General features: G+C 41.9%; 1 long non-coding RNA gene and 2 other non-coding genes across 4 annotated transcripts; 1 reads left to right on the forward strand and 2 right to left on the reverse strand.

Moving 5' to 3' along the window:
- Positions 1-41,436: 41,436 nt before the first annotated feature.
- LOC122677511 lies at positions 41,437-110,153 on the reverse strand. Of its 2 annotated transcripts, XR_006335820.1 has the most exons (5): positions 110,063-110,153; positions 97,049-97,103; positions 48,210-48,261; positions 42,773-42,891; positions 41,437-42,321 (listed from the first exon to the last, which is right to left on the reverse strand). It is a non-coding gene; the product is annotated as an uncharacterized LOC122677511 (long non-coding RNA). The 2 variants fall into 2 exon arrangements; XR_006335821.1 differs by lacking the exons at positions 97,049-97,103; positions 110,063-110,153 and adding an exon at positions 94,442-94,553.
- A 6,989-nt stretch (positions 110,154-117,142) lies between these two features.
- Positions 117,143-117,274, reverse strand: LOC122678527. Its single transcript, XR_006336188.1, has one exon. It is a non-coding gene; the product is annotated as a small nucleolar RNA SNORA72 (small nucleolar RNA).
- A 14,144-nt stretch (positions 117,275-131,418) lies between these two features.
- On the forward strand, positions 131,419-131,568 carry LOC122678523. The gene has a single exon (XR_006336185.1). It is a non-coding gene; the product is annotated as a small nucleolar RNA SNORA62/SNORA6 family (small nucleolar RNA).
- Positions 131,569-144,179: the final 12,611 nt, after the last annotated feature.

Here is a 144,179-nt window from a genome sequence, read left to right on the forward strand (position 1 = left end):
CTAGGGATTAGTATCAGGAAAAGAGGCAAGACCGCACCTGAATGAAGTGAAGTGCTGAGTCATGCCAAGATTCAAAGTAACACATTTCAGGCAGCAGAAACAGCAAATGCAAAGGCCCTGGAATGGGAATAAGCTTTTTTGCTGCGCAGTTGCTCAGTCACATCCGACTCTTTGTGACCCCGTGGACTGCAGCACGCCAGGCTTCCCTGTCCTTCACTATCTCCTGGAGTTTGCTCAAACTCATGTCTTTTGAGTTGGTGATGCCATCCAACCATCTCATCCTCTGTCATCCCCTTCTCCTCCTGACTTCAATCTTTCCCAGCATCAGGGGTTTCTAATGAGTCAGCTCTTCACATCAGGTAGCCAAAATATTGGAGCTTCAGCTACAGCATCAATCCTTACAGTGAAAATTCAGGATTGATTTACTTTAGGATTGACTAGTTTGATCTCCTTGCTGTCCAAGGGACTCTCAAGAGTCTTCTCTAGCACCACAGTTTAAAAACATCAATTCTTCGGTGCTCAGCCTTCTTTATGGTCCAGCTCTCACATCCATACATGACTACTAAAAAAAACCATAGCTTTGACTATACGGAACTTTGTCGGCAAAGTGATGTCTTTGCTTTTTAATATGCCGTCTAGGTTTGTCATAGCTGTTCTTCCAAGGAGCAAGCATCTTCTAATTTCATGACTGCATGCTCAATGTAAACAGGTGTTGCTAGAATGTAGTAACTGGGACAGACTATTTAACAGTTAACATTGGAGAGAAAGAGCCATTAATTCTTGTTTCATTTTTTTAAAAAGCTTACTATTGTTTTAAACAGTTTTGAAAAGTTACATTGCATATACAGACATTACAAAATAGTGCAGAGCCATTAAATTTTAATCTGAGCACAATGGGCAGCCATTGGAGAGAGTCAAGCAAGGTAATGTCATAATCAGACTTTTTCTTACCTTTAATTTTTAAAATTTTATTTATTTATTTATTTTACTTTTTGGCTGCACCAAAAGGCATCTGGGATCCTTATTCCCTGATGAGGGATCAAACCAGTCTGCCCTCTTCAGTGGAAACACAGAGTCTTAACCACTGCCAGGGAAGTCCCAGATGTTTTTGTCTTTTTTAACTGGGGAAGAATTGATGAAAGAGATGTGTGGCAGAACTAGCTTCAAGCTTACCCCAGGATTCATTCTCTCCTTCCTCTTAGAAATAGAACCCCAATTCAAGCTGTGTGCATTGTTGCCTGGAATAAAAGACTGTATTTTCCAAACTTCCCTTGTAGCTCCTGTGACTAAATTCTAGCCAGTAAATAATATGTAAGGGAAAGCTAGGACATGGCAACCCACTCCAGCATTCTTGCCTGAAAAACCCCATGGATGGGGGAGCCTGGCGGGCTACAATTCACAGGTCACAGTGAGTTGGATGCTACTAAGTGTCTGAGCACAAGGGGAAACAGAGATAAGACTTCTAGCAAAGTGCTTAAAGAGCTGATTCATTTGAGAAGGACTCATTTTTTACCCTCCATATTTCTCCTTCCTTAGACGTGAAATGTGGACCTAATGGCTTAAGCTTCACCATGGGGTGACCTTGAGGATGGAAATGGTATACCAGGATGAAGTCTCACATTGAGATGATGGAGCAGAGACATAAAAGCGCTGGTAAAAGAGGGGTCTCTGGTGACACCGTGAAGTTGCCAAAACAACACTGGAATAGTTACTTCCAAACATATATTAAAGAGAAATAGAGTTGGAACCAATTCTAACTGACATAGGAGGTAAAAGTGGAAGTCAAAGAATAGTAAAGGGATGACTGCAGAGAAAGAAGTTGATGTGGTGAATGGTGGGAGTGATGAAAATATAAGATTCTAGATATACTTTGGAGCTAGTGTTAAGAACATACGCCATAAGCTCAGCCTAGACCAATCATGATTAAATCTCTGAGCTGGAAGAAAGAAGCACTTTCCCTGGAGTCAGCAGACCTCAGTTCTGAAAAAAATCAGGAATTGATTAGCAGAGGAGTGGCTGCAGGGAAATAGCTGTTAGTTGAGTAATAAACAGTGTCTGCCATAATACTTTTTATTTTTACATAAAAATTCCAAAGCTGATCACAGTTACAGCTGATACTCCATTTGGCACATGGGGTAACATGAACTGGTGCTCTTCTTGCTGCTGCCATTGATCTGCAAGGAATTGATTGTTAGGCATTTATAGACTTTTAATTGCAAAATAATCACTCCCATCTTCAAGAAGTTCAACATGACAAAGACTTCTAAAACTAAATAAAGATGCTGCCAAATGTAAAAACAATCAACCGCGTGGGGTTTTTTCCCTCTACAATACTAAGGCCACCTGCTTGTCAACCTCAGAAGAGTAAACACAGTTTGATCACATGTGTAAAAGCTAAAAAGTTATTACTGACCAACTTTTGAGGAAATGTGATGTTAGGGATTTAAAAACATACACAAGGGAATTCTCCATGTGAAACTTAAAATTCTGGGACCCTCAGCTTCTGCTTCTCCGTCCTCATGTTTAAGGTCTCTCACTTGCCTTTATAAAGCTCCTTAAACATTCTATTGCCATTTGGCCCCAAGAAGAAAGTGTAGTAGTGTTAGTCACTCAGTCGTGTCCAACCCTTTACAATCCCATGGACTATAGCCTGCCTGTCCATGGGATTTTCCAGGCAGGAATACTGGAGTGGGTTTCCATTTCCTTCTCCAAGAAGAAGGTGAATTATAGGAATTAGCCTCTCTTACTTCTCATTTTGCTGCCATATATGGCAATAGTGCCTATTAAATGAGTGGGTGGTTGTTGGCAAGCAGGTTGTTATTGTTTACTTGCTAAATTGTGTCCAATTCTTTGAGATCCCATGAACTGTAGTCCACCAGGCTCCTCTGTCCATGGGATTTCCCAGGCAAGAATACTCATAAGTTGTTATTTCCTTCCCAGGGGATCTTCCCGACCCAGGGATCAAACCTGTGTCTCCTATGTTGGCAGGCTGATTCTTTACCGCTGAGCCACCAGGGACACCCATTGGGAAGCAGGAGTTCTGCCTTAGTCACAAAAATTGTGACCCTGTGGGAGTAGGCTGGGCCATATCCTCATAATAACAAATTATACATATAATATCTCTATCTTAGAGATGCTACTTAGCATCTTTTAAGAAAGTCTGAAGATACTGAAAGCTGCTGGAGCAAAATCAATAAGGAAATAATGACGGAGCGCCCACTCTGTGAGATCCAAGCATCTCCTACTGCGCACAGTACTGAGTAGGTTCTCCGTAGGCAATGACTCAATGAGTACAAAAGACTACAAAGCATAGGGGTGTCTTGCCCTGGGGGTCTTTATAATCTAGTCTGAGGAGGATGAATTAATGGATAAGAAATATCTAAAAGTAGACAGAGAATTTCGGCATGCCAATTGTATAAGTTGAAGAGTAAGGAAACAAGGAGACCCACCAGATGGCAGTGAATAAAGTGAAAATCCATCAAATTCCAAAGGAAGAAGAGATATTAGGGGACTGCTGGTCCCATCCCGCATTTCAGAGTGAAGTCAGTGAGATGTACAGAAGTTCAAGATGCAACAGACCCCAAATTAGGGTCAGAGACTACTCTGGTCCCCAGGTAGCATGCCCCCTGTCCATCTACATCCCTTTCCGAGGCCAGAATATGCTCTTCTTTATCGACTTTCGGAAGTCACTGAGAGTGGTGACCTTGGAATAATAATCTCTTTAACTGGCAGATAGATGCTGCTATTTACCTTACCAACAAATCATTCACCATCATCCCCTTTCTCCTCTTTAGCGAAATTTTCGGTTTTGTTCAAACATCCAAGAGTGTTCCAGGTGCTTTACAGGAACCTGGGATCCTCCACAACCTCAGAGATGAATCATGGTTGGTCTAAGCTTGAGGCAGTCCTTACTAGTGATTGGTTAGGAGTGGGCATGTGTTCCTGTTCTGGCCAATCAGATGTGAGAGGAGGTTAGCTATGGGGTATTTCTAGGAAAACCTTCCTAGCTCTTTATTGAACAAGTGGTGGAAGAAACAAAGCCCTTTAGATTTTGTTAGGTAAGAATAAGATTCATGGACTTCAGACATCTTGTGACCACGAACGGAGACACCAACACAGTGAGGCAGAGTGAACGGAAAGATAGTAAGAACCTGTGTTGAATGATAGCGGTGTTTGCTGAGTTAAACCAGAAAGGTCTGATCTCTATTTTTTTGTTGCATGAGGAAAAAAGTACCCCTGTTGTTCTAGCCGCTTTAGGTTTCTGATCACTTCAGCCAAAAGCACCCTAATTATTATAAGAGTGGGAACCGATCTTCAGAATTTCCATTAATCCTGAAGAAGTTTATTTTGTTTTCTGAAAACAACAAAGAGGGCTGTCTTTAGGATGGTGGTTCTGCGATTAGGCTTTTGCTGTCACAAAGTCCTGGGCTTGTGGCGTTCCACCACATACTATCTCTTAACACTCCTGTTTCCACACTATTATTTTTCATGTGGGATTTTGGACTGAGCCAAACCTTGCTTATACCATTAGGATTTAACATGCCTCAGGACTATTGAGTTTCTCCTATTCCTTACTGCCTGTTTCAGAAGGCTGGGGATACTGTGAAAAGAATTTAGACATTGGAAGAGGAAACAAATTCTCAATATCAGTCTTACGGGTACTAATATCTATTTCCCACCAGATGGATGGAATTTCAGGGTCTGGTAACTTTGTGATGTATACCTTTGAAATTTATAAAATGTTCCCTTTGTTTCATCTGTTTGAATGAGGGCAGTAATGATATTCTTTCACTGTATATAGTTATTAAGAGTCCTTTGCTTATGTTAAGGGGGCTTATGGAAGGTTTCAGCCAAACACAAAACCACTTATTAGGACAAATAGAGCTTTTAAAAGAATACTATACTCTCATGAATAAACTAGTTTCTGATTGGCTAGAGTTGCAGTTTAGCTTTTATCAGTAATTAAGGGCAAGCCATGGAGCAAACTCGTTAGTTGACACCAATTACAATTGGTAATGAGTCCAAGAAAAAAGTTATTTATTTCTAAACTTTTGAAGCATAATTGTTGTGTAAATCAGATAGCGAGCAAATCTTTTCCATACGTGTAGGTTGGTAATTGAGAAATAAAATGGTTACCAAATGTACTCTTTGTCCAGTTTTGTTCTGCAGTCGATCTCTCTCGGGACTCTTTAAAGTGTAAGGAAAAGGTGATGTCAACAGCAACGTACTCTGGGCAAACGGAGCCAGGATTAATTAATAGAGATGAAAGGGAAACACTAGGCCTTTCTTAACCATTGCGTTGCAGTCCCTGCAGTTAGATACTTGCTGCTCTACAGATGACCAAACACTGCACTGAGGATGAGGACAGGGGCCGGAGACTGCCTCTGTTTCAAAGCAAAATAAAACAGGAGAATGGAGAATGAGATTTGTCTCCATCTCATTTCCAGCATGTAGTCTTTAAACTGAGAAACTCTCAAGAGCTTTTCCCTTTGAAGTTTAATATGTAGGGTTTTACATCAATATAACATTTTAAATGTGTTAAACAAATTAGTGTCTGGTTACAAAAGTTTTGAGACATTTGCAAGTTGCTGTTTAACTAAATTTAATATGTGCCGGCAAAGTTGATGGTGCAGTTGTTCATTTAGAAGAATGCACATTTGGAATGATTAATAAATAAACCAGCCTCCCATTGCTTCAACCTCTGTGTTTATTTGAAGGCAATCTACTTTAAAAAGACATTAATATTCTTCAAATTATTATTAGAATAATTGCTTTTACTCCTCTCAGAACACACATTTTTTCTCATTTCCCTTCAGCATAGACAGCTTTTCACTCAGATATAAACTTCCCATTATTATTCCCCACCCCCCAAAAATGAAGAATAGGAATTACACACTTTTCACTAAGGAATAATTAATTTGTCTCAAGTATTAGAACAGAGAATTGTAGAGTGACTTTGAATGGTAGTCTCTGAGGAGTAGCATTGTTTGTTCTCTCCAGTCTTTAATGAGCTTTAGTAAATGGCCAGGAAAAATTACCTTCTTTCTGTAATATGAGAGAGGCGAAGAATGAAGGAAGCTATAGAATCCCTAAGAGAAAAGGGAACACACACACACACACACACACACCTCCTTCACAATAGTACTCAAGTTGGTGTGGAGGACACAGTTCTCCTTTAGACTTATTTGAGGACAAGAGATCTGGTTACTAAGTGCATTAAAACAGAAGCATGTCCCTAATTTGTATTGATTATTTTTATCGCTACCACTGTGGAATCTGCTGAAGAAACCATCCATCCTGTAATTCCATGGGGTTGGATATTTGTTACACCTACCATGTTAAATTTCTTTTCCCTTTAATGACTAGAAGAGAATTAGAACTGGAGCTTTAACAGAAATTAGTGGTTAAGGACCTGCCCCTCCCGCATGGATCACTCAACCCCATGAAAAGAGCCCTCGGATTGTAATGTTCCTACCCTGAAGGAGACTCCCCCAGCCAAATGACTTTTACAAAGAGCCGAATCATTTCCCCCATGTTGCCAGAGTCCTGGGCTTGTGCATGGAGCTGCTTTGCCTTGTCTTTGAGAAATGGATCTTTTCAGTCCTAAAGTTTCTCACACCAATGGGAGATATTGCACTCATTTAGAGGTGGCCTAGGAAGTGGATTACCCAAAGCCAAAGAGTTAAGTTCTTTCTTCCATCCCCTCAGTCTTGTGCTAGGGCTTCTAGGGACCTCCCCCTTCTTTGCCTGAGTTCTGAACCAACTGAGAAATAACATACAGGGACAAGGCAGAAAAAGGTCCGAATATCACTCTCAGATTGATGAAGCCAGTATGTGCAAATGTGGCTTTTATCTGTGGGCAAGTAAGCTGGTAAATAGCATGACTAACCTCACTTTCCAGTAGGTGTCCAACAGTGCCAGTCTCTGCAACCCCTCTGAATGCAGGGCAGGGAGCGGAATAAAGGCAGATGTGGGGGGCTTGCTCCCAAGAGCACGTGGCAGGCATGTCAGAGCTCTCCTTTCTCCTTCTTCCTCTTAACATCTCACATTCCCCTTGTCCAGCACTGAAAGGTAGAGGTGGGGCTCCTTCCAGCCCTGTCCTTCCCTGAGCTCCCTGGATCATGCTTGTTTTCCATTCTTCATCGATAGTTCCAGAGCTTAAGCATTTTCTAGCAGGACCCTAACTCTCATATTGACAAGATGGCTCCCACTAACGCTGAAATGCCTGATAGAAGCTTAATATATTATATGCTGTCAATGAGGGAGAGAAAAATGACCATGGGTCTTGGAGTCAAAGAAACCTATGTGAATTTCAGTTGCACTTTTTGCTAATTTTGCATCCTTGAGCAATTCCCTTAACCTCTTGGCCCCTCAAGGTCCCTTCCTCTATAAAATGGGGGTGTGCCAAAAGACTCTGCAGGTCACAGTGTGGACACAAGTTTGTCCACTTTGGTACTGGCACATTTAAAGTGTTGTAGTACTCCAGTACTATACACTTTAGCAGTGGTGGGAACAAACATTGCTACTCCTCAGAGACTACCATACTTAACCTTCAGTAAATGTGCCCATCCTTCTGCTTATATTCAGATGTAAGGAGGTAGTACCATAGTGACAACAGTTTCTGATTATATAATGCTTAGAGTTTACAAGTGTTTTATTATAAATATTGCAAGAGGCCTATAAAGTGTGCATAATTCTCATAAAACCTCTCCTAAGACAGCAATTATCTGTTTTGCAGGTGAGGAAATGGAAACTCAGAGAAATAGTGGTGACTTGCCCAAGGTCATTTAGCTGGAAATGGATAGAATTCCAATGTGAATGAGAGTTCTCTCTCCAAATCCTACGTTCTCTCTATTTATCTGCTTAGTTATTAAGAGTAGGTTTTCTGACCATGAAAAACTAGACAAGATCATTTAAATCAGAGGAGGCACACTGGCAGCCTAGGGACTGAATCCCACTACCAGATGTCTTTTGTTTAGCTGACAGTTTCTTAAAAATTTGAATTTTTGGCTAACATTTAAAAACCAAATTATTACTTGTAAATATTTGGCTTTATATTTTCTCTTACAAACCGTGAGGACTGTAACCTACAATATCAGTAAGACTCCCGACCTACTGATTCCGGGTGACCTTGAGAGACTTCTTTGCCCACCTTTGTGTGTAAAATGAGTATAGTGACAATACCTACCTCAGAGGGTGGTGGAGAATTAAATGAAACATTTAAAATGTTTAGAACAGTCCCTGGCAGGCAGGTAGATCCCAATCAACTTTAGAGTTTTCTTCGATTTCCTACTGTCTGTCAGCAAAATGGAGGCTGGGGATTTTCTTGGAAACCTGCAAACTGGCTCTTCTATTTGAAGAAGGACAAGATGGAAGTGTTGTTTTAGTCTGACATACAAAGCCAAAGTTGGTTCTTAGGTAGAAAGTACAGCTTAACCCGGCACTAATGCCTGAGCCATTCCAGCTGAGGTTCTGAAGAAAAGATTCGTCATGTCTCACATTTATGATATTTAAAGCAAACAAGGGGAAAAGCTAACTCTTGAGCTGGCATTTTATGTAGCTTTACTAGAAGGAAGGAACAAAGAAAGAAATGAAGGGAAGGTGGAAGAACTTTGCATGATTTTGTTTAACCAAAAGAAAGAAGGAAGGGAGGAAGGAAAGAAGAGAGAGGAGAGGAGGGGAGGGGGTGGGGGAGGGGAGAGGGAGGAGAAGAGAAAAGGAAAGGGCCAGGCAAGAAGGTTGTCCTGAATATCAGGGAAGGTGACTTCTGCTGCCAGAACACTTTAAACGTGCCAGTGTCCTCTGGTAGCAACTTCTATTTTGCTTTATTTTGTTTTCAGAAACTTCAAAGTTTCTCCAGGCTTCATCCTCAATTAAAACAAATGTCAGTAACATGCTTGAAGAAAATTTGTTTAGAGATGTGTATACGGTTGAAAATTGCACATTACACGTGTCCCATGCATGATTTTCCACTAAATTTTTAACGATGAGTGGAGGTACATGGTTCCAGATAGACGAGTGAATCTGAATGTATATATCTGGTGCTCTGCACGCTGACATAAACACAGCTGCTTTTATACATTTGAGAACATTTGTGTTTATATGAATGTGTGATGGGGAGGTCATCAAAATGAACGCACTCATTGTGTTTATTTGAATCTCACATCGCTCATAAGAAATACATGCCGTGTTTGAACATGCAGTCAAACACCAGCTTCTCTAAAAGGCAAATCAAACCCCAAAAGGCAGTTCAGTGCAAAACCCCATTAATGCCGCATTAGAGTTGAAATTCCATTCACATGAAAGCAGGAGAATTTGAAGTTAAAGGTTTTCAACAGCAAACTGAGTTCTACTTGCTGGCGAGAAAGATAAAAAGTATTTTCATTACTTTATCACAGTACATATAATTTGTATTTAGTAATACCAAAGAAGGAAGTAAGGAAGGGAAGAAGGGAGGAAGAGAGTAAGAAAGAAGAGAGACCAAACCCTAGCACTGAAGAATCAGAAATGGTGCAGATCACTAAGTACCAATATGCTATTAAAACATTATTACATAGAACACAGAAGCCTTGTTGCTTTGTATTTGGGGCTGGCTGGGTGAGTGAACTTAGGGTCCTCTCTCAGCTGGACTTGAGGTTGAGGATTTGGGTGATGGTGATGGTGATGCTTTGAATGCACGCTTTAGTCTCTCCTTGTAGACACAAGGATGTTCTACTGTCCTTAAAAAAAAAAAAGCAAATAGCTACAGATGTGGTCCATCAGTAGAGGCACACTTGCTTCAGACCTTAAAGAGAGGCGATTGTCAAACACCACCATTCATGACACAGAGTTTGGCACACTTCCAGAGGAAGAACAGCATTAAAATTCAGCCCTGATACTTTGAAGCAATGCAACCTATAACCTGTGTCCTACGCTTGACTGTTAACTCTAGTTACAGGTAAAGCCCCCTCTGTCATGGCAGGCTAGCTTTTTAAATCCTTCATCCTCCATATGCCACAATTTAGAGTATTCAGCTTGTCATAAACCGAGGCATCTGCCATCAGAATCTTTAGTTTTAGCTTCACATGGCTCGTTACCTGTGGTCTTCTTTGGAAAGAAAAAATATGAAAAGCAAATAAATAAACAGAAGGGAGGAAAGGAGCGCGCAAAGCAGCAAGATGAGGTTCCTCTGGAAATTAAATAGCAGATGCAGGCGACTGAACAACAACAAGAAAAAGTGTGTGTTTCTGTTTGGCTTATGAGAGCTGACAAGATTACAGCCGATGGTGGTTTGGCTGGGGAGTAGGAATTTTATTGTACGGTATTAATTAAAGCCGGAGAGAGTGGGGTACCCGGAGCAGGAGGTGCGCTCGTGTTTCCAAAGAGCCACAGAACACTGGGGTTTGGCCACCAGGCAAGACTTCAAATATGGGGAAAACTTTCAAAATAAAAGACATTTTAAAAAAAATCCTTAAAGGCCCATGTTGTTGTCACAACAGAACATGCTTAGACTAACATAATGTCTGCTGATTCTCCTTAGAACAATTACAAAATTCCAAACGGCTTAACTTTTTAAATTAGATAAGATCAGATTGATTGAGACCAGAAGCAACATCTCTTTCTCTTTTCCATGGTCACTGACTATAACTGTGTCTTTGTTTTTCTACCAGGATGCATTTTCGTCTACCTAAAATATTATTACTACCTCGCGGTTTGTTACACCATTACTTTTAACACTTTCTGAAAAATGTTTCAGAAATGACAGATGGAACAGAGGAGAGGAGTTGTTTTAAATCAAGCAATTTTCTGAGTTTTATGTGGAAAACAAGAAAGACTATCTCAAATCTCCCCTTTGATGAGGCCCCAAATATGCAAAGGGCTCAAACTCCATATAGACAAAAGGATTTTTTCCTGACTTTGGAATGATATCTTGTTACACTAATGGCTCTTGACATCTATCATAAGACCCTTCATTTACAATCTTCAGAACTAAAGAGCTAGACTCTGCCATTTTAAACCTCAGTATCTCCCAATCAGAAACACCTAAAAGTTTACCTCTCAGAAAGAGACATGGACCAGGACAAGAGAAAATAGAACCCGCTTACGTGAAAAGGGAAGTTTAAAAAATGTATATTTGATATGATCTCATTTTCATTTTGAAAAATTTAGCATCACTGTGTGTGTTTATCAGAAAGGACATACACCAAAGTGTTAATGGGGGATTCTTCTTTTCATTAGCTATATTTAGTACTTTATAATATGAAGAATATTTTTAAAATACTTTTAAATTGTGGAGATTTTCAAAAGTCAGTAACATGATACTATTCAGTTCTACTTCTGAAAATAATTCAACCAAGGATACAGTTCACTGATCCTAACGGTTCTTTAACAGCATATAGAATAAATCTCTTTGAGATCCATACCATTTTAATTCCTATTTCACAGACAGGACAAATGAGACTCTCAGTGGGGACCTCCTCAGGGTCTCATGATAGTAAATGAAGGAGGTTGTGTTTGAGCCAGGTCCTCTGTCTGCAGACATCACGTCCTCTCTTCTATTTAGAGCAGGGTAGACCTGATATTCTATCATTTGTTTAAGCTGCACTCGTCTTTCCAACAGCCCAGCAAAGAAGATGTTACTACTAGCCTTCATGTTAAACACAAAGAAACAGAAGCTGAGAGAGAGAGATTTGACCAAGGTCTTGTGGCTAGAATTTGGCCAACTGGCCTTGTCCAGAGCTCTGATTTTGGGGATAGAGTTCCTCCATATGCCCAAATGAGGTGACACATGCAACATACCCAGAACATCTCCCATTTGGCCACTGACTGAAGGATCAAGACAATGTGGGATTAACCTCCGCCCCACACCTATACTCTTGAATGGGAATGCCTAGATGAGAATTCTGCTTTCACCACTTACTAACTGGGTGAACTTGGGCAAGCAATTTATACATTCTCTGCCTCAGTTTCTGCATTTGTAAAATGGGAACATTAATAGGTCTACGATCCAGGGTTCTTTTGAGGATTAAATGGGTTAATATACATTAAACACTTAAAACAGTTCCTGACCCCTGGTAAACATTGTATAATGTGGCTATCATGAGAAGGCAACCTGTGTCACTCACCTTACATAAAAAGAATTTGTTAATAAATAAATATACAAATGTTTTTAAATTATTGCTTTATACTGTGGTCAATCAAAGGTTCTGAGGTTGAGGTTCACCTCTGTTAGACTGTTATAAAACTGGTGTTAAAGACAGAGTCATTGGAGACAGTCTGCTGAATTAATTAGAAGGATATAAAGATAATTTTAAGGGAATAATTTTCTCACTAAGTGAAGCAATCTACCTTGTTCCTGTATCCAGAAACTGCCCCAAACCTCCCTAAATATACCCTCCCAACCCTAAGACATACTGATAAACTGTCCTGGATAATATGAAAGCTGGGCTAACAGGACAATGTGTGGCTTGCCCAAGAATGGGGACACAAAGTCAGTTAGCCAAATATAGCATACTGGGTCTCATCCTTCTGGTTTCAAAAGGTTAAAAAATTTAGGAATTTGGCTGAAATCACGTGCTCCCCAGCAGTGTGGCAACCCTCTCTCTCCCTCATTTTCTCCCTCTCCTTAAATGCTCTCTCTGCTTCCCACGGGGCTTCCAGGCCCAGGGCTAATGCCCAAGACAAGGTGAGCTGGCTCCCTGCCCCACACTGAGAACAAGCTCACTTTGTCTCTCTGGTCCCCCTGTTTTTGCCCCCTGTGCAATGGATCGACCTGGTAGCATTCATAGTAGTTTCCCAAGAAGGAGCCCGGGTACTGAGGGAGGAAGGGGAAGACCCCTAGCCCTCTATAGTCTGGGGGCAGAATCTTAGCCCGCTATAGTCTGAGGGCAGGTAGGAGGGCCCAGCCTTCCGCGTGGTCCAGGCCAGCATTCCAGATTCCTCAGACTGCTTTAGAGGCCATAATGCTGGCTCCTAATAAAGTATAAGTTCCCATTCCATTTCCTCTTTTCCCTCAGTCTCCCTCTCTCCTTGGAGTAAGACTGAATGGCCAACCAGGAAGAATTCCTGGGTCCTTGAACTTAACATCATATTATACCATCCCACTTTCATCCCAACTTTAGACTATGACCTACTGGCACTTTCTGGAGGCCGTGGATATCCCGAAGACTTGTTGCTGACCATGGGCACACCAGGCCAGTCAGCGGGATGCTGAGGAGACCCTGGTGGCAGCCATGATCTGGGGGGTGGCTGTGTTACAGAGTATGAGGTTGGTGGAAGGCTTCCTGAGGAAGCACTTCTGGTAGATTTTCTGTGTTTGTCACCCGCCCTGTGACACAGCTGGGAGGTTAATGAAAGCTGGGACAGGGCACAGTCTGGAAGATGAACCCTGGGCCCAGGCATGGGGCCCCGCTGGTACCTGTCAGCATTAGAGTTGCTTCTTTGAATGTCTGTGTCAGCGATGGCAAACCCAGTTCCTTTTTTTTTTTTTTTAAGTTTACAGAATTTTTTTTTTCTATTCAAAATGAATATAGCTTTATTGAGTTCCACGGAAATGACAGCTTTACAATCCAGATTATGTACTAAGAATGTCAATAAAAGTGTTGGCACTGCTTTTAGTGCACACATCTGCGTGTGTTTGAGAATGATGTGTCTCTGTTGATATAAAACATGTTCATACCTTCCCATTGTCCTTGGGCTGAGCCCTGAGCCCATGTCCTGTCTTCCTCTCCAGCCTCTTCTCCACTCTGCTCCTCTCCCCTAGATCAGCGCCAGGACTGAAGCCGGGATCAGTTCACTCCCCTTGGAGCAGCAGCCAGGGGCCCCTTCTCCATTTCCTGGTGTGCACAGGGCCAGGTTCTCCAACTTAGGCCTCCTGTCCCAAGGTTGACAGTCCCCCTTTGCTTGACTGGACAGGCAAGGGAGTCCTGCAGCCTGAAGAGGCCCAGCTGTAGCTGGTTTTCTAGACGAATCTGCAGCCAGGGTGACATACATTCTGAGGACCTTTCTACCACCCCTGTCAGTGGTGATTCAGGAAAGGGCCCCTCTCTTTGATCCCTCAGGGCAGCAGTGAGGCCCAGGCGCTGGAAAGACAGGATGGCTGAGCTGCCTGAGAGAAGCCTTTGCACCCTGGGGGATCGGCTGTCCGCTCACACCTAATGCTGTCCCCTGGACTGTCCTCTTTCACTCCCAGGCCAGCAGGAAGGCAAGAGCTGTCACCTGACAGACTGCCCGAGTTTACAATCCTAGAAACCTCTCTCCAAGATAAGACACAGAGCACCCCAAACCCTCCCTCCCAGGAAGTGCAACCCAGTCAGCGACTCCACGTTGCCATCTGGGTTCTATTAAAAAAAACCAGGCAGGTCCTGGCCCAAAGTCTGTCCCCCACCCCCGCCCCCAAACCTTTTCTTTATCCAACCTGGACTTGGGTACCATGAGAAACTCATCTCTGAATGTCTGAAAATCTAATTTGTGTTCCTCTTGTTAAATGGTGGTAACTTAGAACCACTGAATCGGAACTCATTAATGGGGCAGCATTAAGGAGTCGCTGCCACATTCGAAACCCATTTCTAGGGGGAGTCTAAGGACTTTCTCATGGGGTCATTGAAGTCACTACCTTTAGAAAACAAAGTCTTCTATACAACACCTCCAGGTTCCTGCCTGCTTTCTTTCAGGTGTTTAACAGAGGATTATATAAGCTCCAATAACTCAATTAATTAAGAGTAAAATGAGGATGGTAATTCATATTTCTTTGGTCAGTGAAAATTTTAACATTTTCTGAACCCTTTTCAATCTCTTTGTGAATGCTAATAGAAAAATCCTTTGAAAATGGTATTTTGTTAGCAGGGGATATGCCGACCACTCTACAGTGTCTTCCCACAGATCACTGCTCACATCACTCAGATGCTGAAAATTTTAAATGAAATCAATACCAGGCTATTCACATCAACAGCACTATCCCCCTCCATGTAAAAATATATAGAGAAATTGCAACCCAAGCGACTTACCCAGCGCTCTTTTCATTACAAGTCGTCAATTAAATTATTTCTACAATATTGTATCTGTCCACAGAATGTTATGCAATATTTGGGCACATTACTTCAGTATGAAGAATCCCAGGAAATAAATGAGGGTGGGCAGGAGAGCTTAAGAGATCTAGTAAAATGGGAAGGCATTTACAATAAGTCCAGTCAAAATTACACCCAATGTGATGCTTTTATTATCTCTTAAGAAACAGAAACATCTTCATCCTTGTGGTTCCGAATTATTCCCTACTCCAGGAGGGAACATTCCCAGAGAGTTTCTTGTGACAGTAGACAAAGAAGATTTGGAGGAACTTTGGAGCTGGAGCTTGAGGATCAAGACTGTCTCTTTTATTTATTTATTTATTTTACTTACTTACTTTTAGTTGCACTGGGTCTTTTGTTGCTGCACACAGTCTTTCTCTAGTTGCAGCGGCCAGAGATGTGGGCGTCTCATTGTAGTGGCTTCTCTTGTTGTGGAGCAAGGCCTCTAGGTGCACAGGCTTCAGTAGTTGCAGCATGTGGCCTTAGTAGTTGCAATTCACAGGCTCCAGAACACAAGCAAATTTGGAAAACTCAGCAGTGAACACAGGACTGGAAAAGGTCAGTTTTCATTCCAGTCCCAAAGAAAGGCAATCCCAAAGAATTCTCAAACTACCACACAATTGCACTCACCTCACACGCTAGTAAAGTAATGCTCAAAATTCTCCAAGCCAGGCTGCAGCAATATGTGAACCGTGAACTTTCAGATGTTCAAGCCGGCTTTAGAAAAGGCAGAGGAACCAGAGATCAAATTGCCAACATCTGCTGGATCATAGAAAAAGCAAGAGAATTCCAGAAAAACATCTATTTCTGCTTTATTGACTATGCCAAAGCCTTTGACTGTGTGGATCACAATAAACTGTGGAAAATTCTGAAAGAGATGGGAATACCAGCCCACCTGACCTGCCTCTTGACAAACCTGTAGGCAGGTCAGGATGCAACAGTTAGAACTGAACATGGAACAACAGACTGGTTCCAAATAGGAAAAGGAGTACGTCACGGCTGTATATTGTCATCCTGCTTATTTAACTTCTATGCAGAGTACATCATGAGAAACGCTGGGCTGGAGGAAGCACAAGCTGGAATCAAGATTGCCAGGAGAAATATCAGTAACCTCAGATATGCAGGTGACACCACCCTTATGGCAGAAAGTGAAGAGGAACTAAAAAGCCTCTTGATGAAAGTGAAAGAGGAGAGTGAAAAAGTTGGCTTAAAACTCAACATTCAGAAACCTAAGATCATGGCATCTGGTCCCATCACTTCATGGGAAATAGATGGGGAATCAGTGGAAACAGTGGCTGGCTTAATTTTTTGGGGCTCCAAAATCACTGCAGATGGTGATTGCAGCCATGAAATTAAAAGACGCTTACTCCTTGGAAGGAAAGTTATGACCAACCTAGATAGCATATTAAAAAGCAGAGACATTACTTTGCCAACAAAGGTCCATCTGGTCAAGGCTATGGTTTTTCCAGTGGTCATGTGTGGATGTGAGAGTTGGACTGTGAAGAAAGCTGAGTGCCGAAGAATTGATGCTTTTGAACTGTGGTGTTGGAGAAGACTCTTGAGAGTCCCTTGGACTGCAAGGAGATCCAACCAGATCATCCTAAAAGAGATCAGTCCTGGGTGTTCATTGGAAGGACTGATGTTGAAGCTGAAACTCCAATACTTTGGCCACCTGATGTGAAGAGCTGAAGAGCTGACTCATTTGAAAAGACTCTGATGCTGGGAAAGATTGAGGGCAGGAGGAGAAGGGGACGACAGAGGATGAGATGGTGGGATGGTATCACTGACTCAATGGACATGAGTTTGGGTAGGCTCTGGAAGTTTGTGATGGACAGGGAGGCCTGGCGTGCTGCAGTTCATAGGGTCACGGGAGTCGGACATGACTGAGCAACTGAACTGAACTGAACTGAGAGCACAGGTTCAGTAGCTCAGGCCTAGCTGCTCCAAGGAATGTGGAATCCTCCCAGTCTAGGGATCGAACTCTGCATTGGCAGGCAGATTCTCTTCCGCTGGGCCACCAGGGAAGTCCCAAGACTATCTCTTTTATTGTGGACCAAGTGGATGGGCCTGCCTTCTAGAGAAACTGGCCATGTCACCCTTTCCCTGGATTCAGGAACAGCAGCAGGATTGAGAAGCAGAGTTCACTCCCAACCCAGGGCTCTCTCTGTCTTCCCTGACGACATTCCCAGGAGACCTGTGGTTCCAGAGCAGAGGAAACCAGCACACTGTGCTGGACCTCGGCCCTGGGGTCGGGATCCAGCCAGGATGCATCGCAGCAGGAGGATGAACAAATGCGATAATTTCAGTCACTGCTTGTCCCTGACAGGAACCAGGGAGGGCAGAGGAGCAGGGTGGGCAGAAAAATCTGCAAGACTAGCACAGCGGGGCAGGAGCTCCACCCAGCCTGGGAAGAAAACAAGGAAGATGCAGGTCAGAAAGAGACATCTAAGTACCTAGAGCCTGTCCTTACCCAAGAGAGTCAACTGCAAGCTGTCTACCCTCCTAGGATCTTCTTCTGCAGAGTGTGGAATTGTCAGCCTTTGGTCTGACGATGGTGATGGGTACGGGCTGGAAGATGCCCCACACTTCCTCACAGAGCCTGTGACTCTTGGGAGCCTGTACTCCCAAACCTCTGACTTTAAGGCACAATGTGCTTGTTGGAAGCCCAATTCAGGTACATCCTCAGCTATGTGGACACAGCTATATGGGGGTTAAGCCATACGATCTCTTTAGGTATTTTTCTTCCCCTTTCAGAGGCAGGACCGAATAAGATAACCACTTTGGATGGCATCCTCCCAGAACTGACTTTGGAGGGTTCTTCGGGCCACAGTCAGAGCCTGCCTGCTCTTGACCTCTGCCCTTCTGACTGGTCTGGCACTTTGATAGGGAAACTCAGGCACAGATGTTGAGAGTAGAGAAGGCTGCCTCCCTCTGTAGGACTGGCTGTCTTTACTGAGTGCGTACCATGCTGCATCTCCTTCAGTCCTTCTGGGAACCTCAAGGAGTGTGACCGTTTATGTCCCCATTTTATAGACTAAGAAAGGGCAGTACAGAAGAGTTAAAGACCTGTGCAGGTCACCAAGCTAGTCCCCAGCAAAGCCAGATCGAAATCTGGGTCTCTGTGGCCCTAGAGTCAAAGCTTTTAGCAGCCGGAGTACACTGCTTCTCTCCCCCTCTGTCCTTTAATGGAAGTTACAAGAAGATTGAGTTTCTTCTTTTGCAGGGTAGCCATCAACAACTAGCTGGAAATCCAGCAGAGGCCTTCCCCACATTTTCTCCAAGCTCCATTAGGAAGCAGAGGGTTTCGGAGGCCCCCCTTTTCACTACCCATCTTCTTCTTTGCTTCATCTAGGACTCTCAGCTTCACCCCAGTCATTCACATCCCAGCCTTCTTGGCCAACACAATCCTCTCCCCACACTCCACTCACACCTACACCCCAGTCAAAGACGTTACTTCTAGGTTCCAGTCCTTGGTCTGCTCTCTGCTATGAAGCTGCCAAACAAGGCATGCCAAGGGGGGCCAGGATAATGTATAGCACTGTGGACTGTGTGTCCTATGCACCGTCAGTTTAGAACATTCTGCAAGACAATGGTTTTAATCCACAATTACAGGTCAGAATTTCCAGGCCTGGGAAGGTCTTTTGAGGGAGACTTGGGAGAGAAGCAGGTATGGCAGACCTGCCACCATTCCAGTCAATAACAGAGGGTACTCCATCACCCATGAGACTCACAGGGCCCAGCCTGGGGACTCCAGGGCCTCCTGTAGCAATGCAAGCATATGGAGGAAAGAAGGCTTCCTTCAGGAAAGCTGCTGGTGGTTCAAGAAGTGGAGGGTAGAGCGTAGGAACAGAGGAAGCAGGAGGTGGCCTGATTTCTTCCTAGTGGCCATGGTGAGAGTGACCCCGAGCCTTCCTGAAAGAGACACTTGGCACATGTCGCATGTAGTGACTGTAGCCCACGTTTCTGCCACATTGTTTTTCAACTGAATTCACTAAAAATGTTGAAAGTATTTGTATGCACAAGGTCCCAGTGTTGCATCTGGAGACATGGAGATGAATAAGACACAGTCTCTGACCCTGAGAACCTCGAAGTCTAGTGGGAAAGCCAGACACACACAGAAGTTGCCACAATACTGAGCAAGCAGTGATTACTGCTAAATAGAGACAGAGGGCTGTGGGGTTCGGAGGCCAGCTGATTATACTGCGCGTGCAAAGAGTTTGCAGAGGAGAGGACCTGAGCTGAGCTCTGGGAATAAGAAATGCAAAAGCCTTGTCTCTCTTTGAACACTTAATGTATATCAATTTTGACAGGCATCACCCAGAAATTCACCATACGGCTATGGAGGGGGACTGACCTCCATCACCCAGGAGGAAGCCGGGCCTCACGGGATGTGAGCAGCTCAGCTGAGGAGCAGCACAGGCAGGAGGCAAAGCCAAGCCTGTGAGTCTCGGAGCAGAGAGAGCCTCACAGGTCAAGGGAAAGGGGTGGCCAAGGGCCGGGGCTGGAAAGCGTGTGGTGGATTCGGAGAGGGGAAGGGGAGCAGGTTGGCTAAGGTTGCAGTCCCCTGCTTGGGCTTATGCTCTGTTTCTACAAGCTATGGAACGGCAAGTAAGTTGCTTAGCTTTTCTGTGCCTTGGTTTCATCGTTTATTAAAGGGGGATAAGAGCAGCCCCTCACAGAGTTGCTGTGAGAATAAACGAGCTAACACATGCATTATCACTGAACAGTGCTGGGGGCTTATGAAAGCTCTATGCACTTCTCCTCCTCCTCTTCCCCAGCTCCTCCCTCTTATTGGAAGAAGCAGTGCGTAGACTTTAGAGCGTGCATTTTGGAGCCAGGTGGCCTAGTCCAAGCCACGGCTCTGCCACTCAGTGGCTGTGTGACCTTGGTCAATTTACATCACTTTCCTGTGCCTCAGTTTACTCACCTATAAAACAGGGCAAACAGGACCTGTCTTACAGGGTTGTCACCAGCGCTCAAGGAGACACTGTTTCCCAAAACAGGAAGTCTGGCTCCACATACAAAGCTATTTCCTAAGTCATATTCTCACTCTACTGTTGCTGGTTATGGGCTAAAAAGTTTCATTACAATCAGTTGTACAAGTGTCCTCCTGGGAAATTCAATAAAAAAGTTCAGCAAAAGAACCGTAAATTCTTAATTGTAGGGGGTTAATAGGGCTTTATTATGGTAAATTTACCTCACACATGATTTAATAGGTCAAAACTACAGTTTGTAATTAAAAACCTAAGAAATCATGCACGCTGAGGCTTATAACACACAAATTTTAGCCTGAGACGACTAACTCAGGAAACCATAAAAGACAAAGCAGTGTATATAAATCACGGGAGGGGGTGAGGTTTCAGGAGGCAGGTAGATCTATTTGGGGATTTTTTTCAGGCCCCTCAATATAGGTTCTCAAGTCCTTGACACTTGAACTGTTAACCGGCTCCAAACAGAAAATAAGCACACGGACCAGAGGCCCCACTGTTGTTGACCCCCGGCCTCAGCTTTCACTGTCCAGTCTCCTGCTGTCCCACTGAGAGTCACTTAAGCAAAGTTTCCAGAACGGAAGCCAACCCTCCATGCTTTCGTTTGAACCTGCAGATCTGCCATGAGTTTGCATTAGAGCTATGATCCTTTAAGGTTAAGTGGTAAGGAAAAACCGTGGTGAAGTTCTGGAAGTTTCTCAAGGTAACAGCATAGTTCAATCAGAGGACAGCATTGTTTAGTGGTTAGGTGGACAGGCAGACCCCAGCGGAGGCTGACCCACCACTCACTGGGACCTGGAGCAGATGTTCTCAGCTAGCATGCACAAATTTCCTCTTATAAATGAAAGCAATGATAGTCTCCACCTTTTAGGGTTGTTTTGAGGACTATGTAACACTGTAAGGGGCTTCCCTGGTGACTCAGATGGCAAAGAATCTGTCTGCAATGCAGGGTACCTGGGTTCAATCCCCGGGTTGGGAAGATCCCCTGGAGAAAGGAATGGCTACCTACTCAAGTAATCTTGCCTGGAGAATTCCAGGGACAGAGGAGCCTGGCAGGCAATGTCTTCAGTTCAGTTCAGTTCAGTTCAGTTGCTCAGTCGTGTCTGACTCTTTGTGACCCCATGAATTGCAGTACGCCAGGCCTCCCTGTCCATCACCAACTCCCGGAGTTTACACAAACTCATATCCATCGAGTCGGTGATGCCATCCAGCCATCTCATCCTCTGTTGTCCCCTTCTCCTCCTGCTCCCAATCCCACCCAGCATCAGGGTCTTTTCCAATGAGTCAACTCTTTGCATGAGGTTGCCAAAGTATTGGAGTTTCAGCTTCAACATCAGTCCTTCCAGTGACCACCCAGGACTGATCTCCTTTAGGATGGACTGGTTGGATTCCCTTGCAGTCCAAGGGACTCTCAAGAGTCTTCCCCAACACCACAGTTCAAAAGCATCAATTCTTCGGCACTCAGCTTTCTTCACAGTCCAACTCTCACATCCATACATGACCACTGGAAAAACCATAGCCTTGACCAGATGGACCTTTGTTGGCAAAGTAATGTCTCTGCTTTTTAATATGCTATCTAGGTTGGTCATAACTTTCCTTCCAAGGAGTAAGCGTCTTTTAATTTCATGGCTGCAATCACCATCTGCAGTGATTTTGGAGACCCCCAAAAATAAAGTCTGACACTGTTTCCACTGTTTCCCCATCTATTTCCCATGAAGTGATGGGACCAGATGCCATGATCTTAATTTTCTGAATGTTGAGCTTTAAGCCAACTTTTTCACTCTCCTCTTTCACTTTCATTAAGAGGCTTTTTAGTTCCTCTTCACTTTCTGCCATAAGGGTGGTGTCACCTGCATATCTGAGGTTACTGATATTTCTCCTGGCAATCTTGATTCCAGCTTGTGCTTCCTCCAGCCCAGCGTTTCTCATGATGCACTCTGCATATAAGTTAAATAAGCAGGGTGACACTATACAGCCTTGACGTACTCCTTTTCCTATTTGGAACCAGTCTGTTGTTCCATGTTCAGTTCTAACTGTTGCTTCTTGACCTGCATACACGTTTGTCAAGAGGCAGGTCAGGTGGGCTGGTATTCCTATCTCTTTCAGAATTTTCCACAGTTTATTGTGATCCACACAGTCGAAGGCTTTGGCATAGTCAATAAAGCAGAAAAAGTCAGATATAAGTGAGTGACTAACACTTTCCCTTTTTCACACTGTATAGTACCGTGCCTGGAACACAGTAGGCACTTAATATTTATTATTATTATCACTTTACTTAGGCCAAAGGGTTGGGAGGAAGGAGAGATGGAGAAGGGGAAACATTAAAACCTGTATCATTTTGCCTTATCCTGAATCAAGGGGTGTTTCTTTTTCTGAAAAGAGATGCCTTCCTGAGTTAGAAAGGAATAATTACAAAATTCAACACGTTTTCTAATAGGTTTTGCTCTTTGGCAGGAAGGTTTAAATTCCACTTAATATCATGCCTGACATTTCCCTTCAAAGGGAAGGAAAATTGGAAAAAGTTGGTGCCGAAGTTATTTTTGGAAAGAAAAACCAAACAAAGGGTTAATTTATTTGAAAGCTTTGGTTGTAAAACACCTACAAGTTGAAGTTTTGTTTGTTTTAATTTTAAGTCACATTTAGAAGCAGATATTTATATGTGTATGTGTATTTACATTTTACATATGTGTACATATCTGGTTTGATGTCATAGAGTTTACAGTTCTTTATTCCTTTGTGAACAAGAGAACACCCCTCACAATATAATTGCCTTGAGGTCTAGGACATGAAAGGGCCTCCCAGGTGGCGCAAGGGGTAAAGAACCAGCCTGCCAATGGAGACGTAAGAAACACGGGTTCGATCCCTGGGTTGGGAAGATCTCCTGGAGGAGGGCATGGCAACCCACTCCAGTATTCCTGCCTGGAGAAGCCCATGGACAGACAGAGCCAGGCTATAGTCCAGGGGGTCGCGAAGAGCTGGACACAACCGAAGCAACTTAGCATGCTAGGACATGAAGGCCCCGTGCAGCCCTGGGAAAGCCTTCTCTACTGTGGTGCGGGGTGGGACGCTGAGGGTAAATGTCTCCATTTGTTTGACAAGGCTTCCAGCTTGGGTGTCGCTTTCTGGAGCATTGCTATCCCTCCTTTCCAAGCCCCACTCCTGCTCCCCACTTCCTTCTGGTCCCCAGAAGAAGAGGCTGAAACCAGGCCCCCTCACAGTGACCCTTCATCCACGGCTCTCATCTCCTGAGCTGGGCTCCTGCCTGCCCTCAGGAGGGTAGCTATCCTGCTGCCTCTGTTTCCTGTAGGAAGGTATCTAGGTGTGTCCTCTTTTCTCTTCTGCTTCCTGGTCGGTGAGGAGCAGAATGTCCAGGTCGTGGTTGGAAAGATAGCTCTTCTCTGTGTTGCCAGCAGCACATGTTGTAACAGTTAGTATCTTCCACTTCAAATCCAAACAGATGGTGTGTGTTTTTCTTTTTTTTTAACCTCCTGGCCAGTCTGCAAGTAGTTATGTGAGACTGGCCAAATGGGCTCTAATCATGGCCCCGGTTTTGGGGTCTCCCACTCAGGACTTAAGAAAATCAGATTCACTAATAAGTCAGGAGACTCAGAAGGCTACAACTTAGAAGAAAAAAAAAAAAGAATTTGAAGCTGAATGGGCTTCCTGCAGCAAGCAGTGTCCTTGCTAAATAAATGCGAGCACTCCTTTTTCCTCACCAAGGGTGGGGAAAAAAACGTTTACATGAAAAGAGTGAGAGGAGAGTCATTGTCCTTAGATCCATCCATGAGGAGTTCTATGCGCAGTGAAAGCTTCTGTTTAAAATTCAGGCCCGAACCCCATACAGGTGTTTCTCCCAGAACTGACAGTCTCTGGTGGCCCCACTTCCCCACCCCCACCCCCACCCCTGCCCAAAACATGCTCCCCTCCTGGCCTTGAACATTCACTGGGGCTTGGATTGGAATCTGGCTACTCTTTGGCATTGCCGTAATTACGTTGGTCAAGGCCTGTGTTCTTGACAAAGAAAACATTCCTCTAACTCAACCTGAGTAATCCTTAATGAGTCCTTGTATCTTGTGATAAATTTCATAATTATTCAGCCCCTACCACTAACACCGAAATTCATCAGTCAAAGCAAATTAGCCGAGATTCATTAGAATAAGACATCTAGTAGGCACATGTACTTTATTAGCCTCTTACACCAATAGTTTTAATTAGGTACATATTTCACAGCTCGAGCTACTCCAGTGAAGGGCTGCCTTTATCTCTTTTATTTACAGTAACAAGCTATCAAACAAACACCACCATAATTAAACTTGGATATAAAAAAACTTAGTTTATTAATGGCAGCCTATTTGAGCCTTGGATTTCTGAAACCTGTACAAAACAGATATTTTTATTAATTAAATAAATACTATTCAATTAAACTGAAAAGATGAAGCGAGCAGGAGGGGCCTTGAGCTCCAGTCATGAGTGAGATTCTCTTCTTCCTTCCTTGCTGATGGTTTCCTCTAGCTCACCTTCAGCAGGGGGAAAAAAATCTCTTCATCAGATATTTTAGTGATGAGAAAAGTGATTAAAATCCAGAACATTTTTAAATTATTAATAAGGAATTTAAATGATGTTATAAAAAAGGGAAATACAGGAGAAAATGTTACACATTCATAGAATTTTGGCTCATGCATAATAAACAGTTGAAAACATTTTACTTATAATACCACTCAAATTAAAGAGGCAAGAAGCCGTGCCACACGCTTTTATGCGCGGGTGTCAATAAATGACAAATGGCGCCATCTGCTGGTCTTCCAGTTAAACACTTCATATTCAGAGCCCCGTTGTCCGAGCCATCAGTTCTGACAGTGAAAGTCGCTAAGTCCTGCCCGACTTTGCGCCCCCATGGACTATACAGCCCTTGAAATTCTCCAGGCCAGAATACTGGAGTGGGTAGCCGTTCCCTTCACCAGGGGATCTTCCCAACCCAGGGATCGTACCCAGGTCTCCCGCATCAGTTCTGAGGTTATCAAAAATAAAGGAGGGATAAAACTCCCTGCCTACAGATACTTCCCAGATGGGGAGACAAGGTATAACCCTATGAGAGAGGCAACGTTTGAGCTTAATTCTGAAAGTCTCATCCAGGGGCTACAGGCAAGGCAACAGGAGAGACCACTAACCTTTCTGGTCTCTTAAGAGTCAACGTGAGTCGAGCTCTAACTGAGGTGTACACAAAAGAATCACAGCCAGATCTTCAAAAGGCACAGAGCACGAAGAAAAATGGCAAAGGGCACTCTCAGTGGAGGGACTGATTACGCCTCCTGCCTGGGAACCATGCGTTCCTGGATCCCCATACTGGGAAGAAGCTCGCAATTCGGGAAAGGAACAACTGAGCTCTCCGGCTGACTCTCTGACTCCATCTGCATCCACCCTCAAGTCCTTCTCTGGAATATTTGTTTCTTTGTCTCCATTTCCACCTGGCTCTTAGTTGTTTCTGGCTCTGTGCATAAATGTGAAATTCCTCACTCTTCAGACCTCCCAGGGGCTGGTGTGAAACCAATAAAATAACATCCTTTTAATATAAATGAGCTGGATCGATTAACTAAACTAGTTTATACAAACCATTGAACAAAAATATATGTGGAACTACCTTTGAATAACTTCTTTTAAAATTCAAACTCTCAAAAAGAGAAGACCTATCCATAATCCCAATTTCTGCAATAAGTCTCCCTCTCTTTAAGCTTGACCAACTGAATCAGTCCTTCGGAGACCATCAATATTTGCAAATTGAAAATCTACATTTCCAGATATCACAGTCACGAGTACCTTTCTCCCTGGCCACATTTTGCAGTAAAATGTGAAATCAGATCATTTTTAAGGCTACTTTATTGTTGTTATAATATTGCTCATAAGTAACGGATAGCAGAGAAAATAATTTACATTTTTATAGGAAATCATTTAAAAGGTTATTGTGACTAAAAAGTGTTATTAACAAAATTTGAGTAACTTTGTATTGCTTCTGCCCTTTCTGTGAGGTAGAACTGAGAAAGTTTCTTCCAATGGGACTGCTGTAAGAAGAGATTACCCCCGGTTCAGGCTGCCGGTTTATAAGGCAGGTTACTCACAGTGTAGGGTTGATTGTGTGCGTGTAGGTGTGAAGGAATTTCTCCAAGTCCATCTTCTTTGGGGCTTAAACGCCTGGGAAAATAGGAAGCAGCATGGAAAACTTCCTGCTTGGGAGAATCAGCTACCCTGGAAATATTCCTTACTGTGAGTGAACAGTTCATTTTAATCCCCTGAGTTCCTTGCCAGGGTTCTGTCTTCCTTAGTGGCCCCATACCTTAGATAGGAGTCCGTATCAGTAGCCTCTGTTTTGTGGCCCTGGCCCTCAGTTCTCTTCTTTTCTCAGCTCACCCTTCGGAGTCACAGATCCTTCACAGCACTGGGGACTCCAAAGAACTTGTGTCTCTTCTCTTCAATAAACAAGATCCCTGTATCCCTTGCTGGTACAGAGTTTCAGCTTGGGGTCATGAAAAAGTTCTGAAGATGGCTAGAGGTGATGGTTGTACAACAATGTGCTATCCTTAATGCCCCTGAATTGTATGCTTATAAAGGATTAAAATGGTGAATTTTATATATATTTTATCTCAGTTAAGAAACAAATACTCTTTCAGTAGCTGCCCATTGCTTTCTGGATCAAGTCTGAGCTTTTAAGTGTGCTATAAAAGATTCTTTGGACCTTTCAGCCCCTACGTATTTCTTCAACTTGTGCTGCCCTCTCTGTGGACACTGTCCCACAGAAATTCCTACAGTAAAGGGAATGTTCTATACCTCTGCTGTCCATAAGGTAGCCACCAGCTACTATCTGTGGCTACTCGGCACTTGAAATGTGGTTAGCATATCTAATGGACTGTATTTTACATTTAATTTAGTTTTAAATACCCATGTGTTAGTAGCTACTCTATAGGATGGCACAGTTCAAAAACACAGAGTTCCATCAGGTTATTTCATAGCCTTTGCTGGGCCTTTGCTCATTCTCTTCCTTCACCTCAATGGCCTTTCTTCCCTTTCATTCGCAAACCCTGAGCTAAACATAAATGCCTCCAGGAAGGTGGGGTTGGAAGAACTCCCAGGCACTTGGTATCATGATACTGCTTCTCACTCAAGTATTCTTTCATGCATTCATTTAGTCTTTTTCACAACTCCTTGCTTGGCACTAGAGATGCAAGGGAAAATCCAGTTCTTGATATAAAGCTCACTATCAGTATCTCTTCCAATAACCCTTCCTACCCTATTCCGCCCATTAAACAGGTCATTTGATCACCCCCCACTGATCTCAGCCTTGCAATCCCTCGAGGCCTGACTTCACTCTTCCTCCCACCAGCTCTTCTTTCTTCAATTCTTGATCTACAGAAAAAAAAAAAAAATCAACTTTGTCTCCTACACCTGGCACATGGACAAATCTGAGAGGCTGTAAAGGTCAGTCACTACACAGAAGGGGACTGCATGTGGAGGAGAGGCCCTTAAACCAGGGATGTCCTATATCTGCCCTCAGCACCTTTAAGCTACCTCTCTATCAAAATTGGTCATACACATCCCCAAAAGTCTTCCGTAAAAGAGGGGTTGCAGTCTCTTTGAGAATAAAGAGCAGAGGAATGTTGGCCATCCATCTCAGGGCACAGCCAGTCAGGCCTTTTAGGATAGAAGATGAGTGCACTGGCTCTCAATTCTAGGGGGCCTCAGCATCACCTGGGACAGTTTTCTAGAAATAAGGATTGTTGGGCCCTGCTGAGACCTACTAAACAGCCATCTTTGGGAGTGGGATCTAGGTATTTGTATTTGAGGACTCTCCACAGGTGATTGTGTCGTGACAAAAGCCTGAGAAAGCTCAGCCTAGAGTGTAAGGAAATACAAACCTGGGCCAGGGAACCAAGAAAGCATGAGGGTGCTGAGAAGATATCACCATGAGTGTCTGGCAACAGCATCCCATGTAGAAAACTCTGAAACCAACGGTTATCAGCAGGTTAAGTCTGGATAACCACCTGTATTAGTCTGCTAGGGCTACCCTAACAAGATACCACAGGCTGGGTAACTTAAACATCAAAAATTCACTTTGTTTGCAATTCTCGAAGCTTGAAGTCAGAGATCAAGTTGTCAGCAAGGTTGGTTTCTTCTAAGGTATTTCTTCTTGACTTATAAATGGCCATCTTCTCCTTATGTCTTACATGGTCTTCTCTCTGCACATATCTGTGACCTAATTTCCTCTTCATATAAGCATACCAGACATATTGAATTAGGGCCTACCCTGATGATCTCATTTTAATTTAACTACCTCTTTTTATTTAATTAAAGTATAGTTGATTTACAATATTATATTAGTTTCAGGTGTACAACATAGTGATTCAATATTTTTATAGATTATATTCAATTTAAAGTTATTATAAAATAATGGCTCTATTTCTCTGTGCTATACAATACATCCTTGCTGCTTATTTATTTTATATATAGTAGTTTGTATCTCTTAATCTCATACCCCTATCTTGCCCCTCTCCATTTTCCTCTCCCCATTGGTAACCACTAATTTAACTACCTCTTTAAAGATCCAATCTGCAAAAACACATTCTGCATATTGGGGGTTAGGACTTCAACATATGAATTTTGGAAAGGACACAACTCAACCCATAGCAATCCTAGAAATTCAGTCCATAGAAATCCTGCAAAAGCTTTTCCTGAGTTGGAAAAATCTGACTCCTTATCTTGTCAACATCTGTTGTGAGCATCACACATTAGGCAGAAGAAAATGGCCCACAATAGCATATGTGTGTTTGTTAACTTGCATCCAGCTTCTCTGATAGCTCAGTTGGTGAAGAATCTGCCTGCAATGCAGGAGATTCCGGTTCGATTCTTGGGTTGGGAAGATCCACTGGAGAAGGGATAGGCTACCTGCTCCAGTATTCTAGGGCTTCCCTTGTGGCTCAGCTGGTAAAAAATCTGCCTGCAATGTGGGAGACCTAGGTTTGATCCCTGGGTTGAGAAGATCCCCTGGAGAAGGGAAAGGCTACCCACTCCAGCATTCTGGCCTGGAGAATTCCATAGACTATATATTCATGGGATCACAAAGAGCCAAACACAACTGAGTGACGTCATTTCAGTCGTGTGTGACTCTTTGCTACCTTATGGACCGTAGGCCCCCAGGCTCCTCTGTCCATGGGATTCTCCAGGCAAGAATCCTGGAGTAGGTTGCCATGCCCTCCTCCAGGGGATCTTCCTGACCCAGGGATTGAACCCATGTCTCTTATGTCTTCTGCATTAGCAAGCAGGTTCTTTACCACTAGCACCACCTGGGAAGCCCATAATAGCCTATAGATGATTTGAAACAGAAATTGTCATTATGAGAATATTTATAGTTTTTCTGCTTCTTCCTTTAGTTATGATGAAGTCAGACTGCAAGTTACAGAAAACCTGACTAACAGTAGCTTCAATTAAAAAAAAAAGGCTTATTTTCTCATCGAACAAGAGGTCTAGAGATAGGCTGCTTCTGGTGTTGGCTTTGTAATTTGTAGATATTAACATCAATGGCTTTGTGCTTCTAATGGATTTTCTGTCATGCCTGTGATTTCCTGGTCACAGGTGGCTGCTGTAGATCCAGACATCACACTCTCATTCAAGATAGGAAGAAAAATGAAGGAGCCATGCCATATATAATGTTCATAATGTATTAGAACATTACCCAGGGAAATAAAAATATCCTTAGCAACTCACATCAGACTTTCTCTTATGTCATCGGCCAGAACTGGCGCATGGCCTCCTAGCTACAAGGAAATCTGGAAAAGCATAGTCTGGGTACATTTATTCAAAAAATATTGGCTGTGTGCCTTGTGTATGTCATATATTATTCTAGTCACTTGGTATAGAACAGTGAATAGAAGACAAAAATCCTTGCCTTCATGGAGCTTTTAATTTGAAAAGAATTTACACCCTAGTGTTCACATTGTCACTTCCCCTAATAAAATCGGGTGGATAGACAGCAATCTGCCACCTCATCCAGCTTCAACAACAGAGCCCTGTGACTTCCACCCTAATTTTTCATCTGTGTCACCTCCTTGAAAAGAGTTTCGCTCTACACAGGTTAGGTCAACTTAACATAGTATAGGAAGAGATGAGGGGAGGGAGGAAGGAAGAGAAAATTGCATGAGGGTCTGAGATGAAGAGAGCTTTCCAGGACCTATGGAGAAGGGCTTCTGGAATAGCCATGGGCTGTAATGGAAATAAACAGGAGAGCAAGGGATGTTACATTCTTCTTTGAGTCTTATTCATGGTAATTTTTGTTGTTGTTCAGTTGCTCAATCATGCTCAGCATGGGACCCCATGAACTGGCTTCCCTGTCCTTCCCTATGTCCTGGAGTTTGCTCAAACTCATGTCTGTTGAGTCGGTGATGCCATCCAACCATCTCATCCTTCTCCTCTTGCCCTCAGTCTTTCCCAGTATCAGGGTCTTTTCCAATGAACCAGCTGTTCCCATCAGGGGCCAAAGGATTGGAGCTTCAGCTCCAGCACCAGTCCTTCCAATGAATATTCAGGGTTGATTTCCTTTAGGATGGACTGGTTTGATCTCCTTGCTGTCCAAGGGACTCTTGAGAGTCTTCTCCGGCATCACACTTCAAAAGCATCAATTCTTGGGCCTTTTTTATGGTCCACCTCTAACAGCCGTACAAGACTACTAGAAAAACCATAGCTTTGACTATACGGACCTTTGTCAGCAAAGTGATGCCTCTGCTTTTTAACACACTGTCTAGGTTTGTCATGGCCTTTCTTCCAAGGAGCAAGCATCTTTTAATTTCAGTGGCTGCAGTCACTGTCCTCAGTGATTTTGTAACCCACAAAAGTAAAAATTTGACATTTAAAATCAAACCTTATGATTTTTGAGGTTCAAGTAAAGAAGTTGGGCTAATCAGATATTCCTCCTTTTCTTGATGGGTTGAATTTCTTTGTGACACTACTCTAACTGAACCCCATGGACCCAAGTTCATAAGGGGAACATTTTATTTGCAGCTGATGTTTGTCATCATCATTTCTTGACTTTGTGTTGCACAACCACATAAGCACTTTCTAAACGATGTTGAGCTATGGCAGCCTCACTCTCCTTGCCCGAAAACCAATGGCCCTCAGTTTCAAGTTACTCTCACACAACTTCCTCTCCAGCTTCCAAGCTATGTACTCCACACAGCCTCCTGCATAGCCCATTCAACCTCCTCCAGCAGCGCCGCCCAAGCAGGGGCACTGTCTGTCCCCTCAACCCTCCAACATATAGCAAGGAGAAAACTCATGGCCAGACAGGACAAAAGGAAAAATCCACAGTGAATTTCTCAGAGTCTTAACTTTTCAATCTTAACCCCATGTCAGGAAACACCAGCACATTTCTCTAAATAAATCTTTTTTGGAAAATCTTTCCTTTTTTTTTCTTTTTAAACTAGCAAAATACTTGTCCAATTTAAATTACTACACAGAACCTTCTGCATCCTCTGCAGACATTTCAGACATCCTCATAGTTTACTCCAAAAATAATGGGTGGAACTTGCCTTTATTTGTGACTCAAGAGTCAATCTTAGTGAATTTCCTAAAACAAAGAAAGTCAGAGAATCAAACAGCTAGCAGAGACACCCTACTACTCGTGGTTCTATCCTTACTAAAATTAATAATAATAATATAATAAAATTCCTCCTCTTTAGTAAACTAAATAGAGGATTCTGGCACTTTTTAAATTCAATTTTATTTCCTTGAGCCACCCCTTACATATATATATATATATATGTGTGTATACATATATACACATTTATAAAGTACACATGCTCATGTATTCTGTGTAAGTCAGGGTTATGTTCTTCTGGGAGCAGCAGAAAACCTAAAATTATGAGGCTTAAAGAAGATAGAAATGCTTTTCTATCCCAGGTAACATTCAAGCAGTCACATCAGACTGTGAGAAATTCACTGTGGATTTTTCTATGGAGCTCCACAGTGTCAGGGACGAAGGCCCCTATCTTATTGCATCACCATGTATGGTCTCCATTGCCAAGGTCACCTTCTTGGCCAGAATGGCTACTCCAGCTCTAGACTTAACGTCACATTTCAGCAAATACAGAAAAAAAGAAAAAGTTGTACTTATCACTCCTGCTTACATCTCATTAGTTAAAATTTAATTGGTTTGGTTTTAGTCACTAAGCCATGTATGATTCATGTGACCCCAATGGACTATAGTTCACCAAGTTCCTCTGTCCATGGAATTTCTCAAACAAGAATACTAGTGTGGGTTGCCATTTCCTTCTCCTAGAATTTAATTATATGATCACAACTAGTTGCAAGGGACTTTGGGAAATATAGTCTTATTTATTTATTTACAGTAGCTCCTTGTTGGTTATCTATTTTAAAGATAGATACATGTGTCTATCTAGCAACATGTACCTGTCAATCCCTAACTCCCAATCTATCCCTCCCATGAATAAGAAATGTAGTCTTATTCATGATGGCCATTTACCAGCAAAAAACTGGGGGTGGAGTAGGGGTTATTACAATAAAACAAAGAAGAAAAAAAAATAATGAAGTAGTGTTAGATGGTAACACAAAATATAAAACAAATATCCATGAGTCTATAATGATATAAGTAAATAGTTGAATAAATAAATAGGGGAGAGTAGACAAAACATACAAATATTTCCAAATAATTCACTTATATACTTTGTTGTTGAGAGGTAGAATATAATTCTCTACTCCTGAAGTGTGGGTTACTCTTGCACAGTACACCATGAAAAAGGAGAAAAGAAAGAGTAACTCTGCAGTGGAGAAACCTGACAAATCCTACCTTAAGCCAGGTAATCAAGGTTAACATCAACAGTGATAAATCATGTTGATAGTATGTACCCTTGATGTGATGTGATAAGAACAGCACTTTACCTCTGTGGTCTTCCCCAAAACATATTACTTCAATTGAATCACGAGACAACATCAGGCAAATCCCAATTGAGAGACATTCTACAAAATACCTGACCAGTACTCCTAAAAACTGTCAAGGTCATCAAAAAAAGGAAAGTCTGAGAAACCATTAAAGACAAGAAAAGTTTAAGGAGACATAATGACTAAATGTAATGTGGTATCCTGGATGGGATTCTATTGAATAGAATCAAAAGGAAAGGGCGGTGGGGTTGGGGGTGGGGGGAATTGGGGAAAAACTGAGAAGATCTGAAAAAATTATGGACTCTAGCTAATAATAATATATCAGTATTGGTTTATTAACTGTGACAAATGCACTATACTAAAATAGAGTGTTAATAGAAGAAATGGCATGGGACATATGGGAACTATCTTGGCAAAATTCTGTAAAACTACTACAAACTCAAAAGTTCATTAAGAAAAAATAAAAGGAGAGCAAGATATTGGAGAATACCAGAGGTCTTCCCCTCAACCCCACACAGGGGGCTGGCTCTACTCTTTATATCCCAAATCCAAGAGATGGTCACACTACAAGGGCCTTTGAGGCAACAGTCTTGTCTTCCCAAATGAGGGGAGAAAAGTCCAGAGAAACTCTTAAGGAGGTTTGCCCAGCGGTACCAGCTCCCTGGTGGAAGATCTGGAACCTGAAGCCAGGTCTCTTGACAAGGACCAGCTCTGGCTCCACTCCTCCACCTACACATGGTGAAGGAAATGCCTCAGAGGAGAGGGAAGAACGCAGCCAAGAACTGTCCTTTAAACAATGGTGAGTCACTCCATCTCTCTGAGCAGTAGTTTCCTCATCTTTATAGCAGAGATAGTGCTCACAGCCCTGCTCATCCTCACAGGACTGTCACAAGGAGTAAAACTCACATAACATTTGCCTTTTGTTGTAATAGACCAGCGGGGACCTTCTGACACATTGAAATTTTGCAATACAGCCAAGAGAGTTGACCCAAACATCGCGTGTGTTTATTCAGCATGTAGGCAGTATTGTCTGCCTTTCAAAATTGGGAGATAATATCCGGTGAGGGCATTGCTATGTTTTCTGATTGATTGTTGGATGTTCTCAATCAGCTGGCCTTTCCAGATTTTCTCTCCCTTTTTGTCTCTCCACCCCACTCCCTGACACGCTCTCCAGCAATCCTGGGTTTCCACGTAGCCAAACCTGAAGGATGCAGAAGCCTGCCCAGGCCACCATGCCTCGGCTTCTCCCAGAAATACAGAGTCAGTCCTGTTTAGTCTGGCAGATGGTATTGATCCCCAGGGAACACTGCCTCACAGATCCAGATCTCTGACAGGCTTCTCTGAGGGAGGATAGCACATTCCTCAGTGCTGACCACAGCATCTCCCACATCTCTCTCCCACTGTGCAGCGACCCCCGCCCAGCCCTTCCCACACGTCCCTTAGCGCTCATTAGCCTAAGAGGCCCGGAGCCGGTCTTGTTTCCAGTGTCTGTAAGCTCAGAGGGCAAGTCACCTTCCTCCTTCCCTGCTAAGGCTCTTCTTCTGGAGTTCAGTTGCTTTGTCTTTTCTCTTACACCCTCAACACCCAAAATATTCTACCCCTTCACCTAGATGTTGGAGCTATTCACTCTTCCTTATAATTTGAGTTGGGTACCTTCCACTCACCCTTTGGAGAGAAACAACCTTCTCAAAGATATTTCAAAAACTTTTCAGGGGTCTAAGGGAGACTCCCAAGGGATCCCCTCACCCCTTGGGAAAGGCAATTCTACTCTCAGCAATGGTAAGGAGATATTCTAGCCTCAGTGATCAAAAGTACAAATCCTTCAAAGAAGAAAAGCGAGCGGAAAAAATAAAATCTGACTATACTATTGACAAGGCGTATATATTGCTGTAAACAAACGAAAAGTGAAATTGAGTGTCCCTAGGTGGTATGCTTGGCATTGGGAATGGAGAAAATGACCAGACCCTGTGCCTGCCCTCAAGGAGGTTAGATCCTAAGTGAAACTGACAGAGGATGACTGACCATACAGTTTCACAAGAACCATTAGCAGCTACTAGATCATAGCATGCTGACACAAAGGAAAGGCCTCAACCAGTCCTGCAGGAAACAGCCAAGACCACGAGGACCTCCTTTAGAGATGGCAGCCTGGGCATGGAGGGTGATCAGGCTGGGCTCTGGGTGTCAAGCAGAGGCACAGAGGGAGAGGGTGTGGGATCTCCTTAACATATAACTTCATGAAAAATAAACTTAATATGAAAGGAAAGGTGTTGGTATTAGGATTCTCTTGGTCGAAAGTAACTGAGTTGAACAAAGATATTGGACCATAATCAAATGCAAGTGCAGAGATGCAGAAACAACTTGAAATTGGGGTTGAATGCCATGTGACTTTGTGATTCCTTGACAGGGAGGCTCATTCTCTTTCACAGACTGACCACCTTCACATGGCGCAGGGCACAGCTCAGAAAGCTCCTGAGTCCAGCACCCAAGGGTCACCTCCATCAGATGGAGGTACACTATCTTCCCTTGAATCCATCTTAGAAAACCCCAGATGAAGATTCTGATTGGCCTGGGTTGGGTCAGAGTCCACCTAGGCCAATAAACTATAGTGAGGGCTGGGGAAGGAGATAAGATTATACTGCCCAAGAAAAGCCACAGGAACACTTGTTGGTGCCAGTCCTGGAGAAGAGAAAGCTGGGAGCCAAGAACCATCCCAACAGACGTCTCTGACCCATTTAAATGCTCCAAATACCCAGGATTGGAAGGTGGAATTTGACTAAGAAATTGCACCACTGTTTTTATCATTTCCTAGTTAGGACCCTAGACCAGCTCTGAGATACCATGAGCACAAAGCAATACCTTTCTAACTATGTTCTAGTATGGAATGAATAAATACAAACTGAAATAAATAAACACAAACTGCTTACATATATCTAGCATCTTACTGAGCATTAAGGGGAAGACATGAGAGTAGAAATTTGAAGAAATAAGACTCACTGCCTGCCCTCAGGAGCTTACTACTATTGGAGCGACTTGGGATCGGAGGTGGATCTGGGAGACCATCTACCCACAGACTTTCGAGTAAGTTCCTAGGAGACCACAAGCAGACTGGGGGAGGGAGCTGGAGAATGGGGCAGGAGGAGTCATGAGAGGCTGAGCAGGCACGCATGGACCTCCTGGTCTCCGCGAAGCTTCTATAGCATCTCCTGCTTTATCTGTTCTGCATACTGGCATTCCACATAAAATTATATTTGTAAAAAGTTTCTTACTTCTTTATGAATGTTTGAATACTCCAGGTATAGTCCAGCTCCCCTGAGGTTCCAATGCCCAGAAAATCTGCTTATTATATGTGTTTAATCCTCACAACTATGCTGAGATCCAGCTGGTGAAGGCAAACATGGATCTGGAACCCTCTCCTCCTGCTTCCCAGGTTGCCCCCAGCCCTCATTTCCCTTGTATAAAATGGCCAAACAAAACCATAGTCAAGAGGCCTCCTGTGGAAATGCAGAGTGGAGCTCATCCTCTGGGAGGTTCAGTAACGGGGGATGGAGTAGCACCCCTTGCGGAAGGAAGGAGGAAGGGGGAAAAGGAAGGGAGCAGAGAGCTAGCTCAGGGAGGACCACACACCAAAAATGGTGCCAGATGTTTGACGTGTGCAGATGGGCACAAGCATGAGATGTGAAAGGAGAAGCAAAAGAAAGATGCAAAGAGGCATGGAGGAAAGAAGAGAGGGGAGATGCTGAGGCCAGACCAGCCAAGGAGTGCCAAGAGTCACTTCCAACAGCTCAACCTCTTCCCTTGTCTTGCATCACAGTTTAAAGTCCTGAAGGCACTGACTCAACATTTTCTCAGGAATTCATAATCAGATACTTTAAAAAAGCCATAGCAAATGTTACGTGACAGTTTCTATGTTCTGGGCGCTGTGCTCAGGGCAGATGGAACATGGGAAGCCTGCGTAGACTCAATTTGGTGACCCTATAAGCCAGTGTCCTATTGACCAGGAGTCATTTGCTGAGGATGAGAAAAACTGATTTTCCACTAACATAATTCATACACATCTCTCTTGCTGTTAAAAACAAGAGAATTATCTCATGCAGTGAAACATTTTAACTTAATTAGAATTGCCTTCCATTTCAGTTATTTTACTTTCATAACTGAATAGTGTTCCTTTCAAAGCATAGAGATAACTTATATTGATAGAGTTGTAAAATCTTATTCAAATTTTGCTTTAAAATCTAATTTCTCTGACTTGCGTGTTGATAGAATGTGTCCCATATTTTTGTTCTTGTTTTCTCTTATAATTCTCTAAATCAAACAACTGCTTGAGAAACCTGGTATCAGGATTCTAATTTAGATAATAGCCTAGTTTTCCAGTATACAACCAGAGGCCTGCAATATTTGGTTTCAGATTTTCAGGCGGCTACAACTGCTGGTCCCAGGGTGATTGGTGGCAGTGTGAAACCCACATCCAGCCACAGGAAACTGGCCAAAAGGAATATTTTTTTTTCCTTTGAAGGGGACTGCCTATTCTGGTAGGACAGGACCAATTCCATCTTGTGGGTATGTCAGGAACATGGGTAGAAAGCAGAGTTCCTGGCATCATGTTCATCATTTATTCTGCAGGTGTTTGGCATTCCCTTAAACACTGATTCCCCACCCACCCTAGGAAGCTGCCTTCATGCCCCAGCTCTTAATCTGGCTTTGTCTGTGCCAACTGTTCACGTGCATTTAATCCTCACAACAATGCTAAGAAATATTATCACTCCCCTTTTACAGATGAAGAAATTGAGATCTAGAGGCTTCCACGGTGGTCCAGTGGTTAAGACTTCACCTTCTAATGCAGGGGGGTGTGGGTTTGATCGCTGGTCAGGGAACTAAGATTCCCACATGCCTTGAGGCCAAAAGACCAAACAAACAACAAAAAAAGAAGCTATTATAACAAATTATATACAAACTATTATAACAAATTCAATAAAGACTTCAAAAATGATCTACATCAAAAAAAAAAGAAAGAAACAAACAAAACTTAAAAAAAAAGAAAATGAGACTTAGAGAAATGAAGTAGCTTGCCTTTGGGCAAACTAACTGGAAAGCAATGGAATGGGGCCATGGTTATGCCAGAACTCCAAAGACCCTGTTCCTACAGTAGACACGACTCCATAGCAATGCCTCTAGAAAAAAGCAAGCACATTTTTCATTTATATTCATATCTTAAAGTTTCTGCTAAAATGACTATTTTTGATTTGAGATCTGCAAAATCAGGAGTTCCTGACTTCAGGTCACCAACTCTTTCAGTCACACCAAGGAAGCAGTATGTGGTGGAATAAGAAGAACACTGCTCTAGGAGACCTGGTCTGTGAGTCAACACACCGACACACAGTAGGTGCTCAGTAAACACATGTGGAACTGAGAACATAGGTCATGTATGTACATTTGGTTATGCCTTTCTTTCTGGGTGTTCAAGAGGGCACTCTTAATAAAGATCCTACAGTTCACGCCAGCATCACAGGGGCTGTAGTATGGTATCAAAAACTAGCATTTACTGAATATCCGTTAAACTTCCTTTGTGGTATAAAATCTGGGGGTTAAGGAAAATGTAGGAGACTTTTGCTCAAAGTAACCTCTGCCTCTAACTGCTATTTTGTTCAGCTTCTCTTCCTTTCTAACTTTGTCCCAGAAAAATCTCAAGGGAATTGAAATTAAGCTGTTTCCCAGATTTGCTTTTCAAAATTAGTCCTGGGCTGGCCTTCAGCACCGCAAACACATTCTGCGTGGTCACAAGGGAGGACTGCCTTGAATTCTTGGAGCAACTATGAAGTTTCAGGGGCCAGACAAGCTAAACAAGCACCAGAAAAAAGAAAAGACACAGGTGGGCGTTTTATACTAATTACTGCCTGCCATGCTGATCTGTCCAGGGGCATAGACCTCTTTGGCTTACCCTTTGATCCTCATCCTTTCCTGTTACTGGAAATAACATCTGCTTTCTGGACCAGGGACTGGGGAAAGTTATCCACAAGAGTGAAATCAGGTCAAAGTTTTACACAATGCCCGGGGACCATAGCAGAGTCATAGCAGCCCCCAATCCAAATGGTCCTCCTCCTCGGTGTGGGAGGTGATGAGGTCGTACTTGACAAACTGGCCATTAACTCTGCAATGACTCATCCCATCAGAGGGCTCATCTGTAAATGCTAGACATCGTCAAGAACTTGGCTCCATCGTTCTCTTGGGAAAAAAGAAATTCAATCTTAAATCTGCATATTCATCATTCTGGAGAAATAGACACAGTATGAGATGAAAATATCTAACAGTCAACATTTGATAATTCCCCAGTCCCGCTCAGGACAAGATTTTGTCCTAAGGAACTGTAACACCCTTAGATGTGGGATTTTACAGGCAACGTTCAAGAAAGCTATCTTTCTTTCCCATAATAGATTTTCTTTCATTCTATGTGGGTTTTCAACAGATTGCTCCCAAGGGGGAAATCCCGCCCGACTCTGTCTTTTCCTTACAGGGCTGTGGTTGTGGTGTTTTAAGCATTGCTGGGAGTTTCCTTTGTATCTGAGCCGTTTGTATCTTTTCATCCTTAAAGTCATCTTTTCACTGACATTCCCTCTTTAAAGAAAAAAAAAGTTTTTTGGTTTTTTTTTTTTTTTACTGTAAAATATAAGAGCTACACCAAATGTAAATCATCATCTCAAGTGAGTCCTGTTTTGCTGGGTTTTTTTTCCCTTGGCCACATATAGGTTGTTTGTGCCCTGGAAAAAAAATGTAATTTACAGGTTCTAATAGGGAAACTGAGGATGGAATTTTAAGAGTGAAATATCAATGAAAACTTTTGCCAATAAAAATGTGGATTTCTGTAAGCCTTCTTTTAAAAAATGTTAAAAATTAGGGGAGGAACTCTTTGTGGTCAACTTATGTAGATTCTATTCACAAATGCCCCTTATTTTCTATCATACAAGAAATTAACAGAATCTAAACCAATTCCTCTTGCATAGACATTATTCAGTGGTAACAACTCCCAGTATGAAGAATCCAGGTTTCCTTCTGTCTAATCACATGGCCATTTTCCCAACTGTTTCACACATACTAATGGAGTGTGACAAGTAAAACACATTTGGCTCAGTGTATTGTCCAACATGAAATGGATTCACAACCACGAAGCTTCTAATCATTTTTCTCCTAATCTACCACTGCTTTGGGGGTTTGGTGTCTTCCCTGTCATAAGCGATTTCAGTGCACTGATCAGGGTAAACTTGACAGATTCTTTATCAATGTCAAGCATCTTTTGTGGTTAAGTCCAGTAACGCTAAAACAAAACGCTTCATAGATACTAGATATATGGTGGCATTATGGAATTCTCTTGCAGGCAATATTTTTTGGTCAATCTATGAAAAGAAAAAAGGAGTGAGGGTGAAAACAAAGGAAGATGCAGCAGAAGTCTTGGCAGTTATTTCTGTGGAAGTCAGACAATGTGACTGACATGGGGCCTATGACTCTCCCCTCCTCCATTCAGGTTAGAATAGAACAAAGAGAAATTGCCAACAAAGAAAGCCATGATCTAGGGGGAGGGGACAGAATCTCAATAGGTTTTTAATTTCAGGAAACAGAGCAGTATTTCAGGAAAACATGGACCCCTGCCTAGGCACACATTTACATCTACAAGTATGTGCCCACCTGTACCAATTAAAATCATACATTTTTCCCTGTGGGTTTTTCTCATGCCTTGGGAAATTAATCTCTTAGACTTCATTGACATTATCAACTCTCGCAATGTCTAACAGTGTGAACTGGCTTAGAAAAAATACAATCCAAGCATCTCTGTATAAAATAGAGACTCTGTTAAGTTTGCTTTTAGTAAAAAGAGCCTGCAGTGCCATCAATATTAGGCCTTTTCCAGCAGTTCTAGCCGTGACAGCTTCATTATGGTGGATGTTCACTTTCGTGGTTCATAACAATGGCTATTTTAAAAGACTCACCAATGTGTACAACATGAGGCCTGCCAATCCCCTCTACCCACAAATAAAGATGTCCCAACCACTTGATAAATCCTTGGTGCTTAGTTGGCTCATCAGAGGTTTCAGAATATCACTTTTCAGAGTAACAGTGGATGTAAGAAGCCTCATTGTCTTTTTATTAACCCAAAAGCCAAGGATAACAAAATTCTCATCAAAGCTGTGAACGAACTGTGGAAAGAAGTGCTCTAAGTGCTGGGAGCTAACCTGGAATTGTTATTTGTTATACTACCAAACCAGTAAATTAGTAGGAACAAATAAGTCCTCAGCTATCAGATGCTTTTCTGTATTACACAGTTAATGACTGAATCTATTTCAATATTTTATCTGATTTTTTTCTTTTTTGTACTAATTTAGAAAGTTGGTACTTCAGTGTAATTGAACTCATTGAAGCTAAAAATGTCCAGACCTTTTTAATAAGGTACCTTTCAATATTAAACTTTGGGGTCTGTTTTCCTCCCAAGTAGGCACTTAACTCCCATTAGCACTAATGGCAATTGTGTCCAAACACTGGGTAGGAAATATATATCTCTGTATTGAGCTCCATGGAGGGAAAAAAAAGAAAGAAAGGGAAAAACAACATTGAGATTGAATAAAAGAGGTAGAGTTGATTCATTTACAAGATGAAATTAATATCTGGCACCCCCAAATTTCAGAGCACACATACCTTTAATAAGTGAGATGAGGAGAAAATTTCTAAATCATTTTGAATAATACCCAAATCATGCTTTTCCTGAGCAATCTGTTTTCCCTCCATCCCCAGCATATACATTAGGCTCATTTTGCACTTGTTATGTACATAATGATTCTAGACAACATAAGATGATTTCATGATTTTTTCCTTATTATTTTTACTTATCTACCAGTGAGCCAATTTATGCAGCTTAAACCATTGCTAAAGATGCATCAAAAATTGTCTGTAATCATTACAAATAATAGCACTGAATGTTCACAAGAAGCTGTTTTCTTATCATATTTTCATTAAAACATCTTTTCAACCTGCTTTGCTTTTCCCACGTCTGAAACCTGCGTTGTAATCAGTCTTATTAACTGAGAACATAAATATGATTTATTATGGTCTGATAATGGAAGCTACGTGGACCCAGAGAAGGGCTATATTGTCCTTTGATAAAATGGCTCTTTTCTCTCAAATGGAGAGCTCTATCATGAGAACATGCAGAATGTAGTGAGTGATTATTTCCTCGGGGTGAGTGATGGCAAAGCCCGACAGAAAATCTTCTTGTTGACCATGACAGCCTCAGAGGGTCCCCAAACCTCCCTGAGTTTGACAACCTGCAGACACTTTTGATGAAGTGTATTCTTCTGCCAGAGACAGCCTGTCTGGGAGGAGAAAAGAGACCTTTATCGTCTGATCGGCTATTATTGTCTTGATCTTTTATAAGCAATCTCTAATGCACATGAATATAATATCCTTTCACACAAGTGCCAAGCATAATAGAAATGTGGTTATAGGACCCTCCCCCTGGTTATGTAAATGTCCTTACACTATAATTAAGAGAGATGGTTTGTGACTGATAGGGTAAGGAAAGAGTAATCAAACTGTTTCAGGATTATCTCCCTATTTTAAAGACTCCAAACCCAGGGTAAACAGCATTTATGGTAGCTATAGGGAACTAGGTTATCTTGAAGTCTTAGTCTAAAAGGAAAAATAGTTTTGAATATGGTATTGGTGTTATATTTTTATTAAACATGCAAATGGCAGCTGGTTTTCAGCCAAGTGATTACTATGCTGATATGACTTAGAAGAAAATGAGAATGCCTCTCAAAATACCTGGCTGAGGGTTACAGCAAGAACAAAGACCTATTAGTAAGGAATGCACTTGCACAAATGGGTCCTCCAGTCCAAATAAAGTTCTCCAATAAATTTTTCTCTTATTCATTTCCGGGATCCTAAATATGGAAAAAAAAATTTAATTAACAAATATATTTGCAGGCAAAATTCTTGCAATTATTGGGCAATTAAATTTACTTTTTATGTGACCCATGGGAGCCATCTTCATTTCTAAGCAGTGAAGGATAGTTCTAGATGGTGTGTGCTTGTATTTGGTGACAAAAGTTTTCTGATCTTCCAGATTAAACCCAACCAGACCTACAGCCAGCTCCTGGAGGCCAATAGCTTGATGTTCAATCTTAGTTGCTGGCAAAAAGGAGAAAAAGATATCACCCACCTGAAAAACTTCAATCCCCCCAGCAAAATACAGTGCAGTCATTCCTTTATATCTACTTATTTCGTATCAGCAAACTCGACCAACCTCAGATCAAAAAAATTCTGAAAAAACAATTTCAGAAAGTTCTGAAAAGCAAAACTTGAATTTGCCTCCTGCAGGCAACAATTCACATAGCATTTACATTGCATTAGATGTTACAAGTAATCTAGAGATGATTTAATATACACTAGAGTATGTACATAGGTTATAAGCAAATATTATAACATTTTATATAAGGAACTTGAGCATCGTGGGTTTTCATATCCTCTGAGGTCCTGGATCAATCCCCAGAGGGTACTAAGTCATTACTGTACTCAATTTTTCATTAACCTTCTGACATCTGGACTCTGAGGTGTCCCTACACTAATCACTAATGGGTTTTGCATTACCAATTAGTGGAGAAAACTCTTCAGCACTGATGCCAAAGAGTTAATATCATTAGTTTCACACCACTGCGTGGTCAGTTGGAAGAGCAGCCCATGAACTCAAGAGTGGAGAGTCAGGGATCCTGACTTGGAGACAGCTCTCGCTCTGAAGGAGAAAGCTGCAGCTCACAGACATTGACTTCCATGTCTCTGTTCTAGCATCTAGCCTCGAGGTAGATTCAAATATTACACAAGAATGCACGCATATGCCCACACATTATGCACAGGTCTGGGCCAGAACCAATCACCAGCCTAGTCAGGCTTTATTGCATCTGTCTCATCAGAGGGTAGATCAGACCAGAGGAATTTCTCTCTCAGCACCTCTGTTCATTTGCTTCTCTAGGCAATGACTTTCCCATGAGAATGAAAAAATTTGCCATTTCAGAGGGAGTTGGGTTTTGAGAAGTGTTTGATCTCCCTCAAGAGATACTTCTCTGAAGTTCTGCCAACCCTCGATTATCTGTACAAATGAGTCCTAAAGAAAGAATGGAAAGATTCGATGCACAGATAATCTTCAAACTCCAGTTCGGTCTGTATTTTAGTTTCTTTCTGAACAAATTGTACCAGAGCAATTAACAAACAAAACTGACTGGATGTTTCCCTTCTCCTTTTATGGTCAATTCTGTGGATGTCAGCAGAGTGAGGAAATTGTCAAAACAGAAGCAATAGGAGAGAGGAAAGGGAAGAAACAAAATGCCCAGATAGTCTGCAAATCGGATAATGTAGTCTTGAATAACTAAGAAGAATCTAATTTTAAAAATAATAAAAGAAGGCCCAGAATGCAAATCTATCTACAAAATGCGCAACCTCTTCCCCCAACCCTAAAACAGCTCGTAGAAAAACCAATAAGTAAACAAAAAACCATAAGAAAAACTCCAATCTACTGTCCCCATCCACATTTTCCCTGATCTAATCTACACATGTTCTAAGTTAAATTATATCCTAAAGAGGATCTGGTCAGAGAGGAGGAGAAGAAAGCACAGAAGACATTTCTTATTTATGTTCCATCTGGCTTTGCTGTCAGGTATTGATAAAAACAGCCTTGTTTTGAAAACTGTACTGGCCTAAAACTTCAGAAATTGATCAACTTTAATTTGTTTTTCTTAGAAAAACCAAAATCCAAGGAAAGGACAATGACTCAGCACTTTATTTATTTATTTTTTTTTCCAGTCTCAGACTTTTCAGATCATTATACCAAAAATGTTTGAATACTTTTGAGACTGAAACTAGAACCTCGGTACTTCCATTCAAGGCCAGCGTCTAGAACTCCTCAGTTAAGGGAAGCGACACTCTTTAATGACCTAATCATGCACATTTTTTTGGCCAGAGTCATTGACTGACTGCACATACTTAGTTCTGCTTTAGAAATGAAAATCTAATAAAGTAATTGGCAGTTTCAATGTCACAGAAATTTTCTCCAACATCCCAACTGAAATTGTGAAAACAGGCTCAAATTCCTATAAGCTCTCTCCCCTTTCACCCTCAAATGCCACGTTTCAAACCCAAACCAGTTCCTAAGAAATTGCAGGACTCGGCTGGGTTCAGAGGTCGAGGCATAGGGTAGGGAGGAGGAAGACTCTTTCTTCAAGTTGGAGGGGATTTGCTTTTTTTTCCGGAGTCTTGAGGCTGGGAATGTTCTGCTTCTTGCAAAGGAATTCAAAGGAGCCATTGTGTTCGAAACTTTGCTTCCCAATTGGCCTTTGACAGCTACATCAGAAGCAACAGATACTTCAGCCCTGCCTCTGGAAAGACATTTTTTAAAAGGAAAAAACACTCCTGAAGACACTGAAGCCTAATTACTCTACAGCCCATAGTCTTAAAGATTGAGATCTCTGATACTATGTGATAACCCCTTGAGGAAGGGGAGCAGCTCCATCAGGACTTGAACAGATAGCATTTCTATGTTTTACCCTCAATAAAACTGATATTCAAAACAAGTAGACTGACAATTTCTTTCATTCCCCCAGCTTTTGAATTGTGGTGATCACTATGCAGGATACAACAATACCATTTATTAAGCCACCAAATGGAAAATAAACTTTTCACTAAAATGTAAAAGGGATTTAGGATGTCTAAGAGTAAATGATTAAGGAATCAGTTTATGTTTATCACTGCTCCCCTTGCTTTTCTAAAAGATGTGTGTATCAAATCCTCATATTTATGATGGTATCTTTAAAGTTCTGAATGGTTTGGATCTTAGCCTTATAAATCCATGCTAAGAAAACAAATTTTTATAAGCAGCATGGCCATTACACTTACAGAGGTTGAAACCGGCACACAATACCCCTTGGGAGAAATTCCCCCAGTTTCCAGTGCTACTGTGACCCAAACAGAGAGGAACCAAGGGCAGCAAAGAAAAAAGGAAGGAAGTACTCGTCTGGGAAACACTGGAGGTGAAGGATGGGGAGAGAAGGCATTGGTTGATAAAGGGGGCTGATGAAACCATTATCAAGCAGACTAAGGGGGTGGAAAGCCATGGAGACAGCACCATTTTCCAAATTTTAGGCACAAATGAAGAGTCCTAAGTAATTTGAATTTTTCTGCTAGCCAAGTCAAATCCTGGGCCTCTCAGAAACCACTGGAAATGTCTCAGGTTTTCTCATTTTGCTATTTTGATGGAAATTAAACTTGTAAATCAATAAGAACAGAATCAGCTCTGTAGAACACAGCTCTGTTCCTTTATCCTCTATTCACCAACATACTACATATCTGATTTCCTGCCCAAATGATTTAAGATTCCCAAATGCAAGTGAAAAAAATGTGTTTGAGATTTGCTTGTAAAATCACAATCACCTAAATCTCAGCTCAAGTTCCCTACTCAGAGAACATTTTAAAGTAGACGTGGAACATAAAATTGTATAGTCGTCTTTTGAAAAAAACAAGAAATATGGATGCATACCATGAAAGGATTATGGAATAGTCCTCAAAAATGTTTGAAGTGATTGACATGTACATACCAGGAGAATCAGATGAGTCATATAGACATGAGCAATGTCTTCAAGCTTCTTCAACTTGCCCTTGTGTACTCTTTGCTGGTTCCCCTCCCCCTCTGCCCTTCCTCTGGGCATCTTTTCTTTTTCTTTTTTTAACCTGTGTCATCTATTCTTTCCTCTAGACTTATCATCCATTATTCAACTTAATTTTTTCTATTGTATATTTCTGTCACAACTCCTTTATTATCCTATGATAACTATCTCATTCTTTTAGACCACAGACACACTCAAGAAGTCCTACAACTAAAGATATCGATTCTCATTATAGAAACAGGCAGTCTCCCCTACTCTCAGCTGCCTTTCTCACTCCACCAATTAAGGTTTTCCAAATCTGGAGCAAGATTAAGAGATGTGTGCCCATTGCTAGCCGTTGCTGGTGGTTGCTGAGAAACTCCGAAACAGAGATCACGCAAAATGAAAGCATGACAATCCAAGAGAAGCCTGGAACCAATACTTGGGACAAGTGTCATTCAATTCCTGATTCTTGAACCCTGACCCCAAAGTTCCCCTGGGCACCCAGTGCAGCCACATTTCCAAAAAAACCCACCCTGGTTCTTGAATTCTTAATTCTCTGCATCTGGCTACTGAATCATCAGGTTGCAGCCTCACTGGGGCACTTTCAACTCCTAGTGACTTTGTGGTCCCTAACTTACCCTGCTGAACACCTTTTGGGGGCTTTGCCAAAATCTTGCATTTTCATTCACTCTATTATAAAACCTCCTTTTCAACTATAAATATTTAGACAATTAAAACTACATTTTGTCATCCTCTTGGATGCTTCACGGAGAGGACAGACTATGCGGCGAGTGGTCTCTCTCAGCCATAACCAAGGCCATGGGAGTACGGCTCCCCAGAACTGCCCTATCTTTTTTACAAGTGTGAAAATACTAAATATTTAAGCAAAATGTTTTGTAATAGAGCATCTCCTTGTGCTAATCATCTGGCTTAAAGTTAAAAAGGGGGAAACTTCAACCATTTGACAAAGATTGACAGAAAGAATAAAAGGAAAAATATGGGAAGGGGTGCGTGTCCTGGGATTGTCAACCAGGGGCAGAGTGGCAACTCTTGCTCATTTCTGCTAATGGAGGAGTCATTGCCCAAATAAAGTCAAATCTTCAGTTTCAACTTCTTCCATAATTGGTATTGGGACTGTTGATAGCAGAAGTCTACCAGTTAGGGTCATGTGTCCCAATATGCAAACATACATCTTCCGATACACACACAAGGAATTCTCACACACATGGGTGAACAGTAGAAAACAAAAGAAAATCACAAATAGGCTACTTCATACCAAGTAGCCCAACAGTGATGGCGATATAAAACCCAACTCATGTAAATCCATGGCTGATTCATGTCAATGTATGGCAAAAACCACTACAATATTGTAAAGTAATTAGCCTCCAACTAATAAAAAAGAAAGAAAGAAAGAAACCCAACTCAAACCACATAAGCATAAAACAAGAAATCCACCCCTCATGTAACTGGGAAGTTCGGGATATGGTCTAGTTTCAGACCCGGCTCACCTGAGACCAGGTGTTCAAACAAGATGATCAGAAATCTATGTCTTTTTCACCATCTCTTACCTCAACATTATTCTATGTTGGCTTTACTTTCCTTTTGACCAGATTTTTCTACCTGTAAGAAAAACACAAGCAGCTCTAAGTTTATACTGACCTTTACCAAGACATCCTCAAAAAACATGTCTATTTCTCAGAAATCATGTCAAATCCCCAAAGGACTCTTTAGAGTGTTGCTTCAGTCACTTGGGGATGGGGGAATCCTGGCCACTTGATTGACAGCCCTACCAGAGTCACAAGGAATGTGGGAGGGGAAGATTCCGAGGGGCTGGGCCTTTTATCAGAAGAAAGGAGGGTGGAGACTGGGTGGTGGAAGCAGATGTCCTCCAGGCAGTGTCATTCCCAGCACTCTGAACCTAAATCACTTGCAGGGGCCTTCGGAACTCATTAGCGTCCCCTGGCTTGATGGCAAGATAGCACCTTCCCTTCCCTCCAAGTTACTGCTATGCTTTTCGAGTCTGAGTGGAAAACAAACCTCAGCACCTTTTGAGTTCCAACTACATGGATGAATAAGTTCTGCTCAGCAGCTTGTGATGGTTCTTTTATTGCCATTACCGACCATCACATAAATAAGTAGTTACTGACTTAAGAACTCACTATTTACACCATAACCCTTGATGGGAACCATGATCCCTTTACACGCTATCATAGAAGTGCATAATTATAGACTTTCCAAATGGGCATTTCTTTTAGACATTCACTTATAATAGCTACTTCGTAGTTGTTAAGCTTTTATCATTTGAAGACCCAAGTAGAAGAAAATACTTAGTTCACTCCTCATAGAGAGCAAACTTATCTTTAAGATGGCAGGAGCTTCCTGCCAAGAACTCATGGACAACTTCATCATCAAAAAAAAAAAAGTCTTGCTGGGGCTATTTGGGCAGGATATGAAGTTGCTGTTAGATCATGTTCATCTCATTTAGGAATTAAATATTGACACTAACTGATCATCGGTTATTGTTTCTTTAGTCCTTCCTGAAGGAAATCTTGTCACACCCACTTGTTCCGTCTTTATTACTGTCCAGCAAGTGTTCTATAAAAGTAAAATGTTGGGTGGGTCCACTGGCTTTAACATTTCTCATTACTCAAGCACGGAAAATAACTTTAACAGAAAATAAGTTTTTATTGTTTATGAATACATTGGCCCCATCGAGGAAGCCACAGCCAGGATCAAGAGATTGAGAGGTACCTGCTGAGGTCATGAGCTTAAGAAAATGGGGTGATATGGCTGACTTACATCAATGTATGGCAAAAACCACCACAATATTGTAAAGTAATTATACTCCAATTAAAATAAATTACTTAATTTAAATAAAAAAGAAAATGGGGTGATATATGATACAGTGTAATGTATATCTGACACAATCAGGACATGTGATGTGTATTGTACTACAAAAATTATTGGCATACCACATTCAAATGAGTCTCAGGATACAGAGTGAAATTTAACTTGCTTAGTTCAAATTAAGGAAACTACCAAGTGTTCACAGCTCTATCAAAGGTACCAGACTTAGTGAGGGAGACACAAAGATACAAATAATGTTTATTTTCATGCTTGCCCACCTCCATCAGGACTTTATCTCTATGAGCCCTACATCCTTCCTCCCATTCCCATTGACTCTCACTCTCTCTTGGCTTCACCACTTAGAATTTCTCCTCAAGCCTTCAATAAGCACAGCTCCTTTTCAGTTTCTGCCTTTGTACAAGTTGTTCCTCCTGAACCGCATTCCCCTTCCTTTCTTCTGAGTCACTTCAGTCATGTCCAACTCTTTGCGACCCTATGGATCACAGTCCCCCAGCCTCCTCTGTCCATGGGATTCTCCAGGTAAGAATACTGGAGTGGGTTGCCATGCCCTCCTCCATGGGATCTTCCCAACCCAGGGATTGAATCAATGTCTCTTACATCTCTTCCATTGGCAGACAGTTTCTTTACCACTAGTACCACCTGGGAAGCCCCTTCTGCCTGCTGCTGCTGCTGCTGCTAAGTCACTTCAGTTGTGTCCGACTCTGTGCGACCCCATAGATGGCAGCCCACCAGGCTCCCCTGTCCCTGGGATTCTCCAGGCAAGAACACTGGAGTGGGTAGACCTTCCTAAAATGTCACCTCCTCAAGGAAGCTTCCCTGATTCCTCCAGGCAGAGCCAGTCACACTCTCTCTGTTTCTGGAGCGCTTTCTTCAAACATCTGTCTTGTACTATACACATTTGTATCTGTGTTTTTCTCCCCCATTACCCTATGAGCCAAGTCTATATCTTATTCACAACCATATTATCCAGGTGCTTGCAGAGTACCAAGCACAAACAAGTCACTGGTAAGTCACTTGTGCGAAGAAAAACTATGTTATTCCCACTGCACTTCTGCTTTCTGGGCCTCCAAGGCTGCTGGAATAGAGACAGAGCACTCTCAGCTCAGTCATGAGATTCAAACAGCAAGCAATGAGTGGGAGGGAGACATTTAGATGTATGGGGAAAGAAGGAGGATGAGAGGGAGAGAAGTGGAGAGAGAGAGAGCAAGAAAAGTGGAGGTGAGGCATTGCAGGAGGACAGCGTGAGCCAGAGGATGGGGAGTGAGGTGAGGGAAGGGGAAATGCAGGACCCTGGTGTGGCGGCCACGTGAGGATAGTGTGAGAGGGGTCCTGCAGTGGGCAGACACTATGAAACCATGTCAGAAAGGTAGACTGGAGTAAGGATTGACCTCTGAGGGTTTGGATTGCCTGGCTGAGGCATTTGCATGTGGACTCTGCAATGGTAGAAATTCAAGGAAAAGAGAGTAACATGGAAGCATCTGATCCCATCCGGCTCTGGGAAACTATTAAGGAAGCTATGATCACTTGGAGTCCTATGTTTCAGAACCATAACCTCAAACCATGCTTTTCAAGAATCTAATCTCTTAACCAGTTTCAGTGAGACACAAACCATCCTGGATGTGCCAGAGGAGAGAAAAATTTGCAGGTGATCAGCCCTGGTATTCCTCAGTCTCTAGATCCTCAATAATGCCAGGCACTTACTGTGCCTTCTGCCTGGGACTCTCTTCCCCAGAGTATCCTCATGGCTGTCCCTGCTTTCCCTAAGATCCCTGCTCAGATATCATCCCTACAGAGAGACCATCCCTCATCATCAGGTCAAAAATAGCACTTACATCACTCTACCCCTTTGTCCTGCTTGATTCTTCTTCAAATCATTCATTGACTACCTGACATCACATTTGATGTCTATTTCCTTGTAATCTATACCCTACAATAGAGGGATTGTCCAACTTTCTATAGAAAGGTAGGCAGTAAATATTTTAGAACCTGTAGCCCATATGGTCTCTGTCTTAACTGTCTTAACCACTTAACTCTGCCACTGTAGCATAATGTAGCCATAAGCAAGCATAAATAAGTGAACATGGTTGCCTTCCAATAAATCTTCACTTACAAACAGGCTGTGGGCCAGATTTGGCCGTGGGTCATAATTTGCTAATCCCTGCTTCACTAAAAATCTCCATGAGGTCAGCAATTGGTCTGTCTTGCTCACACTGGGATTTTCAGGGCCTGGCACATAGTGAGCACTCAGTAATTTTCAAAGAATGCCTAGGGCTTCCCTGGTGGCTCAGATGGTAAAGAGTCTGCCTACAAGGCAGGAGACATGAGTTTGATCCCTGGGTCAGGAAGATCCCCTGGAAAAGGAAATGGCAACCCATTCCAGTATTCTTGCCTGGGAAATCCCACAGACAGAAGAGCCTGTTGGGCTACAGTCTATGGGATTGCAAAGAGTCAGACACAACTGAGTGACTAAGCACACACAAAGAATGCATACATGAATGGAGTTCTATGAAAAATAGATAGGGGTATAGGAATATTATACCCGTGTGAATACACACACTCCCTCTGTGATGTGTGTCAAATTGGTGGATCCATGGTGGTCAGAAATATTGTCAAACATTATTTTGCATGTTTTCATAAGAATGTTTTGGAATGACATTAACATTAAAATCAGTGGACTTTGAGCAAAGTAGGTTGCCCTCTATAATGTGCGCAGGCCTTATCCAATCAGTTGAAAGCCTGAAGAAAACCAAAGACTGATTTCTCCTGACCAAGAGGGAATTCTATGAACAGATGGCCTTTAAGTTGCTGAATTGACTCTTCCCTGGTCTCCAGCCTGCTGGCTGACCCTGCAGAATATGAACTTTCCAGCCTCCATAATAACAAATCATGTAGGCCAGTTCCTTAAAATACACACACACCACACACACACACACACCACACACACACACATCACACACACATACACTATTGGTTCTGTTCTTCTGACCCATAAACACATAAATATACACAGATTTTCTCCATCAGTAAAGTAGGAAACCAATTGGTTCTATCAAACTAGAAGACTTATACATGGTCATGCTCAAACCACTGTCATATAGAGCTTTCAGTAATGCTCCGTGATCTTGACAGAAATGTTCCTTGGCATAAAGGAGCTTTCTGAGTCTGGCTTCCACCCTTCTCCACCTGCATGGCCAGTAGGCAACTTGGGTGAGGGTGAGCAGCCTAAATGAGAGCCACAGAGTACTGCTCGCTCCACACTGTGCCCTGGAGGCCAAGCTCTCTCAATCCCCACACCTTTGCACACCCTAGCTTTACCTTCTGTGTGAAATAACATCTCACTGCCTTTTCTCCTGGCTAATTTATATCCATTCTTCAAAATTCCTCCTAGGATCCCCCACAAGACAAGATTAGATGTCCATTCTATCGGTCATTGCCTCATGACAGTATATCCCCTGTGTGACAGTTGTTGATTTGCTTCTGTCTACCCATCCCCTACCCATCATGAGCCTCCATCTTCCTGCGGGGAGAGTCCACCAGTCTTCTCTCTACTCACCCTTTGTCACCTCCTCTGTCTGTGCCTGACAGGCAATGAAGGCATTAACGGGCAATTAGATTAATAAACAAAATATTTTAAGAAACTAAACCAAATGGAAGATATGTCACTTATTTGCAGTCTGTGAGAATACAGCTTGGTGTCACCCCAGGGAGATGCAAAGCCAGATTCCAAGCGTATTAAGAATCCACACTAGGGGCCCCTGGCTGGGCAGAGCTCCCAGTGACTTGAAGAAAGATTGCTCAGAGTGAGCACCAGAGGTGGGAAGGACTACAAATGCCCTCTCAACTCTGCACTATTTTTCTTCCCAACTTCTCAAAACACTAATAAGATGGGAACAGGGTGGAAGTTGTAATGATTAAAAACAGCCAGAGCCTGGACAACCACTTTCTGCTCTCCCATGTCAAAAATGTTCAGCTCTACTTAGGGGAGCAATCTGAGGGCCCATTGGTCTAATTTTTCAACAAACATTGATAGGAAAATGAAATTTACTTTATAGCCATAAACAGATAGCTTAGCTGAAACACATCCAATCTATCAGGGTAGGTTCACCTGGTTGACAAGAGCTCTCATTAGCATCTGTGTCCTCAGTACATGTGTGTGTGATAAGTTGATTCAGTCGCATTCAACTCTTTGCATCCACTAGGTTCTTCTATCCATGGGATTCTCCAGGCAAGAACGCTGGAGTGGGTGGCCATGCCCTCATCCAGGGGATCTTGCTGACCCAGGGATCGAACCCATGTCTCATGAGTCTTCTGTACTGCTGGCAGATTCTTTACCACTGAGTCATCAGGGAAGCAGATGGCTCCTAACTGGATTGGATTCAGTTCAGTCAGATTTTAAGACTGTAGGCTTTCCGGTTCTATCAGTGACTTGCTCTAGAATGTTTATGCTCCTGCTTTTATGTCTCAGTGCCTCAGTTTCAGCATCTGTAAAATAGGGAGGGTCATTCCTGCCACCCACAACAGAGGAGGGTCATGGAAATACACGAGCTGGCATCTCCAAAGCACTTTGCCTTCCCATTACTTCCTCTCTATGGACCTGAGGTAGGATTATTATTACTGAAAATGTCAGCTATCCTCTGAAAGGGTTATTTCCGTCAAAAAGCTTTGTTCAGGAACATTTCATAAAGGAAAAGTGAAAGCATGCACAATCTCTTTGGAGCTAATCATAATTAGCCCCAGTAACAGTTGGGCCATTTTTTTTTTTTTTTAGTTCATTTATAGTCAGATTCTACAAAATTGAAAACATCCAACATCTGGGCTGAAAACCTTGTACAAAGCCAGAAAGCCCCCCAAATGGGCATGTGTGGGCTTTGGTGACAGAAGAGCCAGATGTACTTTTTGCCTCAACTACTCTTTTCAACCTTTAGGAAAAAAAAAAAAATTATAATTGAATTTTCATGATTACAAAACCCCTTGATTTTCTTCTCTAATTTTTTAAAACCATCTTTTCTGATTAGTTGTAAATTTCAGACTCTCCAAAACAATCAGAAATTTCTAGAAAAGGAATCTCTTACCAAATGTATAAAAGCATTTGGGGGTCCAGTTGTAACCATGTAAATACTTTTACAGGGACAAATAATAGTTAACATTTATTGTCCCTACATTATGGACAGGCCCTGTTTTAAGGACTTAAGGGGCATTATCTCATTTAATCTCTGCATGCACTCCGTGAAGTAGGTACTATTATCTTCTGCATTTTACAGTTAAGGAATCCAAGGAACAGATAGATTAAGTAATTTGCCCAAAGCACCATTAGTACAGAAAGAAAGCAAAGTATTTTGGTTGCATCTTTATGCTTGAAGGAAATTTTCACTTAATTCAACCTTATTATAGCAAGACTCTAAGACTATCTTTGATATCGTAAACTTATTCCAACCAGATTAAATGCTCTCTGTTCTGGGAAGAGTTGCGCAGAGCCTTTAATACAGCTCCCAGAGAGCAGTTTAGGCCCAAGGAAACAATCCTGACTTGAGAATTTGCCCCAGTTTCTACCATCTTTTTGGTATTCTGGGGGAAGAAAACACAAACACACACACACAGACACAGACACACACACACACATCCATAGAAATTTATTTCAGCTATTTGCTAAAGAAAAGCTGTCTTCAGTTGCTGTTGTTTTCAGCATGCCACCCGACAGCATCTAGAAGCTTCCTTGGGGAAGCAGGGGAATTTGCTGGATTGCTAAACAGCCTTAGAAAATCTGCTGGGGACTCCATGGAAGGGCTTTATGAACAAGGATAAAGAGAGTGCATTAGCGTTGCCTTGTTTCATGAAAAAGGGAACACACACAACAAAACTTGATTACAAAATCTCATTTTACAAACTCAAGGTGAGATGTACCACCCTGAGGCAATGGCCTGCCCAGGGGACCTCCACCAGGTTCTAGAGCCTTCTGTTTCCTGAGTAAAAACCTGATTCAACTCCAAGGGCCAGGTTAGATAAAACCAGAAGGGTTTATATGCACAGCATTTAACTTTAAACATTTCTTCATGGAAATTTACAATGCACATCATTTACATATTCAATACCAGTGACAATTTACTTCTCCCATCTGAACAGGGCTTTCAACTATGCCACTTGAACTAAATTAATAAACAGTAATTACAGAATGTTGTGTGAGCTAGCTGTTGATGTTGAGCAGATTCTAATCAACACCTTCTTTTAAGGGCCAATTAAAGCTGAATGTATGCAATATAAACATCTTCGAGTATTTAGACATGAACCGCAGAACAAGGTAAAAAAAAAAAAATTAAAATCTGAACAATTAGACTGGGGATGAGCCAGTCAAACCTGGAGAGATGGACCCTTTTCAGCTGATCTCTAAGGTCATGTTAATTTCTTGAAATGATGAGATTTTTGCGAAAAGAGGAGGGGCTCCAAGGACTAGTTAGGGCAAACCCCATCCGTTTTGAGATTTCTCCAACATCTTGTATTATTTTCCATATGCTTTAAGTTTTGTGGCATTTCTTTTTCAATTGCCTCAAACACTTTTCTCCTTAATTCATGTGCATCTCAGCGAAAATTTAATCTCCATATTTCTGACTCATTTGTATATAAATCCTCCAAGTGTTGCTTGGTATTTAAGAAACCTTTCCCTCAGCCCCGTCTTTGGCCATCCAGGAGCTACACAAAGCACAGAGTAGGCCCCAGGCCCCTCTACGGGAGTTTACGTCCCCAATAAACAGAACACACACAAAACACTAGCGAGAAGAGTCAGAAGCTGGGGGCAGAAAAAAATCAGCCTCTCAACATCAATTGTCCTCAGAACCACTTGCCTCTGCTTCCTAACATGGCAGCACCCTGGGCAGGCTTCATGCCTTTAGGAAAGGGAGTGAAAGGGAGACATTCCAATAATGGTAAAAAGTTCTGGATAATGTACAAAACTGCAAAGACCCATGTATGTGGCAGTGAATGGGTTTCTTCAATAGTTGGGAGAAACTGGTAACCATATTTCTTCCAAAATAGGCATCTCCAAAGGTTGGAATGAGAACAAGGTGCTGTAAATAATACTTTCTACAGAGGAGAAGATGGCCTCCATATGAAACGATGAACCTGGTCCAAGTGGGTAGCTGAGGGCACATTTGTGGGCCTCTGACTTGGAACCCTCCCCTCCCCTTTCTACCTGAGCCCCTAAGGCTGCACCTCTACAATGCCCTGCTTCCCTCGGGTTACCTCACTCTTGCTTTCATAGGCGCACAATTCAACCATCTTTTCTTCCTTCTTTCTACTGAGATCTCCCTTTTCTCCCTCCTGGACTTGCCTCAACTCTGACTAGCCAAATCATAACCAATCTCAAGCCTAGCTTCATGCTTCTTTTCTGCAGTGTCTGTCTATCTGCCTCTCTGTCTCTGTCTCTCTTTCTCTATCTTTCCCCGCCCTCCTTCTATAATTTTTATTGTCTACAATTTAACCATAAATTGCTTTGCTGACTTTGGTTAGTTACCCACTCCATTTGCAGGTATGTTCATCCTTTCTCTTACCCAGATTACAAACTGCCCAAGGACAGAGATTTTGTACTTACAGGGCTTTACCATGGCACTTATCATAGGACTGTTTATACGAGCAAGTGCTAAACGAATATTTGTTGGGTGAATATGAATGAAGCTTTCTTTAAAGTCAACAAAATGAAAGTCTCTGTTTGGATTCAAATATTTCCTCAATAAAATTTGGAAGTATAATGATAGCTTCTGTGCCAGGCATCAAATTTCAAGATAGTTCTTATTCACTAGTCAATAATAGAGAGAATTATGGAGCTCTGGATCCAGAAGGGACAGGAAATTATTTTATCCCATAGTCCTGCCTCTGAAGAGGACTCTATGAAATATACTCTTGAAAAATAGTTGCTAAGTTTTGCCCTCTGCATAATCATAACCAGAGTAATAACAACAACAGTAATAATAATGCTCATTTATTGAGTGCTCATTGCAGGAAAGAAAGGGCCCCCCACTGCTGTCTTTCAAGCCTCTCTGAGGCCTGGAAGCCACATTTCTGTGGGTACAAGGCAGGTGTGCCCATGGACTCATGCCACCAAGGAAGATGCCCAGGCTCTGCCATCTCTCATCTTTGATACACTGGATCATTTCCTCCCTTATCATATCTCGTCACACTCCTACTGGTTCCTTGGACAATCTCAGCTGCTTCCCATTGCATCATCCAAAATTTCAGAAGTAGGAAGTGAGTTCTAGGGTGGGATCTTAAGCTCTGTGCCTCTCCTGAGCTTTGGTTTCATATGTCTAATCACATGTAGGTCATCTTCGCCTGTGCCTCACTGCTGTCATACAGCAACCTCAAACATCATGCGTCCCCAGATTAATCTCTGCTCTTTTGCTATTAAAGCCATCTCTTTTCTCTCTTATTCTTTATAGATGGTATCAGTACTCATCCTCCCACCTCTACTAAAAATCTGAACTTTTATCCTTGACAATGTGGTGAGGAGGAAAGACGGGATTTGGGAGTCAAAGAGGACTGAATTTGAAACCCATCTCAGCGACTGACCAGCAGATCTGGGACTGAACAATTTTTCAAATTTCTCTGAATATATTTTCTCACCTGAAAATGGAAATAGATTTAAGGAGGCTCTCATATGCTAGACCTTCAAAAATGTTTGTTTCTTTTCTTTCTTTTTCTCTTCCCTCTCCTCCCATTTTTATCGCTTCTTTCCCTTTCCCTTCTCCCTCCACCCCCCTCTCCCCCACTGAAAATCAGTCACGGGTCCTGTCCATCAAGCATCCTAGATAACTTCCCTCTTCTCCCCATCCCTGCTTTTATCATCATCTCACTCACAAGAACTCTAAATCTGGTTTTACTGCCTCTATTTCCTCCTACTCTAAACCATCCTGCTCTGAGCAGCCAGTTACATAAATACCTAATTCCCTTATATAAAACCTACCATTATTTCTCAGTTGCTTCCAAGAGAAAACCCAAACTCCTTGGCAATGCAGCCAAGACCCTTCACGATCTACCCTCAACTTACTTTTCCAGTCTATTTTGTTGTTGTTGTTGTTATTTAGTTGCTAAGTCATGTCCAACTCTTTTGTGACCCCAGGTACTATAGCCAATCCCTTTTCCAAGGGATCATCTCAGACAGTAAAGAATCTGCCTGCAACGCAGGAGACATGGGTTCGATCCCTGGGTTGGGAAGAGCCCCTGGAGGAGGGCACGGCAAACCACTCCAGTATTCTTGACTGGAGAATCCCATGGACAAAGGAGCCTGGCAGGTTGCAGTCCACGGGGTCACAAAGAGTCAGACACAACTCAGCAACTAGTATGCACGCACATACTGTAGCCTGCCAGGCTTCTCTGTCCATGGGAGTTTCCAGGCAAGAATCCTCTAGTGGGTTGCCATTTCCTCCTCCAGGGGATCTTCCCAACCCAGGGATCGAACCCGGCATTGGCAGGTGGATTCTTTACCACTGAGCCACCAGGGAAAGCCTGTCTTTGATTTGCTGCATATTAATTACAAGATATTGAAGAAAGTAAAGTGCTCAAAGTCTGAGCCTTTAGTAGTACCTTCCTCATATAGCTATTATAAAGATTAAATGACTGACATAAGACATATAGGTCAATGGAATTGAATTGAGAGTTCAGAAATAAATCCTTACATTTTTTATGGTCAATTGATTTTCTACAAGGATGCCAAGACTATTCAACAGCAAAAAATAGTCTTTCAACAAATGGTCCTGAAACAACTGAATATCCACATGCAAAAGAATGAAGTTGAACCCTTACCTCACATCATATATAAAAATCAACTCAAAATGGAACTTAGACCTCAATATAAGAGGTAAACTATAAAACTCTTAGAAGAAAACATAGGAATAAATCTTCATGGACTTGCATTAGGAAATGATTTCTCAATGACATCAAAAGCATGAGATAAAAGAAGAAATAGATAAATTGGATGACATCAAAATTAAAGAATTTTCAGCTAGCTTCAAAGGACCTGTGAAAGTGAGAACACAACCACAGAATAGGAGAAAATATTTGCAGATCATATACCTGATAAGGAATTTGCAAAGAATATATAAAGAACTCATAAAACTGAACAGTAAAAGGACAATAAAAAATAACCCAATCTAAAAATAGAGGATTTAAATATGTTTCTTTCTCCAAAGAAACACACAGATGGCCAATAAGCACAAGATGCTTAACATCGTTAATTATTAAGGAAATACAAGTAAAACCCACAATGAGATGCACCTTCACATCCACTGAAAGTGAAGTCATTCAGTTGTTTCCGACTCTTTGTGACCCTGTGGACTGTAGCCCACCAGGCTCCTCCATCCATGGGATTCTCCAGGCAAGAATACTGGACTGGGTTGCCATTTTCTTCTCCAGGGAATCTTCCCGACCCAGGGATCGAACCCAGTTCTCCTGCATTGCAGGCAGACGCTTTAACCTCTGAGCCACCAGGGAAGCCCACACCCACTAGGATGGCTAAAATAAAAGACAGGCAGTTATAGTTGGGCAGTTCTTTAAAAAACTAAGCATAGTTACCACATGACTCAACAATTTAACTTTTATATAAATATCTATTAGAATAAAAAATATATTTCTTTTTTTGGCACAATTGGCCAAATGGCACAATTACCTGTGCCAATGTTCATAGCAGCATTATTCATAATAGTCAACAAGTGAGAGCTCCATACATGTCCATCAACTGATGAAGAAGCCAATATGGCACATCCATATAATGGAATATCATTTGGCTTAGAAAGAAAGTACTGATAGATGCTACAACATGGATGAATCTTGAAAATATGGTAAGTGAAATAATACAGACACAAAAGGCCACATACTGAATCATTTGTTTGAAATGTTCCAGATGGTCAAATCCACAAAGTACAGTAAATTAGTGGCTGCCAGGGTGAGAGGGGTGAGAGAAATAGGGAGTCATTGCTGATAGGTAGGTGTTTCTATTTGGGGTGATCAAAATGTTCTGGAATTAGATAGTGATGATGATTACATAATTCTGTAAGTATATTAAAAGCACTGAGTTATGCACTTTAAAGGAATTGATATATGATATGTGAATTAATCTTAATAAAGCTGTTATAAAAAATTAAAATTAATTTAAAAAATTTTAGAAGATTACATGAGATACAGTGGCGCATAGTGCTTACTCTTATAACAAGAGCCTCTATTGTGGCTATATTATTCTTATTCTGCTGTAATGTCCAAATTGCTTTAGCATGAGCTCCTTGAAGATAGGGGCCACAACTTAAAACTTATATTTTGTTTACTTCTTTGCAGTCCCTGCAAAGATATTTGGCATAGAGAAAAAGATACATACCATAAAACTGTAGACAAATTAAAACGAATTAGTGAGTGAGCAAGTGAGGTTGTACAAACATTTTCAGCACCTCTATATTACACTGGACTTTGGCCAGTACAATCTGCAAGAATGCTAACTGTTCCAAGGACCCTCCATGCTATTTACATCCCTGACCTTAGAGGGAGAGATAATAGGTAGCAATCGGAGAAGAGTGAGTCCTGGTGACAATTCTTCAGGCCTTACTAGGCATGACCCTTTCACTGAGTTCCTGTCTGTTGTCCTGCTTTAAAGTTCTTCAGAAATCAACAAAGCCAATTTTCAGAACACAGAAAACCTCAGAGCTAATGAAAAGCCAAGTTTTTATTTATTTTTATTCTAAGTCACAACTTTCTCACAAAAAGTTGCCAACTGCTCCTTCTGAGCTCTACTGAGATAACATAAGTTGTAATTTTATAATTCCAGTCTCTTTTTTTACACAGGATTCCATTCTCTCTTCCTGCGCCAATGAGAGATTGGCAATCAGTCATGGAATATTTCCAACCAAGTCTGGATATGACCTAAAAATCCATCCTAACACAGTATTCTGAGAATAGCAACCTGTTAGACTTACCTTAGCTGTATAATGCATGTGTGCATGTGTGCTAAGTCACTTCAGTTGTGTCCAGCTCTTTGTGACCCATGAACCGTAGCCCACCAGGCTCCTCTGTTCATGGGATTCTCCAGGCAAGAATACAGGAGTGGGTTGCCATGCCCTCCTCCAAGGGATCGTCCCAACCCAGGCATCAAATCCGTGTTTCTTACATCTCCTGCATTGGCAGGCAGCCAACTGGGAAGCCCAGCTGAATAACAAATCACCCCAAAGCTAAGTGACTTAAAATAACAACTATTTCTTTTGTTTCTCACTGTTCTGTGGGCTGACTAGGCCCAGCTAGATGTTTCTTCTACCCTATGTTGTGATGCTTGGGTCGCGTTATCTGAAAGCTGAACTAGCTAGACTGTTTATGATGATGCGTGCTGACAGCTGGTGCTGGCTGTCAGGGCAGTTCAGCTGGGCCGTCAGCTGGAAAACCTCAGTTCTTCTCTTCCTGGCTCCTCTGTATCTGGTTAAAGCATATCAGAGGAGCAGCCTCGATTCGAGGGAAGATTTCACAATAGTGTGACTACTAGGAGGCGTGATTCATTGAGGGACTCCATGTAACCAGCTAACACACAGTCTATAGGAACTGGAAAGGAAGATGAATTCTGTTTGCCATTCCTGAGCCTTTGCTATACTTACCTGTTCTAGTCTGAAGCACGTCACAGCTCGAGAACAGATGTGTGACAGGACACAGTAGCATGTATGTGCGTGTCCTTCTTCCCCTCCCTTCACCACTAATCTCCACATACCACTTGATGGACTCCTGTAACCCAGTAGTGTTTGGAGTGCTTCTTCCACTCGTTGCCCATAGAGCTTTGAGAGAAAAACCATTTCAAATTGCCTCAGCCAAACCTCTGTTATCAATAGCAGTTCCTATTTCTGGAAGGCCAAGTGTTTTGCTCCAAAAATGCAGAGCAGAGACACAAGATAACCCCCTACCCAGAGACGGGGACCACTTGGGTCTCATTTGCTCTGGGGTAAATGGCAACTGAAAGCTGGAAACTTGGATAAGATGGAAGGGACACTGAGACTATTTCGGCCAAAAGGGACCTTGCGACAGAGTTAGTGAATGGACTGCAGGAGTCTGTGAACCTCCAAAACTGCAGGTAAAATGTTGGATGTCTGTGTTTTCTTCTGGAAAGAAGATCTATATTTCATCAGATGTTTTTTAATTGAGCTATAATGGACATAGCATTATATTAGTTCCAAGTGTATAACATAATGATTTTTGTATACATTGAAAATGATCACCACAATAAGATTCCCTGGTGGCTCAGACAGTAAAGCGTCTGCCCGCAATGCAGGAGACCCGGGTTCGATCCCTGGGTCGGGAAGATCCCCTGGAGAAGGAAATGGCAACCCACTCCAGTACTCTTGCCCAGAAAATTCCATGGATGGAGGAGCCTGGTGGGCTACAGTCCATGGGGTCGCAGAGAGTCGGACACGACTGAGCGACTTCACTTTCTTTCACCACAATAAGTCCATCCATCGCCAATAAGTTAACATCCATCACCATACACAGTTACAACTTTTTTTCTTTTAATGAGAACTTTCAAGATCCAGATTGTTAAAGGGGACTCTATATTTTGGAAAAGGCTAAGAACTTGATCTCACATAGAAATATGTGGTACTTACCCCATCACTCCAAAGGCCAACTTACAACTTACCTGAAACCACATCTTCCCACCTCAGATGCAGAAGTGTAGGTTTGATCTGTCATACACATCACAGTTAAGAGCAATGCGGCTCTATTATTCTCCACTGCCTGGTCTTTTTCATGCCTCTGCTTCTGTCCCCTTGCCCTGGTTTTTGTTCCCTCTCCATATCCTTCCACTGATCTAGTGATTCTGTTTTTAAAATATTTTAACCATATCCCTGGGCATGATATTACCTTTTCTAACATTAAATGGGCTATAATAGATAGGATTTTACAACTGGAAGACATTGGATTACCTTCTACCCATAGGGGAACTCAGTCTGAGATAAGAACTAGTAGATTATGGAGAAAAACTAGTGCACACTCCTGAGTGCCCTTTGTCTCACTCAGAGGTATGTTTTCCCTTTAACAACCATAAGAGTAGAGATGACATGTTATAGTATATTGCTTTGATTAAATTACGCCAGTGGTTTCTTTCATCACTGTGGAAGTACAAAAATTTCCCCCTTTAGTTTACAGTTTTATTTTCCTTATTGTGTATATCCCAAATGCAACCAGGAGAGGGGAAAGGGTTGACTGTCCCATTATATTGAATGATGGAGCTTCCTTATATGGAAGCACCCACTCACAGACATCATCAACTATTCTTGCCAACTCAGTTCAACAAGCAACAAATGAGCCAGGCACTCCTCAGGTGAGTACAAGGAGGAAGAAAAAAATTTTCTGCCCTCAAGTTGCTTGTAGTCTAGTGAGAGAGACAAATGTGAACATAGGTAAACAGGAAGAGGAGAAGGCAGTGGAGAATTAGACTCAAGTGTTAATATCATCAGAGTGAAAGTAGAACAAGGAATTTATTCTTATCTCCCTCTTCCACCTTCAACTCCTTCTAGGATCTTCTGCTCTTGATAGTTCTCCCTTGTTGCTTTTCTTAAATAAAGAAACCAAAAGAGTAAGAAGTAAAAAGGGGAGAAGAGCCTCTCACTCCAACGTCTTGTCTTTTTTCCTTCCAAGCATCTGTCTTCCTCCTTCTGTTCCTTGGCCCAGGGAGTAGACATTGGCCCATGTGGTCTTTCCTGCTCTAGCTTTAAGTCTCACCCTACATCACTTCACCCTTCAGGCCCCCTTTGGCTCAAGAATCTGTGCTGATCGGCTCACATGTCTACTCTCTGTGCTGGGCCTTAGTGACACAAGGATGAATCCAATCGCCATTCAGAGCTTGTTTACAAAACTCTCCTTCTCCTGGGGATCTATCTCGCCTCCATCTTATGTTCCTTTTTTATTTCTCCCACTCTCTCTCCTTGGACTATTTTTATTTCTATCTCAAGTGCTGTTAGAGGCCTCCTATGAGAAGGAAATTATCTATAATGGAACAGGAACATTAAAAGCCTCAGTTTCCTTGGAAATTATTGAACTCATGAGGGGTTCACATTAGGTTTTGAATTTTGAGAACTAAGTTATAAGAAATTTTGTTTTTCTAACAGAATTATTTTAACACTTGCTCTTTCTAGCTCTTCTTCAGATATTGTTCTTAAACCTCAAGCTGTTATAATTTTCTGCAAGCTCTAGCCAATGCCAGATGCTGAAGGAAAGCCTCTTCAGATTCCTGAACGTGAACTAAATCTGTCCCAGGTAGGAAGCCTGGAAGTAGCTGGTACTCACATCTGTGTGTGTGGGGGGCAGACAGGGTGCTGCTGAGAGGACTCAGCTGGTCTATGTGGTCTGCTGGGGTGTGGTACAAGCTCAAGAGACCACTAAGAAGAGTTATCAGTTTTCACTCATTCATTTATTCACATAAATCCATTCTGAGTGCCTACTATGTATTAAGCACTAAGATGGATGTTGGGATTATAATGATGAACAAGACAGACACAGTTCCTTCTTTGCTGGACTCTTTAGTCCAGCTGGGAATATGAACAATCAAATACACACTGGAATTCTAATAAGGTGTCCTGCACTTTATGACCATGTGCCTGACCCTGTGCTAGGTGTGCTGTATTTCTTATCTTTACTTAATGTTCCTAACATTTCTATGAGCTAGGGCTTCCACCATAGCTCAGTGGTAAAGAAAAGTGAAAGTGTTAGTCACTCAGTCGTAGTGTCTGACTCTTTGAGACCCCATAGAATGTAGCCTGCCAGGCTCCTCTGTCCATGGAATTCTCCAGGCAAGAATACCCAATCTGTCTGCAATGCAGGAGACGCAGGGGACTCAGGTTCCATCCCCGAGTCGGGAAGATCCGCTGGAGGAGGAAATGGCAACCCACTCCAGTATTCTTGCCTGGAAAATTCCATGGGCAGAGAAGCCTGGTGGGTTACAGTCCATGGGGTTGCAAAACAGTCGGACATGATTAAAGCAACTGAGCACACACACATATGAGCTAAGCTCTATTATTCCTCACTCACTTTACATTGGAGGAAACTAAGACAAAGTAGCAAAATAAGTCACCTCAAGTCACAGAGCTCTGAACCCTGGTCTGTCTGACTCCACAACCAACACCACACTATCTCACATAAAACCAGAAAGTGGCACCACGCTGATGTCATAAACCCACTGTTGTTAGGACCCGAAAGGATAAAACAAAGCAGCCTTTGCAATGTCCAAGCTACTCGTCTGCAGGGTGGTCTCTTAGGAGAATTAAGAATAAAATAACAACATGCTTTCAAAAGGTTATTCTCTATGACCCAAACTGTTTTCTAGTTCTAGGAGTGAAAAGAATCTCTGCAAAATGAATAAAAATGATAAAAGAATTGTTTTAAAAGAAGATTCTCACTCATTTTCACAAAGGCTGTATTCATATTTCCAGGGCTTTGTCAGAAACTCAAGGCTAAAAAGAAAAAATAAAGTCTAGCTCCCCTTCTTAAGAGGAAAAAAGAGAAAGAAGAGACTATACATAAAAGCACAGTTTAAAAATTCTATCTCCGGCCAAGGTTAGCAGACTGCCCAGGTCTAGACAACCCCACTGGAACCCAAAATTTGTAAATGCCCCATGGCTCACTCCCTGGAGTGTGAGGGGACGAATTCCCACAGCTGTTATCACCATTTAGCAACTCAGAGGAAAGCAGCTATTCTTTGACTTTTCCTGGGAAGATTTCTTTTACTAACAGAAAAGGATAAAAACTTAATTCTTGCAAAAAGAAGAGGTCTTGAGAAAGTGGACCTAAAAAAATAATCCACTCTGACAAAAGTTGCTTCATAAAGAATTTTCCACTGCACACGTATTTGTAGTTGTACATGATATCTTAACTGGTGCATCGACTGCTTATAGGAATGCTCATATTCTGGTTCCAGCTTTGGAATAACCAACATGATGGGGTTTTGCAAGTCATTTCACTTCCCTGGGCCTCAATTTCCTTTTTCTATAAAATGAGAACATTTGGACTTTATACTTTTTCAGCTGTAATACCCTGTGACTGTGGCCCATGAACCCAAACTAGATAGTTGCTTATCCTGATGATCTTTCCAACAGATGCATTCCCATGGGAAACCAGACTCTCTGAGCATTTATAGCAAGCCATATTTATATCAGTGGGTGGTCACCCAGCTTTGATGGCCTCCTTCATGCCAAGAGAAGTTTGAGATAGGGAAAAACTCAAGAGAAAGTTAGGGTGAAAAATGGTTTGAGTAACTTTCTGACCTGGAAAACAATGAGGTTCATATCAACTGAGTCTAAGGGTGAGGAAACTATATATAATGATCTATGTCATAAGGATAATATTTTTAAGGTATCAATCCTCTGTATACATTTTACCTCTTCTTCTAAACTATGTTTCATAGCAGCCACTCTATATCTTGATCACAAAGGACGTAGAGAAAAATGAATGTCACTTCAGGCAGGAGGAAGTAATGCTGTGTGTTGGGGGGAGGGGGAGAAGGAGGGGTCCTCCCACCAGAGCGAAAAGGAAAATTAAAATCTGTCCTTCTATCCCCCTGTGGGTTGTGGGAAGCATAAGAGGACAAAGGGAGAGGATAAATGATGAGTCACACATGCTGTGAACAGTTTCTCTGAGCCAAAGTTCTTCACAGTCAGTCACTGCTGCACCAGTTACTACAAACTTAGCAGCTTAAATCACGTGCATTTATTATCCCCACAGGGTCTTTCCTTAAGCATCTCACAAGGCTGTAATCAAGATGTCACAAAGCTGTGTTCTCCTCTGAAGACTTTCTGAGGAGGAATTCACTCAGGATTCTTGCTTCTTATTGACCCTTATAGACCCTCCAGCCCATCAGATTCTAGAATTCACCCACAATTCCTAGAGTTTATCTATAATTCCCTGCCATTATCAACATGGCCATGGCCATTTCATCAAGTCAGCAAGAAAAGCCTGTAGAATGATCTACCAGCAAGATGAAGTTTTATATAATGAAATACAATCACAGGGCTGCCCACCCACATGCAAGAAGAGGAGGTTATACAAGGGCATGAAAACCAGGAAGTGGGGATCAGAGCAGGTCACTCCAGAGTCTGTCAGCCACAAATACCAAAAGCAAAGAGGCCCTTGTCTGAATCTCCCAGGAGGGATTGTCTTACAGAGTATGGCCCCCACCCCACGCCAGCATATGATGGCCATAGCAGAGCAAAATCATGGTTAAGCTTTGAGAGGGACTGAGTTATGTTTCCTGGAGTTTCCCTTCCTTCTTGTATAGAAAGTGATCAAAAGTTACTGGATGCTCTAGAGAAGGAACTGAAAGTGATTGACTTATGGGGCAGTTAGTTCACCAGAGGGGTCCTCAGGGAAGAGCAAAATGGCCCTGTGGACAAGGGTAGCCAGGCCAGTAAGCAAGGGGGGAATCACAGCCAGAGGGCTACACAGCACCAGCTGGGTCAAAAGAGAGGCCCTCAGGCCAATACCAAGCTAAGAGAGAAGAATCTCAGGTTTCCAACAGCAGATGCCAGCTAAGCAAGCGCTAACAATACAGGGTAAAGACAAGATCCTACAAGGCCGGTGAAGACTCAGAGAGCAGCCAAGGGCCTACATGAAGACGCTGGGATCATGCCCCATTGCTATAGCAACAAAGGAAACTCCCCCATCTCCCTTCTTGAGTAGGAAGATTTTGAAAACCTGAGCATTTACCTGAAAGAGATCATTTTAAACCAAAGGAGATTGACATATTGTTAATTGGCTCATTTAAAGTTCACGTTTGTTTCCCTGCTTACCCCAGGGCTGAAGGTTCTTGAAAAAAATTCAGTCAGTTATAGAGAAATAAAGAAATTACACTTTCTTTGTACAATTGGATCGTGTGAGTAAATTTGTAATCTTGCTACACCTGCTATGTAACAGACACTATACACATGTTTTCATAGCATTCTCCCACAATCCTATGAGGTAAGTGTTATTATATTCCCATTTTACAAATGAAGTTGAAACTCTGAGAGGTTAAGTAATTTACGCAAGGTCACACAGCTGGTAAGTGGAAAAGTTTGTGTAGAACCCAGAATTGTCTGACTCTAATTCTTATGCTCTATTCACTGTACCTCTGTGTTAGTTGGAGCAAACTAAGTCCTGTAACAAGCATTCCCCAAATCTCAGAGGCTTTGCGCAATAAAATTTTGGTTCTCGCTCATTTCACAGTCCAGTGCAGATTGGTGAGGGAGGGTTTGCTCTGCATAGTCTTTGGGAGACTCAGACTTTTCCCATCCTCTGGTTCCACCCTCTTCTAAACTCTCAGCATCCTTTCCATTCAGCCAGAAAATACAAGAGGAGAAACCACTGAGGGTGTGTAGGGTGATTTTATGGGTCAGCCTAGAAATGGCACACATCACTTCTGCCAACATCTATAGGCCAGAACTCAGTGATATGATGCCACCTAACTGCACAGCAGGCTTCCCAGGTGACTCTGTGTAGAGCCAATGCAGGAGACTCGGGTTTGATTCCTGAGTCAGGAAGATCCCCTGGAGAAGGAAATGGCAACCTACTGCAGTATTCTTGGCGGAAATCCTGTGGACAGAGGAGCCTGACAAGCTGCAGTTCGTGGGGTCGCAAAGAACTGGACATGACTGAGTGACTGAGAACGCATGCGCACCCGCAACTGCACAGCAGGCTGGGAAATGCATAGGTGTGCGGCTAAAAGATGAAGATGCGGGATTTGTGAACACATAGGATACTTTGCCACAATCCCATAAACTCATAACCTAAAAGATGTACATGAAATCTTTCCCACCTCCTTCACTTCAGAAGAGCCAGATTTTCCCATCCTTATCTCTGAAGGTCAAATTCAGAAAATTAATTTGATAATAAAATGTTAAAGATAGTAGATGCAGCCAGGAAACTTCATGTGCATCTTCATGATACTCTAAATTTTGCATGAGAATTTTGCAGTGAGTTATCTATGATCTCCTTGGGTTTTATATAAAGGAATCCAGAAGCTGAGGTCCATGAGTGACATGTCCTCTGAGTTGTCTGTAGGAAGAAAGTGAGCAGTAGTTTATTCTAGTTGCTTAATAAAACCCTAGCGTAACCTATGTTTATGATGTGAATATGGCCTGGGTGCTCGAGTTCCTGAGGGAGGTTGTTTTACTATAGTCTTGGAATGAATGGCCCTAACTGACTAGATTTAAGTCACTCAGAAAACTGAGAAAAATATTTTTAAATCATAACTGAAGTTACCATGTCATATTGAATTTTGGATTCTGGGAACTGATAGGCACAAGATGAGTGCTTATTAATTTGATCTTGCCAAGAAATTTCTTTTAATGATATCTATAGAAAAATGAGCTTAGAAAATGTGTCTTTGGCTGGGATAACAACAATACTTTTCAAAATCACTGATGTTCTGGAATAATGTAATGCCTGATAAATGCAGAGATAGGACAAATAGCTATCCACTTGGGGATGAGTGCCATGTGTTCCTGACTTAGGATGAGATCAGTGACATTGCAGCTGTGGTTTCCAGTGTCCTTCAAATTTCGATGAAGGAGCTGAAGAAGGGCTCATAGAGGCAGAGCAGAGGGTACAGGAAGGGCACTTGTCCACCATCCTTAGTTCAGACGCAGTAGTTCTGTCTGGGGCTCTTGTACAAACTGAGTTACCATATAAAATCTGAAGAAAGAATACTAAGGTTAAAGAAGTTGGTAAACCAATGTACTAAACCATGGGACTTGCTTGGGCATTACATGTGGCATGAGTAATTCTGCCTGTCTCTCTGTTCCTGAGAAGGAAGCAAATGGGTAGGTGATGGTGGTTAATTCAGAGTCTATCTTTCTCAAAGGCATTTTGGAGAGTGAAAAGAGTTTGGAAGCAAACAGACCTGAGATCACAATATGGACCTTATTAGATATAAACAGTAATATACTGACCTGATGGGATGGTTGTGAGGAATATGAATGATCACAGATTTAAGGGGAGGCTATATAATGCAGTGGTTAAGAGTATGGTGTAGAGCATTGGACTACCTGATTCTAGGTGCTGCCTCTATCTGGGTAACTTTGAGTGAGTTAGTTAACTTCACTGATCCTCCATCTTCTCATTTATAAAATAGATTTAATAATAGTACTCATAAGCTTGTTATAAAGATTAAATGAAGTCTGTAAAGCACTTAGCACGGGGCCTGGCATATAATAAGTTCAGTGATGACAATTCTTACAAATAATTTTTCATTTAAAGTCCCAAGCATAGATCCAGATACACAGAAGACAATAAATCATAGCTATGACAATTTTAACACAATGCTTCCCCTTAGAAAATGTAAAAACAAAGTAAAGAAAAAGGAAGGGGACATAGGTTGCTAATAAAGAGTTAAGTAGTGATTATTTTTTTACAAAGTTGAGGATAGGTAGAAAAATTGAATGAGTAAATAAACAAAAGAATGGGGTTATTCATGGGCTTAGAGACCAGGGATAGACACACCTGGGGCCAATTTCATGCTCAGATATAGGTGTTACCGCATAAGAGGAAAAGCTGAGCGCTCTGGTATGACTCAGAGGGCCTCATCCCAGAAGCACGGCACTGGGTTCAGACAGGAGCTATAAAATGCACATGACACTCGGAAGCCAGCTAACGCATCATCACGTTACCAGCTTTACTAACCCAGTCCACCCATATCCGTGCCCTTTGGGGATGACCATCCAGCCCAGGACCAGATGTAGGCAGACAGCCAGCGCAAAGGCCCAGGAAGAAGGCAATGCTCTAGCTGGGGCTTTTGCTTTTCAAACCAACTCCCACATATCATTTAACAGGAAAGTGTATGGTGTCCAGTTGTGCAAGGTTCTGCATTAAATAGAAAAAGAGAATAGCATATATGTTAGTATATAGCTCCTGCCCTCAAGTACCTTGGGATCTACGACTTGTCAGACAACCCTTTTTCTAACAGCCCTTCCATTGGGTGGTAAGATCAGATGGCAATTTTGTCAACTCACGTTTTATCTTCTTAATATAAAAGCCAATTCCTTCAAATTATCCATTAGAGGCAAAAGAGAAAGGAAAAAAAAACCTACGGTAACTTCTGCAGTCTAAACTGGTTAATTTCTCAAATGAATAATTTAGATCTTAGACATGAAATCATTTGGAAAAGAACTTCTATTTTAAGTAATTTCATTCTATACCTTTCAAACCCAACGGATGCCACTATTTCACAAAACCTCATGCTTGTCTGTCTTCTAATACAACCATTCAAACTGAGGAGAAGTCTGGGACTAATAGCAGGACAGGGTTTCCTTCCAGTTCTGAAAAGAAAGGGGCAGGACAAGGGTGAACTGTAGCTGGGTCAATCCTTTAACCTTAGCAAATAGATCCTTGTGGGTGAATGCTCAGGATTTGAGATATTAATACAGAAATGTTATCTGGAGGCTAGATGAACCACCCATCTCCAAAACGCTTGAGTACAAAGACCACATCTCCCGACAAAGATGTGATTACATTTTAATCTCTTTAATAACCAAGGTCATCATAATAAATGTAAATTGCCATATATGGTATTTTTGTGGAAGCAAATATCAATAGCAGACATGTCAGACATATGCCAGAGAAGGCACTGGCAACCCACTCCAGTACTCTTGCCTGGAGAATCCCATGGACGGAGGAGCCTGGTAGGCTGCAGTTCATGCGGTCACTAAGAGTAGAATACTACTGAGTGACTTCACTTTCACTTTTCACTTTCATGCATTGGAGAAGGAAATAGCAACCCACTCCAGTGTTCTTGCTTGGAGAACCCCAGGGACGGGGGAGCCTGGTGGGCTGCCGTCTATGGGGTCGCACAGAGTCAGACATGACTGAAGTGACTTAGCAGTAGCGGCAGCAGCAGCAGACATATGCACTCATAGAGGTTAGGATTGTGCTTCAAATTCTGGCTCTATCATTTACTACCTCTGTGACCTTGACTCAAATCTGCACCTAGGGTTAATAATCCACAAAATAGCAATAATAACATCACTTATCTCAGAGGGGTAAGATTCAATGATTGGTATAATTCCGGTAAACAACTTAATATAGTATCCAACACATAGTCAGCACTTTCCCTCAGTTATCATTATTGTCAGACAAAGCAGCATAAGTTGTTTTAAAAAGCACCATTATCTCTCTTACATCTCACCTTTCTGACCCTTTCCAGACCCTTGAGATATAAAAAGAAACATTTTCTACATAAGCAGCTATGAACTACTTCTCTAAGATCTCAGAATCTAGAATCCACTAGACTTGATCTTAAGCCCACTGCTAGCTATATGACCCTGACAAGTTGCTTAACCTCTGTAAGTCTCAATTTACTCATCTGTAATGTAGGGATAGTACCAATTACTTTTCAGGAAGAATTTGTATTGATGAAATGAATTTCTACACTAGGGCATTCAGCACAGTCAATACTATTAATATTATTAATATTAATGTTATTACAGTAATAAGCTTCACCTCTCTGGCTTCAGGATCCTTTTCTCTAAAATAAAGGACTTAGAGTAGATTAACCCTAAGATCCCCATCAGCATTAACGTTTTTTAAATTTCTAAATCTATTGCCACTTGACAGATGCAAACACTGAGTCACAATTCACAGATGACAAATGCAATGGTTTCCCAGACCATTACCCTCATAACTAGACTCTGAATACTTTATCCTATTTTAATTTATAGGCCTACCAGAGGCCTGGGCCTTTTGAATGTTCAGCTGGAATGTTAATTATGGGAAATTCCAGAATTCGTGGCCTAGAGACAAGTTCTCATTTACTCTGTTCCCTGGCACTGGGTACCTTCTTGCCTTGCCTTCAGAACACCAGCTTACTTTCCAAAGCACATGAAACCCAAGCCAGATGGCAATGCCGCCTGGTCCTCGCTGCCCCGGGCCCTTCCAGCCCTGCCAGTCCTCAGAGCCCCATCCCCGAGCTTGTGTCTCTGCTTCCCACCCCTTCCTCATTCCAACCCCAACTCTCAAAGGTGGCTCTAAAGAAAGCCTTCTTTTATACAACTTCCAGAAACACATTCTAAACCCTTTTCTGGGCCTGAGCCAGTACTAACCAGGAAGAACTACAGGTTCGCTTGTTCCTTATCAGATTTAAACACCATCTATTTGTTGGAAAGAAATCATTTTTTGTTTGCCCAAGTTTTTCTTTGCTCATCTCAAAGGCAGTGGCATTTCGCACACTGTAATAGTGCATTGCATCAGCTGACTCACTCGGCAGCTTGTTTGAGGTCTCTCCCAGCTCCAGGGGATGGATCACAAAGCCTGTGCTCCTGGAGGCACTGGCTGAGCTGGGTTCCTGTTTTGCCTGCCCTGCCGCCTGACTTCAGACGTGAACGTGATCAGAGAAAGACTGTGGCTGCTCTGTGATGAGAGGCTCTACATCTCTGCTCAACAATGGGAGGCTCGAGCATACTGAGGTGCTGGGTGTTTAAAGAAGAGTGAGGGACCAGTAGGAGTAGTCAGAAGGTGCAAAAACAAACTAACAAAAACCCTCAGCCTTCCAGCTCCCTGACTCACCATATTCTTCTAAGTAGTGATCTTCAAGCCCCAAGGGTAGGATCTCGAGGGGTAGGATTATTTTCAAGGGCAGAGGCACTAATTAACGCTGGTGGGTGAATCAATGGGGAGACAGGGATCAGCCATCGCACACTCAGTTCCTTCAAGTGAAGAGAGGATGGGAAGGCAGATGTGTGCACCAAGCTTGCCCCAGAAGGAACTGAGTGATTGATGCCTCAAGAAACCCATGGACTGTAGTGTCATAAACTGTATGACTTTCACAAATCCTTTTAGTTTACCTTCATTTTACACCGGGGGCGGGGAGGGAGTGAGCAGGCATTCAGGGATCAAAGGATTTTTTTTTTTTTTTAGGTTATACGGTCAGTTCAGCTTAAGAAAGGATAGGATGGCTAGCTCCTGAACCCCCACACACACCTCTCCTTAGGAGGTCACTGTGTGTCTGCTCCGAGCAGGTCAAGAATCATCAGGGTTTGGGGCATTGGCCTGGCATGAGCAGGTGGGCCTGCTTACCTTCCTTCCTGCAGGAAATCCATCCCCTCAACAAGTGAAAGAGCATTTTGCTAGGATACCAGCCAGAGTCTTGGAAGCCTTCATTTTTCTCCTCCAACAACTCAACTCCCAGAGAGTCAAGCAATCTGCCTAGTGTAGCAGAAAGCCATGTCCATTTTTATTTGGAGCTATTTAATACGTATTAGCAACACGCCAAGCACTGTTCCATGATCCCCAAGAGCCTTCCTCCCCACTTTGGACTGATTTATGCTAAAACAATTACATACCCTGGAGCTTCACTCCAACGCCAGCTGTGAGGTTCACCCCACGGGACCCTGTGATAAGTCAAAGTGGGAGATCTGCCTCTCCTTGGCATTTCTCAGATTAGGCACCCTGGGTGACCTCCAAGGCAGATCAGCTCGTTGCCGAGTTTGCAGGACACGCATCAGGCATGGCTGAGGTTTCGGTGCTCTGTAGTGAGAAGTGAGAACACAACCCTCAAAGTTCACCCAGTTCAAGAGAAACCAGCTCCCCAACTCAAAGGCACTCTCTGGTCCCAGTGGAGGACACTGATGGAGGCCCTGGGCCCTCGAATACTATTAAGGCAAAGGCCACTCCAGTTCACCTGTGCATTTCTACTCCTGCAATGTGAATCAGGTGCATCTCAAGAATCTGTTGTGCTATTTCTTAGACTCCTCACTTCAAATTCCCTGTTGATGTAATTATGTAATTGTGGTCATTATTATGTAACCTGATGAAATATGAACCCAGAAAAAAAAAGGTTGTTTCTATGAAAATGAAGTAGAATTATCTGGAAAGAAGTGGTAAGGGCAGTTACTAAAAAGAATTACCACCTAACGAGGTGTGGGCAAGACAACTGTAAAGGACTGGGGCAAAAGAGTGAAAATCCACAACGGTTCTGATTCAGACTGCTTCACAGGGGTCTTTCGATTGGCGTCACACGTTGAAGGAACCTCAGCTGGAAATCACAGCTATTGAGTTGTGGGAGTGACCCATACAAAATGGTGGGGGAACTCCAGCCAGTGGACTTCTATTCAAAGGAAGAGCCTTGGCCCTATATATTGTTTAAAAAAAAAAAGGTACTTAAAAGTACATTTATCACGTTAAGATAAAATTAAAACATTCAAGGTATAAATGTATGTTTGTCTGTAATTCTCCTAACTGATTTTTTCAGGTAACCAACTACTGGTCTGAAAAGAGAGCTTCTATTGTACTAGGAGATAAATATACCAGCTTACAAATGGCCTAGAGAATGAATCAGACAAAAGAATGTGCCACCACAAACCTGAAAGACTTTTACCTCCTTAATAAAGGGGTCTTCTCTCTTTCATTCCTCCCTTGGCTCCATCGTTGAGTTTACCAATCCTGACACACCTCTGTGAAGATCGCATAGCAGGCACTGGGAATGTGGCCAAAAGCAAAGCGAATGAGGCATCCCCACGGGGCTCATTTTCCAAAGGGTCCCTCCTCCAACTTGAGCTCCCCCTTTCCCCTCCACCTACCACCCTAGCCAGACACCTCCTCTGCCAACTGGGACCCCTTAACTTTGCTTCTGTTGTGTCCTTTCCCTGGAACCCTCTACCTCCACCCTCACTCTTCCCAGCCTTCCCATCCCACATGCCACCTCTTCTTCAGAGTCTGCTCTGGTCTCCCCAGACAGACCTCTTCCTGCTTCAAGCAAACATTTTGTTTGTTGCTCCTGTATCAACTTACAAATTTCTACCATAGACTTAATCCCTTTCCTGATTTTCAAGACCACTTAGGTCAATGACTGAGACTCCTTCATTTTGGCATCTCCACAGTGTCTAGCCCAGGATTTTTTTTTTTTCTTATAAATTTTAATTTCTGCTTTGGTTACCTGAGTCTTACATATAAAGATTAACTAAGCATAGGAGATGATCAAGGAAAAAAATACCTATTAACAGGTTATGAATGTGTTTTCTTATCCCTCAGAAACACATTTAATTGACTATGCAAACTTCAAAGCATCTTTTATTCACCAGCTAGTTTGCAAGTAATACAATGAGATCTGCTAAAAGGAAAAAGTCTTTTGGAAGTTTTATTTGTTTGGGAAACTTGCATTCTATGGAGATTTTCCTTCCTGCTGGAAAACATCTGGATATAAAATGAAGAAATTAACTTTTTCCTCATATTTCTAGAAATATTATTCTTCCAGGGGTTTTGTTTATTCTCACATGCCCAGATGGAGAGGTAAGGGACTAGGAAGTATGTGATACATCTTTGGAAAGTTGACAATTCTAGAAGCATCTTTATAAGAGCTGTGAATCTGCCTTGTCATAACCCAAGCAACTGTAAATGAGAATGACCTGAGGAATTACTCAAGATGGCCATTTCAAATCACTATAACCTTTAGCCCTACAAACCAAACACACTTACAGGTGCCCAGAATTGCATGTCTATAAAATACAATCATTTCAAAAGATAATGATCACAACTCAGTACTGTTCTTTATGTTGTTAATGAGAATTGGTCAGTTACCGTGCTGATCCAAGCTGTGTCTGCACAGCTTTGGCTAATGTCCTTGCTTTGTGCGCTATGCAAGTAATTTATGCCTGGGCAGATGTTAGTTGACCTGCCTTTATAAAGGACTTGGAGGGAAGCAGGGTCACACAATAGAAAGATCATGGGCCAGGGGCCAGACAGCCCAGGCTCACATCTAGCCCTGCTCCTTGTGAGCTATGAAACAAACTGGCAGAGGTAGTTTTCTCATCTGCTACATGAGGAAAGAATATTTACTTATCAGGTGTGTGGTGAGAAATAAACCAGATACTGTAGGCAAATGCCTATACCTAGAAGGTAGCTATGGATGTCTGAGTGAATTCCTTACTTTGATTGACACTTGCTGCTCATAAAGTATTTGCACACTCAACTCATTTGAGTCTCCTAAACTCCTTGTGAGAGAGATAAGATAAGGTCTACAGGTTGAACTGTCTGACTGGCTAATACTTGACTATTTTGATCCACTAAAATGGATTATGGATCCACCTAACATTAATCCCATCTTGAAAGTGAAAGTTGCAAAAAGTGTCCCATTCTTTGTGACCCCATGGACTGTACAGTCCCTAGAATTCTCCAGGCCGTAATACTGGAGTGGGTAGCCTTTCCCTTCTGCAGGGGATCTTCCCAACCCAGGGACTGAACTCAGGTCTCCCACATTGCAGGCGGATTCTTTACCAGCTGAGCCACCAGGGAAGTCCAAGAATACTGAAGTGGGTAGCCTATCCCTTCTCCAGGGGATCTTCCAGACCCGGGAATCGAACCAGGGTCTCCTGCATTGCAGACGGATTCTTCACCAGCTGAAGCACCAGGGAAGCCTAATTCCATAGATAGGGAAATTGCAAAACTCAGTAGTTCTGTTTCCCCGACAAGTGTCTAGTTCCACCAAGTGGTCTGTCACCAAAGGGTTGTTGTTCAAAATGGAAAAGACAAACATGCCAAATATAGGCAAAGACTATAAGCAGACATTCCACAGAAAGAACACAAATGGCCAATAAACACACACCAAAAGAGTGGGCAAATTCACCAGGAATCAAGGTATATAAATGAAAACAAAAGAGATAGAACAAAAGCAAAAACAAACAAATGGGACCTAATTAAACTTAAAAGATTTGTGCAGCAAATGAAACCATTCACACGAAAGGAGAAGACAAACTACTTAATGGGAGAAAATATTTGCAAATGATATGACCAATAAGGGTCAATATCCAAAACATATAAACAGCTCATACAACTCAACATCAAAAATACTGATTTAAAAATTGGCTGAATACCTGAATAGACATTTTTCCAAAGAGACATAGAGATGGCCAACAGGAACATGCAAAGATACTCAACACCATTACTCATCAGAGAAATGCAAATCAAAACCACAATGAGATACCTCCTCATATCTGCCAGAATGCTTATCATCAACAAGACCATAAATAACAAATGTTGCTGAGGATGTACAGAAAATGGAATTCTGTGCATTGTTGATGGGAATGTAAATTGGTGCAGCCACTGTGGAAACAGTATGGAATTGCCTCAAAAAGCTAGAAACAGAATTATCATTTGATCCAACAATTCCACTCTTGAGTTTATATCTGAAGAAAATGAAAACATTAATTAAAAAAGATATATGCACCCCAATGTTCATAGCAGTATTTTTTACAGTAGCCAAGATATGGAAATAATCTATATCCTTCATTGCTAGATGAATGGATAAAGAAAATGTGATCTATATGTTTATACATATACACACATAATGGAATATTATTCAGCCATTAGAATGAAGTTTTCCATTTGCAACAAAATGGATGGACTTGGAGGGTATTATGATGAGTAAAATAAATCAGACAAAGACAAATACTGTATGTTGCTGCTGCTGCTAAGTCACCTCAGTCATGTCCGACTCTGTGCGACCCCACAGACGACAGCCTACCAGGCTCCCCCGTCCCTGGGGTTCTTCAGACAAGAATACTGGAGTGGGTTGCCATTTCCTTCTCCAATGCATGAAAGTGAAAAGTGAAAGTGAAGTCGCTCAGTTGTGTCCAACTCTTAGCGACCCCATGGACTGGAGCCCACCAGGCTCCGCCGTCCATGGGATTTTCATAAAATAAAACAAACTAGTGGATATAAGGAAAAATAAACAGACTCACAGAGAACAAACTAGCAGTTACAGTGAAGGGAGGGAAAAGGGGAGGGACAAGATAGAGGTGGGGGATTAAGAGGTACAAACTACTATGTATAAAATAAATAAGCCACAAGTATATATTGTACAACACAGGTAATATAGCCAATATTTTATAATAAATATAACCAGGTGTACTGTGTGCTAGTCATTTAGTCATGTCCAACTCTTTGCAACCCCATGGACTGTAGCCTGCCAGGCTCCTCTGTCCGTGGAATTCTCCAGGCAAGAACACAGGAATAGGTAGCCATTCTCTCCTCCAGGGAATCTTCCCAACCCAGGGATCGAAACGGAGTCTGCCTCATTGCAGGCAGATTCTACAACTGGAGTATTACCTTTAAAAATTGTGAACCACTATGTTCTATACCTAAAACTCATATAATATTATAAATCAAATATACCTCAATTTCACAAAATAGAAAAACAAAGCAAAACAAAGTAAAAGCGAGATAACTTTTTCCCCTACCCCCTATCAAATTAACAAGCTTTAAATGTTGCCATTCAGCTTTGGAGAAGGTATAGGGAAATACACATGCTTATACATACTAGGTAGGAGTGCAAAGCAATATAAATTTTCTGCTACTAGCTTAAATATGTATAAAAATCTTAAAACAATTAGGGGGTCAATGTCCAGGGATTTACCTAAAAACACACCCAAAGATTTGAAAAATCAAAGATGCATATAGGTTATTTACCAGACAACATTGTAAACAACCTAAACATCCAAAATAGAGAATTAATTAAATACACTTAGTAGCATCCATATATTTTTCAGGCAAGTATACTGGAGTGGGGTGCTGTTTCTTCCTCCAGGGGATCTTCCCAACCCAAGGATCAAACTCACATTTCCTCTGTCTCCTGCATTGAAGGTAGATTCTTTACCTGCTGAGCCATCAGGGAAGCCCCATATATTGTATGAACTCTAAAGTCACTAAAATCATCTTTTAGAAGAATATTTAGTGACATAGAAATATTACCTGTTATATTAAGCAGATGAATAGATTTAAACAATATATAGAGAGACAATATAGTTTCAATTTCATAATTAATTACACATACATATATACATACTTGTGCCTATTTAAAAATTCAGAAAGAAATATGCAATCATTTTAACATTTATTCTCACTATGTGTGTGCATGCTCAGTCACATCCAACTCAACATTTATTGTCACTAGGATAAGGAAATAGGAAATGTAGATTTTTTTTCTTTTTCATACTCTTTTGTATATTCTAGATTTTTCTTAATGAATACATATGAATTATCAGAAAAGAATTTGTAAAATATCAATATTTTTAAACTGAAAGTTTACTTTAAGAAAAAAGAATGTTTAAGAGAACAAAAAAGAAACAGTATTCCTCATGCATCATCTTACCAATTTAAATACTATTTTAACGTACTAACATATCCAAAAATTAGTCCAAGCATTACACCAAAAACAGAGGTGCTAAACTTGTCCCATTCAAGACAATTGCAACCTGACCCAGGAATCAGCAGTGGGATGTGGATAGGGGAAAACAAGGATGTGCGATTTAAAAGTCACCCACCAAACTAACAATTAGTGTTATCAGGCTATTGAACACATGGTGCCTAGGTTCAATGATTGGAAGTCTAGGAAACGGGGAGGGTAGGCAGTCGAGAAGCTTCAAGTAAGGGACAGAATGGCCATCTATTGAGCATATTTGAGGAGCAAAAACAGCCAAAGCTCTCTATTCCACAATAGTCTCATAGCTTTTTTAAATCACTTCTGTTGTGGGTGTTCAATCTTTTTTTTCTTCCTTTTATTCCTCACCTATTTTATAATAATATTGGCTCAATCCTTGAATCTCAGGTAGGGCCAGTAGGACCACTAATTGCAAATTGCCCTCCCACAACATATAGCAGGGTCTTGGTGGCTCAGACGGTAAAGTGTCTGCCTACAGTGCGGGAGACCTGGGTTTGATCCCTGGGTTGGGAAGATCTTCTGGAGAAGGAAATGGCAACCCACTCCAGTACTCTTGCCTGGAAAATCCCATGGATGGAGGAACATGATAAGCTATAGTCCATGGGGTCGCAAAGAGTCAGGCATGACTGAGCGACTTCACTTCACTTCACTTCACTTCATGGCAACCGTAGCCTAGCTGATAGAATCTTCCAACTGGTTCACTTGTCACAGTGATAGCTTCAGAGGTGAGCATATGAACTCAGTCAGACCAGTAAGTCTTTCCCGGTACTTTATCACAGTTCTTGAAAAATATAATTATTTGGGGCTGCCAGCGACTGTCTTGCCTATTCATGGAGGGAGACTATCTGAAAATTAAGCCAAGCAGAGACATGTAAAGAAGACAGAGATATGATAAACATTGTCTGAAGTGCTGGATCCAACTATTCCTGAAGCTAGCTGTTGTTCATGGACTTCCTAGGTATTGAAGCAGATTAATATCCCTTTTCTTAAAAAAAGGTGTAAGTTAGGCTTCTGTTATCTGCAACTGAAATATTCCTGATTAATACTTTCTTTTCTTCTTCTTCTTTTCAGTTTTTTGACTGATGCAATCAGATGGGCTTTGATCTTTTTTTTTTCAAAAGGAGGCCCTGTCCTTGGAAGAAATAGCAGGCACAGTAAAGCGGTCTTATGCTTTATGTCTTCTTTAGTCATTAACATCATGGTATCTAAAGGACTCTATGGATCCATGGGTATAGGGGGAAATGGCTTGATCTAACTTCATAGGTCCAAACTAGTTCTTGTGAGTCCATGAGCTCCATCCCAGTTTACCAGGAGAGTAAGTCAGACAGGGAATTAAAGCAATACCTTAGCTATTAACAAATTACTACTCCTTGGAAAAACATTAATAGTTACCAAGAGAGGACATAGAAAGGACTCTGGTACACCCCACTACCCCTGCTCTCCTCTTACTCCTGGACCCACAGTTAAACTACATGTTGCAATCTGTTTTATAGTCATATGTGGTGATATGTGTCCAGCCATGAGAATGTTAGCAGAAACACATTTCCTTTATTCATTCGATAGTTATTTCTGAGCAGCTAAAAAAGAACTGAGGGTGGGGACTGGATCTTTGAAAAAATGTAAAAAAGCAGTCTTCAGAACTTGGACCCAAGGGATAGGGGTGGTGTTATTTTGACTCAAAGATGATGGAAAGGAGCTCTTTTTATCCCTTCTACCATGGTCAACATGATTTTAGGAGCTTGGTGATGGGAGTGCAAGTATAAGTCTGTGGAAGTTGAAGCGGCCTCAGATAGAAGGAGAGAAAAGTTGCAGAAGTCAGGAGCCAGACAAGGTCTGAGAAGCATGAACATGAGCCGTGCATGGGATATTTGCTGGAGAGTAGCCACCATCTCTCTCGCTAGTCAGCTCTACTAGAGAACTAAGCATGTCCTCAGCACACAGTGCCAAGCACCAAGGAGGTACCAGGGCCACAGCAAAGATGAAGACAGTCTCTTCCCCTGCAAAAAGCTATACACAAGGTGTTCTGGGAGCCCAGGGAACCTCCCTAGGAAGGCTTCACAAAGACAGCAACCTTCCAGGCCAAGTCTGTGGGTGCAGACGGTCATAGGTGCATGGATGTGGGGCGGGAGTCTGTGGACTTTCTCCTCTGATGACTTCAATTTTCTCAGTAGAGTGGGAGGCAAGGTCATTAGCTGAGAGTGAGTACGGGGGGAGAAAATCAGTTAACTGAGAGAATAAAAGGACCAGGAACTAATGGAGTGATTGCCTGGCAGCATTAAGGACCCACTAAAGGTTCATGGTCATGAATTTAAAGTGCAACCAGTCTGCGTGGCTGTGTGTTTTTCTCTAGTCAGATTCAGCTGCATGAGTGGAGGAGGGAGAGAGCTGGATTTAAACAAGATTGTGGTTTCACCAAAGAAGTTTGAGCAAATGAGAGAAGGGCAAGGGCATCAACAGTATACAGGGTAATATAATTATCCTGATTGAGTATGGAGTCTAAGCCAGTAAGGAGAATGAGGACATCAAAGGGGTGAGGGACGGTGCAAACATGGAAGAACTGATAGACTGTGGTGGTCATCTGGTCATTATGGATAAACCACTGGTGGTCACGAGATTGTTCAGGCTGGGGTGCCCTAGATAATAAGCTGGAAAGACAGGAGGTGGGGGCACAGGTAACTGTCAACTGTGCCTTGTTCAGTCACATCTGAGTCTTTGTGACCCCCATGGACTGTAGCCCATCAGGCTCCTCTGTCCATGGGATTCTTCAGGCAAGAATACTGGAGTGGATTGCCATTTACTACTCCAGGGGATCTTCCCGACCCAGGGATGGAACTGGCCTCTCTTGTGTCTACTGCACTGACAGGCAGATTCTTTACCATGCACCATCTGGGAAGCCAAGGGGGCCCAGGGTAAGTACATTAATTTGAGATTACAGAAGAACTGTAATTGTTGGCAATGAGAAGACACAGGGGTGAGTGGCTAAGGTGGGATCTGATCGTTGGATAAACCACATCTGGGTGAGCCATGCTAGAAGTACAGATTCATGATTCTTGGGGGCTTGAAGTCATGTTAATACTGAGTATTCTAGAAAGTGCAGAAGGAGAGGAGAACAGGGCTGAGCTCAGAGACTTGAGGAGTTCAACACCAGGCTGAGAGGAGACCAAGAAGGAGGGCAATCAGGAGAAACCAACAGAGAAACAGACTGAGGAGAAAGTTTGCTGGCAGACTAAGACTCCTCAGGAAGGTCAGATATGGTGAGGACCAAACATGGTCCATAAGACTGGGCAGTAAGGAGTTGTTGGTGAATTTAGTAGCAGCTGGCAGAGTGAAGAGTGAGGAGGAGGGAAAGAAATTGAGGCATCAAGTGTGGACTCTATTCTCTTTGAAGATGCTCAGGAGCAAATCCAGCCAGATGCTAGATTATATCTGACAGTTGGTCCCCTCTGGCTATAAGCTGAGCCCACTGATACATCCTACCCTGGAAATGTAAAGTGAAAAGAGAAAATATTGATACAAAACTGACTTCCTAGTTTTAAATCATGCAAACCAGTATGTACACATCAGTATGTACAATTATCAAGACAACTGACAAAGCCTGGGAAGTCCACCCCTCACTACGTTCATCTATCTCTGTTGCTCTCTGTTGCTATTATATAACCTTAATTTAGATGAGGGCCTGCTTGTTTCAGACACGGTGAAACCATGGTCATTTTTGGACTGGAATATTGCCCCTTTGAGGAAGATGTGGTGAAGAGGCCCTGAGGGTATGTACCAGATGTAGGTGTGACCATGACCCTATAAGCTGGATAGCCCATTACAGTCCTGGTTGGGCCATAGATGGTCTGAAGAATTCAGCCATTCATCAAAATACTCAAATGTATTTTCCTAAGGGCTTACTACTGGCTTATTTGAGAAAATCAGAATGAAAGTATAAGCAACCAACTTCATAGGATTGTTGGAAAATATATTGTTAGTAACTATAAAATACACTAAGGGAAAACAAAACCTTATAAATGATATTTTAGTTACTATAGTTGTTTTGAAACCTTCCTGTGCATCAACTGGGTTTAAACCATAAATAAGGAAAACCTACTTCACCTAAGTTACTGACCAAGGCATGTGATAATAGAGGGACTTTAGGATGGTCAATGGAATCATCTAAGTATTCTATTACATGAAATACAATTGTTAATATTAGGCCAACGTCTGGAGTAGGCAAAAAACCCTAAGATTTTCAATAGATGAAGACTGCCACAGGCAGCCCAGATTGCCTTTGTATTATCTGTATTTGATAGACTAGAAGATAATGTGAATGGCCAATAGCACACTCCTATAAGTGCCAGAACCAGGATCAGAACGTAAATCTATTTGATTCCAAGGCTGGCCATAAGTATTGATCAAATCTGCAGGCCACCTCCACGTGGGATGTTCTCTCCAGCCACCACTCCAGCCATCCACGCTGGGGCTTCCAGACTCCCCCAGACAGACTTGAATTAGCCAACACAGGTGGAGAAGAGCTTTGCAAAACTCTAGACACAAATGAATGTCTTCTAGTCCAGAATGTCTTAAATGCTCACAGTCAGCCTCATGTTCTCTCAGGTGTATCCAGTGTACACAATGATACTTGTTAACTGAGGTTTCGATAACATAAAAACAAAAGAAATTCTCCCCCTTCCCTTTATGCCCTTGTGTCTGCGCTTTCTAACCCTTCCACGGTTGTCTTTAGTTGAACACACAAGTTTTTTTTTTTTTCCATTTTTTTCCCCCACAAACTTGCTCTTGGATCACAAGACAGAGGGAACCTGCTCAGCTCACAGGACTCTTCCAGTTCCGTGCACATGTTATTAATCTTCTTTGTTTTTCACCTTTGGACATGGGCTTCAGAAAGCCTGTCTGGGTTGCCTGGATCACCTGGGTTCATGTTCATAGGTTCTTTCCTCCACCTGGTCAGTTCTCTGTGGTTGCCTGAGTTATATGCGGACAGAATGGGTCGTTGGTCCAGTGAAGTCTGCGGCCATTTCAATGGCTTCTTTAGGAGAAGGTGGAGTGTGGTATGTGATTTCAGCTTTTCTTGTGAAGAGGTTCAATCCAGCCATGGACTAAATCATTTTATCAGTTTTTAATTTTTTTTTAACTTGTCCCATTAAACTACAGAACTGGAACCTACTCATGAATGGTTTCTTTCTGTTTTCACTTGAGGAGTTCCTGACATAACAAAAACTGCTAATTAACTGGCTGGGAGACTTTTACAATAGCCTCTTTAAATGAGTTCCACGGTGCGGGCCTCGCAGTCCCAGCACCACACTGCTGATCCCACCGCAATGCACCGTCTATTAAACACACTGTCCCTTCACGCCACCAGCCTCCAGCTTTCATTCACCACACTGTCATTCTGCTTGGAAATGCCTTCCTTTCTTCAATTTTCTTCCAAAGTGAAGTCATCCCCTGGGGGTGTGACTCCTCCCTCTTCCTTCCCAGCCGGGCTCCTGAGTCCCACGAAATCCCATCCCGTCAGCATCCTCCCGGGGACGCAATGTGGGGATTCTGAAGTCCCCTGGAAACAGAGACATGAGGACCCAAGCAACAGGAGCGTCACCTCAATATGGGCTCTCAGACTGAGGGGTGGTTGAACCCTGATCGGTCCTCACTGCTACTTTTCGCTACCAGCCTCAGCAAGGACAATACCAACGTCTTTCTGGGGAAAAAGCCCAGTCAGTTCGACAATGAACACAAAAGCCCCCTAACTGGTCTTCCTGTTTCCAAACCTGCCCCCTCCACTCACCTTCCCCCTCCTTCTTCTACACAAAACACCCAGGGAGCACTCCCTGAAAATGTAATTTGATGTCCACCGACCTTAGAATAAGATCCTTATCAGAGTAACACTGTCTAGGGGGACAAGCCTACCTAATCAGGCCATTTCTTACCAAGGTCCTCGTGGTCACTGTGGTCCTGCCCCCGCTCTGCCCCTCAAACTCAGCTGCCTTCTACTTTGGGGCCTTTGTCTCAGACGCTGCCTCCTCCTGCAATGATCATCTGCATATGGCTGGTTCTTTCCTTTTTTTTTTTTAACTTTTTATCCTGTATTGCAGTATAGCTAATTAGCAATATTGTGATAGTTTCAGGGGAACAGGGAAGGGACTTAAACATATGTATATGTATATCCATTCTCCCCCAAACTCCACTCCCATCCAGGCAGCGATACAACACTGTGGCTGGTTCCTTCTTTGTATATGTGGTTTAGCCACTAAGTTGTGTCGGACTCTTTGTGACCCTATGGACTGTAGCCCACCAGCCTCCTCCATCCATAGGATTTCCCAGGAAAGAATACTGGAGTGGGTTGCCATTTCCTTCTCTAGAGGATCTTCCTGACCCAGGGATTAAACCTGCATTGCCGACAATCTCTTGTATTGCAGGAGGATTCTCTACCAACTGAGCCACGAGGGAAGCCCATTCTTCATATGTATATATAAATAAATTTATTTATTTATTTATTTTTGTCTGTGCTGGGTCTTCACTGCTGCATGGGTTTTTCTCTAGTTGCAACGAGTAGGGGCTACTCTCTAGTTGCAGTCCACCAGCTTCTCATTGCGGTGCCTTCCCTTACTGTGGAGCATTGGCCCTGGGCACATGGGCTTCAGCAGTTGCCACCGGTGGGCTCAGCGGTTGTGGCTCACAGGCTCTAGAGCACAGGCTTAATAGTTGTGGCACACAGGCTTAGTTGCTCTGCGGCATAGGGATCTTCCCCTATGGGGATTTTCAATAGTGATTGAACGCCTGTCTCCTGCATTGGCAGGCAGACTCTTCACCATTGTGTCATCAGGGAACCCCTAGCTGGTTCCTTCTTGCCTTCAGGTCTCAGTTGAGAAGCCACCTCCCCTGAGAGCCCTTCCCTGACCACCAACCACACACACACACTCAATCATTCTACTGCACCCTCCAAGTTTATTTTTAATAACAATCTTTGGGGAAGGGATGGATTGGGAGTTTGGAACTAGCAGATGCAAGCTATTATATACAGAATGGATAAACTACAAGGTCCTACTGTATGGCACAGGGAACTATATTCAATATCCTGTGATAAGTCATAATGGAAAAGAATTTTTAAAAATAAAATAAAACCAAAACTCTAAATCTAAAAAAATCTTACTCTGCAATTATTTGCTTAGCTATCCCTGTGTCTCACTCATAGAATGTAAGCCCCTCTTGAAGCAGGGACATCATCAGTCTCGTCACACCTATTATTATATCAGGCACATAATAGATGCTCAGAAAATGTTTCTTGATTGAAGGTGTTGGTGACAGGAGTCATGCTAGGCTCTGAAATGACACTGATGAGCAAGTCCCTGCCCTCTGGGCTCCACAGTTTAGCAGAGGAAACAGAGAGGCAAATGTTATTAAAATTCAGTAACACTTTAAAAGTGCCCTGGTGATGCACGACAGCAGAGTTCCACATGGGAGCTGAGCCCTGCCCTGAAGTTAAAGCATCACAGCATCCAGAGCAAGGATAGGTGGGCTTTGGCAGAGATTTGGTGCTGAAATGGAGCGACTTTGCCCTGAAGTTAAACACCAAACACCAAACTGAAAAAAAGGTGGTTCCTGGTTAAATACACCAACCTTGTTACTAACTCACCCTGCTGTGCACATTTATTAAAGTAGTCTCCAAATAAACAAGTCCTAAAACTAATCAGGAAGTGGAAAAACATAAAAATAATCCCCAGCCCACAATACACACCCATGAAAACAAGAAATAAAGAAAAATGTTCTATATAAAACCCGTGGGGCCAAACTCTGTCCTCAATTAGTGGTGCAGGCTGCCAGCTTAAGTCAATGGAGGTTTTCAGTCCAATAATAGAGGCAGGATTTGGGGCCCACTCTGCATTGCAGTCACTTTTAGGTAATAAATCAGGAATGTCAAGTGGGTGTGTGTTGGCCTCACTGACACAGTAATTAACCCAAATAATACTATCTTCCACTTTGAGATCCATGGAGTTCATAGCAGCCAAGGAGGCTGTGAAGTGTGTGTATGTGTGTGTGTGTGTGTGTGTAAAAGAGATGCCCCTGCATGAACTGTCAGGCATCACTGGGGGCAGGGGCAGAGGGGAGACAACTCTCCCCCCATGCCCTTCCCAAATTCAAAAATAATAAAAATTTTCAAGATGGTGACAACTGAGCATTGAACAAATTTCAGGGTCTTTCTGAGAGCAGCGTCTTATATGGCTACATAGGTTGCACACTTATGAAGCTGGCCTGACAGTAGGAGTCATTCTGGAAAGAAAGCTTGGGACCTGGTTTACAGCTTTCTATCAGTGTCACAGCTGACAATTTTTGAGCACTTCCTATATGTTGGGCACTCTTCTAAATACTTTATGTGTATTAACTCATTTATTCTCCACAATAGGACCATGAGATAAGAAGCGTAATTAGCCCTATTTTATCTTGAAGAATCTGAGCTCCCTGAGATCATGCAGCTTTGTAAGTGGCTGAGCTGAGATTTGAACTCAGAGACTCTAACTCTCTTAACCACCTTCTTACCATGTTAGTCAATGTACATGCTATTCCACTGGGTTGACCAAAAAGTTCATTTGAGTTTTTCAATAACATCCTACAGAAAAACCCAAATAAACTTTTTACCCAATCCAATATGTTTTTCTTATTCTGACAAGTCTCTCACTCATATCTCCTAAGGCCAATTCCCATCACAGACTGAATTCAAATATCCACTTGGTGGTCACTACTTGTGTGACCTTGAACAAGCACCTTAACCATTTTAAGGCCATGTTTCCTTATCTGAATAAAAGATTAAAATAGTACCTATCTCATAGTATTGTTGTGAGAACTTACTGACTTAATTGAAATGAAGTGTCAGGTACATGGAAGTACTAGTAAATGTGAGTCACTGCAATGATTGTTACTATTAGTAGAAGTATTATTTGCAAACCTTACATAGAAGATTTCAAGCTAATTGCAGTTACTTGCTCTCTTTTATCTTATTTGCTGGAATTTCTAGTAAAGAGGAATTTTCAACTATCTTATTTTGCTTAGGAATTTACTCAATAGCCTGATAAAAGCAATAAAAATAATCATAGCTACCATGTATTGAAACTTACCATATATCAGAAACTTTACTTAGATTATGTCATTATTCTTCAAAACCTATTGAAGAGAGTGTCAATAGTTAAACAGGGAAAGAATGGTGTTTCCAGCAAATGATGTTAAGACAACTGGATATCCATTTATATATGCAAAAGAATAAATGAAGACCCCTACCTCACACCTATAGAAAAAATCAATAAACTACAACACTCTTAGAAGAAAAATAGAAGTAAATCTTGATGACCTAGGGTTAAGCAGTGGTTTCTTAAATATGACATCAAAAATGCAAGTTACAAAAGAAAATATAGATAAAATAAACTTCACCAAAACCAAAAGCCTTTGTGCTTGAAATCACACCGTCAAGGAAGTGAAAAGACAACCTATAGACTGGGAAAAATATATTTGCAAATCATATCTGCTAAAGGACTCTTACCTAGAACATATAAAGAACTCTTAAAATGCAACAATAAAAGAAGAACCCAAAGAAAAATCAGCAAAGCATTTTCTTTAAGGAATATATATATAGATGACCAATAAACACATGAAAAGATGTTCAACATCATGAGTCATTAGAGAAATGCAAATCAAAATTATAATGTGATACCATTTCACACCCAAGACGCTAAAATCAAAAGGGCACATAATAACAAGTGTTGTTAAGGATGTGAAGAAATTAGAGCCTTCATTTATCGCTAGTGCAATTATAAAATGGTACAACTGCTTTGGAAAACAATTAGGCAAGTCTTCAAAAAGTTAAGCATAGATTTTTCATATGATCCAGCAATTCTACTCCTAGGCATATAGGCAAGAGAAATTAAGACATATGTCCACACAAAACTATACACAAACGTCCATAGTATTGTTTATAAGTAGCCAAAAAAGTGGAAGCAATCCAAATGTCTACCAACATATCAGATGAATAGGCACATGAAATATAGTATATTCATACAATGGGAGAGTATGCAGAAATTTAAAAAAAAGAATAAAGTACCAATAGATGCTACAAAATAGATCAATCTTGAACACATTATATTAAGTAAAAGAAGTCAGGGACAAAAGATCATATTTTGTGATTTATAAATGATTTCATTTATATGCTATGTCTAGAATGGATCTTCCCCATAGCTCAGACAGTAAGGAATCTGCTTATAGACCAACCCATAGAGATAGAAAGTAGATTGGTGTTTGCAGGAGCTAGGCAAAAGGAGAAGTGGGAAGTGAGTGCTAATATGTATGGGTGTCTTTTGGGAGTGATGAAAATATTCTAGAACTAGACAGTGCTGATAATTGGATACTGTTACATATACTAAAAAACAAGGAAATCACTTTAAAAGGTGAATTTTATAGTACATAATTTAAAAGGGTAAATTTTATAGTATGTAAATTATATCCCAATAAAAGCTATTAAGAAGAACAAAACACCCCAGTCCTAATTAGGTCAGTCTCGTTTTCCCCATTTTGTGGACAAGGGAACTGAGGTTCAGGGTGGGTAAGCAACTTGCTCAGGGTCAAAGAGCGAGGCAGTAGGGTTTTCCATTTAAATCACCATGCATCTCATTTCCACCTCCATGTCTTAACTGCCTCCAAAGCTTTGGAAATGAAAAAAAAAAAAAAAATCCCTCCTCAAAAAGAAGAGCTTCCAGCCACAGCTGGCTTAGATCTGAGGTCACTTAATTCAATCTTCATTTTCCCAAATTCTTTATGCCAGCTTGATCCTAGGTTTCGGGCAGATGGACATGGGGCAAGGCACACGAGAAGTTTAGGAAAGGTCATAAACCTGTGTCAGTGTGACCACCGACCCAGACTGTGGCCCACTAGCTCCAATCGAGACATCTATGCCAACAATCAATAGTAATGGCAGAGGTTCAGTTCAATTGCTCACAAATCCCCATCCATCATTAGGACAGCAGCGTGACAGAGCTGGCTTCCTAGGACCTGGTCTGTCACATTCACAGGCTTAAGGCAAGTAGATGGTCTTTGGCCCTTAATGATTCTCCATTTCAAAGCACTGAAGCTTCCCCTGAAGTTGTGTTCAATACATCCTCCTATTATTTATTATACATAGTGCTTACTGTGTGCTATATGTCATAATTATCTGCTGACCTGTCTTCCTCTACTGCCTCCTCTGTGCAATTCCTAAAGGGAGGACTGGGTTCTATTCATCTGTAAATTTCCAACACCATGGAAATTTCCCCATCACTTATTAACAAAAGTTCTGATACCATTTCCTAAGTGTATACGGTTTGCCAGGCTCTGGGCTAAAGTTTTACGAACCTGATCATATTTTGATTCTCCCAATGACCCCATGAGGTAGAGGCTATCACAATCCCAATTTTATGGCTAGCGAAAGGCAGTCCAATAAATCTTTGAATTTCTCTAAAATTTATTCTTAGTCAGTGGAAATATTCTTCTTTCTAGCTCACAGACATGGTAAAGACTTGGCTCTGTTTTCATTGATTTAGATTTTCCCAGGTGGCGCAGTGGAAAGAAGCTGTCTGCCAATGCAGGAGATGTGGGTTCGATCTCTGGATCAGTAAAATCCCCTGGAAATGGCAACCCTCTCCAGTATTCTTGCCTGGAAAATTCCATGGACAGAGGAGCCTGGTGGGCTACAGTCCATGAGTCACAAAGAACCAGACACAACTGAGCACACACAAACATATACACCCAGTAGACAGAGATGCCAGGCAGGGTGAAAGCCCTTGGAACATAGCAAACATACAGCACGCTCTTGGATTTGATCATAAACACAATCCCCAGGGTTGGCTGCCTAAATTCCAAACCTTCCATTCACAAGACAAGTTTATACAATTGTGTACTTGAGAATGACCTTTGCTAGGATTTCTATTATTACCCTAAAACCAAGTGAGGAATGGTGATGTGTTTTTAAAGCCTGAGTAATTTAGCCGAATGTCTTTGTTTTTCTCTTTGGTTGAGGTTGAAATGTTTTCCTACTATATCAGGTTATTTTTCTGACTACAGGCTGTGGTACCCACATTCTGACAGTTGGTAACAATTTTCTGGAATTTAGGAGATCACCTTCAGTGACTAAGGCAAGTCAAAAAAAAAAAAAAGGACTATTGTGCTTCTGTTCACCAAGAATTTGAGGTGTTCTGCTTATATCCCAAGCACTCATAACATCAATTTTTAAAATCAGCTACCCAGTTCAAAATCCATCAGCCAGGACTTGAAAGATGATCTCCCATTCTTTCTTTGTGATGGCAGCCATGGACAGGATTCCCATGCCTTTACCATCCCTCCACGGCACCCATAAAGGCCTATTTTAAAGGGCCTTCCAGTTTCAGGTTCACACTCAGGGACAGAATTTAAGACAGCGATTGTCACTAGCATGCACCTGAGAATAACCAAGAAAGGCACGAACTATTCCCACGGCCACCTTCTATTGGCCCAGTGTGCCATCTAACATTACCATTTGTACCCCAGGCAACCAGGTCCCCAAGATTGTACTGTTGTTGCCTGTTCCTGCCTCACTTTACCGCCATCTAGAAGGTGGGATTTTCTTGCTGTGGTGATGTGGCTTTCAGTGGGAAGGTGGGTATAAGGGTTCTATTTTTGTGTAAGCTTTAGCTTGGGATATGTATTTGTTCTGCTTTACTCCATTTGGTAGAGAGAGGTTTATGAAACAGAGTTTCTTTTTGTCTTTAATGTGTGCCCTCTTTTTTGGACCCTGCCTCCCTTCTGCCTCTTGGTTCTCTGTCTCTCCTAATCTCCTTGCCCCTAGTAACTCAGCACTCCCATAATACCAGCCAGATCCCCTAGTCTGCACATGACCCAAGGAGAAAAACGATGAGATGGGAGAATAGAATGCTGGATGTCCTTCAAGACCAGTGCAGGCTGGATTGGTCTGGAGAAGTCGTGAGCTATTGGAAATGAGGGTAACCCACATGCCACTCAGAGCTTTGTAGGTATGAAGAAAACTGTCCACAACCCACCTAAACAATTCTGTGGCTCCACCTTCTTAACTAGCTGCCTCTATGCCACACACATCAACCCTGGCATGGAATCCAGTGCCTTCTTCATTTTCCATAATCAAAATGTAAAAACTCTTCACCCAACCCTTTCACAAGTTTATAACACTCACTCTCCCTCCTCCCACTTCTGCTCATCCTCACTCAGCTCCCACATTCCATTCACCCAGCTCCAAACTCTTTTCCATTTATCACACGAAGCAGCTTCCCCTCCCTTGGCACCTGCAGGGGAAAGACACCACCTCCTGAGCATCCATTAAGGCACTTCTTGAGCCGAAGATACTTCTCCTCTCAAAGAAATTGCATTGCCAGTTTATTAAAATAATAAAATTTTACCTGCCCTGTTACCCTTGGAAACCCTGGGATTGTTCCAAAAATGGAAATAAGTTGTGTTTTGCTGAGATGCTGTTGGGAGTAAAGATGAAGTTAAATCATAGGGAGGGAAGACAGGCAGGGACTGAAAAGGTAGAAGAAGGCTTAAGCTGCACTGATGCAAAATAAAGAAGAGAAGGGAGGAATGCTCAAGGGGAAGAAAGATTAGTGGACGTCTATGGGAAAACCTTGGTGACAAGGACATCAAGGCCAGGACAGCAAGAAAAGCCCTCACTGAAACTAGGCTTCCCCAGGACTACTTCTCAGCTCTGTGGAGACCCATAAAGACTCACCCCCAGTGTACCTGGGAATCTGGGCCTCTTGGACCACCAGAGTCTTCTCATCCATTGCTCCTGAGCCATGGGCAGGCCCTGCTGCAGAAATGAGGCATTTGACAGCTCAGCCTTTGAACTTTGGGACCGTGGAGTCTTACAAGAGGCTTCAGAGTGCTCATTTCCCTCAGCGTCATATGTTCCCTGAAGCTTCACGAGCTGATCTCAGCAACACATGAGCTCACTCACTGTGGGCAGGGAGTGTGAGTTCCATCCTGATTAAGCAGCTAACTAGCTGTGTGACCAAAGGCGATTGTGGGATTCTCAGTTTCTTCACCTATCAAACGAAGATAGTAACACCTGCCTTACAGGGATCATCTGGGGGCTAAAGACAGCCTGGAAGATACAGGCCTGACCCAAAGTGGTGCTCAGTATATGGCAGCTGGTTACATATATGAGTGTATGTGAATCATTTATGTTTAATTATCATTGCAAACAATAATAAAAGTCGCATGTCTCATTAATTTTGTTGTAGGTTTTATTTAACTATGTTATGACCAATGGTGTGTTGATAAATATACACTGCTCATTATAGTTAAATTATAACCAGATGGAGGGGGTGGGTAGCAGGAGTCTGATTTGTAGCACCAGCTGACTTCCGTGGTGCCAATACTCCCACCAGGGCCTCTTTCAAACCACCACAGTGACGTCATTGAGCACAGGGTTGGAGGGAGATGGGGTCCATCCGGAGCCACGTGAGGGCCTCCAGCACATCTCCTGACTATGACACTCCAATCATCAGACGTGTTCAGATGTCATTTTTTTTTTTTTTTTGTCTGTGATAAGTCTTCGTTGAGGCAAGGACTATTCTCTAGTTGTGGGAGACAAGGGATACTCTCTGGTTGCAGTGCACAGGCTTCCCACTGCAGTGGCTTCCCTTGTCGTGGAGAACGGGCTTTCGCTCACACAGGCTTCAGTAGTTGCGGCTCCCGGCCTCTAGAGCCGTGACGAGCTCAGTACTTGTGGCGAAAGGGCTTGGTTGCTTCACAGCTTGTGAGATCTTCCTAGATCAGGGATTGAACCTGTGTCTCCTGCATTGGCAAGTGGATTCTTTACCACTGAGCCACCAGGGAAACCCCTAGACCTCACATATTGATGCTCACAAATGCACTTACAACTTAAAAAAGAGGAAATATTGTGTAATATTCCTGCTAAGTCTAGGATAGCCTCTTAACAGGAAGCGGGGCTTGCTTTTTACTCCCTGTATGCCCGTGATCCCACACGCTGTCACTTCTTGTCACCATTTGTGTCTTCCTTATTTTTAAAGAAACAAACCCCTAAGGTGAGCACGTGTGGGTGTGTATGAGTACACATACGTGTGTGCGCACTGGCCCAGAAGTTTACCACCCTCTTCTCTGACAATTCACATACATATGAATTCTATTTGAAAATCGAGCTTGATTAAACTAAACTCATCTAATAGCTTGTGCCATCCATTTAATGGTAGATAAAATAAAGGAAAATTACATTCTTCTTCACTTAAACACTAAGCTCTTTTAATTGTTTTATTTTAAAAAAACGAATTTCCCCCTGTAATTATCAATATATCCCCATCACCCCAGGAAATAAAAAGACTCCTTTCAGGGGCATTTTTAACACCTGTAAATCCCACAGATGTTAGAATGAGTCTGTGAGAGCTAAAGAGGAAAAGCGCTTGTTTTATAGGCTGGCAGTTTCTCAGTTTGCTTTTTATTTTTTAAATCCTTTCATTGTATTTTTGATTAGTCCTGGATAAATAATGTTTGGATTAAAAATCCCTACTGTATGATTAAACTCCACATTCATGCTGCCAGTTTCCCAGGCTGAGCATTTAATAAAAACACGCCTAGGTCTCAATGCTAAGAACCAAGATGGTCATATACAGAACTGAAGGGACCTCATTTTCACTTTGCAAAGGAACACAGTGAGGTCTAGAATGATACCATGATTTTCATACATGGGGTTGTACAACCTTTTACACCATTCTGGACCATCACAGCTACCCCTAACCTTCACATCCTCATCCCTGGGCATGTACACACACACACACACACACACACATATGGTGGGATGTACTGTTGAAACTAAAACATTGGATATCCTAAAATAAATACAAAAGTAAAAGTTTTAATACCAATCATTTATTTCTTCAACAATTATTTACTGAACATCTAAATCTATCTACTGGGCACTGCCATTTTGATACCTCATATTTTAAGCTTATGATAGATATTCTTTTCTTCTGCAGATGGAAAGAAAGAAAGCACTTGTAGACTTGCCTGTTGCGATCACCAGAAACTTGACTGCCAAGATAAGATATCATGAGGTTCAGATTTACGTTGATAACAAAACCTGGGAATTCTGTTCTCTGTTGTTTTTTCATTTAACTCTGGACTTTACAAAGACACCAGAGGATTTGCTGAAGTGATCAAAGCCTTACTGTGGAAGAGAACACGCTATGGTTTGCTAGGCAGTTAACTAAAACATGATTGTGGACCATGAATTGTTAAGGTTTCCCCCCGTAAGTCACTCCACCAATGGAGATAGACCGGTTTCTTGAATTAGACAGTTCTAAGAACATATTCAGGTCCAACACTTACCTGCTAGGTGAACTTCAGCAAGTTAATTCACTCTTCTGAGCCTCAGTCTCCTCATCTGAAAAATTAAAATAGTCCCACTGAGCTCCAAGTCTTGTCAGGAGAGAAAATGTACCCATGTAGTAAAGTTTCCAGCATACCCTCCCCCACTCTTCACATGACCCCCTTTCTTTTCATCTTCCCTGTTCCCCACATGGCAGGGGAGCGCATAAGAGTAAGAAAATCCAGGGGGATGAAAAGGAGGAGGGGATGAATGCAAAAACATAGGAGCTGGGGAATGGTAAAAGAATGGCTTAGATGCCAGGAGCCAAAGAATAAGAAAGGCAGAGACTGCCAGAAAACAGCAAGTAGGGCTCTCTCTAAGAGCCCTCCTTATGCAATGTCAGCAGCTTCAGAAGAAGGCCTTAGAGAAGCTTCAGGCTTTCTCCAACCGAATCTTGAAGATCACCTGGTATCACTTCCATTGCATCCAATTGGTTACAAGAAAGTCATGAGGCCAGCCAGATACAAAGGTGAAAAATTAGATTCATCCTTGAAGTTGGAGGGCAAACTCACTTTTAAAAGACATCTGGTGGCTAACAAACACATGAAAAGATGCTCAACATCACTCATTATCAGAGAAATACAAATCAAAACCTCAATGAGGTACCATTACACACCAGTCAGAATGGCTGTATCCAAATGTCTACCAGCAATAAATGCTGGAGAGGGTGTGGAGAAAAGGGAACCCTCTTACACTGTTGCTGGGAATGCAAATTAGTACAGCCACTATGAACAGTGTGGAGATTCCTTAAAAAACTGGAAATAGAACTGCCATATGACCCAGCAATCCCACTCCTGGGCATACACACCAAGGAAACCAGATCTGAAAGAGACACGTGCACCCCAATGTTCATCGCAGCACTGTTTATAATAGCCAGGACATGGAAGCAACCTAGATGCCCATCAGCAGACGAATGGATAAGGAAGCTGTGGTACATATACACCATGGAATATATTACTCAGCCATTAAAAAGAATTCATATGAATCAGTTCTAATGAGATGGATGAAACTGGAGCCCATTATACAGAGTGAAGTAAGCCAGAAAGATAAAGACCAATACAGTATACTAACGCATATATATGGAGTTTAAAAAGATGGTAATGATAACCTTATATGCAAAACAGAAAAAGAGACACAGATGTACAGAACAGACTTTTGGACTCTGTGGGAGAAGGTGAGGGTGGGATGTTCTGAGAGAACAGCATTGAAACAAATATACTATCAAGGGTGAAACAGATCACCAGCCCAGGTTGGATGCATGAGACAAGTGCTCAGGGCTGGTGCACTGGGAAGACCCAGAGGGATGGGATGGAGAGGGAGGCGGGAGGGGGGATTGGGATGGGGAACACATGTAAATCTATGGCTGATTCATGTCAATGTATGGCAAAAACCACTACAATATTGTAAAGTAATTAGCTTCCAACTAATAAAAATAAATGGGAAAAATTTAAAAAAAAAAGAAAAGATATCTGGGATGGGTCTATCATTGCAAAATAAAATCTATAACTGAGAACTTGGGGGAAAAATCTGATGATCTCCCCATAGTATGTTACCCAAAATATCCAGTTACAGCTTTAAGGTCAAAAGCGCTTTTGTCACCATTGAGATATCCTTGCCCGGATCTTAAGCTTTTTGTCCACTCTCTTCAACCCTAAGCCTGCTTCCTGCCATCCTAGTCAGAGGTCAAATAGATGACTCTGCCTGTCCCAGAAGGATAGCAATTTGGGGCATTGATCTATAAAATTTCTAAATTAACACTTGGATCTAAGAAAAAAAAAATCTCTGGACATGTAATGATCACTGAACTTCTCAGAAATCCTCTAAGGTAGCATGCTATATATCTGGAACAAATGATTCAATAAGCTCCCAGAGGTGGGATATAATACTCAAAAAGGGGTGTGCTTAAGTAACCAGAGGGTCACTGAATTGCCTTCTCAGGAAGATGGGGCTGGCCAGCTCAGAACTTTTGCTTTCCTGGGTGGATTATGCAAGTCTGGGGCCAGAACTGAATGGCTCCTGAGAGTGAGAAAGAGGCAAGATCCTGCCACTAGGGGTCCTTCATCTCTGCGCATCCTTCAGGGAAATCTCAGCCACTCCTCTAAGAAAATATTAAATAGATAATTAAAGGGTGATATGCCATTGTCTTGACCTTGGACTCCAGATCCATTATTATCCAGCCATCAAATCCCCTGCCAAAGTAACCCTAGGTCAATATTAGGTGATGGTTCCAAAGCTGGAGCAATGGGCCTAAGACTCAGGTCAGTTCTGCCTTCTACAGGCTTTGCTCTCTGGAGTTTACTCTGTACTCTCAAACCTTCCATCTCAATCTTGATCCATTTTTCTTGTTTTAAAATAAGGGCAATAAAAATCCTTATCTCCATAGCATTGTTATATTAACTCAATTAGATAGTGCCCACCAGCACAGTGAATACTGGAGGTCATGCTATTGCTGTTGGGCGGTAGTGGTATTTTTATCCCTCTTCCTAAGCACTTGCACACCTGTATTCACTGGCCACAGTATAGTCTCAGAAGGACACAGGGTAGATCACCTTTGCCATTACAAAACTCTCCCTGTCTACAGAGAGTTTGGATAATGGTTCCCAAATTAAATAAAGCACAAAGATAATCTACCATCTCAGAACACACAGTACTTGATATCTCTGAGCAGAGAGCGTGCATTCTCCTGGAACCATCTTTCTACCTTGGCGACAGGGGCATTTTCAAATAAATGTAAGTTTCAACAGAGGCAGTGCCAACATTCAGTTGTGACGAAGCTACCAGCCAAGCCAGTGGAATTATTAGGGATGATATTTCAAGAAGACAATAAATGTTGATTGAATGTGAAACTCTGTAATGCTTGAACTTCACTTATCAGCATGGTCTTCTTTAGCATGGGGGGCAAGCCACCTCATTCCAAAAGCCTGAATGTCTTCAGACATCAAACCACCCAGGCTTGTCCTAGGAAAAACTCACGGACCAACGGGCTGCCCTGAAAATGATTCAGAGGAGATGCTACCCATCCCTGCATCTCCTGCGTGTTCTCCCCTTTACAGATGTAAACATGCCATGAAATGGGGTGAGACATTTGTGAACCAGATTTGCAGCTGCTTCATTACTCTGCTAATATCAATATTAATTTTTGTAAGGTTATGTTTTCAGAGCATCCAGCTAGAGGTGCAGCTAGTACACACCCTGGTGTTTGGCAAGGGGATTCATGAGCCTGCTCCAAAGACACCTCCCTGCCACTTCCCCTGTGACACCATGCACAAATCTGGTTCAAGCCCAAGACAGCAGGGAGAGAGGAGGGGAACTAAAGTCAAGACACTTCTTGCAGGCCAGATCACAGAAGCTCAAAAACAAGTACCTAGGTATTATGCGCCTGCCTCTCTGGTGTTTTCGCCGCCAAGTTCCCACTTGGCCACATGTGCACGTTTAATTAAAGTTCTGCTTGTCACCTCCTGCAAGTCATTAATAATGATGCTCTGTAGATACCAGCCCATCTCAGAGCCTGCCAGAAGCATGCCACTGGACACCATCTCCCAGCCGGACCATGGTCGCCCAGCGGCTGCTCACATGGCCTTCCAGCCAGGTTTCAATCCATGAGACAGACCTCAGTACCAGCCTGGTAGAATTCATCTTTGAAGTGAGATTTCTGGATACATCCATTTCATTTCCTTCAACCCACTAATGTTGTGGAGGTTTTTTTTTTTTCTTAATTCTATTAAAAAATGCAATTAAATTTGTCTCATGGAATTTGCTCTTTAAAAATCCAGACAGCTGCTTGCTCATGGTGGCATTATGCTCTTGATTCTTTCGCAATTTTTTTCTTCATCTCCATTCCATTACTTTACTGAGGATTAAAGACAGGCTTACCAGATGGCAAATGCCAGGATCTCTTTCCACCCCCACCTCCGATTCAGAAGAATAGTATCATATTGGCCATAATACATACACAGCCCAGGTTCCTCTCTGCAGCTCTTAGAAGAGAGAAGCAATTGTTTCATTTGAATTCATTAGCTAATGTCCAAAACACAATTAAGAGGCAGGAAGTTAGAAATGATTAAAGCTAAGTACTGCTTACAGAAGCTTCCTGGGAACACCGCAGGTCCCCCCCTTCCCACTTTCCCCTCCCATGCCTCAGTTTCTCCCTCTCTTCCATCTTACTTGCCTCCTCCATCATTTCTCAGCCATAAAGCATTCATTAGGCTGGGAAGCAAATGAGGTAATGTCTGTGGAGAGATGGCCGTGCGTTTCCAAAGAAAGACACCATATAAAAAGCATTCTGATTGCTAACAGGGATGCTGAGGACTTGGCCTGACTGGCTTTATAAACTATTTAACTGCCTGCTTCTTGCAAAAACTATTTTTATCACTTAATTACACAGTTTTCTTATTAAATAACAATGGAAAAGCACTCCTCGCTCATTTTCTTGTCATGATTAATTGAATCTGCTTCCCTTTATTAAAAGTCCGGTTATCCTCTGGTCTCTCCCAGCCTGCTAGACTAGTCACAACCCCATGACAGTTCATCTCCTTCGAAATATTAACCCATTCTACCTCCAATCTTGTTTTTTTCCAGAATCCTTGAAATATTCTTTCTCTCACGAACATGTGTGTCTGTGTCAGACATTGCCCAGAGAATGACTCCCCTTCTGTATTTTTTCCACGTGCCCTCCACCAACAGGCACATTTTCAGGAGTAGACTGGCTTTAAAGGCAGCGCTGGGTCATGCATGGGGAGGAGACAAGAGTGTCAGAGAGAGAGAGTGATGTTTAGTTTCCAGACAGGCAAATGTGTCATGTGACCAGGACTGGGGAGAAGAAGGAAGAGCAGAAAGGCTAACATCAATGGCATTCACTGTGCTGTGGGACTTTTCTAATATTATTAATTATTATGATTAATATTATTTTAAATTATTACTATGTGCTTATCCCTTGACATGGAAAGGTGACACATGATAGCCCCTCATGGTATCGCCTGAACCCACAGAGAAACACTAGAACCTTGAGAAGAAAAAAACCACAATGCTTGAGGCCAAGTAGTTAGCCATAACAATTACAGAAATGGTAACAGAAAAAGTAATTGCATGTGCTTTTTAAAAATGTATCCCTTGTGGTAGGTAGGCAGCCTTGAAAATAACTGCCTCCTAATCCCTGCCTCCCAATATTCACTCCTTTGTGTAATTCCCTCTCCTTGAGTGTGGGCTGAACTTATGGGTCCACTTAGAATGAATAAAATCTACATAAACAATGAGATGTAAAACCCAAAATTGGGTTACTAAAAGTCTGTATCTTCTTTCTTTGGATGCCCTCTCACTTGCTTGTTGACTCAGGAAAGCCAGCCACCCTAGGATAAACTGCTCTATGATTAGACCCAGGCAACAGAGACCTGAGCATAGCCATTAAAAAACTGAGGCCCTCAGTCCTATGGTGCAGGAGGAGCAGAATCCTACCAATAACCACAGGAGTGAGCTTGAAAGCAGGTCCTCTCCTAGTCAAGGCTACAGATTAGATGGCAGCCCCAGTGCAACCAGAGAGCCTGAGTGAGTGCAACCACTGAGAAATTTGACAGCAGCACTCAGCTAATTCACACCCATAGTTTGGTTTTTCTAAGTTACTAAATTGGGGGGTAATTTTTTAGCCAGCAATTGATAACTCATACACAACTCCTCCCCCCCCCATAAAGTTAATCCAGAATTACATGATTTATTACAATGATAGAAAAGTGTGCTACTTTCCTATCTTTTACTCATAAAATTATTAATCAATCCAAACCGTTTTTCTTACTGGATATGATCTTAAAAACTTCTCAGCACAACTCTCTAAGTAGCTGCTGCTGCTGCTAAGTTGCTTCAGTCATGTCTGACTCTGTGTGACCCCATAGACGGCAGCCCACCAAGCTCCCCCGTCCCTGGGATTCTCCAGGCAAGAACATTGGAGTGGGTCTCTAAGTGGCTATCCCCAATTAACTGGGTTGGCTGATGAGAGAAAACCTAGTTGCCATTGTTCCCTGAACAGTGTAAAGAGAAGACTTAAAGTTAGAAGACCTGATTTCTGCTCGCAAGCCAAGAGACTTTAGGTGAATCATTTATACTCTTTGAACTTCATTTTCAGCTTCAATAAAATGGAGATAATCTGTTGGATGCTTTGAGATACAAGGAACAGAATATTCAACCAAAAATAGTCTAAGGAGGATCCCTCTTCATCTCTAGGCATTCATCTTCAGTGTGTTGACATCTCCCCTTTGGCCACGAGATGGTTACAGCAGCTCCATATCCTCCCAAAATAATGCTTTAAGGCATGAAAAGGAAGCATTCTTGTCTCCTGATTTAAAATTGAGGGAAAATTTCCCACCAAAACCCCTATCAGAGTTCCCCAGACACCACATTGGCCAGATGTGGTTTACAAGCCTATAATTTAAGTAATCACTGACGACGTGTTAAGAGGACCCTGATCAGCTTGGACCACACCCATTTCACCCCTGAAGCTAGGAGAAGAGCCAGCTCTCCTGCAGCAGATGACCTCTGGAGAAGAGCTGGCAAATTTTGAGCTTCTCACTACATAAAGAGAAAAGGAGGAGGCTGCTGACGGTTGGTCCAGGTAGGTAGTGCAGGTTCTGCTGGAATATAAGACATATGATGCTTAATCCAACAAAATCTTATTTCTTGCTCATATTACACACCCAGTGCAAGTCAGTGAGGGCCAGAGGATCCACAGCATAGGGCCATAGGACTGGCTGCAGCAGCAGAGAAAATTTGCAGGAGTCTTTCCTGCTGTGTTACTTCCATGCACAATTCTTTGTCCAGAACCAGCCAATGACCCCACTTAACTGCATGGGGACTGGAAAGTATAGTCTTCCACAGACCAAGAAGGAGAAAAAAAAAAAAAAAAAAGGAACAGGAATGGTTTTGACCCCAATAAGCAAACAACACTGTCTACAGTAAAATTTTATCTCCTCATAACGTTTTTGGGGTTCAAATGAAATAGCTTATTTATTTATTTCTCAAACATTCATTGAATACATAAGATGTATCAAGCCCTGGACTAGTCACCATCTTCCTTGCAGATATGACAGTTGAGAAGTTATTCAAGTGGCTGAATGCCCTTCAGAATTTGCGTTTTTCTTCCCCTTTCAGGTCCTGAGTGCTTACCTCACAAATTTCATCTTCCTGCTCTTAGTTTCAACTTTGTCTTTCTGTTATTAGTTTCAGAGTCTTTTCCATGCCCTCAGGAGGGGTCATGACCAGAAATGGGAATAACCTAGAGTAACACAGTGTCACAGCAACAGCTGTTGGGACAACTCTGTAGGTAATTCACGGACTCCATCTTTTTCCTTAATCTCCTTCAGCTCACAGAGTGTTTGAAGAACGAGTTTTGGGTTTTGGTTTTGGTGTCTTGGCCAGGCCATGCAGCATGCGGGATCTTAGTTGCCCCATCAGGGATCAAACGTTTAGTTCCCATGGCTTGGTTGCCTCATGAGAGAGAAGAGACTCTTGCTTGTGTCTAACAGTTCATTCGAGTCCCTCCTCCTTTAACCAACATCATTAGTGCTAGTTTCACCCCTTTCACAAGTGTCAGCTTCTTAAAGAACGTGACATGATACTGTGAGGGTTGACTAGCCTGCAGTTACAGAAAGACCCCAAAACTTCAGTGACATCATACAAACTACTTGCTAGGATTACCTGCTCAGTTCAGGTCTGCAGGGAAGGACTTCTCCACATGGTCAAATGAGACCCAGCATAATGGTCATTTTGCATTTTCAACCATGTTTTCTAGAGTTGCCCTGGGCATTGACAGTTCCACAAACCAGAGAGAAATGATCATGGACAGTGCACAAAGGAGGTTTCCAGAGCCTTGGGTCTGGAAATCACATCTGTCATTTCTGCTCATGTATCATAGGAGAGAACTCAGTCACATGACCACACCTAACTGCAAGGGAGGCTGGGAAATGTCATTTAATTTTGTGCCCAGCAAGAAAAGAGAACAGATTTTGGTGGATAGCTAGCAATCTCCCCCACACTCACCCACACAACTTCCTATTTTTCAACTTGGCAAAAGCTGAGATCACAGAGTATTTCTATAAAGCAATGTACTCTTTGGCCTGCCAAGGCAATGCTCTTTCTGGGAGAGGATTCACAAACTTCATGATGCAATTAATGGGCAAAGACCTGACTCACAGCCCGTTTTTCCTACCATATCCTTTTACCTAAATTTTTGATCAGTTCCTCTACTTATAGACAGATAATCTTGAGGATATGAGGTAATCTAAACATTACCAGCATGGAGAGATGCCAGTGGATGTTTCTTACATAATAATTACCCTTTTTCAAGCAGTAACCAACGGATAAAGGCTTACGTGAAACATTTCATCAGCCACAAGTCTTGAGGAAAAGATGCTTCTCTAAGTTAACTGTATACATTTATTCACTGAACAAATATGCATTGAACACCCAGTGTGTCAGGCACTATGTTAGGCACTGGCCTTACACTGATGAACCAGACTGATGTGACCTCCTGAACTTTATGGTCTAGATTTATAAAAGAGCATCTATACAAATATAAAGTAAGTGTACGTATCATAATTGTGCTGTTGTTTAGTTGCTAAGTCATGTCTGATTGTTTGCGACCCCATGGACTATAGCCCGCCAGGCTGTTCTTTCCATGGGATTTTCCAGGCAAGCATACTGGGATGGGTTGCCATTTCCTTCTCCAGTGGATCTTCCTGACCCAGGGATCAAACCCATGTCTCCTGCATTGGTAGGGGGATTCTTCACCGCCAAGCCACAAGCGAAGCCTTTTACATCATGATAAGTAATTATAAAAGAAAATTGGAGCCAAGACAGAAAATGACAGCAGAGATAGGAGGGGTGACATATAAGTTAGGACCTAAAGGTTCAGGTGTCAGCCATGCAATCAGAATTGAGAAGGAGGCAAGCACTTCAAGTCAAGGGCACAGCTTGTGCAATGGCCATGAAAATAGAAGGAGCTGGGCATGCCTGAGGAATAGAACAACAGCTGGTGTGGCTGACGCTGGTGAAGGAAAATTGGTGGGAAATGAGACTGGAGGAATAGAGGGCCAGATTGTAGAGTTCTGTAGGTCAGGATGAGGAATTGGGATTTGAACCTAAATAAAATGGGAAACCATTTGCAGGGGCTCTAAGTAGTAGAGGGACATGATTGCACACTGCATTCATCTGGTAGGAATGCCATAACAAAGCACCACAGACTGACTAGCTTATTAAACAACAGAAATTCACTGTCTCATGGCTCTGGAGGCTAGATGTTCAAGATCAAGGTGTCCATAGGCTCGGTTCCTTCTAATGCTGGGAGGGAAAACCTGTTTCATGCCTCTCGAAGCTTCTGGTGGTTCGCTGGAAATCTCTGGCATTCCTTATGGATGGTTTTTCCTTGTGTCTTCACATCATCTTCCCTCTGTCTGTTTCTCTTTCTCTCCTCATGACATTCTTTCTATGAGGACGCTAGTCATATTGGATAAGCACCCACTCCATACCCAGTATGACCTCATCTTATTTAATTACACCTGCAATTACTCTATTTCCAAATCAGATCACATTCTGAGGTACTGAGGTTAAAGACTTCAACATACAATTACTAAGGAGAAGTACAATTCAACCCATAACACACATATTTTACAGTTACTCTCTGCTCAGCATTAATGAGGAGAAGCGGTGGTTAAAGTAAGGGTTGGAGGGGTGGTTAGAGAAGCAGTTGGAGGGGCAGTGTCATTGTTGTCAAGGTGAGAGGTGACTTTCACCTGGCCTAGGAGTTCAAGGAGATTTAGGGTATATTCTGTTGATCAAACCAGCATGACTGCTGGTAGATTGCATTTCACTGGTGAGGGAAAGGGGTGAATCGAGGATAACTCTTAAGTTTCTGGCTTTAGCAAGAAGAAAGATGGTGATGAAATTTATGAGATGAGGAGGAATTGGGGAATAGAGACACATTTTGGGATAGAGCCCCATAGTTTTATTTTGGATATGTTAAGTTTGAGATATGTACGAACCATCCAAGTAGATAGACCAAGTAGGCAGTTGCATACAAGAATGTGGAGTACAAAGAAGTCTGTGCTACAGATATAAATGTGAAGTCATCAGCATATAGCATATTTAAAATCACTCAGAATGGTTGAAGTAGGAAGTTTCCTCCTCCTGGCTCATCTTGCTCCCCAGTCAGCCCCAGCAGTACCAGCATCTTATCTTGGCACCTCCACGGAGCAGTCCAGTCCTACAAGACATTCAGAACTGGAAGCTCAGAGGCTTTGATGTCCTTTCTCAAGGGTGACAGAGGGCTGGGGATCCTGACGGTCTAGTGCCAACCCCAGATTTTTCTATCTCAGGCTCTTCACAGATTCTAGGAGTACTTGGTTTCTGGAGAAGATAAAGACGGCACTCCCTATGCTCCCTATGCTCTCCCGGGTTTATTCCAGGTGTTCACCATCCACACCATCCAGAACACCCACACAGCCCAAAGTGCATGGGCACCTAAACCACAAGAACACATGCAGACACACTTCGTCCCTTCAACAGAAATGACCTAAACTTTGTGAGGTTCACATGTCCCTAGAGATGATCTCATTTGCCTGCTTCAAAAGCGCTTTGGTCTGCACAGCCTGTAGCAGCAAATTTACACTTCAAAAAGCAGACAGCTTTTTCCACATCTTATTCACTTAATGGGTGAGAATGTAAAATTAGTTCCGTTGCTGATGAGGACCTTGAGCCAAATGAAAAGTGTTCATTTGTCAGCACAGACTTACAGCCTGAGACATGATTATATAGCTAATCCAATAATGGGTTTTGATGCTGAGCATTTATTTATATACAGTATGTCTTGTTATCTGTTGATAATCAGGACCTACAATTTACTCTTTCTTGTGCGCGTAGTGTGAAATAGCAACATCTTCCAGACATATTGCATTTAAGTACCAACATGCAAACACATACAAGAAGCGCCATCATCAGCAAAATATTTTATTTGCTTTCTTTTAAAAAAGAAGAAGAGGGAACCAGCGCTTAAACTCGGGCTTTTTAAATATTTTAAAATGTAAAATGTACATTTTACATTTAAAATGGACTCAGGACTAAGGGTTAAAAAAAAAAGTCTGAAAATGAGATTTCCTTTATCACCCAGAACCACCCTAATCAAATGCTTTCTTCTTGTTGGTCTCTAAAAACTCTATCTGCAGGTCTAATCCTACCCATATTTTTACATATAATGATAGCAACCGAAAAGATACCTGGGGAAAATCTTCACCATGCCACTACCTGACTCTCTAGTTGCCTGAATCTTACAGACACTCTGCTGGTTGTGGAGATGCACATAATTGCCCTGTGAGCATGGAAACTGTAATAATTATCTCAGGCAAAACCTTTCCTTAAAAAACAGTAACTTAAAATTAAATATGAGGCCACCACATTTCTATAAGCTCTTGCAGAGGCTACATACTGCTGCATGATATTGTTTCTCACCCCATGGATGAGTGTAAATGTCTGTCACTAAAATATAGGGACACTTTCGGCCTAATATAAACATAAAATGAATAAAATCCCACGTTTAAAACAAGCAGGCATTTTTATGGGTACCTATGTGTATGATGCATTGTAACATATTCCAGCCATAATAAAGCCTTTGGGAAAGGAAAGGCATGTCAGGATTAAGTATTCTGTTAATTGCAAATGTGGAGCACACCTGCGAAATCTGTGAAAAATCCTCCAACACTTGGGGAAAGTCAGAGCCATTGCCTTTCCTCGCTACCATCTCTTGGATAGGCCTAGAAAAATCCAAAGTGGGTGCAGAGGAGGCTTGTCGATGGCCACTTTTCTCCACTTTGTGATCTCCAACCCAAATGAGGTTGAAGGGGCAGGTCACTCTGTGATATACGAGAAAGGGTGGGGGCAAGTGCACTTTTTTAAGCTGCAATGTACTCTGCAATAAATACTTCAATGTTGGTGCGACACGATGTTTTATTGGATTACACTGGTTTGCAAAAGAAATCACATTGGGAATAGCAAAGCTTGCGGTTTTGTGGGTAATGCGTCTGTAATGGGAGGGCTTTACACTGGAAGAGTGTGGGAGCAGGATAACAAGGCAAATGAGGAAATGGCTAAATGCATGCAAATCTATATTATGGTAATACTCTGCTGCCTAAGTCCAAGAGGTTTTTGTGGTGGTTGTTTTACCTAGGCTGGATAATTCATCAGGTTTTGACTCCGGTAAAGAATAAATGAATCTAGCATACATTACAGTCTTACTTTCGTCTCAGAAACAAATCTTTCTTGTACCAGCCAGTGTAATCTTCAGAGTTTTCCTTATATAAAACACCTCAAGAATAATGCACCTCAGTAAGATTTACACTTTATTACTCTAATGATTCTACAAACACTACCACAATGTGATGAAAGACAGAGCAGTCCGGGACTGATTGAGAGCTAATAAAAATCAGTCCTGAAAACTGAAAAGAGCACCCTTATCATCTTTCTTTCATTTAGAGCTGATTACTAGGGGATTATAATGCAATCACAGCTATGTGTGAGAGGTAGCTATGGGAACCAGTTTTAACTGTTTATCTAGCCAAAGATCTTAATTTAAGTTTGAACACTCTGATTCATTTATATGTAAGACACCAAGGAGACAAAATGCAGAAGAAACAGATGCGCACTTGTTCTTTCCATTTAACTTCATAAGCTACCAGCCAATTTGTCTTTCAGGGACAAAATTAATTTCTGATGACAATGTGAGCAAGTAATAAACTAGAAGTTCCTGTCCTGGGAAACTCGTTAATGCCATGTAATGTTCTGGAGTTATTTAAGAGGGGTAAAAAAGAGATTTGCTTCTGGAGTTACAGGGACGTCTGTAACAGGCCTGCCTTTGTCCCAGCCCTTAGTCACTCCTGCAGAGGTTTATGACACCTTTTCTAGAGGCTGAATTGGGAAAGTGCAAAAGAAACCATGAAGCTTACCATTTCTTTCCTATGGAGTATTTTTCAACTGCTCCTCATTTTCCTTCACATTCTCTCCATGATTCAGATTTGCTCATAGCACAAACCTCCAGTCCACTGCTTTCCAGCCCTGGCGTAGGAGACAGGCAACTCATGATGAGATGGAAATGAGTCACCAGACCTCCTCTTGGGACCCAAGTTGCTACTAGAACACAGCCCTCTGCCTGCGAGTAAGCTCCATGCGGAGTCCGGTGCCATGGCAGACATTCAAGGAGGTGGAACAGGGATGTAAACAAGGAAACCCCAGTAATGGGATTAAATGTGTGAGTCCACTGCTATCGAGAGAGAAAACACACACACATAAACTCCCAGAGGGAAAGCAGGACTGGCCATTGTCTCAAAAGCAGGCTATGAAGCTGTCTGTGCCCTTGTGTCAGTGAGAATAACACTAATGGCAATAATAAGAAAAAACAGCATTTATTGAGCACTACTCTTACCAGTGAATAAAGTGAACACTAGACATACATCATCCCACTTAATTATCACAACAACCCTATGCAGAAGTTATTTCTAAGGCCATGTTATAGGCAAGGAAACTGAGTCACATGAAAAGCAATGTGTTTGGTACCATAGCTAGCAAGAGGAAATGGCAGCATTTGAACTCAATTGGTCAGGCTTCAAACTCCTATTTTGCTCTCTCCCAGGGCGAACCTTGGCAATCTTTGTCTTGGCTGGTATTATTTTCCCATCTCATTATGCATCCAGGTTTTTTAGTGTCTCTAGACTGTGTTCTTCCTTGAATCCAGGGCTTCTATGCTCTGTCTCCCCCGACCTCCCCAGCCTGCATTTTTCTGCTCTCTGGGGGAACTCCCCACGGCATAATGGCTGTCCATTAGTGTGTTTTTAAAACCTCACTCTCTCCCATCCTCTGACAGTTTTCATATGCTCCACATGAAGGATCCTTTTCCAGAAATACTTTTGAAGAAAGTCTAAAGTAAGCTGAAAAGTATTACATTTTTCATCTCAACGGGGAAATGGATTTAAGAAAAGGAGAGAAGAGCCTGCAGGTCTTTCAGATTTTAAAAAGAATTCAACACAGTGCTGCATTGGCACTGGGAACACATCTATCACAGAAACCAAGAGAGCATCTGCATTTACACGCTGAAACTGTTCCTTCGTCCTTGATCACGATAATGACTTAGAGTTCCGCTGAGCCTTTCATCCAGAGGGACACCGTGGCCCCTGCAGAAGCCGGCCGGGCACACTGCTCCCTCAACTGCCAAAGCTCACTGTCTTCCAAGGTGAAAGGGGGGGGAGCTCTGCTGGGGGAGAATCAAAAAGGACAAGTGAGTGCTGTAAATTCTATTTCCAAAGGTAGCTATAATAACGGCCTGTCCGTCTTTAATTGCCCCATCTGGAACTCGGGCCTAACAAGGCAGTCTCAAAGAAACCATCTTGGGCATCAATAACAGTGCATGAAAGAAAGGATGCTTTCAGGGCCAAGAGAAAGGCTTGCCCTGCAAGCACCAGGATGTTTTACTAATTGCCCTATTTCCGGTTTCGAAAACTACTTCAGGGAAGTGGAGGGCATTCCCTAGGACAACAGTCACGGGCTTCCTCTGACCCTCAGGAGTCATGCTTAATGAGAATGAGTAAGAAAAGACAGGCACAGGCTGGTTTGTGGTTTTCAGAAAATGGGATCTAGCACAGAGCTGCCAGATTTACTGTGTACAAACAATTGTGTGAAAACCTAACAGGGGTCACAGGCTGTGCTCCATGGGTTTTAAAAATTCAGGATGAAAGTCAGACTCACTCCCAGCAAAACTTTTTTGGAGTTGTCTTTCCCACGGGGCAATGCAGTGGCCCTGAGCTGGCGGAGCACTTGGTAGGAGGCACTGCTGGCTCCTCTGTCTGGAATTCCTCTCCCCTCTTTCCCTGCTCATTCCTGCTATTCCATCACCAGCTTGAGTCATCTTCTCTAGGCAGCCTTCAATGAATTCACTGAAGCTGGGCTAAATGTCCTGTCTTTATGTTTCTACAGTATTGTGTACATCCCTCAGGGACTGTACTTCACCTGTTACATGATAAATAAGCGTCGTTTATAGAACACTTATTATGTGTCAATCACTGTGTTAAATATCTTACACCTAGGGACTTCCCTGGGGGTCCAGTGGTTCAGACTCCACACTGCCAATGCAGGGGGTGCTAGTTCAATCCCTGATCATGGAACTAAGATCCCACTTGCCATGCAGCATGGCCAAAAGATTTTTTTTAAATAATAATAACTCTTTTCATTCAAAAAATAATATCTCTTTTCATCCTTACAATCATCCCAAGTACTATTATCTCCACTTTACAGGTAAGAAAGTTGAGGGCCAGCAAGTTTTAAATCTCCAAACTAGTTTTAAAATCTTATAACTAGTAAACGGAAAAGCTGCGACTTGAAAGTAGAACATCTGCCTCCCAAGCCTGTGCTCATCCCCACGGGTTTGGCACTCTAAGACTGGAATCGTTATATCCATTTCAGTATCCCCAGGTAAAGAATCTGCCTGCAATGCAGGAGACCAGGGTTTAATCGCTGGGTCAGGAAGATCTTCTGGGGAAGGGAATGGCAATCTACTCCAGTATGCTTGCCTGGAGATTTCTATGGACAGAGAAGCCTGGTGGGCTACAGTTCGCGGGGTCACAAAGAGTCAGACACGACTGAGTGACTAACACAGAGCATTGGTACACTTTCAGGCATTTATAGATCCAGGACACACACTTGTTGATCTAAACTGCGTTGGGGAAAGAGTCTGGGGAGCTAACTGACTCTCATGGTAACGAGAGTAAACTGGCCTCATTAGCTCAGCATTCTACCAGCTGACTATTCTGATTTGCCCGAGCAACTTTTTTTTTTAAGTGGAAGCATTTAACAGGGTCCTTGGTGTCATGCTGACACACCAGAAAATGTGTTGTCTTCCTGAATTCAGGTGTTCTTTTCACTGAATTCCGTCAAGCCAGTTCTGCATATTGATGGAAGGTGTAACTTAGAGTGAATCGATTGTCATGCATCACTGCATAATCACTTTTGTCATTCACCACTGTCCTCCATCAACGCTCCTGTTGTCACTGCGGCAGCAAAGGCATGTTTCCCCCGAGGATGAGTATGGATGAATCCTCCAGCACAAGGATTGTGGTGGGAGAGCCCATTCTTGGGATAACAAGTGTCTGTTCTGACTAACTGACCGGCAGTCCTGCTCAGCCTCCTCCTTCCCTCTTCACAGCCAGGAATTCAAGTTCCTCTATCTTGTCTTCACAAATGGTCTTCCTTCCATTCTTTCTGATCATCCCTGCTACTGCCCTAGCCCAGGTCTTTTGTTTTTTCATTTAACAACGTATTTATTGGACTATATTGCTTTACAACGTGTTAGCTTCTGCTGTACAACACCATGACTAAACCATATGTATACGTGTATCAGTGGCTGACTTTATTTTTCTGGGCTCCAAAATCACTGCAGATGGTGACTGCAGCCATGAAATTAAAAGACGCTTCCTCCTTGGAAGGAAAGTTATGACCAATCTAGACAGCATATCAAAAAGCAGAGACATTACTTTGCCAACAAAGGTCCGTCTAGTCAAAGCTATACTTTTTCCAGTGGTCATGTGTGGATATGAGACTTGGACTATAAAGAAAGCTGAGTGCCAAAGAATTGATGCTTTTGGACTGTGGTGTTGGAGAAGACTCTTGAGAGTCCCTTAGACTGCAAGGAGATCCAACCAGTCCATGCTAAAGGAAATCAGTCCTGTATATTCACTGGAAGGACTGATGCTGAAGCTGAAACTCCACTTGGGCCACCTGATGTGAAGAATTGACTCATTGGAAAAGACCCTGATGCTGGGAAAGATTGAAGGTGGGAGAAGAAGGGGATAACAGGGGATGAGATGGCTGGATGGCATCACCGACTCGATGGACATGATTTTGAGTAAATTCTGGGAGTTGGTGATGGACAGAGAGGCCTGGCGTGCTGCAGTCCATGGGGTCACAAAGAGTCAGACACGACTGAGCAACTGAACTGACTGACTGACTGATTCCCTCCCTCTTAAACCTCCCTCCCACCTCCCCATTCCGCCTCTCTAGATCATCACAGAGTACCAAGCTGAGTTCTCTGTGCTAAACAGCAGCTTCCCACTAGCTATCTATTAAATATTTTACACATGCTAGTGCATATGTAATGAAGAAGGACATAGCAACCCACTCCAGTGTTCTTGCCTGAAGAATCCCAGGGACGGAGGAGCCTGGTGGGCTGCCGTCTATGGGGTCGCACAGAGTCAGACACAACTGAAGTCACTTAGCAGCCGCAGCAGCAGCAGTGTATATAAATCAGTGCTACTCTCTAAATCCATCCCACCCACTCCTTCCCTTGCTGTGTCCACAAGTCCATTCTCTACATCTCTATTCCTGCCCTGCAAATCGGTTCATCAGTACCATTTTTCAAGATTCTATATATATGTATTATGACTCAAAATCCTACTACTGGGCATATACCCTGAGAAAACCATAAGTTAAAAAAACACATTACCCTAATGTACATGCAGCACTATTTACAATAGGCAGAACATGGAAGCAATCTAGATATTCATCAACAAATGAATGGATAAAGAAGATATGGTACATATATATAATGGAATATTACTCAGCCATCGAAAGGAATGAAATTGAGTCAGTTGTAGTGATGTGGATGAACCTAGAGACTGTCATACAGAGTGAAGTAATCTAGCCCAGGTCTTGATCAAGTGTCTCTGGCCTTCTGTGGTTCTGTGGTTGGCTTGGATCTTCTTGCAAGCCCCACCAAATTATGCCCTAATATGACTGGTTCATTATCTCACCCCTCCTGACACTCAAAAGCCATTCACGGCTCTTCATTGCTTTCAGGGTAAAATCTAAAATCAACGAACATGCAAACCTTCCACCAGCTGGCATTAATCTACCATTCTCCACTTTGCTCTACCTCAACCTCCAAACCACCCAGTGGGTCTCCTCACCAACCCTTGCATTGGACCTTATGTCTATCCACCCACACCCTTCCCTTTCTTCAAGGCCTGCCCCAGTGCTTCCTGATGTTTGGAATCCTCAATAACCCCTCTCAGCATCTCATGCACTTCCTGTCCCCTTACAGGCCCTCATCATCTTACCGTGGCTGTACAATGCAGTCTAATTTTGTGGATATTTGTGTCCAACATCTCTGGTGAAATGACAGCCTCCCTGAAGGCAGAGACCATCTTTCTCTTTTCCTCTGCTCTCTTTCCCTCTTTTCCACTAGAGCTGTCAGCATTTTAGTGCTTCTATTTAGCAAGACTAATGCTTATACTCACTATACTATACTCACTTATAATAATATTGGCTTTTATACCCCTGCTAGATAGCAAACTCTTCAAGAAGTAAAACCCTTTCTTTATCTCCATGTAACCCCCACAGCAATTGACTCAACAAAGACAAAGAGGAGACTACAATAAAAATCCATTTTTAAATGTGAGACTTACTCATTTTCCTGTCATCTGCCAAAAGTCTGTAATCTTTTTCTAATAAATTAGGCACCATGACATAATGAAGGTAGTGATCATACCCTGTGGTGTTTCATTATATTAATGTGATTTTTGCCAAACATACACACGCACACACACACACACACACACACACACACACACGAACACACTGTGCTATCTTTCAATAATGAGTTCCTTTGGAATCCTATTGAAAACGATAGGAGAAAGCCATATTCCTCAGTCTTAAAATCTTCAGGGCATTCACAAGGAATTTTGAGATAAATTTTAAGATTTATTTTCATTTATAAATTCATTAAAAATTTTAATCTATCACTAAGTATATCTTGCTGCTAAATAATTGCTGATACTGTCATCTGTTTTACTTCGCAAAGCCTCGGTTAATATTACATCTAAAATGTTAACTTTTTATTAATATCATTGATATGAGTAACTACTAGCAATCTTTCTGTCACATCTTTACACCATCATTTTCTCCCTACCCTTCACAACTTTGCCTCATTAACATTTCTTAAACACATTGTATCTTCTCACACACAACCGTAATCATATCAATTTAGTTCAATTCAATCGCTCAGTCGTGTCCGACTCTTTGCAACCCCATGAACCGCAGCACGCCAGGCCTCCCTGTCCATCACCAACTCCCGGAGTTTACCCAAACTCATGTCCATTGAGTCGGTAATGCCATCTAACCATCTCATCCTCTGTCATCCTCTTCTCCTCCTGCCTTCAATCTTTCCCAGCATCAGAGTCTTTTCCAATGAATCAGCTCTTCGCATGAGGTGGCCAAAGTACTGGAGTTTCAGCTTCAACATCAGTCTTTCCAATGAACACCCAGGACTGATTTCCTTTAGGATGAACTGGTTGGATCTCTTTGCAGTCCAAGGGACTCTCAAGAGTCTTCTCCAACACCATAGTTCAAAAGCATCAATTCTTTGGCACTCAGCTTTCTTAATAGTCCAATTCTTACCTCCATGCATGACTACTGGAAAAACCATAGCCTTGACTAGACAGACCTTTGCTGACAAAGTAATGTCTCTGCTTTTTAATATGCTGTGTAGGTTGGTCATAACTTTCCTTCCAAGGAGTAAGCATCTTTTAATTTCATGGCTGCAGTCACCATCTGCAGTGATTTTGGAGCCCAAAAAAATAAAGTCAGCCACTGTTTCCACTGTCTCACCATCTATTTGCCATGAAGTGATGGGACCAGATGCCATGATCTTAGTTTTCTGAATGTTGAGCTTTAAGCCTACTTTTTCACTCTCCTCTTTCGCTTTCACCAAAAGGCTTTTTAGTTCTTCACTTTCTGCCATAAGGGTGGTGTCATCTGCGTATCTGAGGTTGTTGATATTTCTCCTGGCAATCTTGATTCCAGCTTGTGCTTCTTCCAGCCCAGTGTTTCTCAGGATGTACTCTGCATATAAGTTAAATAAGCAGGGTGACAATATACAGCCTTGACATACTCCTTTTCCTATTTGGAACCAGTCTGTTGTTCCGTGTCCAGTTCTAACTGTTGCTTCCTGAACTGCATAGGTTTCTTTTTTTTTTTTTTACTTGGTTTATCACCAGCATTTATAAAACCAGACCTAGGCAAAGAACTAGGTCTGGGGACACATGCAGGGTCTTAATATAGCGAATGTTTAGCCTGCCCTGATTATTACAAAATCAGAACAGCGAGAATATTCGCAGCTGCATAGGTTTCTTAAGAGACAGATCAGGTGGTCTGGTATTCCCATCTCTTTCAGAATTTTCCACAATTTATTGTGATCCACACAGTCAAAGGTTTTGGCATAGTCAAGAAAGCAGAAATAGATGCTTTTCTGGCACTCTCTTGCTTTTTTGATGATCCAGGGAATGTTGGCAATTTGATCTCTGGTTCCTCTGCCTTTTCTAAAACCAGCTTGAACATCTGGAATGCTCAAAATTCTCCAAGCCAGGCTTCAGCAATACATAATCATATAGTTTTTCTCAAAGTCTTCTGGGTGAGCTAAAGTTCAAATACCCTACCTAGCATTTGAGAACTTCCACAAAGTCAGCTCCCTTACTAAGTGAATCCTTCTCTCCGTGGTATAACGTAGACAGTCTGTGCTCATGTCACGGAATCATCCACCAAGCACTGCACACAGCAGCATACTGCCTCTTGGCTGTGATGTCCTTTTCACCTCGGTGGCTCACTTTCTCTTCTCCACTAATCCAACTCCTACTCTTCCTTCAAAGGTCCGACTGTGTCTCCCAGCCAGGAGCTGCCTTCTGTGAACCTCCAGGCCCTGACATGTCCCTTAGATACTGACATGTGACACGGTCTCTGTAGTCCCCTAACTTTCCCTGCATCTATTTTCAGCTCTGCAGGATAGTGGGCCTGTGGAGGAAAGTCTTCTGTTGTACTTGTTTCTGTCCCCTACACCACTGAGTCCAAGATTATAGCTGTATCTCAACACATTTTTTTTTTCAATTTCTGACTCCTCTCTCATATCCAAAGAACGTTAGAAAAAATGATCCTCTATTTTATACAGTTTAACTATTCACTCTTTAATTCAGGATAGGTATGAGCTATGAACACAGTGAACTGGAGTAGAGTTTTAGTTAAGAAAGTTCTCACTTGGGGGACTTCACTGATGGTTCAGTGGTTAAGACACTGCACTTCCAAGGCAGGGGACATAGGTTCAACCCCTGGTTGGGGAACTAAGATCCCACATGCCCCATGAAACAGTCAAAAAAAAAGAGAAAGTTTTCTCCTGAGAATCGATCCCTTCATAAAGTGTTGGGCTAGGAGTTTATTTAGAGACGGAAAGGACAGAATAGAAAAGGTGGTAGTCTCCTAAATGGGTCCTTCCTTCTGGTGTTACCTCATTGTTTACTGTGAGGTGTGTATATACCCAGGAAAGCAGATACATCCATATTTAGATTCAAATTCAAAAATCACAGAACAAGGAGATAAGGTTTGTGATGATGTCCTAAGCACAGTTACCTGCCTCCCCTTCCTCCAAAGATCCTACAGAAACTTTAAAAATAAGATGCTTTAAAATACTAAATCAAAACTGTCCTGGAAGAGTAGGAAGCAACATCCAGGGACTAAAAATGGAGGCACTCCTGGAAGATAGGAAGCATACAGGACCAGAATGACAGTGAAACCCGAACCGAAGTGCTGCAGAGAAGTTCTGGACAAATTCCAAACTCAGAGTCACAAATGCAAAGCTGGAGCGAAGCAGAGATGGAAGGGTGGGGAGTGAGAAATCGTAAGAGCAATTAATTAGAAGAAGTACACTTGGAGCAGCTGAACCAATGAGGCAGCACCCCCTCCCCCTCCCCATGCCTGCATATCAGCTAATAATTAGTGCCTTTGCCTCCTGGGTACAGCCTGGAGAATAGTTCCCGGGAGTAGGAGAGGGATCTGCCTAGAGAGGGGCCCTTGATGGGGCCTGGGGAGTGCAGCAGAGGCAGAGCAGAGGCAGAGACAACCGCGGACCCCCGTAACAGCTGACAGAGCGAAAGCTCTAAAAAGTAAAACTGCTCATCTTGGAGTAAGATGGCCAAGCACTCTGAGTTGCCCAGACAATTCCAGTTTATGTTATAATCCCCACACAATCACTAATTTTTCTTTTCATGCTTGAAAATGTCCCAATTTGGATAAGAAATGATATAGCCATCTTATCCATAAGTGAAATACATTGAAGCCATGTTTCTCAAACCAGTGCCCAGTCACCATGTGAGGATTCAGTCCTTCCCAGACTGTTATGCCCGAGCAAACCATCATGCATGCGCAAGGCTCATGGTATCACACAACACGGATACCATAGTACAAACACAAATGCAAATTCAGGTTCTGACACTGCTTATCATACTCGATGTTTCAGAATCTGCAATTAATATTTCAAAAGATTATTATTAAAGTGAAAACCAGATTTTAAAATTCTCTTAGAGGACTAATGGACTCCTAGGAATATATGTGGAGGCTCTTTCTACGAATTATTAAATATTAAAGGTGATTATTTTAAAAAAGGAAAAGCAATTTGCCTCACTGAGAACAGAGATTATTCAGAAAATTAAAGACAGTATTTTTTAAAAAAATTCAATTAGTTTCAGAAGAGATTCAAGTGTACAATGTATCTGATAATAAAAACAAGATGCTGTTCTTCTTAAAGTCTTCAGACAGCAAAAAAGGAATTCTTTAAATAGAAAAGCATAAAGTCTAAATAAGAAATTTAGTGGACAATCTTCATAATTGAATGTGTTATAGATGACAAATGGAGATCTGAAAAACCCCAGGGTATCTCTCAAAATATGGCACAAAATGATAGGTGAGCAAATACGAAAAAAGTAGAGATTTATGGGATCAGGAACTGGCTATTGGAAATTCTAAAAACATAAGACAGGATAGCAAAAAGGAGAAGATAACCAAAGACATAATACAAGAAAATTATCTGAACAGAAGGAAAGATATGAGTCTTTATATTTAAAAGATCAACTAAACAATGAGCAGTATGAGTGGAAAAAAAAAGAGAGAAAGAAACCTATTTAGAGATACATCCTAATGAAATGTCAGAAATCTAAGAATAAAGAAAAATAATCTCAGACTTCCAGAGAGAAAAAAATAGCCTACTCACAACAAAATAAAGGTTGGATTGATGTTAGATTTTTATCAGCAACACTTGATGCTAGAGATAAATATGGTAATGAATTTAAAGAAGAAATTATTATGTAAGAAAAACTATTTTAAACCTAGAGTTATTTATCCAACCACACTATTTAGAGAAAGGGAACAAGATTTTTGCTTAAAAAAAAAAAGCTGAAACATTTGCACCTACAAACATGTATCCTACAAGAAAAATACTCACAGGAATTTCCAAGAAAACAAACCAAAAGAAGAAGAAAGAATCAAAGAAATGACTATGTGAGAGTTAAAAGAAGTTCAGTTGAACCAAAGGAAATAAATAAAGCTAAAAAGACATTTAAAAATAATCCATTTGACCTCAACACACTCAGAAAGTTCTCTATTGAGGGAAATAAGCTGGTGAGACAGAATTTGTTTCTCTCTCTTTAGGTCTACCCATAGACTCCTTGGATTGCAGTGAATAATATTTGCATAATCACTGGACTTTCATATTGGTTTTAAATTTTTTTAATCAAATTACAAGTTAAATACAGAAAACATTATAATCATAAAACAAAATGCTAATATAAACTTTAACAATGTGAAAATGACATAGACAAATTGGGAGAAAAGGTAAGAACTACAGAGGGTGTAAGTAAACTATTAATTTTTCATAGCAGGAAATAAATAGAAGTCTAATTTTAATAAATCAAGAAGTAGAGGTATTAATTAAAAAGTTATTCTTATTACATTTGTAATAACTAAATACAACTAACAAAAACTGAGAATGTAGTTTAAGATGGAAAATCAGTGATTTTTGCAATTGCACTTAATACTTCATATCCCATAATAAGGAACCAATAGATGTTACTCAAAATTGGAACATCGATATGCAGAAATTGTAATGGTAACTATGATAAGAGTTAAAGAGAGAAACTTTCAATAGTTCCTATGGGACACTTGTTATTCTATATTACTCCCTTTCTACAATTCTTTATATTTGTATTAATCTTCTAATTTAAAATAATTAATTTTAAAATATTTGGATATGTGCTTTTCACAATCCACAGAACCAAAAGAAATCTCTTTTGAAATATCTGTTTTTGCCAAAGATTGGTTCATCCACCAAATTGGAATTACTCACTTTTGCTGTAAGGAGAACCCATCACTGACTGGATAACCTACCCTCATTAGGCTGTATGGCAGAATGAAAGCTCTTAGAAGGGCCAGATCACTTTACATGGCCAACTGCCGTCTGACATCCTTCCAAATTAATGTAATAAAAGGGCCAGTGACCAGTCACAGGATGGTTTTCATGGTTAGACTCTCCCCAATTCAAGAGCATTATACCCTCATGGTGCAGGCATTATCTCATTGGGATAGGTTTGGACAAGATTTTATTCCCACATTATAGATGATCGAGTGGGTGTTTCAAGAAACTGACTTATCCCAGCTCTTAAACCCAGGTACCCTAATTTTATCACACTTCCTCACCACCTCTCTGATGAGAGGAAAAGATTTTTACATTGCTCAAGGCAAGGAAACGAAAAGGCTACAGAAGGCTACAGCACCTATTTGCAAGATGACAGTAAAGTTGAAGAGAAAGCCATCAGTATTCACCATGTACATATCCCCAAACCATTACAAATTCAATTAACCAAAGTTTGGAAGGGAACAATAAAATATTTCTCTTCCTTAGCCTAATAGCTTGATCTCAACAATGATTTCAAAACCAAAACATTCTTCTGTAATTTGAAGTGAACTTAGACAATGTATCTATTATACCCCTTTCTCTATTGTGCACAAGTATAAAAACATACTTTTAGACATATCCAGTTTATAGTTACACTTTGATCAATCATGTAGTTGGTACATTATCCAGACCTTTTACACTTTGTTTTTTTAATCTAACATTTTTAATTTTATTATCTTGCCCTCTACCCTTTCACCATTCCACTTTCCTCAATCATCATGACTATTTGCCCTGTTAAAATTTTTGACTGAAAAAAAGTTCCTGAAGTCTGTGGTATTTTCTAAGAATTTCATCTGCCTGTTATGCATTGTCCTACACCAACAAAAGAAAGAATTAATGTTGGAAATATTCTGTTTCTACACAATCGTATTAGATTTGAATAGCATTGACTTAACTTGAAAATAAATATTGATCTTTCTCAAGGAAACTTTTTCCTTTTGGGAGTAGAGAAAGTTTTCTCTACTATAGTTATATTATTTTTTATAATAAAAATGAGGGTGGGAATGGAAATCTTTACATGTGTTCTCTAAAACAGAACTTGTATCTATCCCTGAACAAAATCTGTGGTTACTGAGCAGACAAGAGCTCTCAAAAAAAAATAAACTAACCAGCCAGGGCTTGGGGGGTCATTTTCTGAACCATGTCTCTGCCATTCCTATCTTCTTTTCTCTAAAACTGCTGGTTTTACAACTGAAGACTTGAGGGGTAAATGCCAGTGGAGTTTGCCTTCCTACCCAGTTCTGTACCCTTTGTAAAAATGAACAGACTATAGAGGGTTTAAAACTAAGGAAAGAATAAGAGAAGCAGGGATGCCTGATAGTAAAACTGACATGGTTACAGAGTGCAAGAAACTACGAGCTGTCCTGGCCTTGAGCATGGCTGAGTCTTGAGGTGGGCTGTTTTCCTAAGGCTAAAGACTTTAAAACAAGAAAGCAGGAGGATTTCCAACAGAACTTTCCCCCAAACTCTCCTCTCACACTCCAGTGCTAGTCCTTCATCACTGGGGCTGAAATTTGCTGCTAAAATTTCAATCCTTGAGGAAGAGATTTGTGCTTTACCAGAGCCTCCTCTGAAACGCAAATATCCCTGAAGCACCAACAAATGAAGCTATTGTCCATATTCTCTAGGATGAGTTTATAAAGTTGTCTTATCCAAAATAACTCGTGAAAGGAAATGGGCTAGACAGAGAGAGGGAAGTTTTGATGACTGATGAAACTGGAGATATGCCTGGGGCTTAAGACCTCACCCAGGGGAGGGGAGAGAAAGGAAACTGAAATTAACTGAATAATTCTGTCTCCCAGGCACTGTCTTAGGTGCTTTATATACAACCTCATGAATGGAGATTATTGTTTCCATTTTTTAGATAAGAAAATAAAGGCCCAAAGAGGTTTTTAACTTGCCTACTTCAGTTATCTATTACTGTGTAAGAAACTACCCTAAAATAGAGTTGCTTAAAACAATAATTCACTATTTCTAACAATTCTGAGGGTTGACTAGGCCTCAGTTAGTTCTTCTGCTGGTCTCACTTGGGTCTCTTAGATGGCTGACAGGCTGGAACTTTCGAGACACCTCATTCACATGACTGATGCCTAGCTGGGAGCGGCTGGAAGGCTAGAGACAGCTGGGATGCAGGTAGGCCAAGCTTCATCCTGTGTAGTTTTAGGGCCCACTCTGCATGGTCTGTCCAGCATGAAAGCCAGACTTCTTACATGATTGCTCAGGGCTTTGAAGGAGAGGTAGAAGCTGCCAGTGAACATCATGACCACCATATTCTGTTGATAAAAGCCAGTCACAAAACCAGCTTAGATGCAACATCACCTCTCAGAAAAAGAGGATGGCAAGGAATTTGAAGCCATCTGTAATCTACCATATTGCCCTACATCAAGCAAAGGCAACAGGTCCAGAATTTTTGACTGGCCTTGGTGCTCCTGGACCTGTGAGGTGTTGGGTGAGAATGATACGGTGATGATACCCAAGGCCGTAAGGAGTTTGGGAGTGGGGAACGATAAAAGACAAGGACAAGGGCAATGAACATCTGAGGGAGGGAGCTACCTAGCAAAGATCCCACGAAAGCTAAGAATCCATACTGGCCCAAATAAATGACTAAAATGTTATCCATCTGGGCCAAGGCTTCAGAGCAGACTCAGATGTCCAGAGGAGATCACAGAATCAATGGACAAGCACTGAGCATTGGACACTGGGCAAGCATTTTGAGTCAATGAACACATCCAGTTTCCATCTGTACTTGAGGAGCCATCAAATGGCCTGTGAGACAGAAAGATACTCAAGTGTGTCTGATTCTAGTCTTGAGCCTAAAAATATTGAACATATCATACAATCATACTCATTATATGACCTAAGACCTTCAGGGTAACGCTTTTTCCCCATCTGTAACTCATTTATTCACTTATTCATTCATGCAATAAGTTATTACTGAGCACCTACTAGGAATGAAACACTGTTCTGTGGGCTGGGAATAAGGCAGTGAACCAAAGAGAAAATCCTGACCTCCATGAAGTTTGCATTTTTTTAGAGAGAGTGAATAAGAATACTCAAATAAACAAGTAAATTACACAACATCTCATAGTGATACAAAGGGAGCTAGAAAGTGTGTATTGAGGTGCGGTGGGCAATTTTATTTAAAACAGTAGTCAAAGGAGGCCTCCTGGAGGAGATGACATTTGAACAAAGGTGTGAAGAAGGAGAGGCAGTGAGCTCTGCCTATATCTGGGAGAAGGGCATCCCAGGCAGAGGAAATTCCTGAGCAGAAGCATACCTGGCTGCTACTGTGCTGAGTACAGAGAGCAAGAGTAGAAACAGCCACTCTTTGATTCATTAATCTATGAAACCCCAGGGTTTCCCAGGTGGCTCAGTGGTAAAGAATCTGCTTGCCAACGCAGGAGACTTCTGGGTCAATTTCTGAGTCAGGAAGATCCCTGGGAGGAGAAAATGGCAACCCATTCCAGTATTCTTGCTTGGGAAATCCCATGGACAGAGGAGGGCTCTCGTCTATGGGGTGGCAGAGATTCAGACGCGACTGAGCACGCACACATGCATGCATTAAACACCTACTACTCACCAGCATTATACTCGACACTGGGTGTACAGAGATACACGGGTCACTTACCCCAGAGGAGTCGAAAATCTAGAACAGGAGACAGGCAAACAAAACTCCTGACACAGCGTTTAAAACCATGATGATGGGAGTAAGCATTCTCTCTGCAGGCACGTTGCTCAGCTTAGCCGAAAATGTCTGTTCTCAGTCCATCTGTCGATGGATCGGAGAGGCAAGGGTTGTGTTTTGTACTTGAAATAGAATCTTCCCATTTCCTCAAATATTATAGGATCATACTTTTTATTAAATGCAAATTTTATTATTGCACTTTAAAGCAGAAGTACTGGGTAAACTGCATAATATAATCATCATATGAATATCACTTTGAATTAGTATTGCAGATACTTCTAACTACTTAATTATTTATTTTTAAAATATATTCCAATATTTTAATTATGTTCAGTTAAGTGTTCTTGAATATTTGCAGCACTCTGCATTATTTATATTAGAGAAAAAGCAGCCTAAATCAACGCGCTCTGGCATTCCATAATTTGTGCTTGCATATCTCTAAAGTAGATTTATATATAGCTATCAAATGGTTATTCTGGATATGCTATGATTTAAAATTTTTATCTGAATTTTATTTTAATGTACCACAAAAATAAAATTTATTGGTTTCTTTATACCAGTAAGTGTCTTATCTGATTATTCATATTCAATATTTGCAGAATACTAACTAGAGTTGCACACTTTTCAATTAGATACAAATGGGTAGATTTCAAATCCCCCATCCTAACCCCCAGCCCGCTCCACCTACCCCCCGCATTCCTGCAAATATTCTAGATTTGGATGATTCAAATTCTCTAGCAGCTCGAGGGTAAAGAGTAAGGGGAAACATATCAGCTTAGAACAACACCATTACAAACAGAGAAAGGGGAGATATTAGAAACCCCCAGGGAATTTACTATCCTGTACCAAGGAGCACAGTGTATTATTGCTTAAGGGAAAGAATTTGGATGGAGAAGCCTACACAGATGTGGGCTCTGCTATAACTGGCCTGAAAAATAATGAGATCTGCTCTGTTCTTTGGTATCTGTCCAATGTCTTTCCTAGTTTCTAAATTCATTTAGGAGTCATTTCTGCATAGAGGATAAAAAATATTAAAGTTACAGTATTTCAATAACCCTTATGTCATACAAATCCAGTGGACAGACGCTCACTAAAGAGATTACAGTTTGAATACTTAATCCCAATTTGGATGTTTTTAAACAAGCCAAACCTGGCCTTAAATGCAATGTGCACAATTTAGCTAAGCAGAAAATACTAATGCACAAACATGACCATAAATGTAGCCACAGAATGTGGTAGGCGGGAGCCACCCAGTAGCCACCTCTGCACATCACTCACTCAAATCACAGGCTGAGTGAGTAATGAACATGCCTATTTCCAGGTCGAAGGTACAGGTGGCTTATGACAGGCTGTCTCAAAGCCTAGGAAAGAGAAGCTACTTAGAATGACAGTCACTTTAAACACCAGGGCTAGGTTAGCGGTTTTATTCAGCCAGGGTCTGGACTTCCAATCTCTCCTACTTTCCTCGGACTCTCTCTCTGAAAAAGGACCAGTATACTCTCAACGCTCAGGAATGTGGTTTGCACCCACATTAAGCAATGTCACAAGTATGGGTTCAGGGTTCAAATTTCTGCCCCACATTTGTTAGCTGGGCCACTTAAGTAAATTGCTTAATTCCTCTGTGCCTCTGTTCCAACTGTGTTCATCTGACAAGTGGTAGTTGTAATAGGGGCTTCTGTGGTAGCTTAGCGGTAAAGAACTTGCCTCAACGCAAGAGATGGGGGTTCGATTCCTGGGTCAGGAATGTCCCCTGGAGGAGGGCATGGCAACTCATTCCAGTATTCTTTCCTGGAGAATCCCATGGACAGAAGAGCCTGGTGGGCTACAGTCCATAGGGTCACAGAGTCGGACATGACTGGAGTGACCGAGCACACACACGCACGGTTGTAACAGGCTCATGATTTAAAGTCATTTTGAGAATTCAAAAGTACTTAGCACAATGCCTGGGCCCTGAGAATAAGGTCTAACTATTATCACTGAGGATACTATTAGAAAACCAGAGTCCAGGGTTCTAGCAATGCTCTGTATGGTAGTAGTTTGGGGGGCGGGTCATCATCTCTCCAGTCTGACCCTGTCGTCTGCTTCATCTCCTTCATTTTTCTTGCCCTTTGCCTTCCTCTTCAATCACTGTTCAAAGTAAGTGAACTCAATAGATATTTGTTGGGTGAATAAGCTGTCAGGCTACTAACATGCAGGGCAGCAAAGATACCATATCCTTGAGAGACAGCCTATGAGGGAAACGTGCTTATAGCTGCTTCTTGTACATATACTGGTGAATAAAATTTGACTGGGTAAAATCCCACAAGAAGGAATGGGAGAAAGGGGAAAGAAGGACAGAAGGAGGGAGGAACAAGGGACGAGAGAAGGGTAGGAGGGAGGGAAGGAAAACCGGAGAGGGACGGAGCACACCTTCCTGCCTTGGGGAAGCTGGCAACAATAACTGCAGTATTGCGATAAAAATGAGTGGTTAAAAATAACATACTTTGCTTTGTTTAACTCATAATCAAAACGTATTTGCATGTCATACTGAATACAGCAATAAAATTATGAATTTCATATTTTAACATGTCTTGTAAAAGAACTTCACAATAATAAACACTTCCATTCTTCTCTTCCATAAGTGGAAGTAAAATCCTCACAGGAACTTGAAATACCAGTTAAAAAATCCCAAGGGTTTTGTTTCTTATGGAAACTTCAGTAATTTCATTTAAAATTGGCCCTATTAAAATATCACAGTTTTATCTTCACAAAAAGAAAACTCATTTTTTCCCACCTTGAGTTTCTCTCGTGGTCAAATCAAGCTCAGAAACTAGGAGACATGTCTGACTCTCCCCTTTCCTCCCCACAATAAGAGAATTGAACAACCCATGGCCACACAAGAAGCCAGGACTAGTGAGTTCTCATTCCATCTCATCTATGCTTCCCTGACCCTTCGACAGGTGTCCTTAAATATAAAATAGAAATCATCTCTGCAGGATAGTTTTATAGCAGTGATTAGGTAAGAAAGGATTATGTTGGTATAGTGATTAGCATATAAAAAGTGCTCAGGTAATGTTAATATCAAAATCATTACCATCATTAGTATTTTTACGAAGCAGAGAAGTGATCTTGGAAAAGTCCTTTAACCTCTCTTGTCTCTCTTTCCTTATCTATAAAGCCAGAGTTCAGATAAGATTCTCTCTAAGGTCATTTCTGGCTATAAAACAGAAAAATTCGTGAAGAGCTTTGTAGGTTACAAAGCACTTTTGTGTACATCCTCTCATTCATTCTTTGTTACCCTTTGGGGACAAGTGGTACAGTTTCCCATTAAAAGATTAGGAAATAGAGACTAAAAATAGCTAAGGAATTGGTCCAAAATAATTTATGCCAATTGATAGAAAAGTCAGGACTTAAACCCTGGTTTTCTGACACTAAAACCATGTTCTTTTCCATGCTAATTCTATCCCCTAAGCTGCCAGCATTGACCCCATGTTTCCCATTTCTAGTGCCACCATCACTATTCAGACTCCTATTCACGTATTTGTTTACTTACTCACTCAACCAATATTTGTTGAATTCCAGGAACTGAGACAGACATTGAGAATATAATGGTGAGCAAAAAAGATATATTCCTTCTCTCATGGAGTCTATGGTCTAATAGAGGAGTAAGAGTGTCATGGAAAGAATTATTAGCTTAGATCATGATAATGAAATGCATATAAGAGTCTGAAAACATGTAATAACAAGATTTGGCCTATACCAGAGAAGTTTGTGAATGATTCCCCAAGAAAATGACTTGAGTTATTCCCAAAGGAAGAAGGGTCGTAAGAAGAGTCTGCCAGAAAGAATGAACAGCATATGCAAAGGCCCTGATTTGGGAGACGAGCATGGCACATTCAAAAGAGTCAGAGAAGAATATTGCAGGGAAAACTACAAAAGTAAGTGGCAAAGTGGTTCAAAATTATGCTGGACAAGCAGACCGAGACAAGGCCACATAAGGTCATAGCAACCAAGCTATTTACCTTTATCTTAAGAGCAGTGAGAAGCAGAAAAACAATGTGATCAGATTTTAATTTTGTGAAGACCATTCTGGTTGTGGTGTCTCCAGGACGTATGGGGCAGCGTAAGAGTGGATGTAAGTGGATGTTTGGGAAGCTGTTGCAGTGTTGAGGTGAGAGAAGGCTGAGGGAAGCTAGAGAGGTAGCAGAGATGGAGAGAAATTGGTAGACCAAGTCAACGGAGTGCTGTGATGGACTAGATACAGGATAACTTTAACAGGTTCCCAATTGTTCTTCCTGCATCTGCTCTTTTCAGTTTATGGGCCATTCCGTGTGCCACTGCAAAACAAACAATCCATCTTTCAGTGGTTTTTCCTCCAAAGAATACTCATTGCTCATTTTCTATATATGGTTTTTTCCTGTTAGCTAGATTTCCCTCTGTTCTCCATATATGTTCAAATTATGTCCATCTTAATGCGATGCTTAAGTCTGTCCTCATTCATTAATAATCATCCAATATTTGTTGAACACTTACTATATTCCAGGCATTGTTTTAGGTGATAGAGATACAGTGGTGTGTAAAAAATATTCCCTGACCTAATGGAACTTTTGTTCTAGACCTCTTTGATCCCCTCTCTCTTAGAAACCATATCATACAAGTTAGTGTTGTCTTTCTTTCTATTTGTCTCATAGTAATAATCTTGCCTCCTCAGATAAAATTAAACCTCCTTGAAGCAACGATGAATGTCTTCATTGCCTTCCAAATTCTCATCACCTCCTGAAACATATAAGAACTTAAATGACTCAAAACGATTGGTTGTAATATAAAAACTTTATATTTTTATCACTGAAGACAAAATGCTTTCACATTCACTACATCATTAGGACGTCTCTAAGTTATAAAGTACTATTAGAAATGTGTTGTTGCTATTATTAATGTTAATATTATTATTACTATAGGCTCACAATATCAACTGACTAAACTGTAAGTCTATTCCCAGTCCTAATTCTGGTGGGCTGTCAATAATAATTATTTCACAACTGAGAAGCTACATGTAAGATAATATTTCTTTGTTAGAAAATCCAGTTGCCATCACTGAAGAAGAATGGGCATTCACTGACAGTGATCTAAAAGAACAGACATCAAAGGTATGTAACCCTCATTTATTCCTCTGGCACACTACAAGGAGGCAAAGTTCCAAAGGAAAACCTCCCCATAGTTGCTCCATCTCACCTTTCAAGATAGCCCTTCTATTTTTGAAACTAATTTTTACTTGTTGGGAGATTGTCCAACCCAGTTTCAAAGACACTGTGAGCTGGTGCCCCAGACTCAGAAGGCTTTTTGACATCCTATCTGCAATGGTTAATCCATCCTCAGCTCCCCAACCCATGGAGAACAAGGATAAAGACAGCCCACTTTTACCCAGATTTAACTTTGTGGAAGCCAACAGAATAACAGACTTGGAAAGAAAATGAAATGTAATTTGTTGACAAAGACATGTTTTCCCCTTTAGAAACAAGCATTGAAATTCAGAGTGTCAATAAAGCCTCCACATTTTCTTCCATCACAACTCCCAGTGACCTGACTTGATTAAAGGTTTTGCATGAATCTTAAATGAGAGCAGAACTGAAAAAGCTCTAGGAATACCAGACACCTACAGTTGCCACACTTCATATTAAATAACTGAGAAACATATGCCTTAAGTGGCATATTGCTTCATATTTTTCTAGAGAAATATTGGAGTTGATTATCAGGGACTTAAAGAACAACACGAAGAGCCACATTAAAAACTATAAGGACCCCAAAAGTCTACGAAAATTAATTTCAGAGGCACGTGTTTTAATAGAATCTATTGCGGCATGAGACTGAAAAGTCATCAAATATGGTGTTTTACATATGTAGTTTAATCATTTAAACTCATCTCCAGTTGGGCATTTAAATTGCTAGCTGATTATATCATTTTCATGGACACATTCAGAGGTGTCTACTTTTGCCCTATTTTCTGGGAATTTCTGCTGTTCTTGGCTATAGGTGACTAGTCCACAGGTGCACATTTGACCCCAGATGGGTCAACCAGATTATTTTACTGGGTATTTGGAGCTAAAACCAGAAGAATATTTATTAGACTCTATAGGTGCTTAGATGTATAACACATAGTTTCTTCATGTGATCTGAGAAAACAAGAAACCCATAGAGAGTTTCGGGGAGAGGGAGAGAGAAAGAGGGAAAGAAAAAGAGAAGAAGGAAGAGGAGGAGAAGGAGGTGGCAAATGAATACATAGGAGCAGAAATGAGAAATAAAGCAATCTTTTTAAGTTTCTAGCTCCATTTGCATATTGTTAGAGCTCAGAGTTGAAGCCACTGGCCGATGAACTCACAAGTATAGGTAGTATGCTAAATGAGGAGCAAGTTTTTCACTAGCACCTCAAGGGTCTCTGGCCTAAAGAATGGAGTTTGAGAGTAATACTTGCTATAAAAGTATAATTTTAACATATGAGAGCTTTAAGGAGAGATGAAGACATTTAAAAAATAGCCTGTGCTTTCTTCCGCTTTTCCCCAGTATTTCTTACTCTTCTCGGGCATTACTCAGTCTTTCTGTTTTCAGACTAACTTGATGTATCCAGTTGTAAGATCCTAAGAAGGGAGCTCACTCAGTGGGTCTGATGTGGTGGATGCTCATTTGGGAAGCCCTGCACACGTGTGGCGCCATCTCCTGTGAACACCCATGGGGAGGTCATGCCTGATCTCTGCTTCTACAGAGATCCTGAGCAGACTGAAAAGGGAGGGCAGGAGCCAGCTGAGAAGGCTGTGACCAAGGAGGAACTTCAGGGTGAATGTCCCACTTCACCTCCAGAGTTCACTGTTGCTCAGCCTGAGGTGGTGGACTGGTCTGAAGTCTTGCAGGTGTCTTCTGCAGCTATTCAGGAATTCCTCGCTGCAGACTGTTGTGCTCAGCCTGCCACTGCAGACTGGTCTGCAGCTCGCACTGCTCAGGCCACTGAATGGGTAGGAAAAATCGCTAAGTGGTCTTAAACTGTTTTTTCACAAACTCTTAAAATGGAAATTCAGTTGTTGGAAAATAGTTTCTTTTAAAAAAAAAAAAAAAGTATCTAGTTCCATTCTTGTCCTAGAGTCTGGCTGCATTCCTACAAACTTGGGTTCCATGAGACATCCTGGAACTCATAACAAATTCTCTCCTTTTGCATAACGAGGTTCAAGTTTGTTTCTGTTGCTTGCAATGGAGAGTCCTATACAAAACTCTCTTTATAGTAAACAAATGCAGCCGGGTCTAGAAGGCCATGCATTCATTTACTCCATAATCATTTGCCAAACTGCCAAACCAGGTCCTATGAACACAGCCATGAATTAGTCACAATACTTGACTCTAGAAGCTCATGTTTAGTTGAGAAGGCAGAAGAATACCTTTGGGGAAAAAAATGCACCATGTAGGTAAACATACAATGTAGGTGATAGATTCAGTGATGAAGAAATGTATAGTGAACAGTGGGGGTTACCAAGGAAGGGGGAGTGAATTGACCTGGGGAAATCAGGGAGGGCTGCTCAAAAAAGGGGATGTTGACAGGAAATGTTGAAAGAGGTGTAGCGCAGGCAAGGGGGAAAGCTTATCCCACAGAAGGAAGAGCACTCACAGACAGGGCTGGAATGGCCTGCGGTATTCAGGCGCCTGGTTCAGTGAGGAGACCAGTTGATGAGATAGGCGAGATGGGTCACAAAGGGTAGTGTGGAATCTACACGAAGCATGTTAAGTTCAGGGCACTTGTCTCTGTAGAGAACAAGTTCGAAGACTTTGTTTCCCCCCTCTCATTCTCTGAAAATAAGGAGATGGCATTTGCCTCACTTTTCAGGTAAGAAAAATGAGGCACTTGGAAGATGACAGGACTCCCCCCGAGATCACCCAGGAAATCTGAACTTAGAGCTCAACTTATGAGTTCTTACTCATAGTCATAGAAAACCTCCAGAGAGGACATACCTGAGAAAATAACCCCAAAACTCTGGAGTCTGGGGAAGTAAGGGCTACAGACTGAAAACTGGGTTTCTTGTTTACAAAATTATATAAAATGACGTTAGGATATATGTCAATAGAAGAGTCCTTTTGGACATTTCAGTAAATGCTTTTTCAGTATATCTGGTTTGGAAGGCTAATAGGAAAGAAAAATAGGGAAATGTTTTGGGAGAACCCCAAAATATCATGGGGCTGAAAGTTAGGAAGAAAAGAATGAAGGACCAATTTAAAGACAACATAAATGTAGACAATAATCAAAGCAAAGTTAAAAAGAAAGAAACTAAGTAGTTTGTATATTTGTTCAGGGGGAGCAAATTTTGCATTCTCAAAGCAAAGTTATGCTAGGATTAAATGAGATAGAATCAACACCCAAAGCAAGATATAAAAAAAACTTTCCTGGTTCAACTTTCCACTCAAAAGGTTTAGTGGAAAAAATACTTTCAAGAGGGAAACAGAGCAGGTGGGACTAAGAGTTTCCATTCTTAACTGTCCTAAAACAATTATTGATAATTGCCTGTCCTGAATTACATTATTTCATCCTAGAGAACCAGATGGTCGAAGCTAGTCTTTTATTTGGAGGATTTAGTGAAGTTCAAACAAATTTTGCCACCACACAAAGTTTAATAAAGTCAGAAGTCACGACTAGTACTTTCTCCGAGGCTCTCTCAGGAGCTCTAATCCAACAGCTCTGGCAGGCTGGCCTTTGTGCCTGGCCTGCTGTCTTTTTATGTTGGTCCTTGATTGCAAAATAGCTCCAGCTGTTGAAGAACTTATTAACCCTTTCTCATTAGAACTGTATGAGAGAAACAGAGCATCCCTCTGGGCCCGCTCAGCACTGGGTTAACTAAGTCTCATCTTAGAAAGGTGTTCTGTGCCCAGGAATGTTCAGCATGATTTCTCAAACCCACCCAACCAAGAAAGTTTCTCGTTCCTAAAGCAAAGTCTCCGTATGCTAGTTGTGTCTGACTCTTTGCAGCCCCATGGACAGTAGCCCACCAAGCCTCTCTGTCCATGGAATTTTCCAAGCAAGAATACTGGAGCAGGTTGCCATTTCCTTCTCTCAGGGATCATTCTGGACCCGGGGATTAAAACTGTCTCTTGTGTCTTCTGCATTGGCAGACAGATTCTTTACCACTGCGCCACCTGGGAAGCGTTCTTCCTAAAATCTTTCTCAAACCTTAATCTGCATCTGAATCACCTGGGGATCTGGTTAAGCCGCAGATCTGATCAGCAGGTCTAGGGTGGCGCCTGAGACTCTGCATTTCTAACACGTGCTGATGCTATGGACCAGACTTTGCAGAACAAGGTCTTAGAGGGTTCCCAAAGAGAAGCATCTGAGCAATCACCTAAGAAACTGAAACCCTGCAACAGGTTCGGACAGGTGAGTCCAAAGCAGAAATGAATATAGGATTAGAAACTTTTGTAAAGCTTTCCTATCTACAGCTGCAACAATATCCCCAAAACAGTGACTTTCACAATGCGCCAGCTGGAGGTTGAGATAATCACAGGACTTCAGACGTGGACTTCATTGCCAGGGCAGATAATCACACCCGAAAAAGGGGAAGAGAGCCAGACAGCATTTAAATCTCTGGGCAAGTGTGACTTGCAATTTATTATCATGTGAAAAGCATAAGTGGCAGCAGCATTGTGATTTTTTTTTTTCAGGATACAGAAAATTGATAACGTCTGAGTTGAGTTATCTCCTGCCAGCGTCCCCTCCTGCTACTGTCCCATCCTCTGCGGACCTGGAGGACCTTCCTCATCTTCCACTATCAACAGGGTCATGTGTGATGACACAAGTTAGATAGAAAGATTACGAAAGGAGCGTGATGGGGTGATAGACCCTCTACACCGCAAGAATAACGTTTGGAACAACGGACAATTATTATCCCAGAGGTAGTGCTGCATCTGGTATCCTTCTGTTCTTGTTCAGAAAAGGGAAGGTCACAGAAATGGTGATGGAGAAGCAGATCCAGGGGAGTGGCTGGGAGGCCAAGGCCCATGTCCTCTTGCCCTCTCGTGGAGCCTTCCTTGGCTCCGCACCCTGGGCAGGTCCTCTTTGCCAAGAAAGGTGTCGCAGCTCATATCATTAAAAGGCTTGGCTGTCTTCAGGCAATCACTCAGGGTTTTTTTGCCTTATTACCAATCTGCCTTTCTTAGAAAAGGTCATGAAATGGACAGGGGATGCCTCATCTTCGTTATAATCCACTGTTTGAAATATTTCAGTTAAGCTTCAGATCAGGCCCCAGAACTGAGGCTGTTTTAACGAGGGGAAGTAATGACCTTCTGTTGCAGGTGTTTTCTGGCACACCATCAGCTTTGATTCTTCTTGATCTTTCTGCACCCTTTGATAGCCGGGATCAAGGGTTCTCTTTATATGCTTCAAGCACACTGGAGGACTTTCAGGGACTCCACTGACATGGTTTTCATCCCTGCAGTCTTAGCCGAGCTGGTTGTCACTGGCAAGTTCTCCACGCTTGTTCAATTTATCAAAGATTAAAAGACAGCTGAAAAGACAGGGCCCATGTGCTAAATTGTGTGTCCGCATGTGTTCCCAAAGCAAGTGAACGTCAGGAGGATTCCTTGGAGACAGGGGGATAACCCCTTTGATGCCTGCTCCCCAGGAGGAAGGAAGCTTCACAGAAGACGTGAAAGCAGCTGTGTGGGCATGGTAGGTTTAACGGGGCACACACGGGGTGCACATGAACATGCGTGTGTGTGCAAGTGTATCTGGAATTCAGATACTTTTGAAAGTTGCACTTATTTTATTCTGGTGAGTTCTGGCATTTGTGAAGTTTCATTTCCTTAACAAAGGCGTGGATATTTTAAGGAAACTAATCCCTTTGATAAGGATTTATCACATTTCTCATTCTGGATAAAGGACAGGAAGGAAAAATATCTTCTTTCCTTCCAGTATTGAATTTCAGAATTTTGAATTGAATTTCTGAATTATTGAAATTCAGAAGTTTCCAGAATTTCACTCATGTTACTTATTCTTTAACAATTCTTGAGCCCTCCTGTGTGCCAAGCTCATTGTCAAGCCATAATGGAGGGGCAGCCATGAATGAGACAAATGATCTCTGCCTCCAGGAGTGTATGGTCTGTTCTGAGAGACTTACATTCAAAGGCAATTATGCAAATAATTGTTTACAGTAAATGTGAATACATCGTGCAGGAGTGGGGCAGGTTCCTGTGGGCATGTGGGTGAGAGGATGTGTGTGGGGGGGGGCGTGTGTGTGTGTGAGCACATGTGTGCCTGGTCTGAGCAGTTACATTTGGTGCATGTTAAGGGGGGAGAGTGAGGTTGTCAGCTGGCACTGTGGTGCTGAGGAAGGGCTTGGAAGAAAAGTGAAGGCATCTCCGCCAAGATGAGGGTATTAGCAGGTCCTTGTGTGCATGGATGTCAGCAACAAACAGCCTCTTGAGATTTCAACATTTACTCCAAGGAATCACAGTTAAATATCCACACACTTTTAAAAAATAACCACTCTATTAAAGTAGGACTGACATGTAAACGTTTGTACACATTTAATGTATACCAACTCAGTGGGTTTGGAGATAAGTGAAGACCTGTAAAACCATCACCATTATCCAAGTCATAGATTAATCCATTATGTCCTGAATTTTCTCCTGCACCCATTAGTAGTAGTAGTAGTAGTAGTAATAGTAGTCATCGTCATTGTATTGTTCTTAGTATTTTGTCTTTGGGTGGCAAGAACATTTACCATATAATCTACCCTCTTAGCAATGAGTTCAGTCTACAATGCAGTATTGAGAGCTATGGGTGCTACGCTGTATAGTAGGTCTCCAGAACTTATTTATCTTGCATAACTGAAACTCTAGACTCTTAGATCATCACCTCCTTGTGTCTCCTACCCCCCAGCCCCTGATAACCACCATACCACTCTCTGCTTCTATGAGTTTGGCTATCTTAGTGAAGGTGAAAGTGAAGTCGCTCAGTTGTATCCGACTCTTTGCAACCCCATGGACTGTAGCCTACCAGGCTCCTCTGTCCATGGAATTTTCCAGGCAAGAATACTGGAGTGGGTTGCCATTTCCTTCTCCAGGGGATCTTCCTGACCCAGGAATTGAACCCAGGTCTCCTGCATTGCAGGCAGATGCTTTACCATCTAAGCCACCGTTCGACCTAAAAGGGAGCTCATATACACTTCTGTGACCTGAAAGATGGAACAGGCTAGAGGCTAAAATGCTCAGGCTCCAGATCCAGAGGCCCTGGTCTGATTCTGAGCTCAGTCGCTCACTAACTGCAATCCTGGGCAAGGGACTTAGCTTCTGTGTCCCTCCATTTCCCCAACCGTAAAAATGGGACTAATGGGAGTTCAGAAGTCATTGGATTTATTTGAGGATTAAATGAATGAACAAATATAACATTCTCGGCACAGTACACATATGTGTTTGCCATCCTTAGGCAAAGGAAGCCAAAATGGTCCTCTCCCTCAAAGTCACATCTCATCCTCTCCTTACCTCCTTACCAGCTGTGAGGACAGCTTTGGGGAGATGGCCCCCTTTCCGGGACCCGGGCGCAGGCCCTGCTGCCGATCTGCTGCCTACTTCCAGTCTACTGCATCTCCTGAAGTGAGGACTGTCCTCCCGCCAGGACATTGAGAATGGATCATCTGAAAGAGATGGCTCTCAGAGCCTTTTCACTCCTTAAGCTGTTCTCACTTGCAACCAGCCGGTTTATCAGGAAGGGTATCAGCAAATACTGTGTGCTTTACTGCCGTTAGACAGCACTGGCATTGAATTGAAAAAGCCTTAAAAATGGCCATCAATCATTTGATATACGTAGGCAGTGATCTATATTGATACGGCTCCAGCTACCATCTGAAATGGTTTGTCTTTCATTTTACCCTTTATATGAGGGTTATTACAGTGCATGCCACTTACAACAGACATGGTTATTATGGACAATTGGTTATAGTGGACAAAAACTGATTTCCCAAACCAAACATATTAAATCCAATACATTTTTCATAGGTTATAACCGACAGAAACCTTGGTTTCAGCTGACATTTTCCGGGGACTTTAATGACATTACTATAGGACTCCAAAGAGGGAAAGGAAGGATGGCAGGTATCAAAATGAGGCCAGAGAACACCAGAGGTTTCATTTCTGACAAAATAATTATCCAAGGGTGGGAAGCAGTTTTGAAGTTAACCCCCACAGTGCCCAGGCTCAGGCGGCCAGGTGTCTGTTAGCAGTTTCTCTGCATGCTGCCGCCCCAGCCATGGGCCTCCGGGCGCTGGGTGTAGGGTAAGCCCAGGAAACACAGCCCGCCCAACACAGGCCTCCTGGAAAACAACGGGGACACAACTGGTCATGTCTTGTCTGTGAAGGTCACCAAGCCAATGAACATTTTTCTTCTTAAAATACTCAGGTCAACAGACCCCCGTAAAGGAGTATTTAAAAAGCTGAGCAGGGGTAGAAAGATAGCACAGTTCAGCACAGCAGTGAGTTCTCTTTTCTGGGACTCTTGGCTTGCCACTCAGAGCTCTAGGCTCAAAGATCAGCAAAATTTACTAGTTAGCTGTCAGAACGTCCATGCAATGGAAGGAATGTAAGGAGACTTCCATTCTGCCATGCATCTGCTCACCTTTGACCCAAAGCCCACTCCTATGCCATTTCTTTTCTCCCCAGACATGGAGAAAATAGGTGACACTATTCACAGGTGGAATAGTTTAAAATGACCATCACTTTGCTCACTCAGAATGTAGACGTTTCAACAGCGTAAGCTTTGGAGTCAATCAAACATGTGTTTGAATCTTCCTCTCCCCTTTATCATCATGTCATGTGAAGCAAGTTTCTCAGCCTCAGTAAGCCTCATGTTCTCTTCTAAAGATTGGGTGGTGATGTCTACATCACAGGATGTGAGGCTGCTCTGAAGTATCCTACATAAAGGCATCTAGAAAATTCTGGCACAGGGTCGGTCCACTGGAGTAGCTGGTGCCCCTCTCTGTCCTCTCCTGGCTCCCTCACAGAGTTCCTCTAGCCTGTCCTGTGCTGTCCCTTGTCTCCTTGTCTCTCTACCCACCCTCACTCTCATCATGGCTTCTGAAAAGAATAAGACCGTTCATCTCGGTGTCTGGCTCCAGAAGCAGTGCCTGTAAGAAGGTTTGTCCAATGAACACATGGATGCTAGTTTCCTTTTCCACTGAGATTCCTTTCCTCCAAGGTGATTAAGATCTTGGATTGAGGGATTCTGTTTAGGGTTATCTCACCAAGACTTTGAATATGATGTTTCCCCACTTTAAAAAAAAAAAAAAAATGAAGCTACTACCTCTCTGTTCTGAATTCTTTCTGTTGTTCTAGTCTCCCTCTCCTGCTCCACCTGAAGGAGGCTGGCCACTTTTCTCCCCCAGAATTTCAGCTTTTGTCAAGTTTAAACTCCCTACTTGTCCCCATCTTGATCACCCAGGTCCTGCTCATCAGAAGTGAGGGGGGAGCTCACTGAACATAGTGACCATCACAGAAAGAGTCTGTACTAGAGGCAGAGCGCCGGGCCCAATCCTGAGACCTGTGTCCTTAGTCCACTGACTTAAGTTTCTCAGCCTCATTTCCTTATCTATCAATTGCCCTGCTCCCTCTGCTAGGTCTGTGGGATCCAGTGATAGAGCCCACGGGAAACTACTTTGAAAGCTATAGAACGCTAGGTAAGGACCTTTAGACAAAATTAAAAATAACATTTACCCTTTAAGGGTGCTATTTGAATCCTTCACCTCTCAAGTAACTCTTAGAACAAATGAGCTATCAAGATCATTCTTACAGGATTGAAATCTGAGGAGTGACCACATACCCAGGAGGCTGTAGACATTACAGTAAGCTCCATTCTGGAGGTAACATGGCCAGACACACTCCTCTGACCATCCAATTCCACCCCTTCTGCATCAACACACTCAGCAAAAGGACTTCCTCAAATAATCTGAACGAGGTTGGTGCTCTGGGGAAAGACATTACTCGGGCCATTGCTAGAGACATGCTGCTCGAACATCCCCCCTACTCGCACCCTTCCTCTTCTCCCCACTTCCTCCACCCCCACCCCCAGAGCTTCCACTACTCACCACAGCTCTAGAACTCAGCAGAGACAAGAAGTCATGAGCTGAAAATTATCATTTACCTCTGTTTCAACATGGGTTGTTAAACATAAAATTTAAATGTTTTCCTAGGTTGGTCACTATTAAAATGTCTCAATTTGTGTGAGTTTTGCAAATACGTTCCCAACAAATGTCAATAGTGAATTCTTAGACATTTTCATTAGGTCGTCCTGCTTCTGTGGCTTTTCCCATGGGAAATAGGAGGACAGAATTAAAAGAGAAGGAGGGACCTGGAACTACAGCTCTGCCCCTCACCTGCTGGGCAAACTTGGGCAAGTTACACACCTCTCTGTGCCTTGACGTCCTCATCTGCAAAATGAGAATAATAAAAATAACAGTACCCTCTTCAAAGAGCTGCTTTGATGATTAAAAGACTTAATCCATGTAAACCACTTAGCCAAAATGCCTGACACATACTAAATGCCTAACAAAGCTTAATTATTGTTACAATTTGCATTGGGAAAAATAATCATTCTTCTTTGGGTCCTGGTGAAAATTAAATGAGTTGGATGCATATAAAGTAGTTACCATAGTTCTTGGCAAAAGGTAAGTGTTCAGTAAATGTAAGCCCCTGTCCGGAATGCCCTGCCCTCAACCCTGTCTATCAGATTCCTCCCTAACCTATGACCCAACCTGAGCCCCACCCTCCCCTTCCATGAAGACTTTCTTGATTAGCTCAGCTGCAGGACAGCTTGCTTTCTCCTGACTCTGCCATTCACACATGGAATTTATTATCCTCTGTCAAGTAACATAATATTTGTGCACACACCACCTCTCCAGTCTAACTAGAAACTCAGAAAGAATTGGGTCTGGATTAAAATTATATGACCCTTACCCATCATAAGTCCTCGATAGATATTGGTGGATTTATTAAATAAATGAAAGAATGTTCTGATGAAACTGTGAACTAAATAATTTAATGAAAAGATAATATTTAAGAGTGAACCTTTTTTTGATATCTTTCTTTTGAGCCTCTGTCCATTTGGGTGGTCATAATCTCCTTTCCTTTGGGCTGGATAGCATGAGACATCTCAGCCTAAATCATTTTTGAAGCAAGGCAGAGAACAAACAAATAAAATTATAAGGACTCTGTCCTTCTTAGCCCAACATGTGGAAGCTTTAGCACAAAAAGAGTTATTTAGGGTGAGAGTGTAAAAAAAAAAAAAAAAAAAAGATCAGAAAGTTCTTTCTTTTGGGGAATGAGGAGAAACTGACCGTAGTTCTAAAACTTTGGGCTTATAAAAGTACTCCTTCAAATGGAAAGCTGCTGTAAACAGGAAGCTCAACCCAGTGCTCTATGAAAACCTAGAGGAGTGGGAGGGAGATTCAAGAGGGAGGGGACATATGTTCTTATATGACAGAAACCAACACAATATTGTAGAGAAATTATCCTCCAATTTAAAATTTTATAAAAAAAAAAAACTTAGGGTGTCTGAGACCATTTCTTAATGACTTTATTAGTTCAAAAATGGTATATTTAAAGTTAAATACTTTTTTTTTTCTAAGTTCTCCTTCAGCAAGTAACCCTTTTGGGGAAGATAACTGTTCTTTCCTGCCTTCATTTTCAAGCTGCTCTTTGCTGGGGGGAGGAGGGTGGGGTCACAGCTGGTTTGTGAACCAGTCAGAACCCTTAGCTTTGTGTGTGCCTCTCCCTGACCTGACCCATTGAGGCCTTTCTTGGAAAGGCAGCAGAAGGAAACCAGCAAAGCTCAAATCAGTTTAGTTCACGACAGTAATTCTGGTCCAGAGTTTGGGGGAAAATGAACCTGAGTCAGGCTGTTGGCTGAAACCAGGTTTAGGATTATCTGTGGATTTAGCCCCAATTATCTCTTGTTCTTCCTTTCTCCCTCTCACACACACCTTCCCCTGCAGATATTGCAAAGAGCTGTGAATCTATAACCCATCCAAATTATTCTTTGGACCCGGATCACCTTTAGCATTTTCCCCACAGACTTGTGGCCTTTCTGGCTCCCCACCTTTCCATATGGAACCTTCCCAATAAGGAGGCCCAGGAGATGAAATTCTGATCTAGGCTTTTTTTTTTTTTTTTTTGAGACATTTGTGAAATTTGTCCTGTAGGGAATTCTCTGTATTTTGCATTCAAAGAGACAGTGTATTTACATTTGGTGTTTTTATTTTGTGTGAGGCTTTTTTACAGGGTAGTAGCCACCCACACATCATTCCTAAATGTTTGATGAAGAAACAAATGATTGTTTCCCCTAAACAGATCAACAACAAGTCTTTTCGAAATACAGAGTCTCTGTTCTGGTTCAATTATTAGTTATTCCCCACCCTGTACTCACACCAAGCTCAGCCCTCATAGCACCTCATTTCATGGATGGGACGGGCAGGGCTTGGGTTTAATCACTCAGCTACAGCCCTCTCTGTCTCATTAACCCAAGTCCAGACTCAAAGGGCCTCGTGGTCTGTGCTAAAAACCCCTGTGCCCCAGCCCATGCTTCATCTACCTCCAAATGCTACCGTGCTGCCCTGGAACACAGGTGTCAGTTGCAGTGGGCAGAGGAGTAGGGAAACTGAGGCAGAGACAGAAACTTCCTTTTCTTTCCTCTATGAACAGGTGAGAAGCAGAGGCTAGTAATAAAATTCCTCTTCCCCTTAAGTATTGAACCATATTTCCTCCCGAATATGTGTCAGCTGCAACACCTTCTTCTGAAGGTCTGGTCTGGGGAATTCCAGCCCTGGAGTTTCCCAAGCAACTTCTCTGGGGCCTCAGCATAGAACCCCCAGGAGGCCGGAAAGGCAGAGTCATTATTACTTAGTGAGAGAGATCACACCATTCGGTTTTGCCAATTGACAGGTATGCGATCTGTCCTCATCCAGTTCTATTTACTGACTTATTAATCCATTATTTAAGTGTTCCCTAATTTTAAAACTTCCTTGCTTTGTAAGCGGTAAGAATTTCCAGTTAAAGACACTCTTTGTAATCCCAACACCCACTCTGTTCCTAATTAGCTCTGTAATTAAATTACCAATTAAAGAGAGCTGAAAAAAACTCTTCACTGGATAAAGCAAAATGTCCTGAATTATGATGTTGTATTCTCGATGAACAGAAGCAGAAATATATCTACATACACACTCACACACAAGAAATTAAATATATATACTCATCTATAAATGTCATCTTTTCATAGACTTTTCTGTACCAGAGCTTCACACTCAAGCTCCACGCCAAAGTTGTGACTCTCCCTGGTTTTTTTTAAGAGGGTGAGTGGGAGAGAAGAGGGACAAAGCTGGACAACTTTATTGGTTTAAACTTGCCTCAAGAAAATAATGATATTGATCAAATTTATAGGGCCTGATTCAAAAGGGAACTGTTCAAGCTACTTCCATATGAGAGCAATATTTAAAAAAAAAAAAAAAAAGCATGTAAGATGGAATGCTGTCATCGAAAGAGCTAATTTTTGCTACCTATTAACCTTGCTTTCTCTCATCCAAAAGCAGTCAGGATGGTCCATAACAGGGGTTCCCAACTATTGGGATCTAATGCCTGATGATCTGAGGTGGAGTTAGTGTAACAATCTTAGAAATAAAGTGCATGATAAATGTAATGCACTTGAATCATCCTGAAACCATCCCTTCTCCTCCAGTCCATGGGAAAAATGTCTTCCCTGAAATTGGTCCCTGGTGCCAAAAAGATTGGGAACCACTGGTCTATAAGATACAAGAGTAATTTAGAGGAGTTCCTAAATATCGTGCCTTAGTGGGGTCCAGCACTGGTCTCTATAAAGCGTGTGCCTTTCATGTTTTCCTAATGCATAACATAAGAGAAGGAATAAAAACAACTATGAACAGGAAGGAAAGAAACTTTCTCTTTTTTTCTGTGTTTATATTTTACAAAATTTACCATTTTTCCCTGAGGGTGCAGAATCACTAGTGTGTTAATTAAGTTCACAACTGCACATACCAAGTCAGGAAATACCGAAAAAATAAAA

The sequence above is a fragment of the Cervus elaphus genome, chromosome 20, assembly GCF_910594005.1.
Source record: "Cervus elaphus chromosome 20, mCerEla1.1, whole genome shotgun sequence".
NCBI lineage: Eukaryota > Metazoa > Chordata > Mammalia > Artiodactyla > Cervidae > Cervus > Cervus elaphus.